This window comes from Oncorhynchus nerka, linkage group LG10 (genome assembly GCF_034236695.1).
Source record: "Oncorhynchus nerka isolate Pitt River linkage group LG10, Oner_Uvic_2.0, whole genome shotgun sequence".
Classification (NCBI taxonomy): Eukaryota; Metazoa; Chordata; class Actinopteri; order Salmoniformes; family Salmonidae; genus Oncorhynchus; species Oncorhynchus nerka.
The window spans coordinates 3,922,676-4,066,854 of record NC_088405.1 but is presented as its reverse complement, the minus strand read 5'-3'; the positions used below and the strand labels follow the sequence as shown (position 1 = coordinate 4,066,854).

The 144,179-nt window shown below is 45.7% G+C and overlaps 1 protein-coding gene and 1 pseudogene across 1 annotated transcript; both read left to right on the top strand.

The window, feature by feature from the left end:
• Positions 1–23,149, top strand: part of LOC115120004 (alpha-actinin-2-like) — a 111,926-nt pseudogene extending 88,777 nt beyond the window's left edge.
• A 7,405-nt stretch (positions 23,150–30,554) lies between these two features.
• Positions 30,555–127,746, top strand: LOC135573636 (methionine synthase-like). The gene is given in 37 exon segments (XM_065022931.1): positions 30,555–30,833; positions 34,957–35,046; positions 38,729–38,798; positions 40,129–40,221; positions 42,810–42,916; positions 43,944–44,003; positions 48,307–48,401; positions 49,296–49,396; positions 49,515–49,576; positions 50,941–51,008; positions 52,905–52,984; positions 55,875–55,987; positions 57,524–57,664; positions 64,065–64,250; positions 68,071–68,250; positions 69,984–70,100; positions 71,350–71,490; positions 76,510–76,628; positions 82,245–82,285; positions 82,783–82,803; positions 83,024–83,062; positions 83,835–83,854; positions 84,253–84,360; positions 84,823–84,923; positions 87,842–87,909; positions 90,427–90,547; positions 90,641–90,722; positions 94,906–95,004; positions 97,437–97,512; positions 99,044–99,199; positions 101,716–101,912; positions 104,414–104,614; positions 119,738–119,804; positions 119,807–119,901; positions 120,528–120,587; positions 120,589–120,669; positions 127,279–127,746. Coding segments are annotated over 37 exon segments (3,822 nt in total). The 3' UTR covers positions 127,366–127,746.
• The last annotated feature ends 16,433 nt before the right edge of the window (positions 127,747–144,179 follow it).

The window sequence follows — 144,179 nt, the reverse complement described above, 5'->3', positions numbered from 1 at the left end:
TCCAGGTAAAGACATGTTTATAGTTCACACTGTGGATGACATCCAGGTAAAGACATGTTTATAGTTCACACTGTGGATGACATCCAGGTAAAGACAGTTCACACTGTGGATGACATCCAGGTAAAGACATGTTTATAGTTCACACTGTGGATGACATCCAGGTAAAGACAGTTCACACTGTGGATGACATCCTGGTAAATACATGTTTATAGTTCACACTGTGGATGACATCCAGGTAAAGACATGTTTATAGTTCACACTGTGGATGACATCCTGGTAAAGACATGTTTATAGTTCACACTGTGGATGACATCCAGGTAAAGACAGTTCACACTGTGGATGACATCCAGGTAAAGACAGTTCACACTGTGGATGACATCCAGGTAAAGACATGTTTATAGTTCACACTGTGGATGACATCCAGGTAAAGACAGTTCACACTGTGGATGACATCCAGGTAAAGACAGTTCACACTGTGGTTGACATCCAGGTAAAGACATGTTTATAGTTCACACTGTGGATGACATCCAGGTAAAGACAGTTCACACTGTGGATGACATCCAGGTAAAGACATGTTTATAGTTCACACTGTGGATGACATCCAGGTAAAGACAGTTCACATTGTGGATCACATCCAGGTAAATACAGTTCACATTGTGGATGACATCCAGGTAAAGACAGTTCACACTGTGGATGACATCCAGGTAAAGACAGTTCACATTGTGGATGACATCCAGGTAAAGACAGTTCACATTGTGGATGACATCCAGGTAAAGACAGTTCACACTGTGGATGACAACCAGGGTAAAGACATGTTTATAGTTCACACTGTGGATGACATCCAGTTAAAGACAGTTCACACTGTGGATGACATCCTGGTAAAGACATGTTTATAGTTCACACTGTGGATGACATCCAGGTAAAGACATGTTTATAGTTCACACTGTGGATGACATCCAGGTAAAGACATGTTTATAGTTCACACTGTGGATGACAACCAGGTAAAGACATGTTTATAGTTCACACTGTGGATGACATCCAGGTAAAGACATGTTTATAGTTCACACTGTGGATGACATCCAGGTAAAGACATGTTTATAGTTCACACTGTGGATGACATCCAGGGTAAAGACAGTTCACACTGTGGATGACATCCAGGTAAAGACAGTTCACACTGTGGATGACATTCAGACATGTGGGTTACAGTCCCTTCCATTGTCTCCTATCAGATAGTAACATGATGCTGTGTCCATTCCATTGTCTCCTATCAGATAGTAACATGACGCTGTGTTCCAGTCCCTTCCATTGTCTCCTATCAGATAGTAACATGATGCTGTGTTCCAGTCCCTTCCATTGTCTCCTATCAGATAGTAACATGATGCTGTGTTCCAGTCCCTTCCATTGTCTCCTATCAGATAGTAACATGATGCTGTGTTCCAGTCCCTTCCATTGTCTCCTATCAGATAGTAACATGATGCTATGTTCCAGTTCCTTCCATTGTCTCCTATCAGATAGTAACATGATGCTCTGTTCCTTCCATTGTCTCCTATCAGATAGTAACATGATGCTGTGTTCCAGTCCCTTCCATTGTTTCCTTTTAGATAGTGACATGATGCTGTGTTACAGTCCCTTCCATTGTCTCCTATCGGATAGTAACATGATGCTGTGTTCCAGTCCCTTCCATTGTCTCCTATCGGATAGTAACATGATGCTGTGTTCCAGTCCCTTCCATTGTCTCTTATCAGATAGTAACATGATGCTGTATTCCAGTTCCTTCCATTGTCTCCTATCAGATAGTAACATGACGTTGTGTTCCAGTCCCTTCCATTGTCTCCTATCAGATAGTAACATGATGCTATGTTCCAGTCCCTTCCATTGTCTCCTATCAGATAGTAACATGATGCTGTGTTCCAGTCCCTTCCATTGTCTCCTATCAGATAGTAACATGATGCTCTGTTCCTTCCATTGTCTCCTATCAGATAGTAACATGACGCTGTGTTCCAGTTCCTTCCATTGTCTCCTATCAGATAGTAACATGACGTTGTGTTCCAGTCCCTTCCATTGTCTCCTATCAGATAGTAACATGACGCTGTGTTCCAGTCCCTTCCATTGTCTCCTATCAGATAGTAACATGATGCTGTGTTCCAGTCCCTTCCATTGTCTCCTATCAGATAGTAACATGATGCTGTGTTCCAGTCCCTTCCATTGTCTCTTATCAGATAGTAACATGATACTGTGTTCCTTCCATTGTCTCCTATCAGATAGTAACATGATGCTGTGTTCCAGTTCCTTCCATTGTCTCCTATCAGATAGTAACATGATGCTGTGTTCCAGTCCCTTCCATTGTCTCCTATCAGATAGTAACATGATGCTGTGTTCCTTCCATTGTCTCCTATCAGATAGTAACATGATGCTGTGTTCCTTCCATTGTCTCCTATCAGATAGTAACATGACGCTGTGTTACAGTCCCTTCCATTGTCTCCTATCGGATAGTAACATGATGCTGTGTTCCAGTCCCTTCCATTGTCTCCTATCGGATAGTAACATGATGCTGTGTTCCAGTCCCTTCCATTGTCTCTTATCAGATAGTAACATGATGCTGTATTCCAGTTCCTTCCATTGTCTCCTATCAGATAGTAACATGACGTTGTGTTCCAGTCCCTTCCATTGTCTCCTATCAGATAGTAACATGATGCTATGTTCCAGTCCCTTCCATTGTCTCCTATCAGATAGTAACATGATGCTGTGTTCTAGTCCCTTCCATTGTCTCCTATCAGATAGTAACATGATGCTCTGTTCCTTCCATTGTCTCCTATCAGATAGTAACATGATGCTGTGTTCCAGTCCCTTCCATTGTCTCCTATCAGATAGTAACATGATGCTGTGTTCCTTCCATTGTCTCCTATCAGATAGTAACATGACGCTGTGTTCCAGTCCCTTCCATTGTCTCCTATCAGATAGTAACATGATACTGTGTTCCTTCCATTGTCTCCTATCAGATAGTAACATGATGCTGTGTTCCAGTTCCTTCCATTGTCTCTTATCAGATAGTAACATGATGCTGTGTTCCAGTCCCTTCCATGGTCTCCTATCAGATATTAACATGATGCTGTGTTCCAGTCCCTTCCATTGTCTCCTATCAGATAGTAACATGATGCTGTGTTCCTTCCATTGTCTCCTATCAGATAGTAACATGATACTGTGTTCCTTCCATTGTCTCCTATCAGATAGTAACATGATGCTGTGTTCCAGTCCCTTCCATTGTCTCCTATCAGATAGTAACATGATACTGTGTTCCTTCCATTGTCTCCTATCAGATAGTAACATGATGCTGTGTTCCAGTCCCTTCCATTGTCTCCTATCAGATAGTAACATGATGCTGTGTTCCAGTTCCTTCCATTGTCTCCTATCAGATAGTAACATGATGCTGTGTTCCAGTCCCTTCCATTGTCTCCTATCAGATAGTAACATGATGCTGTGTTCCAGTCCCTTCCATGGTCTCCTATCAGATAGTAACATGATGCTGTGTTCCAGTCCCTTCCATTGTCTCCTATCAGATAGTAACATGATGCTGTGTTCCAGTCCCTTCCATGGTCTCCTATCAGATAGTAACATGATGCTGTGTTCCAGTCCCTTCCATTGTCTCCTATCAGATAGTAACATGATGCTGTGTCCCTTCCATTGTCTCCTATCAGATAGTAACATGATGCTGTGTCCCTTCCATTGTCTCCTATCAGATAGTAACATGATGCTGTGTTCCTTCCATTGTCTCCTATCAGATAGTAACATGATGCTGTGTTCCAGTCCCTTCCATTGTCTCCTATCAGATAGTAACATGATGCTCTGTTCCTTCCATTGTCTCCTATCAGATAGTAACATGACGCTGTGTTCCAGTCCCTTCCATTGTCTCCTATCAGATAGTAACATGATGCTGTGTTCCAGTCCCTTCCATTGTCTCCTATCAGATAGTAACATGATGCTGTGTTCCAGTCCCTTCCATTGTCTCTTATCAGATAGTAACATGATACTGTGTTCCTTCCATTGTCTCCTATCAGATAGTAACATGATGCTGTGTTCCAGTTCCTTCCATTGTCTCCTATCAGATAGTAACATGATGCTGTGTTCCAGTCCCTTCCATTGTCTCCTATCAGATAGTAACATGATGCTGTGTTCCTTCCATTGTCTCCTATCAGATAGTAACATGATGCTGTGTTCCTTCCATTGTCTCCTATCAGATAGTAACATGACGCTGTGTTACAGTCCCTTCCATTGTCTCCTATCGGATAGTAACATGATGCTGTGTTCCAGTCCCTTCCATTGTCTCCTATCAGATAGTAACATGATGCTGTGTTCCAGTCCCTTCCATGGTCTCCTATCAGATAGTAACATGATGCTGTGTTCCTTCCATTGTCTCCTATCAGATAGTAACATGATGCTGTGTTCCAGTCCCTTCCATTGTCTCCTATCAGATAGTAACATGATGCTGTGTTCCAGTCCCTTCATATCAGATAGTAACATGATGCTATGTTCCAGTTCCTTCCATTGTCTCCTATCAGATAGTAACATGATGCTGTGTTCCAGTCCCTTCCATGGTCTCCTATCAGATAGTAACATGATGCTGTGTTCCTTCCATTGTCTCCTATCAGATAGTAACATGATGCTGTGTTCCAGTCCCTTCCATTGTCTCTTATCAGATAGTAACATGATACTGTGTTCCTTCCATTGTCTCCTATCAGATAGTAACATGATACTGTGTTCCTTCCATTGTCTCCTATCAGATAGTAACATGATGCTGTGTTCCAGTCCCTTCCATTGTCTCTTATCAGATAGTAACATGATACTGTGTTCCTTCCATTGTCTCCTATCAGATAGTAACATGATACTGTGTTCCTTCCATTGTCTCCTATCAGATAGTAACATGATGCTGTGTTCCAGTCCCTTCCATTGTCTCCTATCAGATAGTAACATGATGCTGTGTTCCAGTCCCTTCCATTGTCTCCTATCAGATAGTAACATGATGCTGTGTTCCTTCCATTGTCTCCTATCAGATAGTAACATGATGCTGTGTTCCAGTCCCTTCCATTGTCTCCTATCAGATAGTAACATGATGCTGTGTTCCAGTCCCTTCCATTGTCTCCTATCAGATAGTAACATGATGCTGTGTTCCTTCCATTGTCTCCTATCAGATAGTAACATGATGCTGTGTTCCAGTCCCTTCCATTGTCTCCTATCAGATAGTAACATGATGCTGTGTTCCAGTTCCTTCCATTGTCTCCTATCAGATAGTAACATGATGTTGATTCCCGACTGTCTGGCCTGTATTAGTTTGACACCATGTCATGTCAGAACGCCGGATGACAACGCCGGTTCCTCTGTAACTCGGTCTGCTCTCCACCTCGCTCTGCAGAACCTGATCTCAGCCCATGACCAGTTCAAGGCCACCCTTCCGGAGGCTGACTGTGAGAGACAGGCCATCCTGAGCATCTACACGGAAGTGCAGAAGATAGCCCAGAGCTACGGCATCTCCCCCAACCTCACCAACCCCTACAGTGACATCACACCGGTGGAGATAGGACTCAAATGGGACAAGGTAGCTACTAGCGTCTCTAGGGACACTGTCTGCATCCCAAATGGGACAAGGTAGCTACTAGCGTCTCTAGGGACACTGTCTGCATCCCAAATGGGACAAGGTAGCTACTAGCGTCTCTAGGGACACTGTCTGCGTCCCAAATGGGACAAGGTAGCTACTAGCGTCTCTAGGGACACTGTCTGCATCCCAAATGGGACAAGGTAGCTACTAGCGTCTCTAGGGACACTCTCTGCGTCCCAAATGGGACAAGGTAGCTACTAGCGTCTCTAGGGACACTGTCTGCGTCCCAAATGGGACAAGGTAGCTACTAGCGTCTCTAGGGACACTGTCTGCGTCCCAAATGGGACAAGGTAGCTACTAGCGTCTCTAGGGACACTGTCTGCGTCCCAAATGGGACAAGGTAGCTACTAGCGTCTCTAGGGACACTGTCTGCGTCCCAAATGGGACATGGTAGCTACTAGCGTCTCTAGGGGCACTGTCTGCGTCCCAAATGGGACAAGGTAGCTACTAGCGTCTCTAGGGACACTGTCTGCATCCCAAATGGGACAAGGTAGCTACTAGCGTCTCTAGGGACACTGTCTGCGTCCCAAATGGGACAAGGTAGCTACTAGCGTCTCTAGGGACACTGTCTGCGTCCCAAATGGGACAAGGTAGCTACTAGCGTCTCTAGGGACACTGTCTGCGTCCCAAATGGGACAAGGTAGCTACTAGCGTCTCTAGGGACACTGTCTGCATCCCAAATGGGACAAGGTAGCTACTAGTGTCTCTAGGGACACTGTCTGCATCCCAAATGGGACAAGGTAGCTACTAGCGTCTCTAGGGACACTGTCTGCGTCCCAAATGGGACAAGGTAGCTACTAGCGTCTCTAGGGACACTGTCTGCGTCCCAAATGGGACAAGGTAGCTACTAGCGTCTCTAGGGACACTGTCTGCATCCCAAATGGGACAAGGTAGCTACTAGTGTCTCTAGGGACACTGTCTGCGTCCCAAATGGGACAAGGTAGCTACTAGCGTCTCTAGGGACACTGTCTGCATCCCAAATGGGACCCGATTCCTTATAATATATTATAGCGCACTAATTTTAACTAGAGCCATTTGGGATGCAGACAATGTCTGTTGTTTGTGTGTGTTGTACTGTGAATGTTTGTGTTAAAGCTCTTCAATCTCGATCCTGGAGAACCTCATGGTATGCACAACGGCTTGGTGATTCACTGATGAGTTAAATCAGGGGTTTTTGTGCTTGGCTATAACAAAAAAAGCCCCAGGGACCAGTGGGATTGAACAACCCTGTGTTAACTATAGACAGATTCCCAGACACAGATGAAGTCCTAGACTAAAAAAAGCACTCAAATGAAGAAACCATCCCATTGTGTTAACCAGGGACTGTAGCGTTAACCCTTTCTGTCCCGTTGATCAGGTGAAGAAGCTGGTTCCCCAGAGAAACAGTATTCTCCAGGAGGAACTAGCCAGACAGCACGCCAACGAACGTCTCAGACGCCAGTTTGCTGCCCAGGCCAACATCATCGGACCGTGGATCCAGACCAGGATGGAGGTGAGACAGACCTGTCCTGACCTCGGTCACCTGACGCCATGTCATGTACAACAGGCGGCACCTTAATCGGAGAGGACGGGCTCATTGTAGAATCAGTTCTGTTATACTCCCAGGCATTATTTTAACAGTTTTAGAAACTTTAGAGTGTTTTCTATCCAAATCAACCAATAATATGCATATCCTTGCTTCTGGGCCTGAGTAGCAGGCAGTTTACTTTGGTCTTTTCATCCAGACGCCAAAATACTGCCCCCTTAAGAAGTTTTAAAGCGGCTAGAACTACATGAATGGAATCGAACACCTGGTTTCGACTCCATTCAGTCCATTACAGACGTTATTATGAGCTGTCCTCCCCTCACCTGCCTCCTGTGCTGTACGCCTGTAGGGATCTGTACCTTCTAGGGTTGGGAGGATCAATTCCATTTCAATTCAGTCCATTCAGGAAGTAAATATTATTGGAATTTGGAATTTCAGTTGACTTCCTGAATGGACGTACTGGTAATGGAATTGATCCCCCCAACCGAACCCTGGCACCTAGGGCCCAAGCTGCATACTGATGACCCACCAACCAACCAACTAAGCAACCATCCTGTCTTTAACAGATGCTAAACACTGGCCTGCAGCTCAGTGGATGTTCTGAACACGAACACAAATTCTACATTCCAAAATGGCTCCCCATCCCCTTATATAGTGTCACTACTTTTGACCAGAGGCCTACGGACCCTAGGCAAAAGTAGTGTACTATATTAGAGAATAGGGTGCCATTTTGGGACGCGTCCGATAGTGACAGCGACGGTCTTCTCCTCCTCTCTCCCAACAGGAGATCGGGCGTAGTTCCGTGGACATCGGAGGTTCTCTGGAGGACCAGATGAGTCAGCTGAAGCAGTTTGAACAGGTTATCATCAACTACAAGTCCAACATCGACAAGCTAGAGGGAGACCATCAACATATCCAAGAGTCCTTGGTGTTCGACAACAAACACACCAACTACACCATGGAGGTACGTAGCTTATTGTGGGACTGGAACGATTCAGAGATCATTCTCACAAATAACATGTTGGGATCTGTTTTATGATCACGAAAACTTACTACTCTTGGCCTAGTGGTTAAGCTGTTGTTTTTCCACGTAGACCGGGGTTCAGATCCCACCCTGTGACTTGACTTGGCCTTCGGCCTTGTGCCCGGTAGACCGGGGTTCAGATCCCACCCTGTAACTTGGCCTTCGGCCTTGTGCCCGGTAGACCGGGGTTCAGATCCCACCCTGTGACTTGGCCTTCGGCCTTGTGCCCGGTAGACCGGGGTTCAGATCCCACCCTGTGACTTGACTTGGCCTTCGGCCTTGTGCCCGGTAGTCCGGGGTTCAGATCCCACCCTGTGACTTGGCCTTCGGCCTTGTGCCCGGTAGACCGGGGTTCAGATCCCACCCTGTGACTTGGCCTTCGGCCTTGTGCCCGGTAGACCGGGGTTCAGATCCCACCCTGTGACTTGGCCTTCGGCCTTGTGCCCGGTAGACCGGGGTTCAGATCCCACCCTGTAACTTGGCCTTCGGCTTTGTGCGCAGTAGACCGGGGTTCAGATCCCACCCTGTGACTTGGCCTTCTTCCTCCTCTCTCTCTCTCACCCTCCCTCTCTCTCTCTCCCTCTCTCTCTCTCTCTCTCCCACTCCCTCTCTCTCCCTGCAGCATATCCGTGTGGGTTGGGAGCAGCTGTTGACCACCATCGCTAGAACCATCAATGAGATCGAGACCCAGATTCTGACGCGCGACGCTAAAGGCATCAGCCAGCAACAGATGAACGAGTTCCGCCAGTCTTTCACTCACTTTGACAGGGTACTGTGTCCCTCCGTGTCCCTCCGTGTCCCTCTGTGTCTTTCACTCACTTTGACAGGGTACTGTACCCCTCTCTGTCCCTCCGTGTCCCTCTGTGTCCCTCTGTGTCCCTCCTCTCTGTCCCTCTGTGTCCCTGTCCCTAACCCTAACTCACTTTGACAGGGTACTGTGTCCCTCCTCTGTCCCTCTGTGTCCCTCCTCTCTGTCCCTCTGTGTCCCTCCTCTCTGTCCCTCTGTGTCCCTGTCCCTAACCCTAACTCACTTTGACAGGGTACTGTGTCCCTCCTCTGTATCTCTATGTGTCCCTCCTCTGTATCTCTCTGTGTCTCTTCTCTGTTTCCCTCTGTGTCCCTCCTCTGTGTCCCTCCTCTGTGTCCCTCTGTGTCCCTCCTCTGTTTCCCTCTGTGTCCCTCCTCTGTGTCCCTCCTCTGTTTCCCTCTGTGTCCCTCCTCTGTGTCCCTCTGTGTCCCTCTGTGTCTTTCCTGTGTCCCTGACCCTAACCCACTTTGACAGGGTTGTGTACCCCTCTGTGTCCCTGACCCTAACCCACTTCGACAGGGTTGTGTACCCCTCTGTGTCCCTGACCCTAACCCACTTCGACAGGGTTGTGTACCCCTCTGTGCCTTTCCAGTGTCCCTGACCCTAACCCACTTCGACAGGGTACTGTGTCCCTCTGTGTCTTTCCAGTGTCCCTGACCCTAACCCACTTTGACAGGGTACTGTGTCCCTCTGTGTCCCTGACCCTAACCCACTTCGACAGGGTTGTGTCCCCCTCCATGTCCCTGACCCTAACCCACTTCGACAGGGTTGTGTACCCCTCCGTGTCCCTGACCCTAACCCACTTCGACAGGGTTGTGTACCCCTCCGTGTCCCTGACCCTAACCCACTTCGACAGGGTTGTGTACCCCTCTGTGTCCCTCCTTGTCTTTCATGTGTCCCTGACCCTAACCCACTTCGACAGGGTTGTGTACCCTTCCATGTCCCTGACCCTAACCCACTTCGACAGGGTTGTGTACCCCTCCGTGTCCCTGACCCTAACCCACTTCGACAGGGTTGTGTCCCCCTCTGCTTCCCTCCGTGTCTCTGTCCTTCTCCTGTGTGGTAATGACAGTTATATTGTTTCTAAGTCCAGGAAGGTGACTTATCTAACTCAAGGCCTTGACCGCTTGTGATTTGGATTTCTTAGTATTTTGTTGAATGTTTGTAATATTATGGGATGTTACAGATCAAAACAACAATAAATCCTAATGACATTCAACTAACGTGCCCACTGTTACTGACACCATGGATCCTGTGTGTGTGTGGCTGTGTGGCTGCCTGCAGGACAGGTCTGGCAGACTGCCCTGTGAAGAGTTCAGAGCTTGCCTGATCAGTCTGGGTGAGACATAACAACCAATCTATGTGCACCTGTTACTAAATCCTCCTGGCATGGCATGATCTAGGATCAGGTCACCCCTATCCACGTACTTTAATATAAAAGTCACAACTGATCCTAGATCACCACTCCTACTGAGACTATGACCTGATCCTAGATCACCACTCCTACTGAGACTATGACCTGATCCTAGATCACCACTCCTACTGAGACTATGACCTGATCCTAGATCACCACTCCTACTGAGACTATGACCTGATCCTAGATCACCACTCCTACTGAGACTATGACCTGATCCTAGATCACCACTCCTACTGGGACTCTTTATGACCTGATCCTAGATCACCACTCCTACTAAGACTCTTTATGACCTGATCCTAGATCACCACTCCTACTGAGACTATGACCCTGATCCTAGATCACCACTCCTACTGAGACTCTGTATGACCTGATCCTAGATCACCACTCCTACTGAGACTCTGTATGACCTGATCCTAGATCACCACTCCTACTGGGACTATGACCTGATCCTAGATCACCACTCCTACTAAGACTCTTTATGACCTGATCCTAGATCACCACTCCTACTGAGACTATGACCCTGATCCTAGATCACCACTCCTACTGAGACTGTGACCTGATCCTAGATCACCACTCCTACTGAGACTCTGTATGACCTGATCCTAGATCACCACTCCTACTGAGACTCTGTATGACCTGATCCTAGATCACCACTCCTACTGAGACTCTTTATGACCTGATCCTAGATCACCACTCCTACTGAGACTCTTTATGTCCTGATCCTAGATCACCACTCCTACTGAGACTCTGTATGACCTGATCCTAGATCACCACTCCTACTGAGACTCTTTATGACCTGATCCTAGATCACCACTCCTACTGAGACTCTTTATGACCTGATCCTAGATCATCTGAGACGATGACCTGATCCTAGATCACCAGTCCTGAGACTCTGTATGACCTGATCCTAGATCACCACTCCTACTGAGACTCTTTATGACCTGATCCTAGATCACCACTCCTATTGAGACTGTGACCTGATCCTAGATCACCACTCCTACTGAGACTCTGTATGACCTGATCCTAGATCACCACTCCTACTGAGACTATGACCTGATCCTAGATCACCACTCCTACTGACTCTTTATGACCTGATCCTAGATCACCACCCTATGACCTGATCCTAGATCACCACTCCTACTGAGACTCTTTATGACCTGATCCTAGATCACCACTCCTACTGAGACTCTTTATGACCTGATCCTCGATCACCACTCCTACTGAGACTCTTTATGACCTGATCCTAGATCACCACTCCTATTGAGACTGTGACCTGATCCTAGATCACCACTCCTACTGAGACTGTGACCTGATCCTAGATCACCACTCCTATTGAGACTGTGACCTGATCCTAGATCACCACTCCTACTGAGACTCTTTATGACCTGATCCTAGATCACCACTCCTACTGAGACTCTTTATGTCCTGATCCTAGATCACCACTCCTACTGAGACTATGACCTGATCCTAGATCACCACTCCTATTGAGACTGTGACCTGATCCTAGATCACCACTCCTACTGAGACTCTTTATGTCCTGATCCTAGATCACCACTCCTACTGAGACTGTGACCTGATCCTAGATCACCACTCCTATTGAGACTGTGACCTGATCCTAGATCACCACTCCTACTGAGACTCTTTATGTCCTGATCCTAGATCACCACTCCTATTGAGACTGTGACCTGATCCTAGATCACCACTCCTACTGAGACTCTTTATGTCCTGATCCTAGATCACCACTCCTACTGAGACTCTTTATGACCTGATCCTAGATCACCACTCCTACTGAGACTGTGACCTGATCATAGATCACCACTCCTACTGAGACTCTGTATGACCTGATCCTAGATCACCACTCCTACTGAGACTCTTTATGACCCTGAACCTAGATCACCACTCCTACTGAGACTCTTTATGACCCTGAACCTAGATCACCACTCCTACTGAGACTATGACCCTGAACCTAGATCAATACTCCTACTGAGACTCATTATGACCTGATCCTAGATCACCACTCCTACTGAGACTATGACCTGATCCTAGATCACCACTCCTACTGAGACTATGACCCTGATCCTAGATCACCACTCCTACTGAGACTCTGTATGACCTGATCCTAGATCACCACTCCTACTGAGACTCTGTATGACCTGATCCTAGATCACCACTCCTACTGAGACTCTGTATAACCTGATCCTAGATCACCACTCCTACTGAGACTCTTTATGTCCTGATCCTAGATCACCACTCCTACTAAGACTCTATGACCTGATCCTAGATCACCACTCCTATTGAGACTCTTTATGACCTGATCCTAGATCACCACTCCTACTGGGACGGTCCCTGAATACGGGCCCAGATGTGTGTATATATAGTATTGTGCTGTAGGTATCGTTGAATATCTCTCTCTGTTAGAGAAACAATGACATGGTGTTTAACACAGGCTTTCCTCTCATCAAAGACACTAAATGAATGATATTTTCTTTCTCTCTGTTCTTTGTCTTGTGCTTCTTGTCACTGTCTGCCTGTCTGTCTGTCCGCCTGTCCGTATGGCTGTACGTCTGTCTCCCATACCTCTCTCCTCTCCTTGTCATATCCCCTCTCCCCCTCCCTCACAATACTTCTCTTCCTCTCTTTGTCATATCCACACTCCCCTCCTATCTCCTATCCCTCCTCCTCCTCCTCCTACTCTCCCTCCTCCCCCACCTCTCTACTCCTCCCTCCCCCCCTCTCCCTCCTTTTCCACCTCTCTACTCCTCCCTCCTCTCCCTCCTCCTCCACCTCTCTACTCCTCCCTCCTCTCCCACCTCCTCCACCTCTCTACTCCTCCCTCCCCTCCTCTTCCTCCCTCCTCCTCCGCCCTCCTCCTTTTCCTCCTTCTCCTCTCCACCCTCCTCCTCCACCTCTCTACTCCTCTCCCCTCCTCCTCTCCCTCCTCTTCCTCCCTCCTCCTCCTCCTCCTCCTCCTCCTCGCCACCCTGCAGAAGAAGAAAGGAGGCATGGAGACAGATGACTTCAGAGCCTGTCTGATCTCCATGGGCTATGATCTGGTAAATACATAAGACTGTCATAGGACTGTTATAAGACTGTCATAGGACTGTCATAAGACTGTTATAGGACTGTCATAAGACTGTCATAAGACTGTTATAAGACTGTCATAAGACTGTTATAAGACTGTCATAGGACTGTTATCAGACTGTCATAAGACTGTTATAAGACTGTCATAGGACTGTCATAAGACTGTTATCAGACTGTCATAAGACTGTTATAAGACTGTCATAGGACTGTTATCAGACTGTCATAAGACTGTTATAAGACTGTCATCGGACTGTCATAGGACTGTCATAGGACTGTCATAAGACTGTCATAGGACTGTCATAAGACTGTCATAGGACTGTCATAGGACTGTCATAAGACTGTCATAGGACTGTCATAAGACTGTCATAGGACTGTCATAGGACTGTCATAGGACTGTTATAGGACTGTTATAGGACTGTTATAGGACTGTCATAGGACTGTCATCAGACTGTCATAGGACTGTTATAGGACTGTCATCAGACTGTCATAAGACTGTCATAGGACTGTCGTAGGACTGTCATAAGACTGTCATAAGACTGCCATAGGACTGCCATAGGACTGTCATCGGACTGTCATAAGACTGTTATAAGACTGTTATAGGACTGTTATAAGACTGTCATCGGACTGTCATCGGACTGTCATAGGACTGTTATAGGACTGTTATAAGACTGTTATAGGACTGTCATAGGACTGTTATAAGACTGTCATAGGACTGTTATAGGACTGTCATCCGACTGCCACCAAAATGTCTGTCACTGTTTAAGTAACCTTAATCTTTAAAAGTGACTTTCATCAGAATGATCAATATTATCTGTCAGTGTATTTAACACTGTTGATCCTGATCCAAAATGGCCTCCAGATACGCTGAGTATTGGGGTCAACGGTATTTCTATTCCAGGGTAGCAGCACACATAGCTGGTATGGCCAGCTGGTAGTGTCACTCAGTGGCTGGTGTGACTCAAATGACTCTCTGTTCACTATATAGTGCACTACTGTTGACCAGGGCTCATAGGGCTCTGTTCACTATTTAGTGCACTACTGTTGACCTTGGCTCATAGGGCTCACAGGGCTCTGTTCACTATATAGTGCACTACTGTTGACCAGGGCTCATAGGGCTCTGGTCACTATATAGTGCACTACTGTTGACCAGGGCTCATAGGGTTCACAGGGCTCTGTTCACTATATAGTGCACTACTGTTGACCATGGCTCATAGGGCTCACAGGGCTCTGTTCACTATATAGTGCACTACTGTTGACCAGGGCTCATAGGGCTCTGTTCACTATATAGTGCACTACTGTTGACCAGGGCTCATAGGGTTCACAGGGCTCTGTTCAAAGGTAGTGCACTATATAGGGAATAGGTAGTGCACTATATAGGGAATAGGTAGTGACCTATATAGGGAATAGGTAGTGCACTATGAAGGGAATAGGTAGTGCACTATATAGGGACTAGGTAGTGGACTATATAGGGAATAGGTAGTGCACTATATAGGGAATAGGTAGTGCACTATGTAGGGAAGAGGTAGTGCACTATATAGGGAATAGGTAGTGGACTATGAAGGGAATAGGTAGTGCACTATATACATTTACATTACATTTAAGTCATTTAGCAGACACTCTTATCCAGAGCGACTTACAAATTGGTGCATTCACCTTATGACATCCAGTGGAACAGTAGTGCATCTAAATCTTTTAAGGGGGTGAGAGGGATTACTTTATCCTATCCTAGGTATTCCTTAAAGAGGTGGGGTTTCAGGTTTCTCCGGAAGGTGGTGATTGACTCCGCTGTCCTGGCGTCGTGAGGGAGTTTGTTCCACCATTCGGGGGCCAGAGCAGCGAACAGTTTTGACTGGGCTGAGCGGGAACTGTACTTCCTCAGTGGTAGGGAGGCGAGCAGGCCAGAGGTGGATGAACGCAGTGCCCTTGTTTGGGTGTAGGGCCTGATCAGAGCCTGGAGGTACTGAGGTGCCGTTCCCCTCACAGCTCCGTAGGCAAGCACCATGGTCTTGTAGAGGATGCGAGCTTCAACTGGAAGCCAGTGGAGAGAGCGGAGGAGCGGGGTGACGTGAGAGAACTTGGGAAGGTTGAACACCAGACGGGCTGCGGCGTTCTGGATGAGTTGTAGGGGTTTAATGGCACAGGCAGGGAGCCCAGCCAACAGCGAGTTGCAGTAATCCAGACGGGAGATGACAAGTGCCTGGATTAGGACCTGCGCCGCTTCCTGTGTGAGGCAGGGTCGTACTCTGCGGATGTTGTAGAGCATGAACCTACAGGAACGGGCCACCGCCTTGATGTTAGTTGAGAACGACAGGGTGTTGTCCAGGATCACGCCAAGGTTCTTAGCGCTCTGGGAGGAGGACACAATGGAGTTGTCAACCGTGATGGCGAGATCATGGAACGGGCAGTCCTTCCCCGGGAGGAAGAGCAGCTCCGTCTTGCCGAGGTTCAGCTTGAGGTGGTGATCCGTCATCCACACTGATATGTCTGCCAGACATGCAGAGATGCGATTCGCCACCTGGTCATCAGAAGGGGGAAAGGAGAAGATTAATTGTGTGTCGTCTGCATAGCAATGATAGGAGAGACCATGTGAGGTTATGACAGAGCCAAGTGACTTGGTGTATAGCGAGAATAGGAGAGGGCCTAGAACAGAGCCCTGGGGGACACCAGTGGTGAGAGCACGTGGTGTGGAGACGGATTCTCGCCACGCCACCTGGTAGGAGCGACCTGTCAGGTAGGACGCAATCCAAGCGTGGGCCGCGCCGGAGATGCCCAACTCGGAGAGGGTGGAGAGGAGGATCTGATGGTTCACAGTATCGAAGGCAGCCGATAGGTCTAGAAGGATGAGAGCAGAGGAGAGAGAGTTAGCTTTAGCAGTGCGGAGCGCCTCCGTGATACAGAGAAGAGCAGTCTCAGTTGAATGACTAGTCTTGAAACCTGACTGATTTGGATCAAGAAGGTCATTCTGAGAGAGATAGCGGGAGAGCTGGCCAAGGACGGCACGTTCAAGAGTTTTGGAGAGAAAAGAAAGAAGGGATACTGGTCTGTAGTTGTTGACATTGGAGGGATCGAGTGTAGGTTTTTTCAGAAGGGGTGCAACTCTCGCTCTCTTGAAGACGGAAGGGACGTAGCCAGCGGTCAGGGATGAGTTGATGAGCGAGGTGAGGTAAGGGAGAAGGTCTCCGGAAATGGTCTGGAGAAGAGAGGAGGGGATAGGGTCAAGCGGGCAGGTTGTTGGGCGGCCGGCCGTCACAAGACGCGAGATTTCATCTGGAGAGAGAGGGAGAAAGAGGTCAGAGCACAGGGTAGGGCAGTGTGAGCAGAACCAGCGGTGTCGTTTGACTTAGCAAACGAGGATCGGATGTCGTCGACCTTCTTTTCAAAATGGTTGACGAAGTCATCTGCAGAGAGGGAGGAGGGGGAGGAGGATTCAGGAGGGAGGAGAAGGTTGCAAAGAGCTTCCTAGGGTTAGAGGCAGATGCTTGGAATTTAGAGTGGTAGAAAGTGGCTTTAGCAGCAGAGAGAGAAGAGGAAAATGTAGAGAGGAGGGAGTGAAAGGATGTCAGGTCCGCAGGGAGGCGAGTTTTCCTCCATTTCCGCTCGGCTGCCCGGAGCCCTGTTCTGTGAGCTCGCAATGAGTCGTCGAGCCACGGAGCGGGAGGGGAGGACCGAGCCGGCCTGGAGGATAGGGGACATAGAGAGTCAAAGGATGCAGAAAGGGAGGAGAGGAGGGTTGAGGAGGCAGAATCAGGAGATAGGTTGGAGAAGGTTTGAGCAGAGGGAAGAGATGATAGGATGGAAGAGGAGAGAGTAGCGGGGAGAGAGAGCGAAGGTTGGGACGGCGCGATACCATCCGAGTAGGGGCAGTGTGGGAAGTGTTGGATGAGAGCGAGAGGGAAAAGGATACAAGGTAGTGGTCGGAGACTTGGAGGGGAGTTGCAATGAGGTTAGTGGAAGAACAGCATCTAGTAAAGATGAGGTCGAGCGTATTTCCTGCCTTGTGAGTAGGGGGGGAAGGTGAGAGTGTGAGGTCAAAAGAGGAGAGGAGTGGAAAGAAGGAGGCAGAGAGGAATGAGTCAAAGGTAGACGTGGGGAGGTTAAAGTCGCCCAGAACTGTGAGAGGTGAGCCGTCCTCAGGAAAGGAGCTTATCAAGGCATCAAGCTCATTGATGAACTCTCCGAGGGAACCTGGAGGGCGATAAATTATAAGGATGTTAAGCTTGAAAGGGCTGGTAACTGTGACAGCATGGAATTCAAAGGAGGCGATAGACAGATGGGTAAGGGGAGAAAGAGAGAATGACCACTTGGGAGAGATGAGGATCCCGGTGCCACCACCCCGCTGACCAGAAGCTCTCGGGGTGTGCGAGAACACGTGGGCGGACGAAGAGAGAGCAGTAGGAGTAGCAGTGTTGTCTGTGGTGATCCATGTTTCCATCAGTGCCAAGAAGTCGAGGGACTGGAGGGAGGCATAGGCTGAGATGAACTCTGCCTTGTTGGCCGCAGATCGGCAGTTCCAGAGGCTACCGGAGACCTGGAACTCCACGTGGGTCGTGCGCGCTGGGACCACCAGATTAGGGTGGCCGCGGCCACGCGGTGTGGAGCGTTTGTATGGTCTGTGCAGAGAGGAGAGAACAGGGATAGACAGACACATAGTTGACAGGCTACACAAGAGGCTACGCTAATGCAAAGGAGATTGGAATGACAAGTGGACTACACGTCTCGAGTGTTCAGAAAGTTAAGCTTACGTAGCAAGAATCTTATTGACTAAAATGATTAAAATGATACAGTACTGCTGAAGTAGGCTAGCTGGCAGAAGCTGCGTTGTTGACTATGTAGGCTAGCTGGCAGTGGCTGCGTTGTTGACACTACACTAATCAAGTCGTTCCGTTGAGTGTAATAGTTTCTACTGTGCTGCTATTCGGGGCTAGCTGGCTAGCTAGCAGTGTTGATTACGTTACGTTGCGTTAAAAGAACGACAATAGCTGGCTAGCTAACCTAGGAAATCGCTCTAGACTACACAATTATCTTTGATACAAAGACGGCTATGTAGCTAGCTATGTAGCTAGCTACGATCAAACAAATCAAGCCGTTGTGCTGTAATGAAATGAAATGAAAAATGTGATACTACCTGTGGAGCGAAGCGAAATGCGACCGGATTGTTGAGTGCGGAAGTTCTGTTCGGTAGACGTTGGCTAGCTGTTGGCTAGCTAGCAGTGTCTCCTACGTTAAGGACGACAAATAGCTGGCTAGCTAACCTCGGTAAATTAAGATAATCACTCTAAAACTACACACTCTAAACTACACAATTATCTTGGATACGAAGACAGCAAAGACAACTATGTAGCTAGCTAACACTACACTAATCAAGTCGTTCAGTTGAGTGTAATAGTTGTGCTGCTAATCGGTAGACGGTGGACTAGCTAACGGTGGACGTTAGCTAGCTGGCTAGCTGCAGGGCAGTGTAGACTGCGTTAGGACGACGAAATACGATAATTACGCAATTATCTATGATACAAAGACGGCTATGTAGCTAGCTAAGAAGAAATTGCTAAGATTAGACAAATCAAACCGTTGTACTATAATGAAATGTAATACTACCTGCGGACCGAGTGCAGATGCCGAGTGCAGATGCGACCGCTCGCTCCAACCCGGAAGTATCTCCCTATATAGGGAATATGTAGTGCACTATATAGGGAATAGGTAGTGCACTATGAAGGCAATAGGCAGTGCACTATATAGGGAATAGGTAGTGCACTATGAAGGGAATAGGTAGTGCACTATATAGGGAATAGGTAGTGCACTATATAGGGAATAGGTAGTGCACTATGAAGGGAATAGGTAGTGCACTATGAAGGGAATAGGTAGTGCACTATATAGGGAATAGGTAGTGCACTATATAGGGAATAGGTAGTGCACTATATAGGGAATAGGTAGTGCACTATATAGGGAATAGGTAGTGCACTATATAGGGAATAGGTAGTGCACTATATAGGGAATAGGTAGTGCACTATATAGGGAATAGGTAGTGCACTATATAGGGAATAGGTAGTGCACTATATAGGGAATAGGTAGTGGACTATGAAGGGAATAGGTAGTGCACTATATAGGGAATAGGTAGTGCACTATATAGGGAATAGGTAGTGCACTATATAGGGAATAGGTAGTGCACTATATAGGGAATGGGTAGTGCACTATGAAGGGAATAGGTAGTGCACTATATAGGGAATAGGTAGTGCACTATATAGGGAATAGGTAGTGCACTATATAGGGAATAGGTAGTGCACTATATAGGGAATAGGTAGTGCACTATGAAGGGAATAGGTAGACTGGTCTCTCTTTGTAGTGTACAGATAACAGACATGAGTAATGTATCAAACATGACCCTTTACCAGCTAGGACATGGGTAATGTATCAAACATAACCCTTTATCAGGTAGGACATGAGTAATGTATCAAACATAACCCTTTATCAGGTAGGACATGAGTAATGTATCAAACATAACCCTTTATCAGGTAGGACATGAGTAATGTATCAAACATTACCCTTTACCAGGTAGGACTTGAGTAATGTATCAAACATTACCCTTTACCAGGTAGGACATGGGTAATGTATCAAACATAACCCTTTACCAGGTAGGACATGAGTAATGTACCAAACATAACCCTTAACCAGGTAGGACATGAGTAATGTATCAAACATAACCCTTTATCAGGTAGGACATGAGTAATGTATCAAACATAACCCTTTATCAGGTAGGACATGAGTAATGTATCAAACATAACCCTTAACCAGGTAGGACATGAGTAATGTATCAAGCATTACCCTTTATCAGCTAGGACATGAGTAATGTATCAAACATAACCCTTTACCAGGTAGGACATGAGTAATGTATCAAACATAACCCTTTACCAGGTAGGTCATGAGTGATGTATCAAACATAACCCTTTATCAGGTAGGGCATGGGTAATGTATCAAACATAACCCTTAACCAGGTAGGACATGAGTAATGTATCAAACATGACCCTTTACCAGGTAGGACATGAGTAATGTATCAAACATGACCCTTTACCAGGTAGGACATGAGTAATGTATCAAACATAACCCTTTACCAGGTAGGACATGAGTAATGTATCAAACATAACCCTTTATCAGGTAGGGCATGGGTAATGTATCAAACATAACCCTTAACCAGGTAGGACATGAGTAATGTATCAAACATGACCCTTTACCAGGTAGGACATGAGTAATGTATCAAACATTACCCTTTATCAGCTAGGACATGAGTAATGTATCAAACATGACCCTTTACCAGGTAGGACATGAGTAATGTATCAAACATAACCCTTTATCAGGTAGGACATGAGTAGCACAGCCATCTTATCTGTCTTTTATTCTCAACCTGATTGACTCAATGTTAGCCTGGTTCCAGATCAGTTTGTTATGTCACCTGACAATGTCCATATGTATTGGCAAGACAGCACAAACAGATCTGGGACCTGGCTAAAATCAACGTGTCTGTTGTCATGCTGTAGCCTGGGTTCCACTCTGCTCTGTGGTTTGTAGGGAGAGTCTGAGTTTGCCCGCATCATGTCTCTAGTGGATCCCAACGGGTCCAACAAGGTGACCTTCCAGTCCTTCGTTGACTTCATGACTAGAGAGACGTCCGACTCAGACACCTCAGAGCAGGTCCTCGCCTCCTTCAAGATCCTGGCTGCTGATAAGGTGGGAAGTGATGGCTCTCTGTCTGTCTCTCTCACTGGCTTCCTCTCTGTCTCTGTCACTGGCTTCCTCTCTGTCTCTCTCACTCGCTTCCTCTCTGTCTCTCTCACTCGCTCGCTTCCTCTCTGTCTCTGTCACTGGCTTCCTCTCTGTCTCTCTCCCTTGCTTCCTCTCTGTCTCTCTGTGTCTGTCTCCCTCGCTTCCTCTGTGTCTCTCTCACTCGCTTCCTCTGTCTCTCTCTCACTGGCTTCCTCTCTGTCTCTGTCTGTCTCTCTCACTCACTTCCTCTCTGTCTCTCTCACTCACTTCCTCTCTGTCTCTCTCACTCGCTTCCTCTCTGTCTCTCTCACTCGCTTCCTCTCTGTCTCTCTCATTGGCTTCCTCTCTGTGTCTCTCACTCGCTTTCTCTCTGTCTCTCTCACTCGCTTCCTCTGTCTCTCTCACTGGCTTCCTCTCTGTGTCTCTCACTCGCTTTCTCTCTGTCTCTCTCACTCGCTTCCTCTCTGTCTCTCTCACTCGCTTCCTCTCTGTCTCTGTCTCACTGGCTTCCTCTCTGTGTCTCTCACTCGCTTCCTCTCTGTCTCTCTCACTCGCTTCCTCTGTCTCTGTCTGTCTGTCTCCCTCGCTTCCTCTCTGTCTCTCTCACTGGCTTCCTCTCTGCGTCTCTGTCTGTCTCTCTCACTCGCTTCCTCTGTGTCTGTCTGTCTCTCTCACTCGCTTCCTCTCTGTCTCTCTCACTCGCTTCCTCTCTGTCTCTCTCACTCGCTTCCTCTCTGTCTCTCTCACTGGCTTCCTCTCTGTCTGTCTCACTGGCTTCCTCTCTGTCTCTCTCACTGGCTTCCTCTGTGTCTCTCTCACTGGCTTCCTCTCTGTCTCTGTCTGTCTGTCTCCCTCGCTTCCTCTGTGTCTCTCTCACTGGCTTCCTCTGTGTCTCTCTCACTCGCTTCCTCTCTGTCTCTCTCACTCGCTTCCTCTCTGTCTCTGTCTGTCTCTCTCACTCGCTTTCTCTCTGTCTCTCTCACTCGCTTCCTCTCTGTCTCTCTCACTCGCTTCCTCTGTGTCTGTCTGTCTCTCTCACTCGCTTCCTCTCTGTCTCTCTCACTTGCTTCCTCTCTGTCTGTGTCTGTCTCTCTCACTCACTTCCTCTCTGTCTCTGTCACTTGCTTCCTCTCTGTCTCTCTCACTGGCTTCCTCTCTGTCTCTCTCACTGGCTTCCTCTCTGTCTCTGTCACTTGCTTCCTCTCTGTCTCTCTCACTGGCTTCCTCTCTGTCTCTGTCTGTCTCTTCCTCTCTGTCTCTCTCACTGGCTTCCTCTCTGTCTCTGTCTGTCTCTTCCTCTCTGTCTCTCTCACTGGCTTCCTCTCTGTCTCTCTCATTGGCTTCCTCTCTGTCTCTGTCTGTCTCTTCCTCTCTGTCTCTGTCTGTCTCTTCCTCTCTGTCTCTGTCTGTCTCTTCCTCTCTGTCTCTGTCTGTCTCTTCCTCTTTCACCCCTTTCCTTTATCCGTCTCGTGCATGCTTTCTCTCTCTCTCAAGTCAAGTCACGTCACAATTTATTTTAAAGTCTATTTTACGACGTCATCTCAAATGTGTTCACTAATGTCACTCTGTGTCGTATCCTTTTCCATAGCCCTTCATCCTGCTGGAGGAGCTGCGTAGAGAGCTGCCCCCTGAGCAGGCAGAGTACTGTATCTCCAGGATGCCCCTGTACAATGGGCCTGACGGGGTCCCAGGGGCTCTGGACTACACTGCCTTCTCCACGGCCCTCTATGGGGAGAGCGACCTCTAGCTTCACACACCAGAAATGCCCCCTGACCTTGTGTCAGACTCGCCCTGTTTTGTTCCACACATTTACGTCTAAATTGATTCGTATTTCGACCGGTACTAAAGGGAGTTATATTTTTGAGAAATTACAAAGCATTTTAAAGCCGTTTCATGAGTGTCTGATTTTTAAAGAGAAATATTTATTTCAAAGGACTGAGCAGGATTCATTCACTAGATTAAAAATAAAAAATAAAAAATAATTATGACTCAGTAAATGTGAAATTTACAATGTGAGTCACATAAAAGTAACTTACACATGAAAAGTAACTTACAAATTCAAGTAACTTACACATAAACTTATACATAAATGTAACTTACACTAACCTTATTTACACATAAAAAGTAACTTACACATCAAAAGTAACTTACACATCAAATGTAACTTACACATCAAAACTTACACATCAAATGTAACTTACACATCAAATGTAACTTACACATAAAAAGTAACTTACACATCAAAAGTAACTTACACATCAAATGTAACACATAAAAAGTAACTTACACATCAAAAGTAACTTGCACATCAAAAGTAACTTACACAAAACGTATTTACACATAAAAAGTAACTTGCACATAAAAAGTAACTTACACATCAAAAGTAACTTGCACATAAAAAGTAACTTACACAAAACTTATTTACACATCAAAAGTAACTTACACATCAAAAGTAACTTACACAAAACGTATTTACACATAAAAAGTAACTTACACATCAAAAGTAACTGACACATAAGAAGTAACTGACACATAAGAAGTAACTTACACATCAAATGTAATTTACGCAAAAAGTTACACATAAGAAGTAACTGACACATAAGAAGCGCTACTAAGTTATTTGCTAGTCACCTATGGAGACCTAGAGATGTGAATTGATGAGAAGCTTGTATTGTATCAGTGTTTGCACTCTTCTAAATTAGTACGTAAAAAAACACGTTTTTGCCTCGTCTGTTCAGTGTCTAAAATGAATGAAAAAGGACACAGTATGTTAGCCTGGTCTCAGATCTGATCTCACCTAGCCTGGTCCCAGATCTGATCTCACTAGCCTGGTCCCAGATCTGATCTCTCTAGACTGATCTCAGATTTGATCTAACCTAGCCTGGTCTCAGATCTGATCTCACTAGCCTGGTCCCAGATCTGATCTCACCTAGTCCCAGATCTGATCTCTCTAGCCTGATCTCAGATTTGATCTAACCTAGCCTGGTCTCAGATCTGATCTCACTAGCCTGGTCCCAGATCTGATCTCACCTAGTCCCAGATCTGATCTCTCTAGCCTGATCTCAGATTTGATCTAACCTAGCCTGATCTCAGATCTGATCTCACTAGCCTGGTCCCAGATCTGATCTCACTAGCCTGGTGTCAGATCTGATCTCTATAGCTCTCTCTCTATAATTCACCCAGGCTACATTATAATCCACCCAGGCTACATTATAATCCACCCAGGCTACATTATAATTCACCCAGGCTACATTATAATCCCCCCCAGGCTACATTATAATCCCACCCAGGCTACATTATAATCCACCCAGGCTACATTATAATCCCCCCCAGGCTACATTATAATCCCCCCAGGCTACATTATAATTCACCCAGGCTACATTATAATCCCCCCCAGGCTACATTATAATCCACCCAGGCTACATTATAATTCACCCAGACTACATTATAATCCACCCAGGCTACATTATAATTCACCCAGGCTACATTATAATCCCCCCCAGGCTACATTATAATCCACTCAGGCTACATTATAATCCACCCAGGCTACATTATAATCTACCCAGGCTACATTATAATTCACCCAGGCTACATTATAATCCCCCCAGGCTACATTATAATTCACCCAGGCTACATTATAATCCCCCCAGACTACATTATAATCCCACCCAGACTACATTATAATCCACCCAGGCTACATTATAATTCACCCAGGCTACATTATAATCCCCCCAGGCTACATTATAATCCACCCAGTCTATATTATAATCCACCCAGACTACATTATAATCCCACCCAGACTACATTATAATGCCCCCAGGCTACATTATAATTCACCCAGGCTACATTATAATCCCCCCAGGCTACATTATAATCCACCCAGTCTATATTATAATCCATCCAGGCTACATTATAATCCACCCAGTCTATATTATAATCCACCCAGGCTACATTATAATCCACCCAGTCTATATTATAATTCACGCAGGCTACATTATAATCCACCCAGTCTATATTATAATCCACCCAGGCTACATTATAATCCACCCAGGCTACATTATAATCCACCCAGGCTACATTATAATTCACCCAGGCTACATTATAATCCCCCCAGGCTACATTATAATCCACCCAGTCTATATTATAATCCACCCAGGCTACATTATAATCCCCCCCAGGCTAGATTATAATTCACGCAGGCTACATTATAATCCACCCAGGCTACATTATAATTCACCCAGGCTACATTATAATCCCCCCCAGGCTACATTATAATTCACCCAGGCTACATTATAATTCACCCAGGCTACATTATAATCCCCCCCAGGCTACATTATAATCCACCCAGGCTACATTATAATCCACCCAGAATACATTATAATCCCCCCAGACTACATTATAATCCCACCCAGACTACATTATAATCCACCCAGGCTACATTATAATTCACCCAGGCTACATTATAATCCCCCCCAGGCTAGATTATAATTCACACAGGCTACATTATAATCCCACCCAGGCTACATTATAATCCCACCCAGCCTACATTATAATCGCCCCAGACTACATTATAATTCGCCCAGGCTACATTATAATCCCCCCCAGGCTACTTTATGATTCACCCAGGCTAAATTATAATTCACCCCCAGGCTACATTATAATCCCCCCAGGCTACATTATAATCCCACCCAGGCTACATTATAATTCACCCCCAGGCTACATTATAATCCCCCCCAGGCTACATTATAATCCCCCCAGGCTACATTATAATCCACCCAGGCTACATTATAATCCACCCAGGCTACATTATAATTCACCCCCAGGCTACATTATAATTCACCCAGGCTACATTATAATCCCACCCAGGCTACATTATAATCCCACCCAGCCTACATTATAATCGCCCCAGACTACATTATAATTCGCCCAGGCTACATTATAATCCCCCCCAGGCTACTTTATGATTCACCCAGGCTAAATTATAATTCACCCCCAGGCTACATTATAATCCCCCCAGGCTACATTATAATCCCACCCAGGCTACATTATAATTCACCCCCAGGCTACATTATAATCCCCCCCAGGCTACATTATAATCCCCCCAGGCTACATTATAATCCACCCAGGCTACATTATAATCCACCCAGGCTACATTATAATTCACCCCCAGGCTACATTATAATTCACCCAGGCTACATTATAATCCACCCAGGCTACATTATAATTCACCCCCAGGCTACATTATAATCCACCCAGGCTACATTATAATTCACCCCCAGGCTACATTATAATCCACCCAGGCTACATTATAATCCACCCAGGCTACATTATAATTCACCCCCAGGCTACATTATAATCCCCCCAGGCTACATTATAATCCCACCCAGGCTACATTATAATTCACCCCCAGGCTACATTATAATCCACCCAGGCTACATTATAATCCCACCCAGGCTACATTATAATTCACCCCCAGGCTACATTATAATTCACCCAGGCTACATTATAATCCACCCATGCTACATTATAATCCCCCCAGACTACATTATAATGCCCCCAGGCTACATTATAATCCCACCCAGGCTACATTATAATCTACCCAGGCTACATTATAATTCACCCAGGCTACATTATAATCCACCCAGGCTACATTATAATCCCACCCAGGCTACATTATAATCTACCCAGGCTACATTATAATTCACCCAGGCTACATTATAATCCACCCAGGCTACATTATAATCCCACCCAGGCTACATTATAATCCCACCCAGGCTACATTATAATCCACCCAGGCTACATTATAATCCCCCCAGGCTACATTATAATCCACCCAGGCTACATTATAATCCACCCAGGCTACATTATAATCCCCCAGACTACATTATAATCCCACCCAGACTACATTATAATCCACCCAGGCTACATTATAATCCCACCCAGGCTACATTATAATCCACCCAGGCTACATTATAATCCACCCAGACTACATTATAATCCCCCCAGGCTACATTATAATACCACCCAGGCTACATTATAATCCACCCATGCGACATTATAATCCCCCCAGACTACATTATAATCCCACCCAGGCTACATTATAATCCCCCCAGGCTACATTATAATACCACCCAGGCTACATTATAATCCACCCATGCGACATTATAATCCCCCCAGACTACATTATAATCCCACCCAGGCTACATTATAATCTACCCAGGCTACATTATAATCCCCCCCAGGCTACATTATAATCCACCCAGGCTACATTATAATTCACCCAGGCTACATTATAATCCCACCCAGACTACATTATAATCCACCCAGGCTACATTATAATCCACCCAGGCTACATTATAATCCCCCCAGGCTACATTATAATCCCACCCAGGCTACATTATAATCTACCCAGGCTACATTATAATTCACCCAGGCTACATTATAATCCACCCAGGCTACATTATAATCCCACCCAGGCTACATTATAATCCACCCAGGCTACATTATAATCCCCCCAGGCTACATTATAATCCCACCCAGACTACATTATAATCCCCCCAGGCTACATTATAATCCCCCCAGACTACATTATAATCCCCCCAGGCTACATTATAATCCCCCCAGACTACATTATAATCCCCCCAGGCTACATTATAATCCCCCAGACTACATTATAATCCCACCCAGACTACATTATAATCCCCCCAGGCTACATTATAATCCACCCAGACTACATTATAATCCACCCAGGCTACATTATAATCCCACCCAGACTATATTATAATCCCCCCAGGCTACATTATAATCCACCCAGACTACATTATAATCCACCCAGGCTACCAGTATGTCAGAACTGCAGTACTATTTATTGTCAAAACGAGTGAAAACTTGGGTTTCCTGATTAGAGTAGAGTCAAGTTTCCGCTAAAGGTTCATCTTGAGTCAGTCTAGCGTTTCTCCCCATTAATGTTTTGTGTAAAGCTTGGGGGAGGGGAACCTGATCCTAGGTCTGTACCTAGGGGAAACTTTCACCCCAGAGCCTCATGATATGGCAGAAACTAGGCTGTGTTGATGCCAGAAACAAAAATAATATAACTGTAAAAGAACGAACTGTTTTGTCTGGGTAAAACTACAACATTTATAGTCGCCTCAGCAGCCGGTGTGGAGTCTGAAGTTATGAAGCGTTACTAGTGTTAAGGCAAACGAGCAGAAAATAAACTCTTGTGATTAAAACGTCTTGGTTGTTTTTCTTGTTTTTGCTGCACGTTCTGAATATCCGAGTGATACCTGTCGATTACGGCACAATGCAGGCAGATGGACTTTTTGATCCTTTTAGGACATGTTTTTTTCCCCCTCAGGGTTTTACTTTCTAGGTTTTGTGAAGTAACGAAGAAAATAACATCAATCGAAATCAATACATTTTCAAGACATGATTTTAAACGCCTTATTTAAATTAAAAGGCTTTGTAATCTGTGTCAAACCAGCGTTCCCTTTCAGAGAGCGGACATCTACAACATGTAATCAGATAGGTACAGGCACGTCATCTCGTAGTAGTTCTTCTCCTGGAAGGACCTGAAATGTTGCGCAATCAAACCTGCGCCTGCGTGGTTCTGCAGCGTGTGGTTCTGCAGTGGTTGCGCCTGCGTGGTTCTGCAGCGTGTGGTTCTGCAGTGGTTGCGCCTGCGTGGTTCCGCAGCGTGCAGCGTGGTTCCGCAGCGTGCAGCGTGGTTCCCCAGCCTGCAGCGTAGGTCCGCCTGCGTGGTTCCGCACGGTGCAGCGTGGTTCCGCAGCGTGCAGCGTGGTTCCGGAGCGTGGTTCCGCAGCGTGGTTCCGCAGCGTGAATCCGCAGCGTGCAGCGTAGTACCGCCTGCGTGGTTGTGCAGCTCCTCCACGCCAGACGGAGGAAAGTGATTTATGGACATTGAGTTGACAAGCGGCCGCCGGCAGGGTCAGTGTTGGTTGCTCTCTTCAGACACTTTTTGTTCCTTTGCAGTTAAAACAGGCAGAAGAAGAAGAATTACGACGCCATGGCTCCTACAATATATGAGAATTCAACAACAAAAGGTAAACTGTTGCAACTTCCTGGTTTAGTATTTAGCTAGATAGGAGCTGGCTGCCTAGCAGCTGTCAATGACTGGCTAGATAGTTGCAGTTGGTTAGTTAGCTGCATATCCACGTCAATTAACGGTCGACATTTTTCCATCCAGCTACCCTAAATGACAAACGTTTTTATTTATTCATTCACAGATAGATGGATAGATAGATTGATAGCTACATAGCAGCTAGTCAACATGTGCTGTCTGCATGTTCCCCTGCCTGGTAGAGTAACGTTAGCAAAACACGGGCAGAGAGAGATAGATAGATAGTAACTTGGGTCGCAATGTCAGGACACCAAACGTTTCTAGAACCTAACGGAAACGAAACGGGAGGGGACCTGCATTTGTCCAATAGAAACTCTGGTGTTATTTGTAAAACTCGAGTTGAACTGAATTTGTAGAATATATAAACGCTCGTTTTAGTTGCAAAACGTGTAACTACTGTTTCCATTGGACAAATACATGTAAGTCTTATCCCCGTTCCGTTTGTTTCCATTTTAAGAAACGTTTTACAACCGAACAGGCGTAATGAATACACCCCAGCTGGCCTGACACGTGTAAACCACTTCCCTGTAAACAAGCGAGTTAACTAACATCTTATCTCGGTAATGGACATCAACCCCCCTCTGCAGAAATATTATATATATATATATACAGTACCAGTCAAAGGTTTGGACACACATACTCAATCCAGGGTTTTTCTTTATTTGATTTTTTGAAACTATTTTCTACAGTATAGAATAATAGTGAAGACATCATCTATGAAATAACACATATGGAATCATGTAGTAACCAAAAAAAAAGTGATAAAACAAATCAAAATATATTTTATATTTGAGATTCTTCAAAGTAGCCACCATTTACCTTAAATGACAGCCTGGCATTCTCTCAACCAGTTTATAGAACCATATTAACATGTTAACTGCAGAGCTTCCCTAGAGGCTGAGCTCAGGGAGCTGTTGGGGAAGAGGCTCATGATACTAGGATGGAGGGATGGGTATATATTTAACATGTCATAACCATATTAATGTTACTTACCTCAGGTAGTGGCCCTAGCAGAGCTTCCCTAGAGGCTGAGCTCATGATACTAGGATGGAGGGATGGGTATATATTTAACATGTCATAACCATATTAATGTTACTTACCTCAGGTAGTGGCCCTAGCAGAGCTTCCCTAGAGGCTGAGCTCATGATACTAGGATGGAGGGATGGGCATATATTTAACATGTCATAACCATATTAATGTTGCTTACCTCAGGTAGTGGCCCTAGCAGACCTTCCCTAGAGGCTGAGCTCAGGGAGCTGTTGGGGAAGAGAATCATGATACTAGATGGAGGGATGGGCACCATGATCCAGGAGAGGCGATTGGAGGAGGAACACTTCAGGGGGGAGGAGTTTAAAGACCACACCCACAGCCTGAAGGGCAACAACGACCTGCTGAGCATCACACAGAGTGACGTCATCTACAATATACACAAGGTACGGTGATGTCATCTACAATATACACAAGGTACGGTGATGTCATCAACAACATACACAAGGTACGGTGATGTCATCAACAACATACACAAGGTACGGTGATGTCATCTACAACATACACAAGGTACGGTGATGTCATCAACAACATACACAAGGCACGGTGATGTCATCTACAATATACACAAGGTACGGTGATGTCATCTACAGTATACACAAGGTACGGTGATGTCATCTACAGTATACACAAGGTACGGTGATGTCATCTACAGTATACACAAGGTACGGTGATGTCATCTACAGTATACACAAGGTACGGTGATGTCATCTACAACATACACAAGGTACGGTGATGTCATCTACAGTATACACAAGGTACGGTGATGTCATCTACAGTATACACAAGGTACGGTGATGTCATCTACAGTATACACAAGGTACGGTGATGTCATCTACAGTATACACAAGGTACGGTGATGTCATCTACAGTATACACAAGGTACGGTGATGTCATCTACAATATACACAAGGTACGGTGATGTCATCTACAGTATACACAAGGTACGGTGATGTCACCTACAATATACACAAGGTACGGTGATGTCATCTACAGTATACACAAGGTACGGTGATGTCATCTACAGTATACACAAGGTACGGTGATGTCATCTACAGTATACACAAGGTACGGTGATGTCATCTACAGTATACACAAGGTACGGTGATGTCATCTACAATATACACAAGGTACGGTGATGTCATCTACAATATACACAAGGTACGGTGATGTCATCTACAATATACACAAGGTACGGTGATGTCATCTACAGTATACACAAGGTACGGTGATGTCATCTACAATATACACAAGGTACGGTGATGTCATCTACAGTATACACAAGGTACGGTGATGTCATCTACAATATACACAAGGTACGGTGATGTCATCAACAACATACACAAGGTACGGTGATGTCATCAACAACATACACAAGGTACGGTGATGTCATCTACAACATACACAAGGTACGGTGATGTCATCAACAACATACACAAGGTACGGTGATGTCATCTACAATATACACAAGGTACGGTGATGTCATCTACAGTATACACAAGGTACGGTGATGTCATCTACAGTATACACAAGGTACGGTGATGTCATCTACAACATACACAAGGTACGGTGATGTCATCTACAACATACACAAGGTACGGTGATGTCATCTACAGTATACACAAGGTACGGTGATGTCATCTACAGTATACACAAGGTACGGTGATGTCATCTACAGTATACACAAGGTACGGTGATGTCATCTACAGTATACACAAGGTACGGTGATGTCATCTACAGTATACACAAGGTACGGTGATGTCATCTACAATATACACAAGGTACGGTGATGTCATCTACAGTATACACAAGGTACGGTGATGTCACCTACAATATACACAAGGTACGGTGATGTCATCTACAGTATACACAAGGTACGGTGATGTCATCTACAGTATACACAAGGTACGGTGATGTCATCTACAGTATACACAAGGTACGGTGATGTCATCTACAGTATACACAAGGTACGGTGATGTCATCTACAATATACACAAGGTACGGTGATGTCATCTACAATATACACAAGGTACGGTGATGTCATCTACAGTATACACAAGGTACGGTGATGTCATCTACAATATACACAAGGTACGGTGATGTCATCTACAGTATACACAAGGTACGGTGATGTCATCTACAACATACACAAGGTACGGTGATGTCATCTACAACATACACAAGGTACGGTGATGTCATCTACAGTATACACAAGGTACGGTGATGTCATCTACAATATACACAAGGTCCGGTGAGTGGAGTTAAAGAGTGGTTCACGTTATCCAGGACAGCAACACACCGAAAGGTTGCAAGTTCAAATCCCAGAGCGGACAAGGTACAAATCTGTCGTTCTGCCCCTGAACAAGGCAGTTAACCCACTGTTCCTAGACCAGTTAACCCACTGTTCCTAGACCAGTTAACCCACTGTTCCTAGACCAGTTAACCCACTGTTCCTAGACCAGTTAACCCACTGTTCCTAGACCAGTTAACCCACTGTTCCTAGACCAGTTAACCCACTGTTCCTAGACCAGTTAACCCACTGTTCCTAGACCAGTTAACCCACTGTTCCTAGTTAACCCACTGTTCCTAGACCAGTTAACCCACTGTTCCTAGACCAGTTAACCCACTGTTCCTAGACCAGTTAACCCACTGTTCCTAGACCAGTAGGCCAGTTAACCCACTGTTCCTAGGCCAGTTAACCCACTGTTCCTAGACCAGTTAACCCACTGTTCCTAGACCAGTTAACCCACTGTTCCTAGACCAGTTAACCCACTGTTCCTAGACCAGTTAACCCACTGTTCCTAGACCAGTTAACCCACTGTTCCTAGACCAGTTAACCCACTGTTCCTAGACCAGTTAACCCACTGTTCCTAGACCAGTTAACCCACTGTTCCTAGACCAGTTAACCCACTGTTCCTAGTTCCTAGCCAGTTAACCCACTGTTCCTAGACCAGTTAACCCACTGTTCCTAGACCAGTTAACCCACTGTTCCTAGGCCAGTTAACCCACTGTTCCTAGACCAGTTAACCCACTGTTCCTAGACCAGTTAACCCACTGTTCCTAGACCAGCCAGTTAACCCACTGTTCCTAGACCAGTTAACCCACTGTTCCTAGACCAGTTAACCCCACTGTTCCTAGACCAGTTAACCCACTGTTCCTAGACCAGTTAACCCACTGTTCCTAGACCAGTTAACCCACTGTTCCTAGACCAGTTAACCCACTGTTCCTAGACCAGTTAACCCACTGTTCCTAGGCCAGTTAACCCACTGTTCCTAGGCCAGTTAACCCACTGTTCCTAGACCAGTTAACCCACTGTTCCTAGACCAGTTAACCCACTGTTCCTAGACCAGTTAACCCACTGTTCCTAGACCAGTTAACCCACTGTTCCTAGACCAGTTAACCCACTGTTCCTAGACCAGTTAACCCACTGTTCCTAGACCAGTTAACCCCCTGTTCCTAGGCCAGTTAACCCCACTGTTCCCAGACCAGTTAACTCCACTGTTCCTAGACCAGTTAACCCACTGTTCCTAGACCAGTTAACCCACTGTTCCCAGACCAGTTAACCCCACTGTTCCCAGACCAGTTAACTCCACTGTTCCTAGACCAGTTAACCCACTGTTCCTAGACCAGTTAACCCCACTGTTCCTAGACCAGTTAACCCACTGTTCCTAGACCAGTTAACCCCACTGTTCCTAGGCCAGTTAACCCACTGTTCCTAGACCAGTTAACCCACTGTTCCTAGACCAGTTAACCCACTGTTCCTAGACCAGTTAACCCACTGTTCCTAGACCAGTTAACCCACTGTTCCTAGACCAGTTAACCCACTGTTCCTAGACCAGTTAACCCACTGTTCCTAGACCAGTTAACCCACTGTTCCTAGACCAGTTAACCCACTGTTCCTAGACCAGTTAACCCACTGTTCCTAGGCCAGTTAACCCCACTGTTCCTAGACCAGTTAACCCACTGTTCCTAGGCCAGTTAACCCACTGTTCCTAGACCAGTTAACCCACTGTTCCTAGACCAGTTAACCCACTGTTCCTAGGCCATCATTGAAAATAAGAATGTGTTCTTAACCGACTTACTTCGTTAAATAAAGGTAAAATAAAATGCACCTGTCTGTTACGCCCTAGTAATAATTAACCTGCACCTAGAATTGTTGATCTGTTATTGAGACGTATTTTCGGTCTTTTTGTGGGAGAGAGAGACTGGAGGACAGGATGAGATGACCTCTTTTTGTGGGAGAGAGAGACGGGCGGACAGGATGAGATGACCTCTTTTTGTGAGAGAGACAGGACAGGATGAGATGACCTCTTTTTGTGGGAGAGGGAGACGGGCGGACAGGATGAGATGACCTCTTTTTGTGGGAGAGGGAGACGGGCGGACAGGATGAGATGACCTCTTTTTGTGGGAGAGGGAGACGGGCGGACAGGATGAGAAGACCCCTTTTTGTTTGGTGAAACCCTGCTGCGTGGATAAGCATTGACGTTCCTCTCTTGTGTTTGTTCCTAGGAATACCTGCTGGCCGGGGCAGACATCATTGAGACCAACACTTTCAGTAGCACCTGTATCGCCCAGGCAGACTACGGACTGGGACACTTGGTAAGAGAACGGGTCAGTGTGGCGGTCTGTAGAATAACACTCCTATGACCAATCAGAAGCTGTTATCGCAACATCAGATCACCCAATCAGAAGCTGTTATCGCAACATCAGATCACCAATCAGAAGCTGTTATCGCAACATCAGATCACCAATCAGAAGCTGTTATCGCAACATCAGATCACCAATCAGAAGCTGTTATCGCAACATCAGATCACCAATCAGAAGCTGTTATCACAACATCAGATCACCAATCAGAAGCTGTTATCACAACATCAGATCACATGTAGTCAGTCAAGGATAGGTTCCTGATAATGGAATTTATATATTTAAAGATAATGACTAAATAATTCCACCCTGAAACCATATAATTGTATGAAATTTATTAGAATCATAAAACTATAATCTGATGAAGTGTGTAGTTTTAGTCAGAGTTAGAACAAGGACCTTGGGCTCCTTTTTTAGTATGTAAGCAGGGTGCAAGTGTGAAACAAATGATAAGAGGAGCTATCGACAGACAAGTTGTATTACAGTGTTCCTTACAGGACATTCTGTCTCCACCCGTGGAGAGGAGAAACTGTTAGGCTTGCAGAAACATTATGAAACATGTTGCAGATTAAAGAAACAATGTATCTGTGTAGTGGAAAAACACAGACTGTCTGAGCAAGGTGTAGTTTAAGATTTGAACTTGTTAGTGTGTGTGTCATAAAGACTGCGTTTGCATTTTTGATTTCAGAACTTTACGGATTTTTTTTGCATAAGCTGAGTCTTTGCCTAATTATTATTAAACCCGGGGTCTTACAAACCTCGGGGATTGGTCAAAGTTTAACTTCTTGCGTCGAGCCATCCCGGATCCGGGATCGTGACTACAGCCTCAAACTCATTACCATAACGCAACGTTAACTATTCATGAAAATCGCAAATGAAATGAAATCAATATGCTAGCTCTCAAGCTTAGCCTTTTGTTAACAACACTGTCATCTCAGATTTTCAAAAATATGCTTCTCAACCATAGCAAAACAAGCATTTGTGTAACAGTATTGATAGCTATTGATAGCTAGCGTTAGCATTTAGCGTTAGCATTCAGCAGGCAACATTTTCACAAAAACCAGAAAACCATTCAAATAAAATCATTTACCTTTGAAGAACTTAGGATGTTTTCAATGAGGAGACTCTCAGTTAGATAGCAAATGTTCAGTTTTTCCTGAAAGATTATTTGTGCAGGAGAAATCGGTCCGTTTTCTGCGTCATGTTTGGCTACCAAAAAAACCCGAAAATTCATTCATCAAAACGCCAAACTTTTTTCCACATTAACTCCATAATATCGACTGAAACATGGTAAACGTTGTTTGGAATCAATCCTCAAGGTGTTTTTCACATATCTCTTCATGATATATCATTGCTGGAAGTCTCCTCTCTGTCTCAATCACATGGATGAATGCGAGCAGCTTGGAGATTACGCAGCAATTTCAACAAAGGACACCGGGCGGACACCTGGTAAATGTAGTCTCTTATGGCCAATCTTCCAATGATATGCCTACAAATACGTCACAATGCTGCAGACACCTTGGGGAAACGATAGAAAGGGCAGGCTCATTCCTGGCGCTTACACAGCCATATAAGGAGACAATGAAAAACAGAGCCTCAAAAATCCTGCTCATTTCCTGTTTGAAGTTTCATCTTGGTTTTGCCTGTAGCATCAGTTCTGGGGCACTCACAGATAATATCTTTGCAGTTTTGGAAATGTCAGTGTTTTCTTTCCAAAGCTGTCAATTATATGCATAGTCGAGCATCTTTTTGTGACAAAATATTGCGCTTAAAACGGGCACGTTTTTTAATCCAATAATGAAATAGCGCCCCCATAGGTTGAAGAGGTTAAATATGTGTTAGTTATTATCATTGGGATTGAAAATTCTCGTGACTGCTTGGTCCTTCGAGCCGGATCTTAATATCTTTTTCTGTCGTTCCATGGAGACACCGAAAACGTGTACGGGCGGATGAAATATCTGTAGATTAAAGACCTGGTCCCTTTCTGAGGGTTCTTTACAGGCCGGTGGCGAACTGGTGCACGACAGAAACGCTGACAAGATCCAACCTACATTAAAATTCTCGTGATAGGTCCTAAAAGGTGACTTGACACAAATGTCTCACTCACTCATTCAGGTTGTTTAACTTCCTGATGTTTTCTCAGGCTTATCGTATGAACAAGGTATCAACAGAGGGTTGTTTTCCCAGGCTTATCGTATGAACAAGTTATCAGCAGAGGGTTGTTTGACCCCCTCTTGTTTTCCCAGGCTTATCGTATGAACAAGGTATCAACACAGGGTTGTTTTCCCAGGCTTATCGTATGAACAAGGTATCAACAGAGGGTTGTTTTAACTCCCTGATGTTTTCCTAGGCTTATCGTATGAACAAGGTATCAACAGAGGGTTGTTTTCCCAGGCTTATCGTATGAACAAGGTATCAACAGAGGGTTGTTTTCCCAGGCTTATCGTATGAACAAGGTATCAACAGAGGGTTGTTTTCCCAGGCTTATCGTATGAACAAGGTATCAACAGAGGGTTGTTTGACTCCCTGATGTTTTCCCAGGCTTATCGTATGAACAAGGTATCAACAGAGGGTTGTTTTAACTCCCTGATGTTTTCCCAGGCTTATCGTATGAACAAGGTATCAACAGAGGGTTGTTTTCCCAGGCTTATCGTATGAACAAGGTATCAACAGAGGGTTGTTTTCCCAGGCTTATCGTATGAACAAGGTATCAACAGAGGGTTGTTTGACTCCCTGATGTTTTCCCAGGCTTATCGTATGAACAAGGTATCAACAGAGGGTTGTTTTAACTCCCTGATGTTTTCCCAGGCTTATCGTATGAACACGGTATCAACAGAGGGTTGTTTTCTCAGGCTTATCGTATGAACAAGGTATCAACAGAGGGTTGTTTTCCCAGGCTTATCGTATGAACAAGGTATCAACAGAGGGTTGTTTGACTCCCTGATGTTTTCCCAGGCTTATCGTATGAACAAGGTATCAACAGAGGGTTGTTTTAACTCCCTGATGTTTTCCCAGGCTTATCGTATGAACACGGTATCAACAGAGGGTTGTTTTCTCAGGCTTATCGTATGAACAAGGTATCAACAGAGGGTTGTTTTCCTAGGCTTATCGTATGAACAAGGTATCAACAGAGGGTTGTTTGACTCCCTGATGTTTTCCCAGGCTTATCGTATGAACAAGGTATCAACAGAGGGTTGTTTAACTCCCTGATGTTTTCCCAGGCTGATCGTATGAACAAGGTATCAGCAGAGGGTTGTTTTAACTCCCTGATGTTTTCTCAGGCTTATCGTATGAACAAGGTATCAACAGAGGGTTGTTTTAACTCCCTGATGTTTTCTCAGGCTTATCGTATGAACAAGGTATCAACAGAGGGTTGTTTTAACTCCCTGATGTTTTCCCAGGCTTATCGTATGAACACGGTATCAACAGAGGGTTGTTTTCTCAGGCTTATCGTATGAACAAGGTATCAACAGAGGGTTGTTTTCTCAGTCTTATCGTATGAACAAGGTATTAACAGAGGGCTGTTTTCTCAGTCTTATCGTATGAACAAGGTATCAACAGAGGGCTGTTTTCTCAGTCTTATCGTATGAACAAGGTATCAACAGAGGGTTGTTTTAACTCCCTGATGTTTTCTCAGGCTTATCGTATGAACAAGGTGTCAGCAGAAATAGCCAGGAAAGCAGCAGATGACATCACCAACCAGACAGGTCAGCTGACAAAGATAAAGTATCGTCATTGGAGGAAAAAAAACAACAACTATTTGACATTGACAACATTGCGTGTAGTAGATGTGTGTTTCCCTGTTTGTAATGACATCATTGCGTGTAATAGACGTGTGTTTCCGTGTTTGTAATGACATCATTGCGTGTAATAGACGTGTGTTTCCCTGTTTGTAATGACATCATTGCGTGTAATAGACGTGTGTTTCCCTGTTTGTAATGACATCATTGCGTGTAGTAGACGTGTGTTTCCCTGTTTGTAATGACATCATTGCGTGTTGTAGACGTGTATTTCCGTGTTTGTAATGACATCATTGCGTGTAATAGACGTGTGTTTCCGTGTTTGTAATGACATCATTGCGTGTAATAGACGTGTGTTTACGTGTTTGTAATGACATCATTGCGTGTAGTAGACGTGTGTTTCCCTGTTTGTAATGACATCATTGCGTGTAATAGACGTGTGTTTCCGTGTTTGTAATGACATCATTGCGTGTAATAGACGTGTGTTTACGTGTTTGTAATGACATCATTGCGTGTAGTAGATGTGTGTTTCCGTGTTTGTAATGACATCATTGCGTGTAGTAGACGTGTGTTTCCCTGTTTGTAATGACATCATTGCGTGTAATAGACGTGTGTTTCCGTGTTTGTAATGACATCATTGCGTGTAATAGACGTGTGTTTCCGTGTTTGTAATGACATCATTGCGTGTAGACCTAGACTATGTGTTTCCCTGTTTGTAATGACATCATTGACCTGTAGTAGATGTGTGTTTCCCTGTTTGTAATGACATCATTGCTGTAGTAGACGTGTGTTTCCCTGTTTGTAATGACATCATTGCGTGTACCCTCTCAGACGTGTGTTTCCCTGTTTGTAATGACATCATTGTATCTGTGTAATAGACGTGTGTTTCCCTGTTTGTAATGACATCATTGTTACGTGTAGTAGACGTGTGTTTCCGTGTTTGTAATGACATCATTGCGTGTAGTAGATGTGTGTTTCCGTGTTTGTAATGACATCATTGCGTGTAATAGACGTGTGTTTCCCTGTTTGTAATGACATCATTGCGTGTAATAGACGTGTGTTTCCCTGTTTGTAATGACATCATTGCGTGTAATAGACGTGTGTTTCCCTGTTTGTAATGACATCATTGCGTGTAGTAGACGTGTGTTTCCGTGTTTGTAATGACATCATTGCGTGTAATAGACGTGTGTTTCCCTGTTTGTAATGACATCATTGCGTGTAATAGACGTGTGTTTCCCTGTTTGTAATGACATCATTGCGTGTAATAGACGTGTGTTTCCGTGTTTTTTATTACCAGGTTGTCAGAGATACGTGGCGGGCGCCGTGGGCCCCACCAATAAAACCCTGTCTGTGTCTCCCTCAGTGGAAAGACCAGACTTCAGGAACGTCAGTAAGAGAACAGCTCGTTGTTTTAGGCTTCTTCCTTCTCTTTCTACTGATGTCACTATGTATCTGTTACCCTATCAGACCTACACTATATATCTGTTACCCTCTCAGACCTACACTATGTATCTGTTACCCTCTCAGACCTACACTATGTATCTGTTACCCTCTCAGACCTACACTATGTATCTGTTACCCTCTCAGACCTACACTATGTATCTGTTACCTTCTCAGACCTACACTATGTATCTGTTACCCTCTCAGACCTACACTATGTATCTGTTACCCTCTCAGACCTACACTATGTATCTGTTACCCTCTCAGACCTACACTATGTATCTGTTACCCTCTCAGACCTACACTATGTATCTGTTACCCTCTCAGGGTCTATAAGGGCTCTCAGACCTACACTATGTATCTGTTACCCTCTCAGACCTACACTATGTATCTGTTACCCTATCAGACCTACACTATGTATCTGTTACCCTCTCAGGGTCTATATCTGTTACCCTAGACCTACACTATGTATCTGTTACCCTCTCAGGGTCTATAAGGGCTCTCAGACCTCCACTATGTATCTGTTACCCTCTCAGACCTACACTATGTATCTGTTACCCTATCAGGGTCTATAAGGGCTCTCAGACCTACACTATGTATCTGTTACCCTCTCAGACCTACACTATATATCTGTTACCCTCTCAGACCTACACTATGTATCTGTTACCCTATCAGATCTACACTATATATCTGTTACCCTCTCAGACCTACACTATGTATCTGTTACCCTATCAGGGTCTATAAGGCCTCTCAGACCTACACTATGTATCTGTTACCCTCTCAGACCTACACTATGTATCTGTTACCCTATCAGGGTCTATAAGGGCTCTCAGACCTACACTATGTATCTGTTACCCTATCAGGGTCTATAAGGCCTCTCAGACCTACACTATGTATCTGTTACCCTCTCAGTCCTACACTATGTATCTGTTACCCTATCAGACCACTATGTATCTGTTACCCTACTATATATCTGTTACCCAATCGGGGTCTATAAGGCCTCTCAGACCTACACTATGTATCTGTTACCCTCTCAGACCTACACTATGTATCTGTTACCCTCTCAGACCTACACTATGTATCTGTTACCCTCTCAGACCTACACTATGTATCTGTTACCCTCTCAGTCCTACACTATGTATCTGTTACCCTATCAGGGTCTATAAGGCCTCTCAGACCTACACTATGTATCTGTTACCCTCTCAGACCTACACTATGTATCTGTTACCCTATCAGACCTACACTATGTATCTGTTACCCTCTCAGTCCTACACTATGTATCTGTTACCCTCTCAGACCTACACTATGTATCTGTTACCCTCTCAGACCTACACTATGTATCTGTTACCCTCTCAGACCTACACTATGTATCTGTTACCCTCTCAGACCTACACTATGTATCTGTTACCCTCTCAGGGTCTACACTATGTATCTGTTACCCTATCAGACCTACACTATGTATCTGTTACCCTCTCAGACCTACACTATGTATATGTTACCCTCTCAGACCTACACTATGTATCTGTTACCCTCTCAGACCTACACTATGTATCTGTTACCCTCTCAGTCCTACACTATGTATCTGTTACCCTCTCAGGGTCTATAAGGGCTCTCAGACCTCCACTATGTATCTGTTACCCTCTCAGACCTCCACTATGTATCTGTTACCCTCTCAGACCTCCACTATGTATCTGTTACCCTCTCAGACCTACACTATGTATCTGTTACCCTCTCAGACCTACACTATGTATCTGTTACCCTCTCAGACCTACACTATGTATCTGTTACCCTCTCAGTCCTACACTATGTATCTGTTACCCTCTCAGGGTCTATAAGGGCTCTCAGACCTCCACTATGTATCTGTTACCCTCTCAGACCTCCACTATGTATCTGTTACCCTCTCAGACCTCCACTATGTATCTGTTACCCTCTCAGACCTCCACTATGTATCTGTTACATAGACCTCCACTATGTAGTTACCCTGACCTCCACTATGGATAACAGATCTGTTACCCTATCAGTGTATCTGTTACCCTCTCAGACCTACACTATGTATCTGTTACCCTCTCAGACCTACACTATGTATCTGTTACCCTCTCAGACCTACACTATGTGTTACCCTCTCAGACCTACACTATGTATCTGTTACCCTCTCAGTCCTACACTATGTATCTGTTACCCTCTCAGGGTCTGAGAGGTAGACCTCCACTCAGACCTCCACTATGTATCTGTTACCCTCTCAGACCTCCACTATGTATCTGTTACCCTCTCAGACCTACACTATGTATCTGTTACCCTCTCAGACCTACACTATGTATCTGTTACCCTCTCAGACCTACACTATGTATCTGTTACCCTCTCAGACCTACACTATGTATCTGTTACCCTCTCAGACCTACACTATGTATCTGTTACCCAATCGGGGTCTATAAAGGCCTCTCAGGTGATTCTTGATAAACCATTGGTAACCTCCAGAGTTGACAGTACTCTCTCTGATGGTGCTACCGTGCTGAGCGGTCCTGTGTCTTCCCCCCTCAGCCTTTGATGAGCTGGCTGAGGCCTACGCCGAGCAGGTCCGGGGTCTGTTGGATGGAGGAGCGGATATTATCATGGTGGAGACCATCTTTGACACGGCCAACGCCAAGGTACACCTTCGTCACTCGCTAGTTCCTCTTCTCATCTAGTTCCTCTTCTTCACTCGCTGTCTTCATCACTGACTGTCATCTAGTTTCTCTTCTTCACTGACTGTCATCATCACTGACTGTCATCATCACTGACTGTCTTCATCACTGACTGTCTTCATCACTGACTGTCATCATCACTGACTGTCACCACTGACTGTCTTCATCACTGACTGTCATCACCACTGACTGTCTTCATCACTGACTGTCACAACTGACTGTCTTCATCACTGACTGTCATCACCACTGACTGTCATCATCACTGACTGTCTTCATCACTGAATGTCTTCATCACTGACTGTCTTCATCACTGACTGTCATCACCACTGACTGTCTTCATCACTGACTGTCATCATCACTGACTGTCTTCATCACTGACTGTCATCATCACTGACTGTCTTCATCACTGACTGTCATCACCACTGACTGTCTTCATCACTGAACTTCTTCATCACTGACTGTCTTCCTCACTGACTGTCTTCATCACTGACTGTCTTCATCACTGAGTGTCATCTAGTTTCTCTTCATCACTTGCTGTCATCACCACTGACTGTCTTCATCACTGACTGTCATCACCACTGACTGTCTTCATCATTGACTGTCATCACCACTGACTGTCTTCATCATTTACTGTCATCACCACTGACTGTCTTCATCATTGACTGTCATCACCACTGACTGTCTTCATCATTGACTGTCATCACCACTGACTGTCTTCATCACTGACTGTCTTCATCACTGACTGTCTTCATCACTGACTGTCTTCATCACCACTGACTGTCATCACCACTGACTGTCATCACCACTGACTGTCATCACCACTGACTGTCTTCATCACCACTGACTGTCTTCATCACCACTGACTGTCTTCATCACCACTGACTGTCATCTAGTTTCTATCAATGTGATTCTAGTTTTACATACGTTTCCATACAATTGATCATAATCAATGTATCGATTAATTTTTTTAATTTTTTATCTTGTCATAAAGGCAGCACTGTTTGCTATCGACAAACTGTTTGAAGAGAGCTACGAACCCAGACCTATATTTGTAAGTATGATTTCTGTCTTTTTGTCAGTGTCTTGCCAGTATATTTCTTAGTTAAATTACTAAATTACTAAATTAGTTAGCTAACGAGGCTAATTGAGGCTGCTAGCCATAACGTCTTCACACTGTGCTTCATCACTGACTGTCTTCATCACAGTTCATCTAACGAGGCTTCATCACCACTGACTGTCTTCATCAGCCACTAATCGTTTCTATCAATTGATTCTCACCGTTTCTACAGTTAGCATAATCAAGGCTAATTTTTAAATTTTTATCTTGTCATAACGTTACTGTGCTTCTCAAACCATCCTACAGTTATTTGTAAGTAGATTTCTGCTTTTTGAGGCTTGCCATAATTTCTTACTTAAATTCTAAATTACCTAAAGTTAGCTAACGAGGCTAATTGAGGCTGCTAGCCATAACGTTACTGTGCTTCTCACCGTCCTATAGTTAGCTAACGAGGCTAATTGAGGCTGCTAGCCATAACGGTACTGTGCTTCTCACCGTCCTACAGTTAGCTAACGAGGCTAATTGAGGCTGCTAGCCATAACGTTACTGTGCTTCTCACCGTCCTACAGTTAGCTAATGAGGCTAATTGAGGCTGCTAGCCATAATGTTACTGTGCTTCTCACCGTCCTACAGTTAGCTAACGAGGCTAATTGAGGCTGCTAGCCATGACGTTCCTGTGCTTCTCACCGTCCTACAGTTAGCTAACGAGGCTAATTGAGGCTGCTAGCCATAATGTTACTGTGCTTCTCACCGTCCTACAGTTAGCTAACGAGGCTAATTGAGGCTAGCCATAACGTTACTGTGCTTCTCACCGTCCTATAGTTAGCTAACGAGGCTAGTTGAGGCTGCTAGCCATAACGGTACTGTGCTTCTCACCGTCATACAGTTAGCTAACGAGGCTAATTGAGGCTGCTAGCCATAACGTTACTGTGCTTCTCACCGTCCTACAGTTAGCTAATGAGGCTAATTGAGGCTGCTAGCCATAATGTTACTGTGCTTCTCACCGTCCTATAGTTAGCTAACGAGGCTAGTTGAGGCTGCTAGCCATAACGGTACTGTGCTTCTCACCGTCATACAGTTAGCTAACGAGGCTAATTGAGGCTGCTAGCCATAACGTTACTGTGCTTCTCACCGTCCTACAGTTAGCTAATGAGGCTAATTGAGGCTGCTAGCCATAATGTTACTGTGCTTCTCACCATCCTACAGTTAGCTAACGAGGCTAATTGAGGCTGCTAGCCATAATGTTACTGTGCTTCTCACCGTCCTACAGTTAGCTAACGAGGCTAATTGAGGCTGCTAGCCATAACGTTACTGTGCTTCTCACCGTCCTACAGTTAGCTAACGAGGCTAATTGAGGCTGCTAGCCATCACGTTACTGTGCTTCTCACCATCCTACAGTTAGCTAACGAGGCTAATTGAGGCTATCCATAACGTTACTGTGCTTCTCACCATCCTACAGTTAGCTAACGAGGCTAATTGAGGCTGCTAGCCATAACGTTACTGTGCTTCTCACCATCCTACAGTTAGCTAACGAGGCTAATTGAGGCTGCTAGCCATAACGTTACTGTGCTTCTCACCGTCCTACAGTTAGCTAACGAGGCTAATTGAGGCTGCTAGCCATCACGTTACTGTGCTTCTCACCGTCCTACAGTTAGCTAACGAGGCTAATTGAGGCTGCTAGCCATAACGTTACTGTGCTTCTCACCGTCCTACAGTTAGCTAACGAGGCTAATTGAGGCTAGCCATAACGTTACTGTGCTTCTCACCGTCCTACAGTTAGCTAACGAGGCTAATTGAGGCTGCTAGCCATCACGTTACTGTGCTTCTCACCGTCCTACAGTTAGCTAACGAGGCTAATTGAGGCTGCTAGCCATAACGTTACTGTGCTTCTCACCGTCCTACAGTTAGCTAACGAGGCTAATTGAGGCTGCTAGCCATAATGTTACTGTGCTTCTCACCATCCTACAGTTAGCTAACGAGGCTAATTGAGGCTAGCCATAACGTTACTGTGCTTCTCACCATCCTACAGTTAGCTAACGAGGCTAATTGAGGCTGCTAGCCATAATGTTACTGTGCTTCTCACCGTCCTACAGTTAGCTAACGAGGCTAATTGAGGCTGCTAGCCATAACGTTACTGTGCTTCTCACCGTCCTACAGTTAGCTAACGAGGCTAATTGAGGCTGCTAGCCATAATGTTACTGTGCTTCTCACCATCCTACAGTTAGCTAACGAGGCTAATTGAGGCTAGCCATAACGTTACTGTGCTTCTCACCATCCTACAGTTAGCTAACGAGGCTAATTGAGGCTGCTAGCCATAACGTTACTGTGCTTCTCACCGTCCTACAGTTAGCTAACGAGGCTAATTGAGGCTGCTAGCCATAACGTTACTGTGCTTCTCACCGTCCTACAGTTAGCTAACGAGGCTAATTGAGGCTGCTAGCCATAATGTTACTGTGCTTCTCACCGTCCTACAGTTAGCTAACGAGGCTAATTGAGGCTAGCCATAACGTTACTGTGCTTCTCACCGTCCTACAGTTAGCTAACGAGGCTAATTGAGGCTGCTAGCCATGACGTTCCTGTGCTTCTCACCGTCCTACAGTTAGCTAACGAGGCTAATTGAGGCTGCTAGCCATCACGTTACTGTGCTTCTCACCGTCCTACAGTTAGCTAACGAGGCTAATTGAGGCTGCTAGCCATAACGTTACTGTGCTTCTCACCGTCCTACAGTTAGCTAACGCAGCGTAGCCTAGTGGTTAGAGCGTTGGGCTAGTAACCGGAAGGTTGCGAGTTCAAATCCCCGAGCTGACAAGGTACAAATCTGTCATTCTGCCCCTGAACAGGCAGTTAACCCACTGTTCCCAGGCCGTCATTGAAAATAAGAATTTGTTCTTAACTGACTTGCCTAGTTAAATAAAGGTAAAATAAATAAAAAAAAAAAAAAAACTCCATTCAGATTATATCCTAAACAGCAGCCTACATGTTGGCTTTGGTCGTTGTAGCCTTTTCTCTCTCTCAATTCACTTTTAATTCGGTCATTTCTATTCCTTCTTCCATTGATTTAGATGTCTCCCTAACTTGCTTGACCACACAAGCGGAGACGCAATCCAATTGTCTCCGCGGGAAGCGTCAGGATCAGAGCGCCTTTTTCCAAATCATTAAAATACACTGAACAAAAATATAAACGCAGGACTGAACTCTCTCAGGACAGATTGATTGATTGTGTTTCTAGATATCAGGCACCATCGTGGTGGAGGGGTCGAACTCTCTCAGGACAGATTGATTGATTGTGTTTCAAGATATCAGGCACCATCGTGGTGGTCGAACTCTCTCAGGACAGATTGATTGTGTTTCTAGATATCAGGACAGATTGATTGATTGTGTTTCTAGATATCAGGCACCATCGTGGTGGTCGTACTCTCTCAGGACAGATTGATTGTGTTTCTAGATATCAGGCACCATCGTGGTGGTCGTACTCTCTCAGGACAGATTGATTGATTGTGTTTCTAGATATCAGGCACCATCGTGGTGGTCATACTCTCTCAGGACAGATTGATTGTGTTTCTAGATATCAGGCACCATCGTGGTGGTCGAACTCTCTCAGGACAGATTGATTGATTGTGTTTCTAGATATCAGGCACCATCGTGGACAGGAGGGGTCGTACTCTCTCAGGACAGATTGATTGATTGTGTTTCTAGATATCAGGCACCATCGTGGTGGTCGAACTCTCTCAGGACAGATTGATTGTGTTTCTAGATATCAGGCACCATCGTGGACAGGAGGGGTCGAACTCTCTCAGGACAGATTGATTGATTGTGTTTCTAGATATCAGGCACCATCGTGGTGGTCGAACTCTCTCAGGACAGATTGATTGATTGTGTTTCTAGATATCAGGCACCATCGTGGTGGTCGTACTCTCTCAGGACAGATTGATTGTGTTTCTAGATATCAGGCACCATCGTGGTGGTCGAACTCTCTCAGGACAGATTGATTGTGTTTCTAGATATCAGGCACCATCGTGGACAGGAGGGGTCGAACTCTCTCAGGACAGATTGATTGATTGTGTTTCTAGATATCAGGCACCATCGTGGTGGTCGAACTCTCTCAGGACAGATTGATTGTGTTTCTAGATTGGCACCATGTTTCTCTCTCAGGATTGATTGTGTTTCTAGATATCAGGCACCATCGTGGTGGTCGAACTCTCTCAGGACAGATTGATTGTGTTTCTAGATATCAGGCACCATCGTGGACAGGAGGGGTCGTACTCTCTCAGGACAGATTGATTGATTGTGTTTCTAGATATCAGGCACCATCGTGGACAGGAGTGGTCGTACTCTCTCAGGACAGACGGGAGAGGCCTTCGTCATCAGCGTGTCCCATGCCAAACCCCTCTGGTGAGTCATTACATTCTGCTTCAGGACTTCAATACTACCTTGTTGTTGTTGTTGTTGTCGTTGACTTCCACAGGTTTGTCCTCAAGTTTCTTGCTGTTTTATATTCAAATAAACTTCAAACTTCAGATCTGCTGGAGAGATTAATGGAATCTACAACATCTGACCTCATCAGACTGGGCCTCAATAGGTTGATATCTGACCTCATCAGACTGGGCCTCAATAGGCTGATATACAATGTGTTACTGTCTTATTCTGACCTCATCAGACTGGGCCTCAATAGGTTGATATACAATGTGTTACTGTCTTATTCTGACCTCATCAGACTGGGCCTCAATAGGTTGATATACAGTGTTACTGTCTTATTCTGACCTCATCAGACTGGGCCTCAATAGGCTGATATCTGACCTCATCAGACTGGGCCTCAATAGGCTGATATCTGACCTCATCAGACTGGGCCTCAATAGGTTGATATCTGACCTCATCAGACTGGGCCTCAATAGGCTGATATCTGACCTCATCAGACTGGGCTTCAATAGGCTGATATCTGACCTCATCAGACTGGGACTCAATAGGCTGATATCTGACCTCATCAGACTGGGACTCAATAGGCTGATATACAATGTTACTGTGTGTTATTCTGACCTCATCAGACTGGGCCTCAATAGGTTGATATCTGACCTCATCAGACTGGGACTCAATAGGCTGATATCTGACCTCATCAGACTGGGACTCAATAGGCTGATATCTGACCTCATCAGACTGGGCCTTAATAGGCTGATATACAATGTTACTGTCTTATTCTGACCTCATCAGACTGGGCCTCAATAGGCTGATATCTGACCTCATCAGACTGGGCCTCAATAGGCTGATATACAGTGTGTTCCTCTCTTCCAGTATTGGTCTTAACTGTGCCTTAGGAGCCACTGAGATGAGGCCTTTTATTCAGGCTATTGGGAAATGCACCACGGCTCACGTCTTGTGCTACCCCAACGCAGGTAACCAGCACCCATCCGCCCCCACTCACCCGGTAACTTAGCATCTAGCTAGCTCACCTTTACTTTGTGTGCTTCACAACCAACGATCTGCCGTTTTCACACCCTCTGCTCGTTTCAGGTCTCCCCAATACGTTCGGTGGATACGATGAGACCCCGGAGTTGACAGCCTCACATTTAAAGGTCAACTTATTGATTTATAGCTGGTCTACCCAATGAATGATCTATCGATTTGATTCAGACAAGTGAATGAATATCATTCCACTGCAAAATGCTAATCTCCCCTGTTATTGTAATGGTGAGAGGTTAGCATGTCTTGGAGGTATGCTAACCTCCCTTGTTATTGTAATGGTGAGAGGTTAGCATGTCTTGGAGGTATGCTAACCTCCCTTGTTATTGTAATGGTGAGAGGTTAGCATGTCTTGGAGGTATGCTAACCTCCCTTGTTATTGTAATGTCTTGAGGTATGCTAACCTCCCTTGTTATTGTAATGGTGAGCATGTCTTGGAGGTATGCTAACCTCCCTTGTTATTGTAATGGTGAGAGGTTAGCATGTCTTGGAGGTATGCTAACCTCCCTTGTTATTGTAATGGTGAGAGGTTAGCATGTCTTGGAGGTATGCTAACCTCCCTTGTTATTGTAATGGTGAGAGGTTAGCATGTCTTGGGGCTATGATATAAAATGCTAACCTCCCCTGTTATTGTAATGGTGAGAGGTTAGCATGTCTTGGGGGTATGATATAAAATGCTAACCTCCCCTGTTATTGTAATGGTGAGAGGTTAGCATGTTTTAGGGGGTATGATATAAAATGCTAACCTCCCCTGTTATTGTAATGGTGAGAGGTTAGCTTGTTTTAGGGGTTATGATATAAAATGCTAACCTCCCCTGTTATTGTAATGGTGAGAGGTTAGCATGTTTTAGGGGGTATGATATAAAATGCTAACCTCCCCTGTTATTATAATGGTGAGAGGTTAGCATGTTTTAGGGGCTATGATATACAATGCTAACCTCCCCTGTTATTGTAATGGTGATAGGTTAGCATGTTTTAGGGGCTATGATATAAAATGCTAACCTCCCCTGTTATTATAATGGTGAGAGGTTAGCATGTTTTAGGGGTATAGATGTGTGTCTGTAACTTTCTCAAGCATTATCATTCAGGATTCATTCAGGATTATCCGTAACCACGGTAGCGTCCACATTAATGTAGAAGTGTTACGAAACATATTCTATTCTTATTATTTTCACAATAAAAGTGAATTCAAAATGACACTATACATGATTTACCATTTGTTTCTATTGGGCAACCAAAACAAACAGGCAATACATCCAACACGTTTATAGAGTCACAAGTGAATGTGTCCCAATACTTTTGGTCCCCTAAAATGGGGGGGGGGACTATGTACATAAAGGGCTGTAATTTCTAAACGGTTCACCCGATATGGATGAAAATACCCTCAAATTAAAAGCTGACAGTCTGACCTTTGACCTCATAGTCATTGTATCATTACAGTTTCTATACACACTGACTGACTCTCTTATTTGTGTAGGACTTTGCTACAGATGGTCTGGTGAATCTGGTTGGTGGATGCTGTGGAACGACTCCTGCACACATCAGGTGACCTGTCGTCTGCTCTGTCCTCTGACAATAGCTACTGTCCAGCGATATAGAACGGATATATTGTCTATAGATATAGGACTGATATATTGTCTATAGATATAGGACTGATATATTGTCTATAGATATAGAACTGATATATTGTCTATACTGCTGTCTATAGATATAGGACTGATATATTGTCTATAGATATAGGACTGATATATTGTCTATACTGCTGTCTATAGATATAGGACAGATATATTGTCTATACTGCTGTCTATAGATATAGAACTGATATATTGTCTATACTGCTGTCTATAGATATAGAACTGATATATTGTCTATACTACTGTCTATAGATATAGGACTGATATATTGTCTATAGATATAGGACTGATATATTGTGTATAGATATAGGACTGATATATTGTCTATAGATATAGGACTGATATATTGTCTATACTGCTGTCTATAGATATAGAACTGATATATTGTCTATACTGCTGTCTATAGATATAGGACTGATATATTGTCTATAGATATAGGACTGATATATTGTCTATAGATATAGGACTGATATATTGTCTATACTGCTGTCTATAGATATAGGACAGATATATTGTCTATACTGCTGTCTATAGATATAGAACTGATATATTGTCTATACTGCTGTCTATAGATATAGAACTGATATATTGTCTATACTACTGTCTATAGATATAGGACTGATATATTGTCTATAGATATAGGACTGATATATTGTGTATAGATATAGGACTGATATATTGTCTATAGATATAGGACTGATATATTGTCTATACTGCTGTCTATAGATATAGAACTGATATATTGTCTATACTGCTGTCTATAGATATAGGACTGATATATTGTCTATAGATATAGGACTGATATATTGTCTATAGATATAGGACTGATATATTGTCTATAGATATAGAACTGATATATTGTGTATAGATATAGGACTGATATATTGTCTATAGATATAGGACTGATCTATTGTCTATAGATATAGGACTGATATATTGTCTATAGATATAGGACTGATATATTGTCTATACTACTGTCTATAGATATAGAACTGATATATTGTCTATAGATATAGAACTGATATATTGTCTATAGATATAGGACTGATATATTGTCTATACTGCTGTCTATAGATATAGAACTGATATATTGTCTATAGATATAGGACTGATATATTGTCTATAGATATAGGACTGATATATTGTGTATAGATATAGGACTGATATATTGTCTATACTGCTGTCTATAGATATAGGACTGATATATTGTCTATAGATATAGGACTGATATATTGTCTATATTACTGTCTGTAGATATAGAACTGATATATTGTCTATACTGCTGTCTATAGATATAGGACTGATATATTGTCTATAGATATAGGACTGATATATTGTCTATAGATATAGGACTGATATATTGTGTATAGATGTAGGACTGATATATTGTCTATAGATATAGGACTGATATATTGTCTATAGTGTGAGCGTACCAAGTAATTGGGCGTCACTCGTCTTAGTGGTTCTTTCAGCACAGCTTCTCTTTCTCGGTGGCCATCTTCCAGAGATAGTTTCCCCCTCTCTCTTCTGGTTCCATTCTCTCTTTTATAGGGGAAGGAGAGTATCTCATTAGTACCGTCAGCTGTGCTTAATTGACTCTGGTTACCTTGTCTCCCAGGCTCTGTTGGGCAACTATCCATGAGCCCAGCCTGCCCTCTAGTGGTCCGTCCACAATAGATATAGGACTGATATATTGTCTATAGATATAGGACTGATATATTGTCTATAGATATAGGACTGATATATTGTCTATAGATATAGGACTGATAGATATGAAACTAATATACATCTCTCTCTCTGTGTTCAGGGCCATTGCTGAGAAAGTGAAGCACTGTCACCCCAGAGTGCCCCCTACTGACGTCTTTCAGGACTACATGCTACTCGCAGGTAGAACGACAAGAGTCTAGATGAGCTCTGTGTCCTTCCAGGCCGTTCCAGGGCTGGTATTTTATATAAAGCCTGGCAGAGTAGACGTGAGTCTAGATGAGCTCTGTGTCCTTCCAGGCCGTTCCAGGGCTGGTATTTTATATAAAGCCTGGCAGAGTAGACGTGAGTCTAGATGAGCTCTGTGTCCTTCCAGGCCGTTCCAGGGCTGGTATTTTATATAAAGCCTGGCAGAGTAGACGTGAGTCTAGATGAGCTCTGTGTCCTTCCAGGCCGTTCCAGGGCTGGTATTTTATATAAAGCCTGGCAGAGTAGACGTGAGTCTAGATGAGCTCTGTGTCCTTCCAGGCCGTTCCAGGGCTGGTATTTTATATAAAGCCTGGCAGAGTAGACGTGAGTCTAGATGAGCTCTGTGTCCTTCCAGGCCGTTCCAGGGCTGGTATTTTATATAAAGCCTGGCAGAGTAGACGTGAGTCTAGATGAGCTCTGTGTCCTTCCAGGCCGTTCCAGGGCTGGTATTTTATATAAAGCCTGGCAGAGTAGACGTGAGTCTAGATGAGCTCTGTGTCCTTCCAGGCCGTTCCAGGGCTGGTATTTTATATAAAGCCTGGCAGAGTAGACGTGAGTCTAGATGAGCTCTGTGTCCGTCCAGGCCGTTCCAGGGCTGGTATTTTATAATTAAACCTGGCAGAGTAGACGTGAGTCTAGATGAGCTCTGTGTCCTTCCAGGCCGTTCCAGGGCTGGTATTTTATATAAAGCCTGGCAGAGTAGACGTGAGTCTAGATGAGCTCTGTGTCCTTCCAGGCCGTTCCAGGGCTGGTATTTTATATAAAGCCTGGCAGAGTAGACGTGAGTCTAGATGAGCTCTGTGTCCTTCCAGGCCGTTCCAGGGCTGGTATTTTATATAAAGCCTGGCAGAGTAGACGTGAGTCTAGATGAGCTCTGTGTCCGTCCAGGCCGTTCCAGGGCTGGTATTTTATATAAAGCCTGGCAGAGTAGACGTGAGTCTAGATGAGCTCTGTGTCCTTCCAGGCCGTTCCAGGGCTGGTATTTTATAAAGCCTGGCAGAGTAGACGTGAGTCTAGATGAGCTCTGTGTCCTTCCAGGCCGTTCCAGGGCTGGTATTTTATATAAAGCCTGGCAGAGTAGACGTGAGTCTAGATGAGCTCTGTGTCCTTCCAGGCCGTTCCAGGGCTGGTATTTTATATAAAGCCTGGCAGAGTAGACGTGAGTCTAGATGAGCTCTCTGTCCTTCCAGGCCGTTCCAGGGCTGGTATTTTATATAAAGCCTGGCAGAGTAGACGTGAGTCTAGATGAGCTCTGTGTCCTTCCAGGCCGTTCCAGGGCTGGTATTTTATATAAAGCCTGGCAGAGTAGACGTGAGTCTAGATGAGCTCTGTGTCCTTCCAGGCCGTTCCAGGGCTGGTATTTTATATAAAGCCTGGCAGAGTAGACGTGAGTCTAGATGAGCTCTGTGTCCTTCCAGGCCGTTCCAGGGCTGGTATTTTATATAAAGCCTGGCAGAGTAGACGTGAGTCTAGATGAGCTCTGTGTCCTTCCAGGCCGTTCCAGGGCTGGTATTTTATATAAAGCCTGGCAGAGTAGACGTGAGTCTAGATGAGCTCTGTGTCCTTCCAGGCCGTTCCAGGGCTGGTATTTTATATAAAGCCTGGCAGAGTAGACGTGAGTCTAGATGAGCTCTGTGTCCTTCCAGGCCGTTCCAGGGCTGGTATTTTATATAAAGCCTGGCAGAGTAGACGTGAGTCTAGATGAGCTCTGTGTCCTTCCAGGCCGTTCCAGGGCTGGTATTTTATATAAAGCCTGGCAGAGTAGACGTGAGTCTAGATGAGCTCTGTGTCCTTCCAGGCCGTTCCAGGGCTGGTATTTTATATAAAGCCTGGCAGAGTAGACGTGAGTCTAGATGAGCTCTGTGTCCTTCCAGGCCGTTCCAGGGCTGGTATTTTATATAAAGCCTGGCAGAGTAGACGTGAGTCTAGATGAGCTCTGTGCCGTTCCAGGCCGTTCCAGGGCTGGTATTTTATATAAAGCCTGGCAGAGTAGACGTCCTGACCTAGGATCAGTTCTGCCTTTTCTTTTTAATAGATAATAATGAATATAATGGCGTTGACCGGGAGGACCTGAATCTACAGTAGATCTGCTCTGAGATTTACCTTCTCAGTCACGGTAGCTGATGATGATGATGATGATGATGAAGAGTAGCAGCAAACCACTGCTGAGCTTTTCACCACAGCTTGAGCATGTTTTGTTGCCACAGGTCTGGAGCCGTTCAGGATCGGTCCATGTTTTGTTGCCACAGGTCTGGAGCCGTTCAGGATCGGTCCATGTTTTGTGCCACAGGTCTGGAGCCGTTCAGGATCGGTCCATGTTTTGTGCCACAGGTCTGGAGCCGTTCAGGATCGGTCCATGTTTTGTGCCACAGGTCTGGAGCCGTTCAGGATCGGTCCGTACACTAATTTCACCACAGCTTGAGTATGTTTTGTGCCACAGGTCTGGAGCCGTTCAGGATCGGTCCATGTTTTGTTGCCACAGGTCTGGAGCCGTTCAGGATCGGTCCATGTTTTGTGCCACAGGTCTGGAGCCGTTCAGGATCGGTCCATGTTTTGTGCCACAGGTCTGGAGCCGTTCAGGATCGGTCCGTACACTAATTTCACCACAGCTTGAGTATGTTTTGTGCCACAGGTCTGGAGCCGTTCAGGATCGGTCCATGTTTTGTTGCCACAGGTCTGGAGCCGTTCAGGATCGGTCCATGTTTTGTGCCACAGGTCTGGAGCCGTTCAGGATCGGTCCATGTTTTGTGCCACAGGTCTGGAGCCGTTCAGGATCGGTCCGTACACTAATTTCACCACAGCTTGAGTATGTTTTGTGCCACAGGTCTGGAGCCGTTCAGGATCGGTCCGTACACTAATTTCGTCAACATCGGCGAGCGGTGCAACGTGGCTGGATCAAGGAAGTTCGCCAAGCTGATCATGTCGGGAAACTACGAGGTGAAACGTCTCTCCTTTTTATCCTCCTCGTCCCTGTCTCTCCCCGGTCCCTGTCTGTGTCCCTGTCTGTGTCCCTGTCTGTGTCCCTGTCTGTGTCCCTGTCTGTGTCCCTGTCTGTGTCCCTGTCTGTGTCCCGGTCCCTGTCTGTGTCCCTGTCTGTGTCTCTGTCCCTGTCTGTGTCCCTGTCTGTGTCCCGGTCCCTGTCTGTGTCCCTGTCTGTGTCCCGGTCCCTGTCTGTGTCCCGGTCCCTGTCTGTGTCCCTGTCTGTGTCCCTGTCTGTGTCCCGGTCCCTGTCTGTGTCCCTGTCTGTGTCCCTGTCTGTGTCCCGGTCCCTGTCTGTGTCCCTGTCTGTGTCTCTGTCTGTGTCCCTGTCTGTGAACCGGTCCCTGTCTCTCCCCGGTCCCTGTCTGTGTCCCTGTCTGTGTCCCTGTCTGTGTCCCTGTCCCTGTCTGTGTCCCTGTCCCTGTCTGTGTCCCGGTCCCTGTCTGTGTCCCTGTCTGTGTCCCTGTCTGTGTCCCTGTCTGTGTCCCTGTCTGTGTCCCTGTCTGTGTCCCGGTCCCTGTCTGTGTCCCTGTCTGTGTCTCTGTCCCTGTCTGTGTCCCTGTCTGTGTCCCGGTCCCTGTCTGTGTCCCTGTCTGTGTCCCTGTCTGTGTCCCTGTCTGTGTCCCTGTCTGTGTCCCGGTCCCTGTCTGTGTCCCTGTCTGTGTCCCTGTCTGTGTCCCTGTCTGTGTCCCTGTCTGTGTCCCGGTCCCTGTCTGTGTCCCTGTCTGTGTCTCTGTCCCTGTCTGTGTCCCTGTCTGTGTCCCGGTCCCTGTCTGTGTCCCTGTCTGTGTCCCGGTCCCTGTCTGTGTCCCGGTCCCTGTCTGTGTCCCTGTCTGTGTCCCTGTCTGTGTCCCGGTCCCTGTCTGTGTCCCTGTCTGTGTCCCTGTCTGTGTCCCGGTCCCTGTCTGTGTCCCTGTCTGTGTCTCTGTCTGTGTCCCTGTCTGTGAACCGGTCCCTGTCTCTCCCCGGTCCCTGTCTGTGTCCCTGTCTGTGTCCCTGTCCCTGTCTGTGTCCCTGTCTGTGTCCCTGTCCCTGTCTGTGTCCCTGTCTGTGTCCCTGTCCCTGTCTGTGTCCCGGTCCCTGTCTGTGTCCCGGTCCCTGTCTGTGTCCCGGTCCCTGTCTGTGTCCCTGTCCGTGTCCCTGTCTGTGTCCCTGTCCCTGTCTGTGTCCCTGTCTGTGTCCCTGTCTGTGTCCCTGTCTGTGTCCCTGTCTGTCCCGGTCCCTGTCTGTGTCCCTGTCTGTGTCCCTGTCTGTGTCCCTATCTGTGTCCCTGTCTGTGTCCCTGTATGGGTCCCTGTCTGTGTCCCTGTCTGTGTCCCGGTCCCTGTCTGTGTCCATGTCTGTGTCCCTGTCTGTGTCCCTGTCTGTGTCCCTGTCTGTGTCCCGGTCCCTGTCTGTGTCCCTGTCTGTGTCCCTGTCTGTGTCCCGGTCCCTGTCTGTGTCCCTGTCTGTGTCCCGGTCCCTGTCTGTGAACCGGTCCCTGTCTGTCTCCAGGAGGCGTTGAGCATAGCCAAGACCCAGGTGGAGATGGGAGCCCAGGTGTTGGACATCAACATGGACGAGGGGATGTTGGAGGGTCCTGCCGCCATGGCCCGGTTCTGCTGTCTCATATCCTCCGAGCCGGACATCGCCAGGGTAGGAATCACCTGGACATTTCAAACAGATAAGATACCTGCGTACTGTTGAATGCTTCCCGACGGTTAATCGTGTTAACTAAACCACTTCCTGTGATACTGTATCAGAGAGGTGATGTTACTATGTACTGAGCTACAGGAAGCTAAACGACGTCGCTGAAGGGCCTGGAGATGAAGGGAAAACACTCTAAGAACAGAGTTCATCTATAGAAGAAGTCCTTTAGGCCTTTACTGAAGCTGAAGGTCACTTACCCAGCTCTCCTCGTTGTCCTCTTAATCCTCATCTCTCTCCTCGTTGTCCTCTTTATCCTCATCTCTCTCCTCTCCTCTTTGTCCTCTTTATCCTCATCTCTCTCCTCTCCTCGTTGTCCTCTTTATCCTCATCTCTCTCCTCTCCTCTTTGTCCTCTTAATCCTCATCTCTCTCCTCTCCTCGTTGTCCTCTTTATCCTCCTCTCTCTCCTCTCCTCGTTGTCCTCTTTATCCTCATCTCTCTCCTCGTTGTCCTCTTTATCCTCCTCTCTCCTCTCCTCGTTGTCCTCTTAATCCTCATCTCTCTCCTCTCCTCTTTGTCCTCTTTATCCTCATCTCTCTCCTCTTTGTCCTCTTAATCCTCATCTCTCTCCTCTCCTCGTTGTCCTCTTTATCCTCCTCTCTCTCCTCGTTGTCCTCTTTATCCTCATCTCTCTCCTCTCCTCGTTGTCCTCTTTATCCTCATCTCTCTCCTCGTTGTCCTCTTTATCCTCCTCTCTCCTCTCCTCGTTGTCCTCTTTATCCTCATCTCTCTCCTCTTTGTCCTCTTTATCCTCATCTCTCTCCTCTTTGTCCTCTTAATCCTCATCTCTCTCCTCTCCTCTTTGTCCTCTTTATCCTCATCTCTCTCCTCTTTGTCCTCTTTATCCTCCTCTCTCCTAGTTGTCCTCTTTATCCTCATCTCTCTCCTCGTTGTCCTCTTAATCCTCATCTCTCTCCTCTTTGTCCTCTTTATCCTCATCTCTCTCCTCGTTGTCCTCTTTATCCTCATCTCTCTCCTCGTTGTCCTCTTTATCCTCATCTCTCTCCTCGTTGTCCTCTTTATCCTCATCTCTCTCCTCGTTGTCCTCTTAATCCTCATCTCTCTCCTCGTTGTCCTCTTTATCCTCATCTCTCTCCTCGTTGTCCTCTTAATCCTCATCTCTCTCCTCGTTGTCCTCTTTATCCTCATCTCTCTCCTCTCCTCTTTGTCCTCTTTATCCTCATCTCTCTCCTCTCCTCGTTGTCCTCTTTATCCTCATCTCTCTCCTCGTTGTCCTCTTTATCCTCATCTCTCTCCTCGTTGTCCTCTTTATCTTCCTCTCTCTCCTCGTTGTCCTCTTTATCCTCATCTCTCTCCTCGTTGTCCTCTTTATCCTCATCTCTCTCTCCTCTCCTCGTTGTCCTCTTTATCCTCCTCTCTCTCCTCGTTGTCCTCTTTATCCTCATCTCTCCTCTCCTCGTTGTCCTCTTTATCCTCATCTCTCTCCTCTCCTCGTTGTCCTCTTTATCCTCCTCTCTCTCCTCGTTGTCCTCTTTATCCTCCTCTCTCTCCTCTCCTCGTTGTCCTCTTTATCCTCATCTCTCTCCTCGTTGTCCTCTTTATCCTCATCTCTCTCCTCTCCTCGTTGTCCTCTTTATCCTCCTCTCTCTCCTCGTTGTCCTCTTAATCCTCATCTCTCTCCTCTCCTCGTTGTCCTCTTTATCCTCATCTCTCTCCTAGTTGTCCTCTTTATCCTCATCTCTCTCCTCTCCTCGTTGTCCTCTTTATCCTCATCTCTCTCCTCTCCTCGTTGTCCTCTTTATCCTCATCTCTCTCTCCTCTCCTCGTTGTCCTCTTTATCCTCCTCTCTCCTCTCCTCGTTGTCCTCTTTATCCTCCTCTCTCTCCTCGTTGTCCTCTTTATCCTCATCTCTCCTCTCCTCGTTGTCCTCTTTATCCTCATCTCTCTCCTCTCCTCGTTGTCCTCTTTATCCTCATCTCTCTCCTCTCCTCGTTGTCCTCTTTATCCTCATCTCTCTCCTCTCCTCGTTGTCCTCTTAATCCTCATCTCTCTCCTCTCCTCGTTGTCCTCTTTATCCTCATCTCTCTCTCCTCTCCTCGTTGTCCTCTTAATCCTCATCTCTCTCCTCGTTGTCCTCTTAATCCTCATCTCTCTCCTCTCCTCGTTGTCCTCTTTATCCTCATCTCTCTCCTCGTTGTCCTCTTTATCCTCATCTCTCTCCTCGTTGTCCTCTTTATCCTCATCTCTCTCCTCGTTGTCCTCTTTATCCTCATCTCTCTCCTCTCCTCGTTGTCCTCTTAATCCTCATCTCTCTCCTCGTTGTCCTCTTAATCCTCATCTCTCTCCTCTCTCGTTGTCCTCTTTATCCTCATCTCTCTCTCCTCTCTCGTTGTCCTCTTAATAATCTCTCTCCTCGTTGTCCTCTTTATCCTCATCTCTCTCCTCGTTGTCCTCTTTATCCTCATCTCTCTCCTCTCCTCTTTGTCCTCTTAATCCTCATCTCTGTCCTCGTTGTCCTCTTTATCCTCATCTCTCTCCTCTCCTCTTTGTCCTCTTAATCCTCATCTCTGTCCTCGTTGTCCTCTTTATCCTCCTCTCTCTCCTCTCCTAGTTGTCCTCTTTATCCTCATCTCTCTCCTCGTTGTCCTCTTAATCCTCCTCTCTCTCCTCTCCTCGTTGTCCTCTTTATCCTCATCTCTCTCCTCGTTGTCCTCTTTATCCTCATCTCTCTCCTCTCCTCGTTGTCCTCTTTATCCTCATCTCTCTCCTCGTTGTCCTCTTTATCCTCATCTCTCTCCTCGTTGTCCTCTTAATCCTCATCTCTCTCCTCTCCTCGTTGTCCTCTTAATCCTCATCTCTCTCCTCGTTGTCCTCTTAATCCTCATCTCTCTCCTCGTTGTCCTCTTTATCCTCATCTCTCTCCTCTCCTCGTTGTCCTCTTTATCCTCATCTCTCTCCTCGTTGTCCTCTTTATCCTCATCTCTCTCCTCTCCTCGTTGTCCTCTTTATCTTCCTCTCTCCTCTCCTCGTTGTCCTCTTTATCCTCATCTCTCTCCTCTCCTAGTTGTCCTCTTTATCCTCATCTCTCTCTCCTCTCCTCGTTGTCCTCTTAATCCTCATCTCTCTCCTCTCCTCGTTGTCCTCTTTATCCTCATCTCTCTCCTCTCCTCGTTGTCCTCTTTATCCTCATCTCTCTCCTCTCCTCGTTGTCCTCTTTATCCTCATCTCTCTCCTCTCCTCGTTGTCCTCTTTATCCTCATCTCTCTCCTCGTTGTCCTCTTTATCCTCATCTCTCTCCTCTCCTCGTTGTCCTCTTTATCCTCATCTCTCTCCTCTCCTCGTTGTCCTCTTGATCCTCATCTCTCTCCTCTCCTCGTTGTCCTCTTTATCCTCATCTCTCTCCTCTCCTCGTTGTCCTCTTTATCCTCATCTCTCTCCTCGTTGTCCTCTTTATCCTCATCTCTCTCCTCTCCTCGTTGTCCTCTTTATCCTCATCTCTCTCCTCTCCTCGTTGTCCTCTTTATCCTCCTCTCTCTCCTCGTTGTCCTCTTAATCCTCATCTCTCTCTCCTCTCCTCGTTGTCCTCTTAATCCTCATCTCTCTCCTCGTTGTCCTCTTTATCCTCATCTCTCTCCTCTCCTCGTTGTCCTCTTTATCCTCATCTCTCTCCTCGTTGTCCTCTTTATCCTCATCTCTCTCCTCTCCTCGTTGTCCTCTTAATCCTCATATCTCTCCTCGTTGTCCTCTTAATACTCATCTCTCTCCTCGTTGTCCTCTTTATCCTCATCTCTCTCCTCGTTGTCCTCTTTATCCTCATCTCTCTCCTCTCCTCGTTGTCCTCTTTATCCTCATCTCTCTCTCTCCTCGTTGTCCTCTTTATCCTCATCTCTCTCTCGTTGTCCTCTTTATCCTCATCTCTCCTCTCCTCGTTGTCCTCTTAATCCTCATCTCTCTCCTCGTTGTCCTCTTTATCCTCATCTCTCTCTCTCCTCGTTGTCCTCTTAATCCTCATCTCTCTCCTCGTTGTCCTCTTTATCCTCATCTCTCCTCTCCTCGTTGTCCTCTTTATCCTCATCTCTCTCCTCTCCTCGTTGTCCTCTTTATCCTCATCTCTCTCTCGTTGTCCTCTTTATCCTCATCTCTCTCCTCTCTCGTTGTCCTCTTAATCCTCATCTCTCTCCTCGTTGTCCTCTTTATCCTCATCTCTCTCCTCTCCTCGTTGTCCTCTTAATCCTCATCTCTCTCCTCGTTGTCCTCTTTATCCTCATCTCTCTCCTCCTCGTTGTCCTCTTTATCCTCATCTCTCTCTCCTCGTTGTCCTCTTTATCCTCATCTCTCTCCTCTCCTCGTCCTCTTTATCCTCATCTCTCTCTCTTGTCCTCTTTATCCTCATCTCTCTCCCTCTCGTTGTCCTCTTTAACCTCATCTCTCCTCTCCTCGTTGTCCTCTTTATCCTCATCTCTCTCTCTTGTCCTCTTTATCCTCATCTTGTCTCTTTATCTAATCTCCCAGGTGTCCTCTTTATCTCATCTCTCTCTCTCCTCGTCCTCTTTATCCTCATCTCTCTCTCTCGTTGTCCTCTTAATCTCATCTCTCTCTCCTCGTTGTCCTCTTAATCCTCATCTCTCTCCTCTCTCGTTGTCCTCTTTATCCTCATCTCTCTCCTCTCCTCGTTGTCCTCTTTATCCTCATCTCTCTCCTCTCCTCGTTGTCCTCTTTATCCTCATCTCTCTCCTCTCCAGGTTGTCCTCTTTATCCTCATCTCTCTCTCGTTGTCCTCTGTAATCCTCCCAGGTGTCCTCTCTCTCTCTCTCTAGGTACCTCTGTGTATAGACTCGTCTAACTTCCAGGTGTCCTCTCTCTCTCTCCTAGGTACTCTGTGTATAGACTAGGTGTCCTCTCTCTCTCTCCTCTCCTAGGTACCTCTGTGTATAGACTCGTCTACCTTCCAGGTGTCCTCTCTCTCTCTCCTCTCCTAGGTACCTCTGTGTATAGACTCGTCTAACTTCCAGGTGTCCTCTCTCTCTCTCCTCTCTAGGTACCTCTGTGTATAGACTCGTCTAACTTCCAGGTGTCCTCTCTCTCTCTCTCTAGGTACCTCTGTGTATAGACTCGTCTAACTTCCAGGTGTCCTCTCTCTCTCTCCTCTCCTAGGTACCTCTGTGTATAGACTCGTCTAACTTCCAGGTGTCCTCTCTCTCTCCTCTCCTAGGTACCTCTGTGTATAGACTCGTCTAACTTCCAGGTGTCCTTTCTCTCTCTCTCTCCTCTCTCTCTCTCTCTCTCTCTAACTTCCAGGTGTCCTTTCTCTCTCTCTCTCTCTCCTCTCCTAGGTACCTCTGTGTATAGACTCGTCTAACTTCCAGGTGTCCTCTCTCTCTCTCCTCTCCTAGGTACCTCTGTGTATAGACTCGTCTAACTTCCAGGTGTCCTCTCTCTCTCTCCTCTCCTAGGTACCTCTGTGTATAGACTCGTCTAACTTCCAGGTGTCCTCTCTCTCTCTCTCCTCTCCTAGGTACCTCTGTGTATAGACTCGTCTAACTTCCAGGTGTCCTCTCTCTCTCTCCTCTCCTAGGTACCTCTGTGTATAGACTCGTCTAATTTCCAGGTGTCCTCTCTCTCTCTCTCCTCTCCTAGGTACCTCTGTGTATAGACTCGTCTAATTTCCAGGTGTCCTCTCTCTCTCTCTTCTCTTCTAGGTACCTCTGTGTATAGACTCGTCTAACTTCCAGGTGTCCTCTCTCTCTCTCCTCTCCTAGGTACCTCTGTGTATAGACTCGTCTAACTTCCAGGTGTCCTCTCTCTCTCTCCTCTCCTAGGTACCTCTGTGTATAGACTCGTCTAACTTCCAGGTGTCCTCTCTCTCTCTCCTCTCCTAGGTACCTCTGTGTATAGACTTGTCTAACTTCCAGGTGTCCTCTCTCGCTCTCTCCTCTCCTAGGTACCTCTGTGTATAGACTCGTCTAACTTCCAGGTGTCCTCTCTCTCTCCTCTCCTAGGTACCTCTGTGTATAGACTCGTCTAACTTCCAGGTGTCCCCTCTCTCTCTCCTCTCCTAGGTACCTCTGTGTATAGACTTGTCTATCTTCCAGGTGTCCTCTCTCTCTCTCTCCTCTCCTAGGTACCTCTGTGTATAGACTTGTCTAACTTCCAGGTGTCCTCTCTCTCTCTCCTCTCCTAGGTACCTCTGTGTATAGACTCGTCTAACTTCCAGGTGTCCTCTCTCTCTCCTCTCCTAGGTACCTCTGTGTATAGACTCGTCTAACTTCCAGGTGTCCTCTCTCTCTCTCTCTCTCTCTCCTCTCCTAGGTACCTCTGTGTATCGACTTGTCTAACTTCCAGGTGTCCTCTCTCTCTCTCTCCTCTCTCTCTCTCTCCTCTCCTAGGTACCTCTGTGTATCGACTCGTCAAACTTCGAGGTGATCAAGGCGGGGCTGAAGTGTTGTCAGGGGAAGTGTATCGTGAACAGCATCAGTCTGAAGGAAGGAGAAGAGGAGTTTCTCCAGAGAGCTACGACTGTCAGACGCTACGGGGCTGCCGTGGTGGTTATGGCCTTCGACGAGGAGGGTCAGGTGAGACTCAGACGCTACGGGGCTGCCGTGGTGGTTATGGCCTTCGACGAGGAGGGTCAGGTGAGACTCAGACGCTACGGGGCTGCCGTGGTGGTTATGGCCTTCAACGAGGAGGGTCAGGTGTGACTCAGACGCTACGGGGCTGCCGTGGTGGTTATGGCCTTCGACGAGGAGGGTCAGGTGAGACTCAGACGCTACGGGGCTGCCGTGGTGGTTATTGGCCTGCGACGAGGAGGGTCAGGTGAGACTCAGACGCTACGGGGCTGCCGTGGTGGTTATGGCCTTCGACGAGGAGGGTCAGGTGAGACTCAGACGCTACGGGGCTGCCGTGGTGGTTATGGCCTTCGACGAGGAGGGTCAGGTGAGACTCAGACGCTACGGGGCTGCCGTGGTGGTTATGGCCTTCGACGAGGAGGGTCAGGTGAGACTCAGACGCTACAGGGCTGCCGTGGTGGTTATGGCCTTCGACGAGGAGGGTCAGGTGAGACTCAGACGCTACGGGGCTGCCGTGGTGGTTATGGCCTTCGACGAGGAGGGTCAGGTGAGACTCAGACGCTACGGGGCTGCCGTGGGGGTTATGGCCTTCGACGAGGAGGGTCAGGTGAGACTCAGACGCTACGGGGCTGCCGTGGTGGTTATGGCCTTCGACGAGAAGGGTCAGGTGAGAAAGAGTATGTGAACCCTTCGAGAATTACCTGGATTTATGTGTAAATTGGTCATCCATTTTGATCTGATCTTCATCTAAGTCACAACAAAAGAGAAACACAGTCTGCTTAAACTAATAACACACTAATTATTGCATTTTTCTTGTCTATATTGAATACAACATTTAAACATCCACAGTGTAGGTTGGGAAAAGTATGTGAACCCCCCCCAAGCCTAATGACCTCTCCTAAAGCTAATTGGAGTCAGGAGTCAGCTAACCTGGAGCCCAATCAATAAGACGAGATTGGAGATGTTGGTTAGAGCTGCCTAGAAGTATAAAAAACACTCACAAAATTTTAGTTTGCTGTTCACAAGAAGCATTGCCTGATGTGACCCATGCCTCGAACAAAAGAGATCTCAGAAGACTGAAGATTAATTGTTGACTTGCATAAAGCTGGAAAGGGTTACAAAAGTATCTCTAAAAGCCTTGATGTTCATCAGTCCACGGTAAGACAAATAGTCTATAAATGGAGAAAGTTCAGCACTGTTGCTACTCCCCCTAGGAGTGGCCGTCCTGCAAAGATGACTGCAAGAGCACAGGAGCAGAATGCTCAATGAGGTTAAGAAGAATCCTAGAGTGTCAGCTAAAGACTTACAGATATCTCTGGAACATGCTAACATCTCTGTTGACGAGTCTACGATACGTAAAACACTAAACAAGAATAGTGTTCATGGGAGGACACCACAGAAGAAACCACTGCTGTTAAAAAAAACATTGCTGCACGTCTGAAGTTTGTAAAAGAGCACCTGGATGTTCCACAGCGCTACTGGCAAGATATTCTGTGGACAGATGGAACTACAGATGAGTTGTTTGGAAGGAACACACAACACTATGTGTGGAGAAAAAAAGGCACAGGACACCAACATCAAAACCTCATCCCAACTGTAAAGTCTGGTGGAGGGAGCATCATGGTTTGGGGCTGATTTACTGCCTCAGGGCCTGGACAGCTTGCTATCATCTACGGAGAAATGAATTCCCAAGTTTATCAAGATATTTTGCAGGAGAATGTAAGGCTATCTATCCGCCAATTGAAGCTCAACAGAAGTTGGGTGATGCAACAGGACAACGACCCAAAACAGAATGGCTTCAACAGAAGAAAAACACGCCTTCTGGAGTGGCCCAGTCAGAGTCCTGACCTCCTGGAGTGGCCCAGTCAGAGTCCTGACCTCCTGGAGTGGCCCAGTCAGAGTCCTGACCTCCTGGAGTGGCCCAGTCAGAGTCCTGACCTCAACCAGAGTGGCCCAGTCAGAGTCCTGACCTCAACCTGATTGAGATGCTGTGGCATGACCTCAAGAGAGCAGTTCACACCAGACATCCCAAGAATATTGCAGACCTGAAACAGTTTTGTAAAGAGGAATGGTCCAAAATTCCTCCTGACCGTTGTGCCGGTCTGATCCACAACTACAGAAAACGTTTGGTTGAGGTCATTGCTGCCAAAGGAGGGTCAACCAGTTATTAAATCCAAGGGTTCACCTACTGGTTGAGTTTATTGCTGCCAAAGGAGGGTCAACCAGTTATTAAATCCAAGGGTTCACCTACTGGTTGAGGTTATTGCTGCCAAAGGAGGGTCAACCAGTTATTAAATCCAAGGGTTCACCTACTGGTTGAGGTTATTGCTGCCAAAGGAGGGTCAACCAGTTATTAAATCCAAGGGTTCACCTACTGGTTGAGTTTATTGCTGCCAAAGGAGGGTCAACCAGTTATTAAATCCAAGGGTTCACATACTGGTTGAGTTTATTGCTGCCAAAGGAGGGTCAACCAGTTATTAAATCCAAGGGTTCACCTACTGGTTGAGTTTATTGCTGCCAAAGGAGGGTCAACCAGTTATTAAATCCAAGGGTTCACCTACTGGTTGAGTTTATTGCTGCCAAAGGAGGGTCAACCAGTTATTAAATCCAAGGGTTCACCTACTGGTTGAGGTTATTGCTGCCAAAGGAGGGTCAACCAGTTATTAAATCCAAGGGTTCACCTACTTTTCCCACCCTGCACTGTGAATGTTTACACAGTGTGTTCAATAAAGACATGAAAACGTATAATTGTTTGTGTGTTATTAGTTTCAGCAGACTGTGTTTGTCTGTTGTTGTGAGTTAGATGAAGATCAGATCAAATTTTATGACACAATTTATGCAGAAATCCAGGTAATTCAAAAGGGTTCACATACTTTTTGTGGTTACATTCCTAGAGCCTTGAAACATCTGTCTTCTCTGGTTTCCTACAGGCTACGGAGACAGAGCCTTGAAACATCTGTCTTCTCTGGTTTCCTACAGGCTACGGAGACAGAGCGCGGCCTTGAAACATCTGTTTTCTCTGGTTTCCTACAGGCTACCGAGACAGAGCGAGGCCTTGAAACAGCTCTTCTCTGGTTTCCTACAGGCTACCGACACAGAGCCTTGAAACATCTGTCTTCTCTGGTTTCCTACAGGCTACCGAGACAGAGCCTTGAAACAGCTGTCTTCTCTGGTTTCCTACAGGCTACCGAGACAGAGCGCGGCCTTGAAACAGCTGTCTTCCCTGGTTTCCTACAGGCTACCGAGACAGAGCGCGGCCTTGAAACATCTGTCTTCTCTGGTTTCCTACAGGCTACCGACACAGAGCGCGGCCTTGAAACATCTGTCTTCTCTGGTTTCCTACAGGCTACCGACACAGAGCGCGGCCTTGTAACATCTGTTTTCTCTGGTTTCCTACAGGCTACCGAGACAGAGCGAGGCCTTGAAACAGCTGTCTTCTCTGGTTTCCTACAGGCTACCGAGACAGAGCGAGGCCTTGAAACATCTGTCTTCTCTGGTTTCCTACAGGCTACCGAGACAGAGCGAGGCCTTGAAACAGCTGTCTTCTCTGGTTTCCTACAGGCTACCGAGACAGAGCGAGGCCTTGAAACAGCTGTCTTCCCTGGTTTCCTACAGGCTACCGAGACAGAGCGCGGCCTTGAAACATCTGTCTTCTCTGGTTTCCTACAGGCTACCGACACAGAGCCTTGAAACATCTGTCTTCTCTGGTTTCCTACAGGCTACCGAGACAGAGCGAGGCCTTGAAACATCTGTTTTCGCTGGTTTCCTACAGGCTACCGAGACAGAGCGCGGCCTTGAAACATCTGTCTTCTCTGGTTTCCTACAGGCTACCGACACAGAGCGCAAGGTCGACATCTGCAGCAGAGCCTATCGTCTCCTGGTAACTCAAGTGGGCTTTGACCCCAACGACATCATCTTTGACCCCAACATCCTGACCATCGGCACGGGCATGGAGGAACACAGCGAGTACGCCATCAACTTCATCAGAGCCACCAGGCTCATTAAGGTCAGTTGAGACCCGTGTCGTCTTTCTGCTAAACGCGGTCACTAACGCTGCTTCCTGTTGTCACTAACGCTGCTTCCTGTTGTCACAACACTGCTTCCTGTTGTCACAACACTGCTTCCTGTTGTCACTAACACTGCTTCCTGTTGTCACGCTCCGGGGATTTCTCTGGGACTGTGTCGTCTTTCTGCTAAACGTGGTCACTAACACTGCTTCCTGTTGTCACTAACACTGCTTCCTGTTGTCACTAACACTGCTTCCTGTTGTCACTAACACTGCTTCCTGTTGTCACTAACACTGCTTCTTGTTGTCACAACACTGCTTCCTGTTGTCACAACACTGCTTCCTGTTGTCACTAACACTGCTTCCTGTTGTCACGCTCCGGGATTTCTCTGGGACTGTGTCGTCTTTCTGCTAAACGTGGTCACTAACACTGCTTCCTGTTGTCACTAACACTGCTTCCTGTTGTCACTAACACTGCTTCCTGTTGTCACTAACACTGCTTCCTGTTGTCACTAACACTGCTTCTTGTTGTCACAACACTGCTTCCTGTTGTCACAACACTGCTTCCTGTTGTCACTAACACTGCTTCCTGTTGTCACGCTCCGGGGATTTCTCTGGGACTGTGTCGTCTTTCTGCTAAACGCGGTCACTAACACTGCTTCCTGTTGTCACTAACACTGCTTCCTGTTGTCACTAACACTGCTTCCTGTTGTCACTAACACTGCTTCCTGTTGTCACTAACACTGCTTCTTGTTGTCACAACACTGCTTCCTGTTGTCACAACACTGCTTCCTGTTGTCACTAACACTGCTTCCTGTTGTCACGCTCCGGGGATTTCTCTGGGACTGTGTCGTCTTTCTGCTAAACGCGGTCACTAACACTGCTTCCTGTTGTCACTAACACTGCTTCCTGTTGTCACTAACACTGCTTCCTGTTGTCACTAACACTGCTTCCTGTTGTCACAACACTGCTTCCTGTTGTCACGCTCCGGGGATTTCTCTGGGACTGTGTCGTCTTTCTGTATCCACACCAGTGGTGATGTCACAGCACCCAGCTGTCCCGGGTTTTCTGGGAAAGGAGATTACATCTCACCTCAGGGGGATTTCAAACAACCCACATGGCAGTGTGGGCTTCCAGGCTGTACTGTTAATGACCCACACTGTGTTTCCTGTAGGAGTCGTTACCTGGGGTCAGGATCAACTTGACCTTTTAACAGTATATCATATTTATATATTTTCTGTACAGGAGTTGTTGCCTGGGGTCAGAATCAACCTGACCTTTTAACAGTATATACTACAGTATATAATATATATATATATTCTCTAGAGGAGTCGTTACCTGGGGTCAGGATCAACTTGACCTTTTATCAGAATATAATATATATATATATATTCTCTACAGGAGTCGTTACCTGGGGTCAGAATCAACCTGACCTTATAACAGTATATACTATTTATATATATATATATATATACACAGTATGGGTCATATATATATTCTCTACAGGAGTCGTTACCTGGGGTCAGGATCAACCTGACCTTTTAACAGTATATAATATATATATATATTCTCTACAGGAGTCGTTACCTGGGGTCAGGATCAACCTGACCTTATAACAGTATATAATATATATATATATATATATATATCCTCTACAGGAGTTGTTGCCTGGGGTCAGAATCAACCTGACCTTATAACAGTATATAATATATATATATATATATTCTCTACAGGAGTTGTTGCCTGGGGCCAGGATCAGTGGAGGCCTGTCCAACCTGTCCTTCTCCTTCAGAGGCATGGAGGTCATCAGAGAGGCCATGCATGGAGCCTTCCTCTACCACGCTATCAAGGTAGGTGGAGCCTTCCTCTACCACGCTATCAAGGTAGGTGGAGCCTTCCTCTACCTCGCTATCAAGGTAGGTGGAGCCTTCCTCTACCACGCTATCAAGGTAGGTGGAGCCTTCCTCTACCTCGCTATCAAGGTAGGTGGAGCCTTCCTCTACCGCGCCTTCCTCTACCACGCCATCAAGGTAGGTGGAGCCTTCCTCTACCACGCTATCAAGGTAGGTGGAGCCTTCCTCTACCACGCTATCAAGGTAGGTGGAGCCTTCCTCTACCACGCTATCAAGGTAGGTGGAGCCTTCCTCTACCACGCTATCAAGGTAGGTGGAGCCTTCCTCTACCTCGCCATCAAGGTAGGTGGAGCCTTCCTCTACCTCGCTATCAAGGTAGGTGGAGCCTTCCTCTACCTCGCTATCAAGGTAGGTGGAGCCTTCCTCTACCACGCTATCAAGGTAGGTGGAGCCTTCCTCTACCACGCTATCAAGGTAGGTGGAGCCTTCCTCTACCACGCCATCAAGGTAGGTGGAGCCTTCCTAAACTGCGCCGTCAAGGTAGGTTGAACGCTAGCTAGCGGCCCTACTACGTTAGCCAGTGGCTATCGACATCTAGCTAGCTAGCGGCCCTACTACGTTAGCCAGTGGCTATCGACATCTACCTAGCTAGCGGCCCTACTACGTTAGCCAGTGGCTATCGACATCTAGCCAGCTAGCGGCCCTACTACGTTAGCCAGTGGCTATCGACATCTAGCCAGCTAGCGGCCCTACTACGTTAGCCAGTGGCTATCGACATCTAGCCAGCTAGCGGCCCTACTACGTTAGCCAGTGGCTATCGACATCTAGCCAGCTAGCGGCCCTACTACGTTAGCCAGTGGCTATCGACATCTAGCCAGCTAGCGGCCCTACTACGTTAGCCAGTGGCTATCGACATCTAGCCAGCTAGCGGCCCTACTACGTTAGCCAGTGGCTATCGACATCTAGCCAGCTAGCGGCCCTACTACGTTAGCCAGTGGCTATCGACATCTAGCCAGCTAGCGGCCCTACTACGTTAGCCAGTGGCTATCGACATCTAGCCAGCTAGCGGCCCTACTACGTTAGCCAGTGGCTATCGACATCTAGCCAGCTAGCGGCCCTACTACGTTAGCCAGTGGCTATCGTCATCTAGCCAGCTAGCGGCCCTACTACGTTAGCCAGTGGCTATCTAGCCAGCTAGCGGCCCTACCCTGCATGAGTAACCCTGTTGTCCTGCTGTCTCCTATAGGACGGTATGGACATGGGCATAGTGAACGCTGGCAGCCTGCCTGTCTATGATGATATCGACAAGGAGCTCCTGCTCATGTGTGAGAACCTTATCTGGAACAAAGACCCGGAGGCCACAGAGAAACTACTGCTGTACGCACAGGTATATGGTTGACACACTACAGTACATATACAGTACATATCCTAGTACAGATATATGGTTTACACTACAGTACATATCCTAGTATAACTTACTGTGCTTGTACACACAGATATATGGTTTACACACTACAGTACATATCCTAGTATAACTTACTGTGCTTGTATACACAGGTATATGGTTTACACACTACAGTACATATACAGTACATATCCTAGTATAACTTACTGTACTTGTACACACAGGTATATGGTTGACACACTACAGTACATATACAGTACATATCCTAGTATACTTGTACACACAGGTATATGGTTGACACACTACAGTACTTACTGTACTTGTACACACAGGTATATGGTTTACACACTACAGTACATATACAGTACATATCCTAGTATAACTTACTGTACTTGTACACACAAGTATATGGTTTACACACACAGTACATATCCTAGGTACAGGTATATGGTTTACACACTACAGTACATATACAGTACATATCCTAGTATAACTTACTGTACTTGTACACACAGGTATATGGTTGACACACTACAGTACATATACAGTACATATCCTAGTATAACTTACTGTGCTTGTACACACAAGTATATGGTTTACACACTACAGTACATATACAGTACATATCCTAGTATAACTTACTGTACAGGTATATGGTTTACACACTACAGTACATATACAGTACATATCCTAGTATAACTTACTGTACTTGTACACACAGGTATATGGTTGACACACTACAGTACATATACAGTACATATCCTAGTATATCTTACTGTACTTGTACACACAGGTATATGGTTTACACACTACAGTACATATACAGTACATATCCTAGTATAACTTACTGTACTTGTACACACAAGTATATGGTTTACACACTACAGTACATATCCTAGTATAACTTACTGTACAGGTATATGGTTTACACACTACAGTACATATACAGTACATATCCTAGTATAACTTACTGTACTTGTACACACAGGTATATGGTTGACACACTACAGTACATATACAGTACATATCCTAGTATAACTTACTGTGCTTGTACACACAAGTATATGGTTTACACACTACAGTACATATACAGTACATATCCTAGTATAACTTACTGTACAGGTATATGGTTTACACACTACAGTACATATACAGTACATATCCTAGTATAACTTACTGTACTTGTACACACAGGTATATGGTTTACACACTACAGTACATATACAGTACATATCCTAGTATAACGTACTGTGCTTGTACACACAGATATATGGTTTACACACTACAGTACATATACAGTACATATCCTAGTATAACTTACTGTACAGGTATATGGTTTACACACTACAGTACATATCCTAGTATAACTTACTGTGCTTGTATACACAGGTATATGGTTTACACACTACAGTACATATACAGTACATATCCTAGTATAACTTACTGTACAGGTATATGGTTTACACACTACAGTACATATACAGTACATATCCTAGTATATCTTACTGTGCTTGTATACACCGGTACACAGCCTTCGGGAAAGTATTCAGACCCCTGGACTTTTCCCACATTTTGTTACGTTACAGCCTTATTCTAAAATGGATGACATTGTTTTTCCCCTCCGCAATCTATAAAGAATATCCCATAATGAAAAAGTAAAAACATTTCTTGTTTTTGTTGAAATGTTGGCAAATTTGTTAAACAGCAATACCTTATTTACATTAGTATTCAGACCCTTTGACATCATAATACCCCATAATGACATCACAATACCCCATAATGACATCACAATACCCCATAATGACATCATAATACCCCATAATGACATCACAATACCCCATAATGACATCACAATACCCCATCATGAAAAAGCTGCATCCTGACCCTTTGCTATGAGACTCCAAATTGATCTCAGCTGCATCCTGTTTCCATTGATCATCCTTGAGACGTTTCTACAACTTGATTGGAGTCCACCTGTGGTAAATTCAATTGATTGGACATGATTTGGAAAGGCACACACCTGTCTATAAAACGTCCCACAGTTGACAGTGAATGTCAGAGCAAAAACCAAGCCATGAGGTCGAAGGAATTGTCAGTTGAGCTCCGAGACAAGAAGAAGGTCCCCAAGAACAGGGGCGTCATCATTCTTAAAAGGAAGCGGTTTGGAAACAACTTGGCCGCCCGGCCAAACTGAGCAATCGGGGGAGAAGGGCCTTGGTCAGCGAGGGGACCAAGAAACCGACAGAGCTCCAGAGTTCCTCTGTGGAGATTGGAGAACTTTCCAGAAGGACAACCATCCCTGTAGCACTCCACCAATCAGGCCTTTATGGTAGAGTGGCCAGACGGAAGCCACTCCTCAGTAAAAGGCACATGACAGTCTACTTGGAGTTTTCTAAAAAGCACCTAAAAGAGTCTCAGACCATGAGAAACAAGATTCTCTGGTCTGATGAAACCAAGATTGAACTCTTTGGCCTGAATGCCAAGCATCACATCTGGAGGAAACCTGGCACCATCCCTACGGTGAAGCATGGAGGTGGCAGCATCATGCTGTGGGGACGTTTTCAGCAGCAGGGACTGGGAGACTAGTCAGGATCGAGGCAAAGATGAACGGAGCAAAGTACAGAGAGATCCTTAATGAAAACCTGCTCCAGAGCACTCAGAACCTCAGACTGGGGTGAAGGTTCACCTTCCAACAGGACAACGACCCTAAGCACACAGCTAAGACAACGCAGGAGTGGCCAGAGCCCGGACTTGAACCCGATCGAACATCTCTGGAGAGACCTGAAAATAGCTGTGAAGCAATGCTCCCCATCCAACCTGACAGAGATTGAGAAGCTTGTAGCGTCATACCCAAGAAGACTCGAGGCTGTAATCACTGCCAAAGGTGATTCAACAAAGTACTAAGTAAAGGGTCTGAATACTTATGTAAATATATATATATATAATATATATATATTTTTTAATATAAATTTGCAAACATTTCTATACTGTTTTTGTTTTGTCATTATGGGGTATTGTGTGTAGATTGATGAGGAAAATAAACAATACAATTTAGAATAAGGCTGTAACGTAACAAAATGTGGAAAAAGTCAAGGGGTCTGAATACTTTCCCGAAGGCACCGGTGTATGGTTTACACAGTACAGTACATATCCAACAACAGGTTTGTGCTTTACACACAGTACATATTCTGTATAAACAGGTACATACTGGTCCATCTGGTTAACACAGTACATACTGGTCCACCTGGTTAACACAGTACATATTCTGTATAGACAGGTACATACTGGTCCATCTGGTTAACACAGTACATATTCAGTATGAACAGTACATACTGGTCCACCTGGTTAACACAGTACATACTGGTCCACCTGGTTAACACAGTACATATTCTGTATAGACAGGTACATACTGGTCCATCTGGTTAACACAGTACATATTCTGTATAGACAGGTACATACTGGTCCATCTGGTTAACACAGTACATACTGGTCCACCTGGTTAACACAGTACATATTCTGTATAAACAGGTACATACTGGTCCACCTGGTTAACACAGTACATACTGGTCCACCTGGTTAACACAGTACATACTGGTCCACCTGGTTAACACAGTACATATTCTGTATAAACAGGTACATACTGGTCCACCTGGTTAACACAGTACATATTCAGTATGAACAGTACATACTGGTCCACCTGGTTAACACAGTACATATTCTGTATAGACAGGTACATACTGGTCCATCTGGTTAACACAGTACATATTCAGTATGAACAGTACATACTGGTCCACCTGGTTAACACAGTACATACTGGTCCACCTGGTTAACACAGTACATATTCTGTATAGACAGGTACATACTGGTCCATCTGGTTAACACAGTACATATTCTGTATAGACAGGTACATACTGGTCCATCTGGTTAACACAGTACATATTCTGTATAAACAGGTACATACTGGTCCATCTGGTTAACACAGTACATACTGGTCCACCTGGTTAACACAGTACATATTCTGTATAAACAGGTACATACTGGTCCACCTGGTTAACACAGTACATACTGGTCCACCTGGTTAACACAGTACATACTGGTCCACCTGGTTAACACAGTACATATTCTGTATAAACAGGTACATACTGGTCCACCTGGTTAACACAGTACATATTCTGCTGTATAAACAAGTACATACTGGTCCATCTGGTTAACACAGTACATACTGGTCCACCTGGTTAACACAGTACATGTCCTGCTGTATAAACAGGTACATACTGGTCCATCTGGTTAACACAGTACATACTGGTCCACCTGGTTAACCCAGTACATGTCCTGCTGTATAAACAGGTACATACTGGTCCACCTGGTTAACACAGTACATACTGGTCCACCTGGTTAACACAGTACATACTGGTCCACCTGGTTAACACAGTACATACTGGTCCACCTGGTTAACACAGTACATACTGGTCCACCTGGTTAACACAGTACATACTGGTCCACCTGGTTAACACAGTACATACTGGTCTACCTGGTTAACACAGTACATACTGGTCCACCTGGTTAACACAGTACACATTCTGCTGTATGAACAGGTACATACTGGTCCACCTGGTTAACACAGTACATATTCTGCTGTATGAACAGGTACATACTGGTCCACCTGGTTAACACAGTACATACTGGTCCACCTGGTTAACACAGTACATACTGGTCCACCTGGTTAACACAGTACATACTGGTCCACCTGGTTAACACAGTACATACTGGTCTACCTGGTTAACACAGTACATACTGGTCCACCTGGTTAACACAGTACACATTCTGCTGTATGAACAGGTACATACTGGTCCACCTGGTTAACACAGTACATACGGGTCCACCTGGTCAACACAGTACATGTCCTGTAACTCTGTGGCTGTATGTCTCTGCTCGCTGGGGTTACCTGATCCCTAGTACAGTGTACTAGATCCCCTCTGAAGAGAATCCTGTCGTTTTCAGAGCTGTGCCAAAGGAGGGAAGAAGGTGGTCCAGACGGATGAGTGGCGAGAGGGAACAGTGGAGGAGAGGCTGGAGTATGGGCTCATCAAGGTTAGTATAGTATGGGTTCATCAAGGTTAGTATAGTATGGGCTCATCAAGGTTAGTATGGGCTCATCAAGGTTAGTATAGTATGGGCTCATCAAGGTTAGTATAGTATGGGCTCATCAAGGTTAGTATAGTATGGGCTCATCAAGGTTAGTATAGTATGGGCTCATCAAGGTTAGTATAGTATGGGCTCATCAAGGTTAGTAGGAGAGAGGCTGGAGTATGGGCTCATCAAGGTTAGTATAGTATGGGCTCATCAAGGTTAGTATAGTATGGGCTCATCAAGGTTAGTAGGAGAGAAGCTGGAGTATGGATTCATCAAGGTTAGTAGGAGAGTGGCTATAGTATGGGCTCATCAAGGTTAGTATAGTATGGGCTCATCAAGGTTAGTATAGTATGGGCTCATCAAGGTTAGTAGGAGAGAGGCTGGAGTATGGGCTCATCAAGGTTAGTATAGTATGGGCTCATCAAGGTTAGTATAGTATGTGCTCATCAAGGTTAGTATAGTATGGGCTCATCAAGGTTAGTATAGTATGGGCTCATCAATGTTAGTATGGTATGGGCTCATCAAGGTTAGGTATAGTATGGGCTCATCAAAGTATAGTATGGGCTCATAGGTATATGTATGGGCTCATCAAGGTTAGTATAGTATGGGCTCATCAAGGTTAGTATAGTATATGGGGCTCATCAAGGTTAGTAGGAGAGAGGCTGGAGTATGGGGGGCTCATCAAGGTTAGTATAGTATGGGCTCTCATCAAGGTTAGTATAGTATGGGCTCATCAAGGTTAGTATAGTATGGGCTCATCAAGGTTAGTATAGTATATGGGCTCATCAAGGTTAGTATAGTATGGGCTCATCAAGGTTAGTATGGTATGGGCTCATCAAGGTTAGTATAGTATGGGCTCATCAAGGTTAGTATAGTATGGGCTCATCAAGGTTAGTATAGTATGGGCTCATCAAGGTTAGTATAGTATGGGCTCATCAAGGTTAGTAGGAGTATGGGCTCATCAAGGTTAGTAGGAGAGAGGCTCATCAAAGGTTAGTATGGGCTCATCAAGGTTAGTATAGTATGGGCTCATCAAGGTTAGTATGGGCTCAGGTATGGGCTCATCAAGGTTAGTATAGTATGGGCTCATCAAGGTTAGTATAGTATGGCCTACTGCTAGTATGGGCTCATCAAGGTTAGTATCAAGGTTAGTATAGTATGGGCTCATCAAGGTTAGTATAGTATGGGCTCATCAAGGTTAGTATAGTATGGGCTCATCAAGGTTAGTATGGTATGGGCTCATCAAGGTTAGTATAGTATGGGCTCATCAAGGTTAGTATAGTATGGGCTCATCAAGGTAGTATGGGCTCAGTATAGTATGGGCTCATCAAGGTTAGTATAGTATGGGCTCATCAAGGTTAGTATGGTATGGGCTCATCAAGGTTAGTATAGTATGGGCTCATCAAAGGTTGGTATAGTATGGGCTCATCAAGGTTAGTATAGTATGGGCTCATCAAGGTTAGTATAGTATGGGCTCATCAAGGTTAGTATAGTATGGGCTCATCAAGGTTAGTATAGTATGGGCTCATCAAGGTTAGTATAGTATGGGCTCATCTCATCAAGGTTAGTATAGTATGGGCTCATCAAGGTTAGTATAGTATGGGCTCATCAAGGTTAGTATAGTCATCAAGGTTAGTATAGTATGGGCTCATCAAGGTTAGTATAGTATGGGCTCATCAAGGTTAGTATAGTATGGGCTCATCAAGGTTAGTATAGTATGGGCTCATCAAGGTTAGTATAGTATGGGCTCATCAAGGTTAGTAGTATGGGCTCAGAGTAGGCTGGAGTATGGGCTCATCAAGGTTAGTATAGTATGGGCTCATCAAGGTTAGTATAGGGCTCATCAAGGTTAGTATAGTATGGGCTCATCAAGGTTAGTATAGTATGGGCTCATCATGGTTAGTATAGTATGGGCTCATCAAGGTTAGTAGGAGTATGGAGTATGGGCTCATCAAGGTTAGTATAGTATGGGCTCATCAAGGTTAGTATAGTATGGGCTCATCAAGGTTAGGTTAGTAGGAGAGAGGCTATCAAGGTTAGTAGGAGAGAGGCTGGTATGGGCTATGGGCTCATCAAGGTTAGTATAGTATGGGCTCATCAAGGTTAGTATGGAGGGTATGGGCTCATCAAGGTTAGTATAGTATGGGCTCATCAAGGTTAGTATAGTATGGGCTCATCAAGGTTAGTATAGTATGGGCTCATCAAGGTTAGTATAGTATCAAGGGCTCATCAAGGTTAGTATAGTGGAGTATGGGCTCATCAAGGTTAGTATGGTAGTATGGGCTCATCAAGGTTAGTATAGTATGGGCTCATCAAGGTTAGTATAGTATGGGCTCATCAAGGTTAGTATAGTATGGGCTCATCAAGGTTAGTATAGTATGGGCTCATCAAGGTTAGTATAGTATGGGCTCATCAAGGTTAGTATAGTATGGGCTCATCAAGGTTAGTATAGTATGGGCTCATCAAGGTTAGTATAGTATGGGCTCATCAAGGTTAGTATAGTATGGGCTCATCAATGGTATAGTATGGGCTCAGAGGTTAGTATAGTATGGGCTCATCAAGGTTAGTATAGTATGGGCTCATCAAGGTTAGTATAGTATGGGCTCATCAAGGTTAGTAGTATAGTATGGGGCTCATCAAGGTTAGTATGGCTCAGAGAGTATGGGCTCATCAAGGTTAGTATAGTATGGGCTCAGTATAGTATGGGGCTCATCAAGGTTAGTATAGTATGGGCTCATCAAGGTTAGTATAGTATGGGCTCATCAAGGTTAGTATAGTATCAAGGTTAGTAGGAGTATGGGCTCATCAAGGTTAGGGTATGGGCTCATCAAGGTTAGTATAGTATGGGCTCATCAAGGTTAGTATAGTATGGGCTCATCAAGGTTAGTATGGTATGGGCTCATCAAGGTTAGTATAGTATGGGCTCATCAAGGTTAGTATAGTATGGGCTCATCAAGGTTAGTATAGTATGGGCTCATCAAGGTTAGTATAGTATGGGCTCAAGGTTAGTAGGATCAAGGTTAGTAGGCTGAGGCTGAGTATGGGCTCATCAAGGTTAGCTGGAGTATGGGCATCAAGGTTAGTATAGTATGGGCTCATCAAGGTTAGTATAGTATGGGCTCATCAAGGTTAGTAGTATGGGCTCATGGGTTAGTATAGTATGGGCTCATCAAGGTTAGTATAGTATGGGCTCATGGGTTAGTATGGTATGGGCTCATCAAGGTTAGTATAGTATGGGCTCATCAAGGTTAGTATAGTATGGGCTCATCAAGGTTAGTATAGTATGGGCTCATCAGGGAGGAGGCTGGTAGTATGGGCTCATCAAGGTTTAGGAGGCTAGTATAGTATGGGCTCATCAAGGTTAGTATAGTATGGGCTCATCAAGGTTAGTATAGTATGGGCTCATCAAGGTTAGTATAGTATGGGCTCATCAAGGTTAGTATAGTATGGGCTCATCAAGGTTAGTATAGTATGGGCTCATCAAGGTTAGTATAGTATGGGCTCATCAAGGTTAGTAAGGAGAGGGGCTGGAGTATGGGCTCATCAAGGTTAGTATAGTATGGGCTCATCAAGGTTAGTATAGTATGGGCTCATCAAGGTTAGTATAGTATGGGCTCATCAAGGTTAGTATGGTATGGGCTGGTTAGTATAGTATGGGCTCATCAAGGTTAGTATAGTATGGGCTCATCAAGGTTAGTATAGTATGGGCTCATCAAGGTTAGTAGTATGGGTATCAAAGGTTAGTAGGAGAGAGGCTGGAGTATGGGCTCATCAAGGTTAGTATCATCAAGGTTAGTATAGTATGGGCTCATCAAGGTTAGTATAGTATGGGCTCATCAAGGTTAGTATAGTATGTATGGGCTCATCAAGGTTAGTATAGTATGGGCTCATCAAGGTTAGTATAGTATGGGCTCATCAAGGTTAGTATGGTATGGGCTCATCAAGGTTAGTATAGTATGGGCTCATCAAGGTTAGTATAGTATGGGCTCATCAAGGTTAGTTAGTATGGGCTCATCAAGGTTAGTATAGTATGGGCTCATCAAGGTTAGTATAGTATGGGTTCATCAAGGTTAGTAGTATGGAGGCTGGTTAGTATGGGCTCATCAAGGTTAGTATAGTATGGGCTCATCAAGGTTGGTATAGTATGGGCTCATCAAGGTTAGTATCTATGGGCTCATCAAGGTTAGTATAGTATGGGCTCATCAAGGTTAGTATAGTATGGGCTCATCAAGGTTAGTATAGTATGGGCTCATCAGAGGCTGGAGTATGGGCTCATCAAGGTTAGTATAGTATGGGCTAGAGAGGGCTCATGTTAGTATAGTATGGGCTCATCAAGGTTAGTATAGTATGGGCTCATCAAGGTTAGTATAGTATGGGCTCATCAAGGTTAGTATAGTATGGGCTCATCAAGGTTAGTATAGTATGGGCTCATCAAGGTTAGTATAGTATGGGCTCACTCAAGGTATAGTATGGGCTCATCAAGGGCTCATCAAGGTTAGTATAGTATGGGCTCATCAAGTATAGTATGGGCTCAGGTTAGTATAGTATGGGCTCATCAAGGTTAGTATAGTATGGGCTCATCAAGGTTAGTATAGTATGGGCTCATCAAGGTTAGTATAGTATGGGCTCATCAAGGTTAGTATGGTATGGGCTCATCAAGGTTAGTATAGTATGGGCTCATCAGTATAGTATGGGCTCATCAAGGTTAGTATAGTATGGGCTCATCAAGGTTAGTATAGTATGGGCTCATCAAGGTTAGTATAGTATGGGCTCATCAAGGTTAGTATGAGTATGGGCTCATCAAGGTTAGTATAGTATGGGCTCATCAAGGGTATAGTATGGGCTCATCAAGGTTAGTATAGTATGGGCTCATCAAGGTTAGTATAGTATGGGCTCATCAAAGGTTAGTATAGTATGGGCTCATCAAGGTTAGTATAGTATGGGCTCATCAAGGTTAGTATGGTATGGGCTCATCAAGGTTATAGTATGGGAGAGGCTGGAGTATGGGCTCATCAAGGTTGGTATAGTATGGGCTCATCAAGGTAGTAGTATGGGCTCATCAAGGTTAGTATAGAGAGGCTATGGGCTCATCAAGGTTAGTATAGTATGGGCTCATCAAGGTTAGTATAGTATGGGCTCATCAAGGTTAGTATAGTATGGGCTCATCAAGGTTGGTATAGTATGGGCTCATCAAGGTTAGTATAGTATGGGCTCATCATCAAGGTTAGTATAGTATGGGCTCATCAAGGATGGGCTCATCAAGGTTAGTATAGTATGGGCTCATCAATAGTATGGGCTCATAAGGTTAGTAGGAGAGAGGCTGGAGTATGGGGCATCAAGGTTAGAGAGGTGGATGGGCTCATCAAGGTTAGTATAGTATGGGCTCATCAAGGTTAGTATAGTATGGGCTCATCAAGGTTAGTATAGTATGGGCTCATCAAGGTTAGTATGGTATGGGCTCATCAAGGTTAGTATAGTATAGTATGGGTTCATCAAGGTTAGTAAGAGAGAGGCTGGAGTATGGGCTCATCAAGGTTAGTTTAGTATGGGCTCATCAAGGTTAGTATAGTATGGGAAGGTTAGTATAGTATGGGCTCACTCAGTATGGAGAGTAGGTTAGGAGAGAGGTATGGGCTCCACGTTAGTATCTCTCTAGTATGATCAAGGGTATAGTATGGGCATCATAGTATAGTATGGGCTCCAAGCTATTTTCAGGTAGTATAGTCTAGAAAATAGTGGTTCTGGTATGGGCTCAAAACTGGGCTACAGATACATTTATAGTATGGGCTCATCAAATCTGGTAGTATGGGCTCTTTCTCTCATCACAATTATGGGCTATCAATAGTTCCTTCTCTGTAGTCTCAAGGTTGTATAGTATGGGCTCATCAAGGTTCATCAAGGGTATAGATGGGCTCAAAGTATGTATGGGCTCAGAGGACACAGAGTATAGTATGGGCTCATCAGGTCCCAGGCTGAGCTATGGGCTCATCAAGGTTAGTAAGCCCATCAAGGTTAGTACTGGAGTATGGGCATCAAGGTTAGTTTAGTATGGGCCCCTGATGTAACTCATCAAGGCATGAAAGGTGGGCTGGAGTATGGGCTCATCAAGGTTAGTAGACCTGTTTATAGTATGGGCTCAAGATGTAAGAGAGGCTCCTATGGGCTCATCAGGTTAGTTTAGGGGCTCATCAAGGTTAAGATAGTATGGAGGTTAGAGAGAGGCTGGAGTATCTCTCAAGGTTAGGTATGGGCTCAAAGGTTAGTATCCTCAGGTAGGGAGAGAAGAGATATCCTCAGGTAGGGGGAAAAGGTTCTGGTCAGATCAAATCTCAGGTAGGGGGAAGAGATATCCTCAGGTAGGGGGAAGAGATATCCCTCTCAGGTAGAGGGGTTCAGGTGGTGGGAGATATGGGATCCTCAGGTAGGGAGAGTTTGATATCCTCAGGTAGGGGGGAAGAGATATCCTCAGGTAGGGGGAAGAGATATCCTCAGGTAGGGGGAAGAGATATCCTCAGGTAGGGGGAGGACATCCTCAGGTAGGGGGAGAGATATCCTCAGGTAGGGGGGAAGAGAGATATCCTCAGGTAGGGGGAGGAAGAGATATCCTCAGGTAGGGGAGGAAGAGATATCCTCAGGTAGGGGGGAGATATATCCTCAGGTAGGGGGAAGATATATCCTCAGGTAGGGGGGAAGAGATATCCTCAGGTAGGGGGAGGATATCCTCAGGTAGGGGGAAGAGATATCCTCAGGTAGGGTCCTCAGGTAGGAAGAGATATCCTCAGGTAGGGGGGAAGAGATATCCTCAGGTAGGGGGAGAGATATCCTCAGGTAGGGGGGAAGAGATATCCTCAGGTTATCCTCAGGGGGAAGAGATATCCTCAAGGAGAGGGGGAAGAGATATATCCTCAGGTAGGGGGAAGAGATATCCTCAGGTAGGGGAAGAGATATCCTCAGGTAGGGAGAAGAGATATCCTCAGGTAGGGGAGAAGAGATATCCTCAAGTAGGGGGAAGATATATCCTCAGGTAGGGAGGGAAGAGATATCCTCAGGTAGGGGGAAGATATATCCTCAGGTAGGGGGAAGAGATATCCTCAGGTAGGGGGAAGAGAGATCCTCAGGTAGGGAGGAAGAGATATCCTCAGGTAGGGGGAAGAGATATCCTCAGGTAGGGAGGGAGAGAGATCCTCAGGTAGGGAGGAAGATATATCCTCAGGTAGGGGGAAGATATATCCTCAGGTAGGGAGGGAAGAGAGATCCTCAGGTAGGGAGGGAAGAGAGATCCTCAGGTAGGGAGGGAAGATATATCCTCAGGTAGGGGAGGAAGAGAGATCCTCAGGTAGGGAGGGAAGATATATCCTCAGGTAGGGAGGGAAGATATATCCTCAGGTAGGGAGGAAGAGATATCCTCAGGTAGGGAGGGAAGAGAGATCCTCAGGTAGGGGGAAGAGATATCCTCAGGTAGGGGGAGAGATATCCTCAGGTAGGGGAAGAGATATCCTCAGGTAGGGGAGAGACATCCTCAGGTAGGGGAAGAGATCACAGAGGAGATACTATAAGATGTTTCTATTCTTCTCATGATCCTGTGTGTGTGTGTGTGTGTGTGTGTAACAGGTGATAAAGTCAGCACGTGTGATGAAGAAGGCTGTCGCCCACCTGATCCCCTTCATGGAGAAGGAGAGAGAGGCCATGCTACTGGCATCAGGATCAGTAGAGGAGATTGTGAGTCTGTCTCTCTACCTGTCTGTCTGTCTGTCTGTCTGTCTGTCTGTCTGTCTGTCTGTGAGTCTGTCTCTCTACCTGTCTGTCTGTCTGTCCGTCTGTCTCTACCTGTCCGTCTGTCTCTCTACCATAGTGAAGGGACTGATTCATCACAGCTGTACAGTAACGATCTATACCCCCCCCCTGTTAGGACCCCTACCAGAGCACCATACTGTTGGCCACAGTGAAGGGCGACGTCTGTCTGTCTGTCTCTCTACAGTAATGATCTATACCCCCTGTTAGGACCCCTACCAGGGCACCATACTGTTGGCCACAGTGAAGGGAGACGTCTGTCTGTCTCTCTACAGTAATGATCTATACCCCCCCTGTTAGGACCCCTACCAGGGCACCATACTGTTGGCCACAGTGAAGGGAGACGTCTGTCTGTCTCTCTACAGTAATGATCTATACCCCCCCTGTTAGGACCCCTACCAGGGCACCATACTGTTGGCCACAGTGAAGGGAGACGTCCACGACATCGGAAAGAACATTGTAGGAGTGGTGCTGGGCTGCAACAACTTCAGGTAGGGGCGTGTTCTGTTCTATTGTTCTGGACTTGTATTCAGTTGTACATATTGTCCACATTAACTCTGTACCGGTACCCCCTGTATTGACTCTGTACCGGTACCCCCTGTATTGACTCTGTACCGGTACCCCCTGTATTGACTCTGTACCGGTACCTCCTGTATATAGTCTCCACATTGACTCTGTACCGGTACACCCTGTATATAGCCTCCACATTGACTCTGTACCGGTACCCCCTGTATATAGCCTCCACATTGACTCTGTACCGGTACCCCCTGTATATAGCCTCCACATTGACTCTGTACCGGTACCCCCTGTATATAGCCTCCACATTAACTCTGTACCTGTACCCCCTGTATATAGCCTCCACATTGACTCTGTACCGGTACCCCCTGTATATAGCCTCCACATTGACTCTGTACCAGTACCCCCTGTATATAGCCTCCACATTGACTCTGTACCGGTACCCCCTGTATATAGCCTCCACATTGACTCTGTACCGGTACCCCCTGTATATAGCCTCCACATTGACTCTGTACTGGTACCCCCTGTATATAGCCTCCACATTGACTCTGTACCGGTACCCCCTGTATATAGCCTCCACATGGACTCTGTACCGGTACCCGCTGTATATAGCCTCCACATTGACTTTGTACCGGTACCCCCCTGTATATAGCCTCCACATTGACTTTGTACTGGTACCCCCTGTATATTGACTCTGTACTGGTACCCCCTCTACTACACCTGTTGTATTCAGCATTTCACTGTGAGGTCTACTACACCTGTTGTATTCAGCATTTCACTGTGAGGTCTACTACACCTGTTGTATTCAGCATTTCACTGTAAGGTCTACTACACCTGTTGTATTCAGCATTTCACTGTAAGGTCTACTACACCTGTTGTATTCAGCATTTCACTGTGAGGTCTACTACACCTGTTGTATTCAGCATTTCACTGTAAGGTCTACTACACCTGTTGTATTCAGCATTTCACTGTAAGGTCTACTACACCTGTTGTATTCAGCATTTCACTGTGAGGTTTACTACACCTGTTGTATTCAGCATTTCACTGTAAGGTCTACTACACCTGTTGTATTCAGCATTTCACTGTAAGGTCTACTACACCTGTTGTATTCAGCATTTCACTGTGAGGTCTACTACACCTGTTGTATTCAGCATTTCACTGTGAGGTCTACTACACCTGTTGTATTCAGCATTTCACTGTAAGGTTTAATACACCTGTTGTATTCAGCATTTCACTGTAAGGTCTACTACACCTGTTGTATTCAGAATTTCACTGTGAGGTCTACTACACCTGTTGTATTCAGAATTTCACTGTGAGGTCTACTACACCTGTTGTAATTCAGCATTTCACTGTAAGGTCTACTACACCTGTTGTAATTCAGCATTTCACTGTGAGGTCTACTACACCTGTTGTATTCAGCATTTCACTGTAAGGTCTACTACACCTGTTGTATTCAGCATTTCACTGTGAGGTCTACTACACCTGTTGTATTCAGCATTTCACTGTGAGGTCTACTACACCTGTTGTATTCAGCATTTCACTGTAAGGTCTACTACACCTGTTGTATTCAGCATTTCACTGTAAGGTCTACTACACCTGTTGTATTCAGCATTTCACTGTGAGGTCTACTACACCTGTTGTATTCAGCATTTCACTGTAAGGTCTACTACACCTGTTGTATTCAGCATTTCACTGTAAGGTCTACTACACCTGTTGTATTCAGCATTTCACTGTGAGGTCTACTACACCTGTTGTATTCAGCATTTCACTGTGAGGTCTACTACACCTGTTGTATTCAGCATTTCACTGTAAGGTCTACTACACCTGTTGTATTCAGCATTTCACTGTAAGGTCTACAGCTGTTGTATTCGGGCGCATGTGACTAATACAATTTGATTTGATTGGTTCCTGTACCTTTCCATAACCTTGTCCTAACCCTGTTCGGTTTTCAGAGTGATCGATCTGGGGGTCATGATTCCTGTACCTTTCCATAACCTTGTCCTAACCCTGTTCGGTTTCCTTTTCCCAGAGTGATCGATCTGGGGGTCATGATTCCTGTACCTTTCCATAACCTTGTCCTAACCCTTCTTGGTTTCCCAGAGTGATCGATCTGGGGGTCATGATTCCTGTACCTTTCCATAACCTTGTCCTAACCCTGTTCCTTTTCCCAGAGTGATCGATCTGGGGGTCATGATTCCTGTACCTTTCCATAACCTTGTCCTAACCCTGTTCCTTTTCCCAGAGTGATCGATCTGGGGGTCATGATTCCTGTACCTTTCCATAACCTTGTCCTAACCCTGTTCGGTTTCCTTTTCCCAGAGTGATCGATCTGGGGGTCATGATTCCTGTACCTTTCCATAACCTTGTCCTAACCCTGTTCGGTTTCCTTTTCCCAGAGTGATCGATCTGGGGGTCATGATTCCTGTACCTTTCCATAACCTTGTCCTAACCCTGTTCGGTTTCCCAGAGTGATCGATCTGGGGGTCATGATTCCTGTACCTTTCCATAAACTTGTCCTAACCCTGTTCCTTTTCCCAGAGTGATCGATCTGGGGGTCATGATTCCTGTACCTTTCCATAACCTTGTCCTAACCCTGTTCCTTTTCCCAGAGTGATCGATCTGGGGGTCATGGTTCCTGTACCTTTCCATAACCTTGTCCTAACCCTGTTCCTTTTCCCAGAGTGATCGATCTGGGGGTCATGATTCCTGTACCTTTCCATAACCTTGTCCTAACCCTGTTCCTTTTCCCAGAGTGATCGATCTGGGGGTCATGATTCCTGTACCTTTCCATAACCTTGTCCTAACCCTGTTCCTTTTCCTAGAGTGATCGATCTGGGGGTCATGATTCCTGTACCTTTCCATAACCTTGTCCTAACCCTGTTCCTTTTCCCAGAGTGATCGATCTGGGGGTCATGGTTCCATGCGACAGGATATTGAGGGAAGCCATCGACTGCAAAGCAGGTGTGTTGACATGAACCTTATAACCTGGTCCCAGATCAGTTTGGGCTGTTGGGGTGGCACTAGGAGGTGATTAACCTGGTCCCAGATCAGTTTGGGCTGTCTGACGAGGTGGCACTAGGAGGTGATTAACCTGGTCCCAGATCAGTTTGGGCTGTTGGGGCGGCACTAGGAGGTGATTAACCTGGTCCCAGATCAGTTTGGGCTGTCTGACGAGGTGGCACTAGGAGGTGATTAACCTGGTCCCAGATCAGTTTGGGCTGTCTGACGGGGTGGCACTACGAGGTGATTAACCTGGTCCCAGATCAGTTTGGGCTGTCTGACAGGGTGGCACTAGGAGGTGATTAACCTGGTCCCAGATCAGTTTGGGCTGTCTGACGAGGTGGCACTAGGAGGTGATTAACCTGGTCCCAGATCAGTTTGGGCTGTTGGGGCGGCACTAGGAGGTGATTAACCTGGTCCCAGATCAGTTTGGGCTGTCTGACGAGGTGGCACCTAGGAGGTGATTAACCTGGTCCCAGATCAGTTTGGGCTGTCTGACCGGGTGGCACTAGGACAGGGGTGTCAAAGTCAAATGGACGGAGGGCCAAATAAAAAAATCAGCTACAAGACGAGGGCCGGACTGTTCGAATGTTCATTGAAAATTTTTTAAATGACGCATATAGTCTAGTGAACCTAATTGAACCTACTGAAAACCTAACAAATATATTACAATATGATCAGATAAATAAAGCAATATTTTCTTATGGCTCTGTCAGTAATCTTTAATTTTCAACAGACACAAAAGACAAATTTCCTTTATATAAATATCCCCATAACATGAACATTAAATGAAAGAAACCGGTATTCAAGGCACCATCAGTAGACTATATTTTCTATTTTAGCAAAAGTGGGCTAAATTTACTTCAAAGAAAAAACAATAATAGCAATTTTCTATCATCCACTCAACTGAAATATTTTTAAAATATAATTGGATTGAAATACAAAAAATAAAGTGCAAAAATCTATTAATCAAAAACAACACTTTGTTTAAGGAGAAGTAACATGCAGTGAAAACAAATATTAAATTTTAACTTTTAAACTTGAACTGAGTAAAAACTCTAAATATGTGATTGCACAGTAATGTTCACTTGTTTGAGGTTGAGGGTGATACTTGGTGGTGTCCCATCTTTTCCACAAGTTCATCAATGTTCGGGGTAAGGCTCTGAGCTGAAGAAATCCTCAGAATTGAGTGGAGGTGTTCAGCAGTAAGTCGACTTCTGTGTGATGTTTTGTTCAGGTTCATCAAAGAAAACAGTTGTTCACACAGGTATGTGCTGCCAAACATAGACAACGTTTGAGCAGCCTGGATGCGCAGCTGGGGCATTGTGCCGGGGAGGAAACGGGCGAACTCCGCAGCACCCACTGCCGCATATTTTGCCCTCAGTGCATCATTGCATTGGAGGTCAATCAACTCCATTTGGAGGTTTGGTGGTGAGCTTTCCACGTCAACAGCAAATGGGTTACCGAGCAGTTCCAACCTGCTTTTTTGTGCTTCAAAGTCAGCAAATCGGCGTCGAAAGTCAGCGGCAAGCATACCTATTTTATCAGCCAACTGTGTGCTCGGGAACGCACTGGTAGAGAGCTTCCTCTGCCTTTTGTAGCCTTTGTTCCATGTCCATATTCTTGTTTTTGTCCGCGTGTTTCGTTTCATAATGTCGTCTCAGATTATACTCTTTCAGTACCGCCACACTTTCTCCACACAGAAGACACACAGGTTTTCCAGCTACCTTCGTGAACATATACTCCGACTCCCACCTTGTTTGAAACCCCCGGTTCTCAGTATCCACCTTCCGTTTTGCCATTTTTGATGGGTATCTGAAAGTTAATTTTACTGTGATGCTGACGACTGCTGTGCCAATAAATATTGAAATGAAGCAGCCTACTGCTCGGTGCGTCACCTTTGCATTGTGGGAAATGTAGTATTGGTGCGTGTAAAAGATCTGCGGGCTGCCGGCTTGCTGCGGGCCGGTTCTAATAATAAATCAAGATCATCCCAGGGGCCGTAAAAAACCTTCTTGCGGGCCGGATGTGGCCCGCGGGCCTTGACTCTGACATATGTGCACTAGGAGGTGATTAACCTGGTCCCAGATCAGTTTGGGCTGTCTGACCGGGCGGCACTAGGAGGTGATTAACCTGGTCCCAGATCAGTTTGGGCTGTCTGACAGGGTGGCACTAGGAGGTGATTAACCTGGTCCCAGATCAGTTTGGGCTGTCTGACAGGGTGGCACTAGGAGGTGATTAACCTGGTCCCAGATCAGTTTGGGCTGTCTGACGAGGTGGCACTAGGAGGTGATTAACCTGGTCTCAGATCAGTTTGGTCTGTCTTGCCAACTGCTAGGAGTTGGCTATAAACCACAGACAGATCTGGGACCAGGCTAGAGAAGGAGTAGGACTGAAATCAGAGATGGAATGAGTGAACTGCTCTTTGAGAAGTAGTCCCTCCAGCTGAACATTCCTATGTATCCCTCCGCCCTACAGACATCATCGGTCTGTCTGGCCTCATCACGCCCTCGCTGGATGAGATGATCTATGTTGCCAAGGAGATGGAGCGGCTTGGGATGAAGACCCCACTGCTGATCGGAGGGGCCACCACCTCCAAGTAAGACACACACACACACCGTGACCTTTCAACTCGCTACTTCCTGGCCCCTTGTTGACCCTGTGTCTGATGTGAAGCCTCTGTGTGTAACAGGACCCACACGGCAGTAAAGATCGCTCCCCGTTACAGCTGTCCTGTGGTGCATGTTCTGGATGCTTCCAGGAGTGTGGTGGTGGTACGTACACTACACTGACTAGACACACTACACTTCCTGTTCTCACTTAGTACAGCCCACACTACACTGACTAGACGCACTACACTTCCTGTTCTCACTTAGTACAGCCCACACTACACTGACTAGACGCACTACACTTCCTGTTCTCACTTAGTACAGCCCACACTACACTTCCTGTCTGTAGATACTGTAGTCCTCACTTAGTACAGCCCACACTACACTTCCTGTCTGTAGATACTGTAGTCCTCACTTCACTTCCTGTCTGTAGATACTGTAGTCCTCACTTAGTACAGCCCACACTACACTTCCTGTCTGTAGATACTGTAGTCCTCACTTAGTACAGCCCACACTACACTTCCTGTCTGTAGATACTGTAGTCCTCACTTAGTACAGCCCACACTACACTTCCTGTCTGTAGATACTGTAGTCCTCACTTAGTACAGCCCACACTACACTTCCTGTCTGTAGATACTGTAGTCCTCACTTAGTACAGCCCACACTACACTTCCTGTCTGTATATACTGTAGTCCTCACTTAGTACAGCCCACACTACACTTCCTGTCTGTAGATACTGTAGTCCTCACTTAGTACAGCCCACACTACACTTCCTGTCTGTAGATACTGTAGTCCTCACTTAGTACAGCCCACACTTGTCAGTGTCCTCCGTGTTGTTGTCTCTGTCAGTGTCCTCCGTGTCTCTGTCAGTGTCCTCCGTGTTGTCTCTGTCAGTGTCCTCCGTGTTGTCTCTGTCAGTGTCCTCCGTGTTGTTGTCTCTGTCAGTGTCCTCCGTGTTGTTGTCTCTGTCAGTGTCCTCCGTGTCTCTGTCAGTGTCCTCCGTGTTGTCTCTGTCAGTGTCCTCCGTGTTGTTGTCTCTGTCAGTGTCCTCCGTGTTGTTGTCTCTGTCAGTGTCCTCCGTGTTGTTGTCTCTGTCAGTGTCCTCCGTGTTGTTGTCTCTGTCAGTGTCCTCCGTGTTGTTGTCTCTGTCAGTGTTCTCCATGTTGTTGTCTCTGTCAGTGTCCTCCGTGTTGTCTCTGTCAGTGTCCTCCGTGTTGTCTCTGTCAGTGTCCTCCGTGTTGTTGTCTCTGTCAGTGTCCTCAGTGTTGTTGTCTCTGTCAGTGTCCTCCCTGTTGTTGTCTCTGTCAGTGTCCTCAGTGTTGTTGTCTCTGTCAGTGTCCTCAGTGTTGTCTCTGTCAGTGTCCTCTGTGTTGTCTCTGTCAGTGTCCTCCGTGTTGTCTCTGTCAGTGTCCTCCGTGTTGTTGTCTCTGTCAGTGTCCTCCGTGTTGTTGTCTCTGTCAGTGTCCTCAGTGTTGTTGTCTCTGTCAGTGTCCTCAGTGTTGTTGTCTCTGTCAGTGTCCTCTGTGTTGTTGTCTCTGTCAGTGTCCTCCGTGTTGTCTCTGCCAGTGTCCTCCGTGTTGTTGTCTCTGTCAGTGTCCTCCGTGTTGTTGTCTCTGTCAGTGTCCTCAGTGTTGTCTCTGTCAGTGTCCTCAGTGTTGTTGTCTCTGTCAGGGTCCTCTGTGTTGTCTCTGTCAGTGTCCTCCGTGTTGTCTCTGTCAGTGTCCTCAGTGTTGTCTCTGTCAGGGTCCTCTGTGTTGTCTCTGTCAGTGTCCTCAGTGTTGTTGTCTCTGTCAGGGTCCTCTGTGTTGTCTCTGTCTCAGTGTCCTCAGTGTTGTTGTCTCTGTCAGTGTCCTCCGTGTTGTTGTCTCTGTCAGTGTCCTCCGTGTTGTCTCTGTCAGTGTCCTCAGTGTTGTTGTCTCTGTCAGTGTCCTCTGTGTTGTCTCTGTCAGTGTCCTCTGTGTTGTCTCTGTCAGTGTCCTCCGTGTTGTTGTCTCTGTCAGTGTCCTCAGTGTTGTCTCTGTCAGTGTCCTCTGTGTTGTTGTCTCTGTCAGTGTCCTCAGTGTTGTCTCTGTCAGTGTCCTCAGCTGCTATATGAGCCTCCGTGTTGTTGTCTCTGTCAGTGTCCTCCGTGTTGTTGTCTCTGTCAGTGTCCTCCGTGTTGTTGTCTCTGTCAGTGTCCTCCGTGTTGTTGTCTCTGTCAGTGTCCTCCGTGTTGTCTCTGTCAGTGTCCTCCGTGTTGTTGTCTCTGTCAGTGTCCTCCGTGTTGTTGTCTCTGTCAGTGTCCTCAGTGTTGTCTCTGTCAGTGTCCTCTGTGTTGTCTCTGTCAGTGTCCTCCGTGTTGTTGTCTCTGTCAGTGTCCTCCGTGTTGTCTCTGTCAGTGTCCTCCGTGTTGTCTCTGTCAGTGTCCTCCGTGTTGTCTCTGTCAGTGTCCTCCGTGTTGTCTCTGTCAGTGTCCTCCGTGTTGTCTCTGTCAGTGTCCTCCGTGTTGTTGTCTCTGTCAGTGTCCTCTGTGTTGTTGTCTCTGTCAGTGTCCTCAGTGTTGTTGTCTCTGTCAGTGTCCTCCGTGTTGTCTCTGTCAGTGTCCTCAGTGTTGTCTCTGTCAGTGTCCTCAGTGCTGTCTCTGTCAGTGTCCTCCGTGTTGTCTCTGTCAGTGTCCTCAGTGTCTCAGTCCTCAGTGTCTCTGTCAGTGTCCTCCGTGTTGTCTCTGTCAGTGTCCTCCGTGTTGTTGTCTCTTCAGTGTCCTCAGTGTTGTTGTCTCTTCAGTGTCCTCAGTGTTGTTGTCTCTCTCAGTGTCCTCAGTGTTGTTGTCTCTTCAGTGTCCTCAGTGTTGTTGTCTCTGTCAGTGTCCTCCGTGTTGTCTCTGTCAGTGTCCTCCGTGTTGTTGTCTCTGTCAGTGTCCTCTGTGTTGTCTCTTCAGTGTCCTCCGTGTTGTTGTCTCTGTCAGTGTCCTCTGTGTTGTTGTCTCTGTCAGTGTCCTCCGTGTTGTCTCTGTCAGTGTCCTCCGTGTTGTCTCTGTCAGTGTCCTCTGTGTTGTCTCTTCAGTGTCCTCCGTGTTGTTGTCTCTGTCAGTGTCCTCTGTGTTGTCTCTGTCAGTGTCCTCCGTGTTGTTGTCTCTGTCAGTGTCCTCCGTGTTGTCTCTGTCAGTGTCCTCCGTGTTGTCTCTGTCAGTGTCCTCCGTGTTGTCTCTGTCAGTGTCCTCCGTGTTGTCTCTGTCAGTGTCCTCCGTGTTGTCTCTGTCAGTGTCCTCCGTGTTGTTGTCTCTGTCAGTGTCCTCTGTGTTGTTGTCTCTGTCAGTGTCCTCAGTGTTGTTGTCTCTGTCAGTGTCCTCCGTGTTGTCTCTGTCAGTGTTCTCAGTGCTGTCTCTGTCAGTGTCCTCCGTGTTGTCTCTGTCAGTGTCCTCAGTGTCTCAGTCCTCAGTGTCTCTGTCAGTGTCCTCCGTGTTGTCTCTGTCAGTGTCCTCCGTGTTGTTGTCTCTTCAGTGTCCTCAGTGTTGTTGTCTCTTCAGTGTCCTCAGTGTTGTTGTCTCTCTCAGTGTCCTCAGTGTTGTTGTCTCTTCAGTGTCCTCAGTGTTGTTGTCTCTGTCAGTGTCCTCCGTGTTGTCTCTGTCAGTGTCCTCCGTGTTGTTGTCTCTGTCAGTGTCCTCTGTGTTGTCTCTTCAGTGTCCTCCGTGTTGTTGTCTCTGTCAGTGTCCTCTGTGTTGTTGTCTCTGTCAGTGTCCTCCGTGTTGTCTCTGTCAGTGTCCTCCGTGTTGTCTCTGTCAGTGTCCTCTGTGTTGTCTCTTCAGTGTCCTCCGTGTTGTTGTCTCTTCAGTGTCCTCCGTGTTGTTGTCTCTGTCAGTGTCCTCCGTGTTGTTGTCTCTGTCAGTGTCCTCCGTGTTGTTGTCTCTGTCAGTGTCCTCAGTGTCTCTGTCAGTGTCCTCAGTGTTGTTGTCTCTTCAGTGTCCTCAGTGTTGTTGTCTCTGTCAGTGTCCTCCGTGTTGTTGTCTCTGTCAGTGTCCTCCGTGTTGTTGTCTCTGTCAGTGTCCTCAGTGTTGTCTCTGTCAGTGTCCTCAGTGTTGTTGTCTCTTCAGTGTCCTCAGTGTTGTTGTCTCTGTCAGTGTCCTCCGTGTTGTCTCTGCCAGTGTCCTCCCTGTTGTTGTCTCTGTCAGTGTCCTCCCTGTTGTTGTCTCTTCAGTGTCCTCAGTGTTGTTGTCTCTGTCAGTGTCCTCAGTGTTGTCTCTGTCAGTGTCCTCCCTGTTGTTGTCTCTTCAGTGTCCTCCGTGTTGTTGTCTCTGTCAGTGTCCTCAGTGTTGTTGTCTCTGTCAGTGTCTTCAGCTGTTAGATGAGCCTCCGTGTTGTTGTCTCTTCAGTGTTCCCAGCTGCTAGATGAGAATGTGAGGGAGGAGTTCTTTGAGGAGACGACAGAGGAGTACGAAGACATCAGACAGGACCACTACGACTCTCTAAAGGTGAGGAACACACACACACACACACACACACACACACACACAGAGAGACAAACATGCGCACGTAACACACACATTGGACCACTACAACACTCTGAAATCATTGGATGAAATCTAGGGCTCTGTATTAGGAACAGACTGTCCTGTTCTGGAACAGTCTAGAAGGTAGGAGTTGTTCCAGTCTAACAGACTGTCTTGTTCTGGAACAGTCTAGAAGGTAGGAGTTGTTCTAGTCTAACAGACTGTCCTGTTCTGGAACAGTCTAGAAGGTAGGAGTTGTTCCAGTCTAGAAGGGAGGAGTTGTTCCAGTCTAACAGACTGTCTTGTTCTGGAACAGTCTAGAAGGTAGGAGTTGTTCCAGTCTAACAGACTGTCCTGTACTGGAACAGTCTAGAAGGTAGGAGTTGTTCCAGTCTAACAGACTGTCCTGTTCTGGAACAGTCTAGAAGGTAGGAGTTGTTCCAGTCTAACAGACTGTCCTGGAACAGTCTAGAAGGTAGTTGTTCCAGTCTAACAGATTGTTCTGTTCTGGAACAGTCTAGAAGGTAGGAGTTGTTCCAGTCTAACAGAGTGTCCTGTACTGGAACAGTCTAGAAGGGAGGAGTTGTTCCAGTCTAACAGACTGTCCTGTACTGGAACAGTCTAGAAGGTAGGAGTTGTTCCAGTCTAACAGACTGTCCTGTACTGGAACAGTCTAGAAGGTAGGAGTTGTTCCAATCTAACAGACTGTCCTGTTCTGGAACAGTCTAGAAGGGAGGAGTTGTTCCAGTCTAACAGACTGTCCTGTCCTGGAACAGTCTAGAAGGGAGGAGTTGTTCCAGTCTAGAAGGGAGGAGTTGTTCTAGTCTAACAGACTGTCCTGTACTGGAACAGTCTAGAAGGTAGGAGTTGTTCTAGTCTAACAGACTGTCCTGTACTGGAACAGTCTAGAAGGTAGGAGTTGTTCTAGTCTAACAGACTGTCCTGTACTGGAACAGTCTAGAAGGCTGATTATACAGCTGATTCCTCTGATGGGTGGATGAATCCTGGTCCTATCACTATACAGCTGATTCCTCTGATGGGTGGATGAATCCTGGCCCTATCACTATACAGCTGATTCCTCTGATGGGTGGATGAATCCTGGCCCTATCACTATACAGCTGATTCCTCTGATGGGTGGATGAATCCTGGTCCTATCACTATACAGCTGATTCCTCTGATGGGTGGATGAATCCTGGCCCTATCACTATACAGCTGATGGGTGGATGAATCCTGGTCCTATCACTATACAGCTGATTCCTCTGATGGGTGGATGAATCCTGGTCCTATCACTATACAGCTGATTCCTCTGATGGGTGGATGAATCCTGGTCCTATCACTATACTGCTGATGGGTGGATGAATCCTGGTCCTATCACTATACAGCTGATTCCTCTGATGGGTGGATGAATCCTGGTCCTATCACTATACAGCTGATTCCTCTGATGGGTGGATGAATCCTGGTCCTATCACTATACAGCTGATGGGTGGATGAATCCTGGTCCTATCACTATACAGCTGATGGGTGGATGAATCCTGGTCCTATCACTAATCAGCTGATGGGTGGATGAATCCTGGTCCTGTCACTATACAGCTGATGGGTGGATGAATCCTGGTCCTATCACTATACTGCTGATGGGTGGATGAATCCTGGTCCTATCACTATACAGCTGATTCCTCTGATGGGTGGATGAATCCTGGTCCTGTCACTATACAGCTGATGGGTGGATGAATCCTGGTCCTATCACTATACAGCTGATGGGTGGATGAATCCTGGTCCTATCACTATACAGCTGATGGGTGGATGAATCCTGGTCCTATCACTATACAGCTGATTCCTCTGATGGGTGGATGAATCCTGGTCCTGTCACTATACAGCTGATGGGTGGATGAATCCTGGTCCTATCACTATACAGCTGATGGGTGGATGAATCCTGGTCCTATCACTATACAGCTGATGGGTGGATGAATCCTGGTCCTATCACTATACAGCTGATGGGTGGATGAATCCTGGCCCTATCACTATACAGCTGATGGGTGGATGAATCCTGGTCCTATCACTATACAGCTGATTCCTCTGATGGGTGGATGAATCCTGGTCCTATTACTATACAGCTGATGGGTGGATGAATCCTGGTCCTATCACTATACAGCTGATTCCTCTGATGGGTGGATGAATCCTGGTCCTGTCACTATACAGCTGATGGGTGGATGAATCCTGGTCCTGTCACTATACAGCTGATGGGTGGATGAATCCTGGCCCTATCACTATACAGCTGATGGGTGGATGAATCCTGGTCCTCAACACGTGTCCAGGGCCGTAGCTGGTAGTTTGGGACACTACACTGTAATGGCTGGGCTGTCTGAGAGCTGTTCAGGTAGATGATGACAGGAGTCTCTGTGTGTCTGTGTTCTCAGGAGAGGCGGTTCCTGTCTCTAGCCCAGGCCAGGGAGAAAGGACTCCATGTGGATTGGCTTTCTCAGACCAAACCAGGTACGACACTAATTCACTGGGATCAACTGTCCTCCTTCAGGAAGTCATTTGTCTGCTTGTCATTGAAAAGACGAGACTTATTTCTGTCTGACCGATGTAGGTCATATTTTGATGGTGACTGATCCTCTCTCTCCCGCTCTCTCTCTCTCTCCCGCTCTCTCTCTCTCCCGCTCTCTCTCTCTCCCGCTCTCTCTCTCTCTCCCGCTCTCTCTCTCTCTCTCTCCCATTCTCTCTCTCTCTCTCCCATTCTCTCTCTCTCTCTCTCCCATTCTCTCTCTCTCCCGTTCTCTCTCTCTCCCGTTCTCTCTCTCTCTCTCTCTCTCTCTCTCTCTCTCTCTCTCTCTCTCTCTCTCTCTCTCTCTCTCTCTCCCGTTCTCTCTCTCTCTCTCTCTCCCGTTCTCTCTCTCTCTCTCTCTCTCCCGTTCTCTCTCTCTCTCTCTCCCGTTCTCTCTCTCCCATTCTCTCTCTCTCTCCCCCGCTCTCTCTCTCTCCCATTCTCTCTCTCTCTCTCTCCCGTTCTCTCTCTCCCGTTCTCTCTCTCTCTCTCTCTCTCTCTCTCTCTCTCCCATTCTCTCTCTCTCTCTCTCTCCCGTTCTCTCTCTCTCTCTCTCTCCCGTTCTCTCTCTCTCTCTCCCCCGTTCTCTCTCTCTCTCTCTCCCGTTCTCTCTCTCTCTCTCTCTCTCTCTCTCTCCCGTTCTCTCTCTCTCTCTCCCGTTCTCTCTCTCTCTCTCTCCCGTTCTCTCTCTCTCTCTCTCCCGTTCTCTCTCTCTCTCTCCCGTTCTCTCTCTCTCTCTCTCTCTCTCTCTCTCCCGTTCTCTCTCTCTCTCTCTCTCTCTCTCTCCCGTTCTCTCTCTCTCTCTCCCGTTCTCTCTCTCTCTCCCGGTTCTCTCTCTCTCTCTCTCCCGTTCTCTCTCTCTCTCCCGTTCTCTCTCTCTCCCGCTCTCTCTCTCTCCCGCTCTCTCTCTCTCCCGCTCTCTCTCTCTCCCGCTCTCTCTCTCTCTCCCGTTCTCTCTCTCTCTCTCTCTCTCCCGCTCTCTCGCTCTCTCCCGCTCTCTCGCTCTCTCCCGTTCTCTCTCTCTCCCGTTCTCTCTCTCTCCCGCTCTCTCGCTCTCCCGCTCTCCCCCGCTCTCTCTCGCTCTCTCCCGCTCTCTCGCTCTCTCCCCCGTTCTCTCTCTCTCTCCCGCTCTCTCGCTCTCTCCCGTTCTCTCTCTCCCGCTCTCTCTCTCTCCCGTTCTATCTCTCCCGCTCTCTCTCTCCCTCTCTCTCGCGCTCTCTCCGCGCTCTCTCCCGCTCTCTCTCTCTCCCGCTCTCTCGCTCTCTCTACCTCCCGCTCTCTCTCTCTCCCGCTCTCTCTCTCTCCCGCTCTCTCTCTCTCCCGCTCTCTCTCTCTCCCCGCTCTCTCGCTCTCTCTACCTCCCGCTCTCTCTCTCTCTCTCCCGCTCTCTCTGTCTCTCTCTCCCGTTCTCTCTCTCTCTTTCTCCCCGCTCTCTCTCTCCCTCCCTCCCCCTCCCTCCCTCCCTCCCCCTGTCAGTGTGTCCTCAGTTCCTGGGTACCCGTGTGTTTGAGGGGTATGACCTGCGGAGGCTGGTGGACTACATCGACTGGAAGCCTTTCTTTGACGTGTGGCAGCTGAGAGGGAAGTACCCTAACAGAGGGTACCCCAAGATCTTCAAGGACAAAACCGTGGGTACGTAGAGGACATAGAGATGTAATGCTATCGCCATTCTACTGTTGTGATTGTATTTCTATGGAGAAGGTGCATTCCTGCCATCCCTTCAGACTGTTCAGAAGCTTATGTGGAGGTATAACAGGTGTAATATAATATTGTACCTGTGGTTGATGGACTGATAGATAATAATGAACCTGTACAGGTGAGGAGACTGATAGATAATAATGTCATAATGAACCTGTACAGGTGAGGAGACTGATAGATAATAATGAACCTGTACAGGTGAGGAGACTGATAGATAATAATGAACCTGTACAGGTGAGGAGACTGATAGATAATAATGAACCTGTACAGGTGAGGAGACTGATAGATAATAATGTCATAATGAACCTGTACAGGTGAGGAGACTGATAGATAATAATGAACCTGTACAGGTGAGGAGACTGATAGATAATAATGTCATAATGAACCTGTACAGGTGAGGAGACTGATAGATAATAATGTCATAATGAACCTGTACAGGTGAGGAGACTGATAGATAATAATGTCATAATGAACCTGTACAGGTGAGGAGACTGATAGATAATAATGTCATAATGAACCTGTACAGGTGAGGAGACTGATATATAATAATGTCATAATGAACCTGTACAGGTGAGGAGACTGATAGATAATAATGTTATAATGAACCTGTACAGGTGAGGAGACTGATAGATAATAATGTCATAATGAACCTGTACAGGTGAGGAGACTGATAGATAATAATGTCATAATGAACCTGTACAGGTGAGGAGACTGATAGATAATAATGTCATAATGAACCTGTACAGGTGAGGAGACTGATAGATAATAATGTCATAATGAACCTGTACAGGTGAGGAGACTGATAGATAATAATGTCATAATGAACCTGTACAGGTGAGGAGACTGATAGATAATAATGTCATAATGAACCTGTACAGGTGAGGAGACTGATAGATAATAATGAACCTGTACAGGTGAGGAGACTGATAGATAATAATGTCATAATGAACCTGTACAGGTGAGGAGACTGATAGATAATAATGAACCTGTACAGGTGAGGAGACTGATAGATAATAATGTCATAATGAACCTGTACAGGTGAGGAGACTGATAGATAATAATGTCATAATGAACCTGTACAGGTGAGGAGACTGATAGATAATAATGTCATAATGAACCTGTACAGGTGAGGAGACTGATAGATAATAATGTTATAATGAACCTGTACAGGTGAGGAGACTGATAGATAATAATGTTATAATGAACCTGTACAGGTGAGGAGACTGATAGATAATAATGTCATAATGAACCTGTACAGGTGAGGAGACTGATAGATAATAATGTCATAATGAACCTGTACAGGTGAGGAGACTGATAGATAATAATGTCATAATGAACCTGTACAGGTGAGGAGACTGATAGATAATAATGTCATAATGAACCTGTAAAGGTGAGGAGACTGATAGATAATAATGTCATAATGAACCTGTACAGGTGAGGAGACTGATAGATAATAATGTTATAATGAACCTGTACAGGTGAGGAGACTGATAGATAATAATGTCATAATGAACCTGTACAGGTGAGGAGACTGATAGATAATAATGTCATAATGAACCTGTACAGGTGAGGAGACTGATAGATAATAATGTCATAATGAACCTGTACAGGTGAGGAGACTGATAGATAATAATGTCATAATGAACCTGTACAGGTGAGGAGACTGATAGATAATAATGTCATAATGAACCTGTACAGGTGAGGAGACTGATAGATAATAATGTCATAATGAACCTGTACAGGTGAGGAGACTGATAGATAATAATGTCATAATGAACCTGTACAGGTGAGGAGACTGATAGATAATAATGTCATAATGAACCTGTACAGGTGAGGAGACTGATAGATAATAATGAACCTGTACAGGTGAGGAGACTGATAGATAATAATGAACCTGTACAGGTGAGGAGACTGATAGATAATAATGTCATAATGAACCTGTACAGGTGAGGAGACTGATAGATAATAATGAACCTGTACAGGTGAGGAGACTGATAGATAATAATGTCATAATGAACCTGTACAGGTGAGGAGACTGATAGATAATAATGAACCTGTACAGGTGAGGAGACTGATAGATAATAATGTCATAATGAACCTGTACAGGTGAGGAGACTGATAGATAATAATGTCATAATGAACCTGTACAGGTGAGGAGACTGATAGATAATAATGTCATAATGAACCTGTACAGGTGAGGAGACTGATAGATAATAATGTTATAATGAACCTGTACAGGTGAGGAGACTGATAGATAATAATGTTATAATGAACCTGTACAGGTGAGGAGACTGATAGATAATAATGTCATAATGAACCTGTACAGGTGAGGAGACTGATAGATAATAATGTCATAATGAACCTGTACAGGTGAGGAGACTGATAGATAATAATGTCATAATGAACCTGTACAGGTGAGGAGACTGATAGATAATAATGAACCTGTACAGGTGAGGAGGCTCGGAGGGTGTTTGACGACGCCCAGCGGCTCCTCAACAGACTGATAGATAATAAGGGTCTCTGGGGGCGTGGCCTGGTGGGCTTCTGGCCCGCCCAGAGTGTAGGAGACGACATCCAGGTGTACGAACATGACGTCACACCTCGCTCCCCCACGCCCCTCGCCACCTTCTATGGACTACGCCAACAGGTGAGTAGCAGGGAGATCTGGAACAGGGTGTGTTAGTTCATGGTGTGGGGGGGGGCGGGGTCTGTGTGTGGGGGGGCGGGGTCTGTGTTCAATTAATTTCCATTTATAAATCTAACAAGTAGGGCTGTCCACGACAAAAATTTGCTTTTCACATTATGAACTGTGTGAACTGTATGCTGTGTGATGACATGAACAAGTACGTTGTTGATTGAGACAGGACTTCACAACGGATTAGTACACTCAGACAGACCTCTATAATGGATTAGTCCACAGAGACAGACCTTACAGAGACAGACTCGTACAGGTGAGGTGGACTGTGTCATAATGGATTAGTCCACAGAGACAGACCTCTATAATGGATTAGTCCACTCAGACAGACCTCTATAATGGATTAGTCCACTGAGACAGGACTTCACAACGGATTAGTCCACTCAGACAGACCTCTATAATGGATTAGTCCACAGAGACAGACCTCTATAATGGATTAGTCCACAGAGACAGACCTCTATAATGGATTAGTCCACTGAGACAGGTCTCCACAATGGATTAGTCCACTGAGACAGGCCTCTATAATGGATTAGTCCACTGAGACAGGCCTCTATAATGGATTAGTCCACTGAGACAGACCTCTATAATGGATTAGTCCACTCAGACAGACCTCTATAATGGATTAGTCCACTGAGACAGACCTCTATAATGGATTAGTCCACTGAGACAGGCCTCTATAATGGATTAGTCCACTGAGACAGGACTTCACAACGGATTAGTACACTCAGACAGACCTCTATAATGGATTAGTCCACAGAGACAGACCTCTATAATGGATTAGTCCACAGAGACAGACCTCTATAATGGATTAGTCCACTGAGACAGGTCTCCACAATGGATTAGTCCACTGAGACAGGCCTCTATAATGGATTAGTCCACTGAGACAGACCTCTATAATGGATTAGTCCACTGAGACAGACCTCTATAATGGATTAGTCCACTGAGACAGGACTTCACAACGGATTAGTACACTCAGACAGACCTCTATAATGGATTAGTCCACAGAGACAGACCTCTATAATGGATTAGTCCACTGAGACAGACCTCTATAATGGATTAGTCCACTGAGACAGGTCTCCACAATGGATTAGTCCACTGAGACAGGCCTCTATAATGGATTAGTCCACTGAGACAGACCTCTATAATGGATTAGTCCACAGAGACAGACCTCTATAATGGATTAGTCCACTGAGACAGGTCTCCACAATGGATTAGTCCACTGAGACAGGCCTCTATAATGGATTAGTCCACTGAGACAGACCTCTATAATGGATTAGTCCACTGAGACAGACCTCTATAATGGATTAGTCCACTCAGACAGACCTCTATAATGGATTAGTCCACTGAGACAGACCTCTATAATGGATTAGTCCACTGAGACAGGCCTCTATAATGGATTAGTCCACTGAGACAGGACTTCACAACGGATTAGTACACTCAGACAGACCTCTATAATGGATTAGTCCACAGAGACAGACCTCTATAATGGATTAGTCCACAGAGACAGACCTCTATAATGGATTAGTCCACTGAGACAGGTCTCCACAATGGATTAGTCCACTGAGACAGGCCTCTATAATGGATTAGTCCACTGAGACAGACCTCTATAATGGATTAGTCCACTGAGACAGACCTCTATAATGGATTAGTCCACTGAGACAGGTCTCCACAATGGATTAGTCCACTGAGACAGGCCTCTATAATGGATTAGTCCACTGAGACAGACCTCTATAATGGATTAGTCCACTGAGACAGACCTCTATAATGGATTAGTCCACAGAGACAGGTCTCCACAATGGATTAGTCCACTGAGACAGGCCTCTATAATGGATTAGTCCACTGAGACAGACCTCTATAATGGATTAGTCCACTGAGACAGACCTCTATAATGGATTAGTCCACTGAGACAGACCTCTATAATGGATTAGTCCACTGAGACAGACCTCTATAATGGATTAGTCCACTGAGACAGACCTCTATAATGGATTAGTCCACTGAGACAGACCTCTATAATGGATTAGTCCACTGAGACAGGCCTCTATAATGGATTAGTCCTCTGAGACAGGCCTCTATAATGGATTAGTCCACTGAGACAGGCCTCTATAATGGATTAGTCCACTGAGACAGGTCTCTATAATGGATTAGTCCACTGAGACAGACCTCCACAATGGATCAGTCCAATCAGACAGGCCTCCACAATGGATCAGTCCAATCAGACAGGCCTCCACAATGGATCAGTCCAATCAGACAGGCCTCCACAATGGATCAGTCCAATCAGACAGAAGCCAATCAGAAAGGTGTCACCAATTGTTTAGAATTTGTTGCTACTGCTCGACTTAAAGACATCTGGGTCGACCAACAGTCTATGGACCAATCAATGGAAACAGCGGACTAAATGGGGTCAACCCGAACAACAAGCACGTATTGTGAGATAACTGTGTTTTGTCTTGTAGGCAGAGAAGGACAGCGCCAGCTCAGACCCCTACTACTGCCTGTCCGACTTCGTGGCCCCGAGGGCCAGCCGTGTGTCTGACTACATGGGGATGTTTGCTGTAGCTGTGTTCGGAGCGGAGGAGCTGAGCAAACGGTTTGAGACCCAGGGAGACGACTACAACAGTATCATGGTGAAGGCTCTGGCTGACCGCCTGGCTGAGGTACGGACTCTAGTGTTACTATACTGAGGTACGGACTCTAGTGTTACTATACTGAGGTACAGACTCTAGTGTCACTATACTGAGGTACGGACTCTAGTGTTACTATACTAAGGTACGGACTCTAGTGTCACTATACTGAGGTACGGACTCTAGTGTTACTATACTGAGGTACGGACTCTAGTGTCACTATACTGAGGTACGGACTCTAGTGTCACTATACTGAGGTACGGACTCTAGTGTTACTATACTGACACCTGGCTGAGGTACGGACTCTAGTGTCACTATACTGAGGTACGGACTCTAGTGTTACTATACTGAGGTACGGACTCTAGTGTCACTATACTGAGGTACGGACTCTAGTGTCACTATACTGAGGTACGGACTCTAGTGTTACTATACTGAGGTTACGGACTCTAGTGTTACTATACTGAGGTACGGACTCTAGTGTCACTATACTGAGGTACGGGCTCTAGTGTCACTATACTGACACCTGGCTGAGGTACGGACTCTAGTGTCACTATACTGAGGTACGGACTCTAGTGTTACTATACTGAGGTACGGACTCTAGTGTCACTATACTGAGGTACGGACTCTAGTGTCACTATACTGAGGTACGGACTCTAGTGTTACTATACTGACACCTGGCTGAGGTACGGACTCTAGTGTCACTATACTGAGGTACGGACTCTAGTTACTATACTGATACTGAGTGTCACTATACTGAGGACTCTCTAGTGTCACTATACTGAGGTACGGACTCTAGTGTCACTATACTGAGGTACGGACTCTAGTGTTACTATACTGAGGTTACGGACTCTAGTGTTACTATACTGAGGTACGGACTCTAGTGTCACTATACTGAGGTACGGGCTCTAGTGTCACTATACTGACACCTGGCTGAGGTACGGACTCTAGTGTCACTATACTGAGGTACGGACTCTAGTGTCACTATACTGAGGTACGGACTCTAGTGTCACTATACTGAGGTACGGACTCTAGTGTCACTATACTGAGGTACGGACTCTAGTGTCACTATACTGAGGTACGGACTCTAGTGTCACTATACTGAGGTACGGACTCTAGTGTCACTATACTGAGGTACGGACTCTAGTGTCACTATACTGAGGTACGGACTCTAGTGTCACTATACTGAGGTACGGACTCTAGTGTTACTATACTGAGGTACGGACTCTAGTGTTACTATACTGAGGTACGGACTCTAGTGTCACTATACTGAGGTACGGACTCTAGTGTCACTATACTGAGGTACGGACTCTAGTGTCACTATACTGAGGTGTCACTATACTGAGGTACGGACTCTAGTGTTACTATACTGACACCTGGCTGAGGTACGGACTCTAGTGTCACTATACTGAGGTACGGACTCTAGTGTTACTATACTGAGGTACGGACTCTAGTGTCACTATACTGAGGTACGGACTCTAGTGTCACTATACTGAGGTACGGACTCTAGTGTTACTATACTGAGGTTACGGACTCTAGTGTTACTATACTGAGGTACGGACTCTAGTGTCACTATACTGAGGTACGGGCTCTAGTGTCACTATACTGACACCTGGCTGAGGTACGGACTCTAGTGTCACTATACTGGGGTACGGACTCTAGTGTTACTATACTGAGGTACGGACTCTAGTGTCACTATACTGAGTGTCACTATACTGGACTCTCTAGTGTCACTATACTGAGGTACGGACTCTAGTGTCACTATACTGAGGTACGGACTCTAGTGTCACTATACTGAGGTACGGACTCTAGTGTCACTATACTGAGGTACGGACTCTAGTGTCACTATACTGAGGTACGGACTCTAGTGTCACTATACTGAGGTACGGACTAGTGTCACTATACTGAGGTACGGACTCTAGTGTCACTATACTGAGGTACGGACTCTAGTGTTACTATACTGAGGTACGGACTCTAGTGTCACTATACTGAGGTACGGACTCTAGTGTCACTATACTGAGGTACGGACTCTAGTGTCACTATACTGAGGTACGGACTCTAGTGTCACTATACTGAGGTACGGACTCTAGTGTCACTATACTGAGGTACGGACTCTAGTGTTACTATACTGAGGTACGGACTCTAGTGTCACTATACTGAGGTACGGACTCTAGTGTCACTATACTGAGGTACGGACTCTAGTGTCACTATACTGACACCTCTAGTGTTACTATAGGTACGGACTCTAGTGTCACTATACTGAGGACTCTAGTGTCACTATACTGGACGGACTCTAGTGTCACTATACTGAGGTACGGACTCTAGTGTCACTATACTGAGGTACGGACTCTAGTGTCACTATACTGAGGTACGGACTCTAGTGTCACTATACTGAGGTTACGGACTCTAGTGTCACTATACTGAGGTACGGACTCTAGTGTCACTATACTGAGGTACGGACTCTAGTGTCACTATACTGAGGTACCTGTGTCACTATACTGAGACGGACTCTAGTGTCACTATACTGAGGTACGGACTCTAGTGTCACTATACTGAGGTACGGACTCTAGTGTCACTATACTGAGGTACGGACTCTAGTGTCACTATACTGAGGTACGGACTCTAGTGTCACTATACTGAGGTGGGACTCTAGTGTCACTATACTGAGGTACGGACTCTATACTGTCACTATACTGAGGTACGGACTCTAGTGTCACTATACTGAGGTACGGACTCTAGTGTCACTATACTGAGGTACGGACTCTAGTGTTACTATACTGAGGTACGGACTCTAGTGTTACTATACTGAGGTACGGACTCTAGTGTCACTATACTGAGGTACGGACTCTAGTGTCACTATACGGACTCTAGTGTCACTATACTGGACTCTAGTGTCACTATACTGAGGTACGGACTCTAGTGTTACTATACTGAGGTACGGACTCTAGTGTCACTATACTGAGGTACGGACTCTAGTGTCACTATACTGAGGTACGGACTCTAGTGTTACTATACTGAGGTACGGACTCTAGTGTCACTATACTGAGGTACGGACTCTAGTGTCACTATACTGAGGTACGGACTCTAGTGTTACTATACTGAGGTTACGGACTCTAGTGTTACTATACTGAGGTACGGACTCTAGTGTCACTATACTGAGGTACGGGCTCTAGTGTCACTATACTGACACCTGGTCTGAGAGGTACGGACTCTAGTGTCACTATACTGAGGTACGGACTCTATACTGAGGTACTCTATACTGAGGTACGGACTCTAGTGTCACTATACTGAGGTACGGACTCTAGTGTCACTATACTGAGGTACGGACTCTAGTGTCACTATACTGAGGTACGGACTCTAGTGTCACTATACTGAGGTACGGACTCTAGTGTCACTATACTGAGGTACGGACTCTAGTGTCACTATACTATACTGAGGTACGGACTCTAGTGTCACTATACTGAGGTACGGACTCTAGTGTCACTATACTGAGGTACGGACTCTAGTGTCACTATACTGAGGCACGGACTCTAGTGTTACTATACTGAGACTCTAGTGTCACTATACTGAGGTACGGACTCTAGTGTCACTATACTGAGGTACGGACTCTAGTGTCACTATACTGAGGTACGGACTCTAGTGTCACTATACTGAGGTACGGACTCTAGTGTCACTATACTGAGGTACGGACTCTAGTGTCACTATACTGAGGTACGGACTCTAGTGTCACTATACTGAGGTACGGACTCTAGTGTCACTATACTGAGGTACGGACTCTAGTGTCACTATACTGAGGTACGGACTCTAGTGTCACTATACTGAGGTACGGACTCTAGTGTCACTATACTGAGGTACGGACTCTAGTGTCACTATACTGAGGTACGGACTCTAGTGTCACTATACTGAGGTACGGACTCTAGTGTCACTATACTGAGGTACGGACTCTAGTGTCACTATAGGTACGACACCTGAGGCACGGACTCTAGTGTCACTATACTGAGGTACGGACTCTAGTGTCACTATACTGAGGTACGGACTCTAGTGTCACTATACTGAGGTACGGACTCTAGTGTCACTATACTGAGGTACGGACTCTAGTGTCACTATACTGAGGTACGGACTCTAGTGTCACTATACTGAGGTACGGACTCTAGTGTCACTATACTGAGGTACGGACTCTAGTGTCACTATACTGAGGTACGGACTCTAGTGTCACTATACTGAGGTACGGACTCTAGTGTCACTATACTGAGGTACGGACTCTAGTGTCACTATACTGAGGTACGGACTCTAGTGTCACTATACTGAGGTACGGACTCTAGTGTCACTATACTGAGGTACGGACTCTAGTGTCACTATACTGAGGTACGGACTCTAGTGTCACTATACTGAGGTACGGACTCTAGTGTCACTATACTGAGGTACGGACTCTAGTGTCACTATACTGACACCTGGCTGAGGTACGGACTCTAGTGTCACTATACTGAGGTACGGACTCTAGTGTTACTATACTGAGGTACGGACTCTAGTGTCACTATACTGAGGTACGGACTCTAGTGTCACTATACTGAGGTACGGACTCTAGTGTCACTATACTGAGGTACGGACTCTAGTGTCACTATACTGAGGTACGGACTCTAGTGTCACTATACTGAGGTACGGACTCTAGTGTCACTATACTGAGGTACGGACTCTAGTGTCACTATACTGAGGCTGAGGTACGGACTCTAGTGTCACTATACTGAGGTGGACTCTAGTGTTACTATACTGAGGTACGGACTCTAGTGTCACTATACTGAGGTCACTACGGACTCTAGTGTCACTATACTGAGGTACGGACTCTAGTGTCACTATACTGAGGTACGGACTCTAGTGTCACTATACTGAGGTACGGACTCTAGTGTCACTATACTGAGGTACGGACTCTAGTGTCACTATACTGAGGTACGGACTCTAGTGTTACTATACTGAGGTGGCTGGACGGACTCTAGTGTCACTATACTGAGGTACTGATACTGAGGTACGGACTCTAGTGTCACTATACTGAGGTACGGACTCTAGTGTCACTATACTGAGGTACTGAGGTACGGACTCTAGTGTCACTATACTGAGGTACGGACTCTAGTGTCACTATACTGAGGTACGGACTCTAGTGTCACTATACTGAGGTACGGACTCTAGTGTCACTATACTGAGGTACGGACTCTAGTGTCACTATACTGAGGTACGGACTCTAGTGTCACTATACTGACACCTGGCTGAGGTACGGACTCTAGTGTCACTATACTGAGGTACGGACTCTAGTGTCACTATACTGAGGTACGGACTCACTATACTGAGGTGTCACTATACTGAGGTACGGACTCTAGTGTCACTATACTGAGGTACGGACTCTAGTGTCACTATACTGAGGTACGGACTCTAGTGTCACTATACTGAGGTACGGACTCTGAGTGTCACTATACTGAGGTACGGACTCTAGTGTCACTATACTGAGGTACGGACTCTAGTGTCACTATACTGAGGTACGGACTCTAGTGTCACTATACTGAGGTACGGACTCTAGTGTCACTATACTGAGGTACGGACTCTAGTGTCACTATACTGAGGTACGGACTCTAGTGTCACTATACTGAGGTACGGACTCTAGTGACACTACTGAGGTACGGACTCTAGTGTCACTATACTGAGGTACTGGACTCTAGTGTCACTATACTGAGGTACGGACTCTAGTGTCACTATACTGAGGTACGGACTCTAGTGTCACTATACTGAGGTACGGACTCTAGTGTCACTATACTGAGGTACGGACTCTAGTGTCACTATACTGAGGTACGGACTCTAGTGTCACTATACTGAGGTACGGACTCTAGTGTCACTATACTGACACCTGGACTGAGTGTCACTATACTGGACTCTAGTGTCACTATACTGAGGTACGGACTCTAGTGTTACTATACTGAGGTACGGACTCTAGTGTCACTATACTGAGGTACGGACTCTAGTGTCACTATACTGAGGTACGGACTCTAGTGTCACTATACTGAGGTACGGACTCTAGTGTCACTATACTGAGGTACGGACTCTAGTGTCACTATACTGAGGTACGGACTCTAGTGTCACTATACTGAGGTACGGACTAGTGTCACTATACTGAGGTACGGACTCTAGTGTCACTATACTGAGGTACGGACTCTAGTGTTACTATACTGAGGTACGGACTCTAGTGTCACTATACTGAGGTGACGGACTCTAGTGTCACTATACTGAGGTACGGACTCTAGTGTCACTATACTGAGGCTACGGACTCTAGTGTCACTATACTGAGGTACGGACTCTAGTGTTACTATACTGAGGTACGGACTCTAGTGTCACTATACTGAGGTACGGACTCTAGTGTCACTATACTGAGGTACGGACTCTAGTGTCACTATACTGAGGTACGGACTCTAGTGTCACTATACTGAGGTACGGACTCTAGTGTCACTATACTGAGGTACTCTAGTGTCACTATACTGAGGTACGGACTCTAGTGTCACTATACTGAGGTACGGACTCTAGTGTCACTATACTGAGGTACGGACTCTAGTGTCACTATACTGAGGTACGGACTCTAGTGTCACTATACTGAGGTACGGACTCTAGTGTCACTATACTGAGGTACGGACTCTAGTGTCACTATACTGAGGTACGGACTCTAGTGTCACTATACTGAGGTACGGACTCTAGTGTCGGACTCTAGTGTCACTATACTGAGGTACGGACTCTAGTGTCACTATACTGAGGTACGGACTCTAGTGTCACTATACTGAGGTACGGACTCTAGTGTCACTATACTGAGGTACGGACTCTAGTGTCACTATACTGAGGTACGGACTCTAGTGTTACTATACTGAGGTACGGACTCTAGTGTCACTATACTGACACCTGGCTGAGGACTCTAGTGTCACTATACTGAGGTACGGACTCTGGTGTCACTATACTGAGGTACGGACTCTAGTGTCACTATACTGAGGTACGGACTCTAGTGTCACTATACTGAGGTACGGACTCTAGTGTCACTATACTGAGGTACGGACTCTAGTGTCACTATACTGAGGTACGGACTCTAGTGTCACTATACTGAGGTACGGACTCTAGTGTCACTATACTGAGGTACGGACTCTAGTGTCACTATACTGAGGTACGGACTCTAGTGTCACTATACTGAGGTACGGACTCTAGTGTCACTATACTGAGGTACGGACTCTAGTGTCACTATACTGAGGTACGGACTCTAGTGTCACTATACTGAGGTACGGACTCTAGTGTCACTATACTGAGGTACGGACTCTAGTGTTACTATACTGAGGTACGGACTCTAGTGTCACTATACTGAGGTACGGACTCTAGTGTCACTATACTGAGGTACGGACTCTAGTGTCACTATACTGAGGTACGGACTCTAGTGTCACTATACTGAGGTACGGACTCTAGTGTCACTATACTGAGGTACGGACTCTAGTGTCACTATACTGAGGTACTGACGGACTCTAGTGTCACTATACTGAGGTACGGACTCTAGTGTCACTATACTGAGGTACGGACTCTAGTGTCACTATACTGACACCTGGCTGAGGTACGGACTCTAGTGTCACTATACTGAGGTACGGACTCTAGTGTCACTATACTGAGGTACGGACTCTGTGTCACTATACTGAGGTACGGACTCTAGTGTCACTATACTGAGGTACGGACTCTAGTGTCACTATACTGAGGTACGGACTCTAGTGTCACTATACTGAGGAGGTACGGACTCTAGTGTCACTATACTGAGGTACGGACTCTAGTGTCACTATACTGAGGTACGGACTCTAGTGTCACTATACTGAGGTACGGACTCTAGTGTCACTATACTGAGGTACGGACTCTAGTGTCACTATACTGAGGTACGGACTCTAGTGTCACTATACTGAGGTACGGACTCTAGTGTCACTATACTGAGGTACGGACTCTAGTGTCACTATACTGAGGTACGGACTCTAGTGTCACTATACTGAGGTACGGACTCTAGTGTCACTGATACTGAGGTACGGACTCTAGTGTCACTATACTGAGGTCACTACGGACTCTAGTGTCACTATACTGAGGCTGTACGGACTCTAGTGTCACTATACTGAGGTACGGACTCTAGTGTCACTATACTGAGGTACGGACTCTAGTGTCACTATACTGAGGTACGGACTCTAGTGTCACTATACTGAGGTACGGACTCTAGTGTCACTATACTGAGGTACGGACTCTAGTGTCACTATACTGAGGTACGGACTCTAGTGTCACTGATACGGACTCTAGTGTTACTATACTGAGGTACGGACTCTAGTGTCACTATACTGAGGTACGGACTCTAGTGTCACTATACTGAGGTACGGACTCTAGTGTCACTATACTGACACTCTGGTCACTATACTGAGGTACGGACTCTAGTGTCACTATACTGAGGTACGGACTCTAGTGTCACTATACTGAGGTACGGACTCTAGTGTCACTATACTGAGGTACGGACTCTAGTGTCACTATACTGAGGTACGGACTCTAGTGTCACTATACTGAGGTGGTGTCACTGGACTCTAGTGTCACTATACTGAGGTACGGACTCTAGTGTCACTATACTGAGGTACGGACTCTAGTGTCACTATACTGAGGTACGGACTCTAGTGTCACTATACTGAGGGACTCTAGTACTGGACTCTAGTGTCACTATACTGAGGTACGGACTCTAGTGTCACTATACTGAGGTACGAAGTGCTCTAGTGTCACTATACTGAGGTACGGACTCTAGTGTCACTATACTGAGGTACGGACTCTGTGTCACTATACTGAGGTACGGACTCTAGTGTCACTATACTGAGGTACGGACTCTGTGTCACTATACTGAGGTACGGACTCTAGTGTCACTATACTGAGGTACGGACTCTAGTGTCACTATACTGAGGTACGGACTCTAGTGTCACTATACTGAGTACGGACTCTAGTGTCACTATACTGAGGTACGGACTCTAGTGTCACTATACTGAGGTACGGACTCTAGTGTCACTATACTGAGGTACGGACTCTAGTGTCACTATACTGAGGTACGGACTCTAGTGTCACTATACTGAGGTACGGACTCTAGTGTCACTATACTGAGGTACGGACTCTAGTGTCACTATACTGAGGTACGGACTCTAGTGTCACTATACTGAGGTACGGACTCTAGTGTCACTATACTGAGGTACGGACTCTAGTGTCACTATACTGAGGTACGGACTCTAGTGTCACTATACTGAGGTACGGACTCTAGTGTCACTATACTGAGGTACGGACTCTAGTGTCACTATACTGAGGTACGGACTCTAGTGTCACTATACTGAGGTGTCACGGACTCTAGTGTCACTATACTGAGGTACGGACTCTAGTGTCACTATACTGACACCTGGCTGAGGTACGGACTCTAGTGTCACTATACTGAGGTACGGACTAGTGTCACTATACTGAGGTACGGACTCTAGTGTCACTATACTGAGGTACGGACTCTAGTGTCACTATACTGAGGTACGGACTCTAGTGTCACTATGGCTGAGGTACGGACTCTAGTGTCACTATACTGAGGTACGGACTCTAGTGTCACTATACTGAGGTACGGACTCTAGTGTCACTATACTGAGGTACGGACTCTAGTGTCACTATACTGAGGTACGGACTCTAGTGTCACTATACTGAGGTACGGACTCTAGTGTCACTATACTGAGGTACGGACTCTAGTGTCACTATACTGAGGTACGGACTCTAGTGTCACTATACTGAGGTACGGACTCTAGTGTCACTATACTGAGGTACGGACTCTAGTGTCACTATACTGAGGTACGGACTCTAGTGTCACTATACTGAGGTACGGACTCTAGTGTTACTATACTGAGGTACTCTGGACTCTGAGTGTCACTATACTGAGGTACGGACTCTAGTGTCACTATACTGAGGTACGGACTCTAGTGTCACTATACTGAGGTACGGACTCTAGTGTCACTATACTGAGGTACGGACTCTAGTGTCACTATACTGAGGTACGGACTCTAGTGTTACTATACTGAGGTACGGACTCTAGTGTCACTATACTGACACCTAGCTGAGGACTCTAGTGTCACTATACTGAGGTACGGACTCTAGTGTCACTATACTGAGGGACTCTAGTGTCACTATGCTGGACGGACTCTAGTGTCACTATACTGAGGTACGGACTCTAGTGTCACTATACTGAGGTACGGACTCTAGTGTCACTATACTGAGGTACGGACTCTAGTGTCACTATACTGAGGTACGGACTCTAGTGTCACTATACTGAGGTACGGACTCTGGTGTCACTATACTGAGGTACGGACTCTAGTGTCACTATACTGAGGTACGGACTCTGTGTCACTATACTGAGGTACGGACTCTGGTGTCACTATACTGAGGTACGGACTCTAGTGTCACTATACTGAGGCACGGACTCTAGTGTTACTATACTGAGGTACGGACTCTAGTGTCACTATACTGACACCTGGCTGACGGACTCTAGTGTTACTATACTGAGGTACGGACTCTAGTGTCACTATACTGAGGTACGGACTCTAGTGTCACTATACTGAGGTACGGACTCTAGTGTCACTATACTGAGGTACGGACTCTAGTGTCACTATACTGAGGTACGGACTCTAGTGTCACTATACTGAGGTACGGACTCTAGTGTCACTATACTGAGGTACGGACTCTAGTGTCACTATACTGAGGTACGGACTCTAGTGTCACTATACTGACACCTGGCTGAGGACTCTAGGACTCTCTAGTGTCACTATACTGAGGTACGGACTCTAGTGTCACTATACTGAGGTACGGACTCTAGTGTCACTATACTGAGGTACGGACTCTAGTGTCACTATACTGAGGTACGGACTCTAGTGTCACTATACTGAGGCTGCGGACTCTAGTGTCACTATACTGAGGTCTACGGACTCTAGTGTCACTATACTGAGGACTCTAGTGTCACTATACTGAGACTCTAGTGTCACTATACTGAGGACTCTAGTGTCACTATACTACGGACTCTAGTGTCACTATACTGAGGTACGGACTCTAGTGTCACTATACTGAGGTACGGACTCTAGTGTCACTATACTGACACCTGGACTCTGTGTCACTATACTGAGGACTCTCTAGTGTCACTATACTGAGGTAGGACTCTAGTGTCACTATACTGAGGTACGGACTCTAGTGTCACTATACTGAGTACGGACTCTAGTGTCACTATACTGAGGTAACTCTAGTGTCACTATACTGAGGTACGGACTCTGAGTGTCACTATACTGACACTCTAGTGTCACTGAGGACTCTGTGTCACTATACTGAAGCCGGACTCTAGTGTTACTATACTGACACCTGGTACGGACTCTAGTGTCACTATACTGAGGTACGGACTCTAGTGTCACTATACTGAGGTACGGACTCTAGTGTCACTATGCTGACTGAGTGTACGGACTCTAGTGTCACTATACTGAGGTACGGACTCTAGTGTCACTATACTGAGGTACGGACTCTAGTGTCACTATACTGAGGTACGGACTCTAGTGTTACTATACTGAGGTACGGACTCTAGTGTCACTATACTGAGGTAGCGGACTCTAGTGTCACTATACTGAGGTACGGACTCTAGTGTCACTATACTGAGGTACGGACTCTAGTGTCACTATACTGAGGTACGGACTCTAGTGTCACTATACTGGTACTCTGGTGTCACTATACGGACTGACTATACTGAGTACGGACTCTAGTGTTACTATACTGAGGAACAGACTCTAGTGTCACTATACTGATAACTCTAGTGTCACTATACTGAAGTACGGACTCTAGTGTCACTATACTGAGGTAACTCTAGTGTCACTATACTGAGGCTGAGGACTCTAGTGTCACTATACTGATACGGACTCTAGTGTTACTATACTGAGGTACGGACTCTAGTGTCACTATACTGAGGTACGGACTCTAGTGTCACTATACTGAGGCCGGACTCTAGTGTCACTATACTGATACGGACTCTAGTGTTGCTATACTGAGGTACGGACTCTGGTGTCACTATACTGATAACTACGGACTCTAGTGTCACTATACTGACAGACGGACTCTAGTGTCACTATACTGAACCTGGCTGACGGACTCTAACTGTCACTATACTGAGGACTACGGACTATACTGAGGTCACTAACTAGGGACAAGTGTCACTATGCTGATGACTCTAGTGTCACTATACTGAGGTACGGACTCTAGTGTCACTATACTGAGACGGACTCTAGTGTCACTATACTGAAGACTCTAGTGTCACTATACTGAGGTACGGACTCTAGTGTCACTATACTGAGGACGGACTCTAGTGTCACTATACTGAGTACGGACTCTAGTGTCACTATACTGAGGTACGGACTCTAGTGTCACTATACTGAGGTACGGACTCTAGTGTTACTATACTGAGGTACAGACTCTAGTGTCACTATACTGAGGCCGGACTCTAGTGTCACTATACTGAGGTACGGACTCTAGTGTCACTATACTGAGGTACGGACTCTAGTGTCACTATACTGACACCTGATGAGTACGGACTCTAGTGTCACTATACTGAGGTACGGACTCTAGTGTCACTATACTGAGGTACAGACTCTAGTGTCACTATACTGACACCTGGCTACGGACTCTAGTGTCACTATACTGAGAGTACGGACTCTAGTGTCACTATACTGAGGTACGGACTCTAGTGTCACTATGAGTACGGACTCTAGTGTTACTATACTGAGGTACGGACTCTAGTGTTACTATACTGAGGAGTACGGACTCTAGTGTCACTATACTGAGGTAACTCTAGTGTCACTATACTGACACCTGGCTGAGGTACGGACTCTAGTGTCACTATACTGAGGTGCGGACTCTAGTGTCACTATACTGAGGTACGGACTCTAGTGTCACTATACTGAGGTACGGACTCTAGTGTCACTATACTGAGGTACGGACTCTAGTGTCATACATACTGACTATACTGACACCTAGCTGAGGACTCTAGTGTCACTATACTGACACCTACGGAATCTAGTGTCACTATACTGAGGTACGGAATCTAGTGTTACTATACTGAGGAGTACGGACTCTAGTGTTACTATACTGAGGTACGGACTCTAGTGTGACTTTACTGACACCTAGCTGAGGACTCTAGTGTTACTATACTGACACCTGGCTGATGTATGGACTCTAGTTTCACTATACTGACACCCTGGCTGAGGTACGGACTCTGGCTAGTGTCACTATATACTGACACCTGGCTGAGGACTCTAGTGTTACTATACTGACACCTGGCTGAGGTATGGACTCTAGTGTCACTATTCTGACACCTGGCTGAGGTATGGACTCTAGTGTTACTATACTGACACCTAGCTGAGGACTCTAGTGTCACTATACTGACACCTGGCTGAGGACTCTAGTGTTACTATACTGACACCTAGCTGAGGACTCTAGTGTTACTATACTGAGAGAACGGACTCTAGTGTCACTATACTGAGGTACGGACTCTAGTGTCACTATACTGAGTACGGACTCTAGTGTCACTATACTGAGGTACGGACTCTAGTGTCACTATACTGAGGTACTGACTCTAGTGTCACTATACTGATACTCTGAGTGTTACTATACTGAGTACGGACTCTAGTGTCACTATACTGAGCTACGGACTCTAGTGTTACTATACTGAGCGGACTCTAGTGTCACTATACTGAGGTACGGACTCTAGTGTTACTATACTGAGGTACGGACTCTAGTGTCACTATACTGAGTCCGGACTCTGAGTGTCACTAATACTCTGAGGCTGACACCCCAGGACTTGACAGACTGATCACTATAGGCCAATAGGAAGCCAGCAGATGTAACTACATGACCAGACTGATCACTACAGGCCAATAGGAAGCCATACATGACAGACTGATAACTACAGACCAATGAGGAAGGCCAGACATGACAGACTGATAACTACAGACCAATAGGAAGCCAGACATGACAGACTGATAACTACAGCCCAATAGGAAGCCATACGTGACAGACTGATAACTACAGCCCAATAGGAAGCCATACATGACAGACTGATAACTACAGCCCAATAGGAAGCCATACGTGACAGACTGATAACTACAGCCGAATAGGAAGCCATACGTGACAGACTGATAACTACAGCCCAATAGGAAGCCAGACATGACAGACTGATAACTACAGCCCAATAGGAAGCCATACATGACAGACTTGATAACTACAGCCAATAGGAAGCCATCAGTGACAGACTGATAACTACAGCCCAATAGGAAGCCATACATGACAGACTGATAACTACAGACCAATAGGAAGCCAGACATGACAGACTGATAACTACAGCCCAATAGGAAGCCATACGTGCCAGACTGATAACTACAGGCCAATAGGAAGCCATACGGAAGCCATACGTGACAGACTGATAACTACAGGCCAATAGGAAGCCATACTGACAGACTGATAACTACAGACCAATAGGAAGCCAGACACTGACAGACTGATAACTACAGCCCAATAGGAAGCCATACATTACAGACTGATAACTACAGCCCAATAGGAAGCCATACGTGACAGACTGATAACTACAGGCCAATAGGAAGCCATACATGACAGACTGATAACTACAGACCAATAGGAATCCATACATGACAGACTGATAACTACAGGCCAATAGGAAGCCAGACATGACAGACTGATAACTACAGCCGAATAGGAAGCCATACGTGACAGACTGATAACTACAGGCCAATAGGAAGCCAGACATGACAGACTGATAACTACAGACCAATAGAAATCCATACATTTACAGACTGATAACTACAGGCCAATAGGAAGCCATGGAGACAGACTGATAACTACAGGCCAATAGGAAGCCATACATGACAGACACCTTTATTTAAGCCATACATGACAGACTGATAACTACAGCCCAATAGGAAGCCATACGTGACAGACTGATAGCTGAGCCCATACCACTAATAGGCCAGGTGAACCGTGACATTAAGAGTCCATTTAAAGCTAAAGGTCTGTGCGTCTCCCGTCCACCAGGCGTTTGCCGAGGAGCTCCACGCCAGGGTGCGTAACAGCTGTGGGGCTAACAGCGTGGAGGAGAACCTCAGACAGAGGACATGCACAGGATCCGTTACGAGGGCATCAGGCCAGCCGCAGGATACCCCAACCAGCCCGACCACACGGAGAAGACCGCCATGTGGACCGGGTAGAGAGAGAAGAGGGTAAGGCCTCTTCCTCTCACCTCCTCTTCCTCTCACCTCCTCTCCCTTTCACCTGATCTGAAACATCTGACCAGGTGAAACACAGTCTAACGAGGAGCTTCCAACCCCATATTGTTTCCACCTGTCCAGATGAATGTCTAATTGACAGTCTAAACGAGGAGCTTCAACCCCATATTGTTTCCACCTGTCCAGATGAATGTCTAATTGACAGTCTAAACGAGGAGCTTCAACCCCATATTGTTTCCACCTGTCCAGATGAATGTCTAATTGACAGTCTTAAGAGGAGCTTCCAACCCCATATTGTTTCCACCTGTCAGATGAATGTCTAATTGACAGTCTTAACGAGGAGCTTCAAACCCATGTTGTTTCCACAGATGAATGTCCAGTTCTTTTCCCATATTGTTTCCACCTGCAGATGAAGGTCTAATTGACATTCTAACCAGGTAACTCCAGTTGTTTCCACCTGTAGATGAATGTCTAATTGACATTTGGTTGGCTTTTATTTACTGTGGCCAGTCTTTTCCTATCCAGATGAAGGTCTAAGAGATGTGGGGGGGGTGAGAGTAGTTTCTGCATTAAAGACTGTGTGAGGTTTTGGGACCCCCAAAATGATGATGTCTGATGTGTTTCCAGGTATCAAGTTGACTGAGTCTCTGGCCATGACCCCCAGCAGCAGCTGTCTCTGGGCTGTACTTCTCTCACCCTAAAGCCACCTACTTCTCAGTGGGAAAGATCACCAGAGAACAGGTACTGATACAGGCTCAGGGTGGGATTCATTGGTTTTATTTGTTGTGTAACTGATTAACAACCCACCGCAAGGGGGCGCTGTTTTCAAACCTCACTGACACTTGGGCCCTTTTTTATTTTTATTTTTATTTAACCTTTTTTTAACCAGGTAGGCAAGTTAGTAGTAGTATATAGTATAGTTGGGTAGTATATGGGGCTTTGGTGACAAAACGGATTGCACTAAGGCACTGTGCATCCTAAGTTCAAGAGGCGTCACTACAGTCCTTGGTTCAAATCCTGTCTAACTGTCTAAAAGCTCTACAGTTGTGTTTTTGGTTTGCTAATTTAGTAGCACGTTAGCCTATCTAGCGAAGTGGTTAGCTTCTTCCAAAATCAGCGTTAAACACCTTTAGTTGGCAGCAGAGAATCCCCTCCTGAATTCAAGAATTGCTGTCTAATATATATATATGTTTTGTGCATGCAGCAAACTGAGTAGCATTTTTTGAGTGTACTTGTATAGTTTAGGTCAGAAACTGTCCAGAATGCACTCGTTAACATTTAGTTAGCGTAGCCTAGTGGTTAGAGTGGAGGGTTGGAAGGGTAGCCTAGTGGTTAGAGTGGAGGGTTGGAAGGGTAGCCTAGTGGTTAGAGTGGAGGGGCGGAAGGGTAGCCTAGTGGTTAGAGTGGAGGGTTGGAAGGGTAGCCTGGTGGTTAGAGTGGAGGGCGGAAGGTAGCCTAGTGGTTAGAACCAGGAGGGGCGGAAGGGTAGCCTAGTGGTTAGAGTGGAGGGTTGGAAGGTAGCCTAGTGGTTAGAGTGGAGGGTGGCAGGGTAGCCTAGTGGTTAGAGTGGAGGGTTGGAAGGGTAGCCTAGTGGTTAGAGTGGAGGGTTGGAAGGGTAGCCTAGTGGTTAGAGTGGAGGGTTGGAAGGGTAGCCTAGTGGTTAGAGTGGAGGGTTGGAAGGGTAGCCTAGTGGTTAGAGTGGAGGGGCGGCAGGGTAGCCTAGTGGTTAGAGTGGAGGGTTGGAAGGGTAGCCTAGTGGTTAGAGTGGAGGGGCGGCAGGGTAGCCTAGTGGTTAGAGTGGAGGGTTGGAAGGGTAGCCTAGTGGTTAGAGTGGAGGGTTGGAAGGGTAGCCTAGTGGTTAGAGTGGAGGGTTGGAAGGGTAGCCTAGTGGTTAGAGTGGAGGGGCGGCAGGTAGCCTAGTGGTTAGAGTGGAGGGGCGGCAGGTAGTCTAGTGGTTAGAGTGTAGGGACGGCAGGTAGCCTAGTGGTTAGAGTGGAGGGGCGGCAGGTAGCCTAGTGGTTAGAGTGGAGGGTTGGAAGGGTAGCCTTGTGGTTAGAGTGGAGGGGGCAGGTAGCCTAGTGGTTAGAATGGAGAGCCTTGCAGGTAGCCTGGTGGTTAAAGTGGAGGGCGGCAGGTAGCCTTTTTGAGTGGGTAGAGTGTAGGGGCGGCAGCGTAGCCTAAAGCTGGAGTGGTTAGCCTAGTGGTTAGAGTGGAGGGCGGCAGGTAGCCTAGTGGTTAGAGTGGAGGGCGGCAGGTAGCCTGGTGGTTAGAGTGGAGGGAGCGGCAGGTAGCCTAGTGGTTAGAGTGGAGGGGCGGCAGGTAGCCTAGTGGTTAGAGTGGAGGGGCGGCAGGTAGCCTAGTGGTTAGAGTGGAGGGGCGGCAGGTAGCCTAGTGGTTAGAGTGGAGGGCGGCAGGTAGCCTAGTGGTTAGAGTGGAGGGGCGGCAGGTAGCCTAGTGGTTAGAGTGGAGGGGGCAGGTAGCCTAGTGGTTAGAGTGGAGGGTGGCAGGGTAGCCTAGTGGTTAGAGTGGAGGGGCGGCAGGTAGCCTAGTGGTTAGAGTGTAGGGCTCGGCAGGTAGCCTAGTGGTTAGAGTGGAGGGCGGCAGGTAGCCTAGTGGTTAGAGTGTAGGGGCGGCAGGTAGCCTAGTGGTTAGAGTGTAGGGGCGGCAGGTAGCCTAGTGGTTAGAGTGGAGGGGCGGCAGGTAGCCTGGTGGTTAGAGTGGAGGGCGGCAGCCTAGTGGTTAGAGTGGAGGGCGGCAGGTAGCCTGGTGGTTAGAGTGGAGGGGCGGCAGGTAGCCTAGTGGTTAGAGTGGAGGGCGGCAGGTAGCCTAGTGGTTAGAGTGGAGGGCGGCAGGTAGCCTGAGTGGTTAGAGTGGAGGGGCGGCAGGTAGCCTAGTGGTTAGAGTGGAGGGGGCGGCAGGTAGCCTAGTGGTTAGAGTGGAGGGCGGCAGGTAGCCTGGTGGTTAGAGTGTAGGGCGGCAGGTAGCCTAGTGGTTAGAGTGGAGGGGCGGCAGGTAGCCTAGTGGTTAGAGTGGAGGGCGGCAGGTAGCCTAGTGGTTAGAGTGGAGGGGCGGCAGGTAGCCTGGTGGTTAGAGTGGAGGGCGGCAGGTAGCCTAGTGGTTAGAGTGGAGGGCGGCAGGTAGCCTAGTGGTTAGAGTGGAGGGCGGCAGGTAGCCTAGTGGTTAGAGTGGAGGGGCGGCAGGTAGCCTAGTGGTTAGAGTGGAGGGGCGGCAGGTAGCCTGAGTGGTTAGAGTGGAGGGGCGGCAGGTAGCCTGGTGGTTAGAGTGGAGGGCGGCAGGTAGCCTGGTGGTTAGAGTGGAGGGCGGCAGGTAGCCTGGTGGTTAGAGTGGAGGGCGGCAGGTAGCCTAGTGGTTAGAGTGGAGGGCGGCAGGTAGCCTAGTGGTTAGGTGGAGGCGGCAGGTAGCCTAGTGGTTAGAGTTGGAGGGGCGGCAGGTAGCCTAGTGGTTAGAGCGGAGGGCGGCCAGGTAGCCTAGTGGTTAGAGCGGAGGGGCGGCAGGTAGCCTAGTGGTTAGAGTGGAGGGCGGCAGGTAGCCTAGTGGTTAGAGCGGAGGAGGCGGCAGGTAGCCTAGTGGTTAGAGTGGAGGGCGGCAGGTAGCCTAGTGGTTAGAGTGGAGGCGGCAGGTAGCCTAGTGGTTAGAGTGGAGGGTAACCATCAGGTAGCCTAGTGGTTAGAGTGGAGGGGCGGCAGGTAGCCTAGTGGTTAGAGTGGAGGGGCGGCAGGTAGCCTAGTGGTTAGAGTGGAGGGGCGGCAGGTAGCCTAGTGGTTAGAGCGTTGGAGGGTAACGGCAGGTAGCCTAGTGGTTAGAGCGTTGGGCGTAACCAGCAGGTAGCCTAGTGGTTAGAGTGTTGGGCTAGTAACCGGCAGGTAGCCTAGTGGTTAGAGCGTTGGGCTAGTAACCAGCAGGTAGCCTAGTGGTTAGAGCGTTGGGCCAGTAACCAGGCAGGTAGCCTAGTGGTTAGAGCGTTGGGCCAGTAACCAGCAGGTAGCCTAGTGGTTAGAGCGTTGGAGGGTAACCGGCAGGTAGCCTAGTGGTTAGAGCGTTGGGCGTAACCGGCAGGTAGCCTAGTGGTTAGAGCGTTGGGCTAGTAACCGGCAGGTAGCCTAGTGGTTAGAGCGTTGGGCCAGTAACCAGCAGGTAGCCTAGTGGTTAGAGCGTTGGGCCAGTAACCAGCAGGTAGCCTAGTGGTTAGAGCGTTGGGCCAGTAACCAGCAGGTAGCCTAGTGGGGGGATGCCCGCCGTCGTGGTATGTCATGACATTATGTTAATGGTGTTAATGTGTGGTATGTCATGACATTATGTTAATAGGGTTCATGTGTGGTATGTCATGACATTATATTAATGTGTGGTATGTCATGACATTATGTTAATGTGTGGTATGTCATGACATTATGTTAATGGTGTTAATGTGTGGTATGTCATGACATTATGTTAATGTGTGGTATGTCATGGCATTATGTTAATGTGTGGTATGTCATGACATTATGTTAATGTGTGGTATGTCATGGCATTATGTTAATGGGTGGTATGTCATGACATTATATTAATGTGTGGTATGTCATGACATTATGTTAATGGTGTTAATGTGTGGTATGTCATGACATTATGTTAATGTGTGGTATGTCATGGCATTATGTTAATGGTAATGTGTGGTATGTCATGACATTATGTTAATGTGTGGTATGTCATGGCATTATGTTAATGGTAATGTGTGGTATGTCATGACATTATGTTAATGTGTGGTATGTCATGACATTATGTTAATGTGTGGTATGTCATGACATTATGTTAATGTGTGGTATGTCATGGCATTATGTTAATGGTGTTAATGTGTGGTATGTCATGACATTATGTTAATGGTGTTAATGTGTGGTATGTCATGACATTATGTTAATGTGTGGTATGTCATGACATTATGTTAATGTGTGGTATGTCATGACATTATGTTAATGTGTGGTATGTCATGGCATTATGTTAATGTGTGGTATGTCATGGCATTATGTTAATGTGTGGTATGTCATGGCATTATGTTAATGTGTGGTATGTCATGACATTATGTTAATGTGTGGTATGTCATGGCATTATATTAATGTGTGGTATGTCATGGCATTATATTAATTATTAATGTGTGGTATGTCATGGCATTATGTTAATGTGTGGTATGTCATGGCATTATGTTAATGTGTGGTATGCCATGACATTATGTTAATGTCATGTTATGTTAATGTTAATGTGTGGTATGTCATGACATTATGTTAATGTGTGGTATGTCATGACATTATGTTAATGTGTGGTATGTCATGACATTATGTTAATGTGTGGTATGTCATGACATTATGTTAATGTGTGGTATGTAATGACATGTTAATGTGTGGTATGTCATGGCATAATGTTAATGTGTGGTATGTCATGACATTATGTTAATGTGTGGTATGTCATGACATTATGTTAATGGTGTTAATGTGTGGTATGTCATGACATTATGTTAATGTGTGGTATGTCATGACATTATGTTAATGTGTGGTATGTCATGACATTATGTTAATGGGTGGTATGTCATGACATTATGTTAATGTGTGGTATGTCATGACATTATGTTAATGGTGTTAATGTGTGGTATGTCATGACATTATGTTAATGTGTGGTATGTCATGACATTATGTTAATGTGTGGTATGTCATGACATTATGTTAATGTTTGGGATGTCATGACATTATGTTAATGTGTGGTATGTCATGACATGATGTTAATGGTGTTAATGTGTGGTATGTCATGACATTATGTTAATGTGTGGTATGTCATGACATTATGTTAATGTGTGGTATGTCATGACATTATGTTAATGTGTGGTATGTCATGACATTATGTTAATGTGTGGTATGTCATGACATTATGTTAATGGTGTTAATGTGTGGTATGTCATGACATTATGTTAATGTTTGGTATGTCATGACATTATGTTGACATTTTTATTTATGTCAGGCATTAGTTAATGTTAAGTCAACATTATGTTAATAGGGTTAATGTGTTATGTCATGACATTATGTTAATGTGTGGTATGTCATGACATTATGTTAATGTGTGGTATGTCATGACATTATGTTAATGTACCTATGTCATGACATTATGTTTGTGTGGTATGTCATGACATTATGTTAATGTGTGGTATGTCATGACATTATGTTAATGTTATGTCATGACATTATGTTCGCCCGGCAAGTATGTCATGACATTATGTTAATGGTTTAATGTGTGGTATGTCATGACATTATGTTAATGCCTGTTAAGGTATGTCATGACATTATGTTAATGTGTCAGAACTGGGTATGTCATGACATTATGTTAATGGTGTTAATGGTTATGTCATGACATTATGTTAATGTGTGGTATGTCATGACATTATGTTAATGTGTGGTATGTCATGACATTATGTTAATGGTGTTAATGTGTGGTATGTCATGACATTATGTTAATGTGTGGTATGTCATGACATGGTGTTAATGTGTGGTATGTCATGACATTATGTTAATGTATGGTATGTCATGACATTATGTTAATGTGTGGTATGTCATGACATTATATTAATGTGTGGTATGTCATGACATTATATTAATGTGTGGTATGTCATGATATTATGTTAATGGGTTAATGTCTGGTTTGTCTTGACATTATGTTAATGTGTGGTATGTATGTCATGACATTATGTTAATGGTATGTCATGACATTATGTTAATGTGTGGTATGTCATGACATTATATTAATGTGTGGTATGTCATGACATTATGTTAATGGGTTAATGTGTGGTATGTCATGACATTATATTAACGTGTGGTATGTCATGACATTATATTAATGTGTGTATGTCAATGTGTGGTATGTCATGACATTATATTAATTATATTAATGTGTGGTATGTCATGACATTATGTTATGTCATGGGGTTAATGTGTGTGGTATGTCACATGACATTATGATTAATGTCATGACATTATGTTAATGTGTGGTATGTCATGACATATTAATGGTGTTAATGTGTGGTATGTCATGACATTATATTAACGTGTGGTATGTCATGACATTATATTAATGGTGTTAATGTGTGGTATGTCATGACATTATATTAACGTGTGGTATGTCATGACATTATATTAACGTGTGGTATGTCATGACATTATATTAACGTGTGGTATGTCATGACATTATATTAACGTGTGGTATGTCAATGTGTGGTATGTCATGACATTATATTAATGTGTGGTATGTCATGACATTATATTAACGTGTGGTATGTCATGACATTATATTAACGTGTGGTATGTCATGTTACCACAGGTGGAGGACTATGCTGGGAGGAAAGAGATGCCAGTGTCTGAGGTGGAACGCTGGCTGGGGCCAATCCTGGGCTACGACACTGACTGACAGTGATACTTCAACCAATCCTGGGCTACGACACTGACTGACAGTGATACTTCAACCAATCCTGGGCTATGACACTGACTGACAGTGATACTTCAACCAATCCTGGGCAACGACACTAATGCATCCACAACCACTACCTAGAAAACAGACGCGCTGCTCAATGGTCATGTCTAGATGGGATACAGCTTTTGTCAAATTGACGTCAAAAGTTGACATATTCTAACCCTTTTCCCAAACTTAACCCAATTCTCCCTAACCTGCTATGTTAATTACCCTAACCTGCTATGTTAATTATCCTAACCTGCTATGTTAATTATCCTAACCTGCTATGTTAATTATCCTAACCTGCTATGTTAATTATCCTAACCTGCTATGTTAATTATGCTATAATTCTCCAACCTGCTATGTTAATTATCCTAACCTGCTATAATAGTTCTCCTAACCTGCTATGTTAATTATCCTAACCTGCTATGTTAATTCTCCTAACCTGCTATGTTAATTATCCCTAACCTGCTATGTTAATTATCCCTAACCTGCTATGTTAATTATCCTAACCTGCTATGTTAATTATCCTAACCTGCTATGTTAATTAACCTGCTATATTAATTATCCCTAACCTGCTATGTTAATTATCCTAACCTGCTATGTTAATTATCCCCTGCTAACTAACCTGCTATGTTAATTATCCTAACCTGCTATGTTAATTATCCCAAATTCCCTAACCTGCTATGTTAATTATCCTAACCTGCTATGTTAATTATCCTAACCTGCTATGTTAATTATCTAACCTGCTATGTTAATTATCCCTGCTAACCTGCTATGTTAATTATCTATCCCTAACCTGCTATGTTAATTATCCTAACCTGCTATGTTAATTATCCTAACCTGCTAACCTAACCTGCTATGTTAATTATCCTAACCTGCTAAATTATCCTAACCTGCTATGTTAATTATCCTAACCTGCTATGTTAGTTCTCCTAACCTGCTATGTTAATTATCCTAACCTGCTAACCTGCTATGTTAATTATCCTAACCTGCTCCCCTAACCTGTTAATTATCCTAACCTGCTATGTTAATTATCCTAACCTGCTATGTTAATTATCCTAACCTGCTATGTTAATTATCCTAACCTGCTATGTTAGTTCTCCTAACCTGCTATGTTAATTATACTAACCTGCTATGTTAATGATCCTAACCTGCTATGTTAATTATCCTAACCTGCTATGTTAATTATCCTAACCTGCTATGTTAATTCTCCCTAACCTGCTATGTTAATGATCCTAACCTGCTATGTTAATTCTCCTAACCTGCTATGTTAATTCTCCTAACCTGCTATGTTAATTCTCCCAAACCTGCTACATTAATGCTCCTAACTTGCTACAAAAGGTACATTCTGAAAAAATCTGCATCCCTTCTAGACCCTGCTTAGGGCCAGATAATTTAAAAAAAACTTACACTTCAAGTGAATCAAGGCTCAACTTTAAGGCTCATGTTTATTTTTTATAGCTATTTTCAAAATGGCCACCTGTCAGTTAAGAAATGGAGCTGTTTTTATATGGTCTTAACATTTTACAGTTTTAATATAACAACTGTTGCCAATGTCATTTATTCTTTATTCTGGCAATCACAATCTTAGATTTGAATAATTAACAGATACATATGGTTTAAATTTCAGAATTTGATCATTAGGGACATATTAGGTTCTAGAAGACGTACATTTCCTCAGCAGTTTTTTTTATTTGAGATTGTATTTATGCTAAATTAGATACAACTTGTTTACAAAATGTATAATTAGTAAAAAAAAAAATGATCTTCATCACAAAATGTTCACTTACTTGACACGCCATATTAATGTCTAAACCTCTATAAAGGTACATGTTTTTAATGAATGGTTATTGTAAATTACAGATTTGAATGATTTTTGAATTGTTTCACAATTTTTGTCTTTCAAAGAAATGTGGCCAAAAACTTATTGACTGACCAGTTATCATTGTCATTTTGCGATGTTATCGATTTATCCTGGAGGTGTCCACTATTTCTGAAAAGAAGTCATGATTTATTTTATTTTATGAATGTTCTGAAATTACAGTGTTTGATCTGGAACCATATTCATTTAGTATAAAATCATTTACTCACGATGTGGCTCTGTCTTGATGTCTGTTGTATTATACGATTACAAAACAACACTAGCTGCAGCGCTCTTAACAGTTCATATACTATATTGGCTGGCCTTGTATTGAAATATCGATTAGTTGGTTGGTTGATCGGGATATGCCTCCCGTGATAAAACGGCAACATTCCTGACATACCTCAAGCTAATCCTATTTTAACGATTTTTTAATGACTCAATCAACCAGAATCTCCAACCACCGTCGGTGTACGACGCCGTTCTTCAATAACAGTCGTATCTTCCTTCATCCGTTCACGTTGCTGCACCATCTGTTTTTTAAATGATACCGGAAGAGGGAGCACAGTGATCATCTTCAAAGTCTCGGCTCACACACACCTGCACAACTCCTCCCCGTTTTGAATATGTAACCCGTCCAATGAGAGCGAGGCAACACATCCTGGGTTATTCTACAGCTACGGTCAGCAGCATCCCCGGTGCTGCCTTCTGTCGCCTCCACACGGATACTCCGTTCGGCTCTGTCGGGTCTCTGTCGCGGACGGCAACTATGGCTGATGCGGGAGAAGCCGGAGAAGATGAAATCCAGTTCCTACGAACCGTAAGTGCATTTCTAAGCGATTACACTGTTGTAATATGTCGGTGTGATACTGCTGTTGGTTCGGTTGTAGATTTGTCTGCATCGCGTTAGATTCCTCCGGTTCGGTTCTGGCTGTTGGCGCAGAGTTTACCGCAAAGCTGCTGCGCCGCGCTGAGCGCAGAGACTACAGTTGACAGCTTTGTGTGTCATATCGTTATTTATGACTACATTTAATTTGACTTTTAAGTTAACTAGATCTTAATGGATGTTGAACGTGATTCGTCATGACGATGTCGCATCATCTACAGTGCCATCTGGAATTCGCATCGTGGGTGTCAAAAGGATGGAGCGCCCGAGCTTGGGCATTACTGTAAAAGTAGCCTACGGATGCCGAGGTGCTGAAACGGGACAAATAAAGATTAACAATGATTAGATGTCACGGATTGAATTGTGAACACGGTAGTAGCTCATATCAGTGGAGTAGGCGTTCTTGAGCCCTATGCTAAACACTGAGTTTATAACACTTCTGCTCTATCCTATCGACTCGCCACTGCAGTCAACTGCATGCCGTCAGATGGGCTTGACAGTGAGAGGCGGGGAGGTAATTGTGATGAATAGGAAAATATATATTAATTCATAGTCTACTACTGGGAATGTGTTTTAACGATGTTATCTACCTGGTCAGTGTGTGTTTCTTAATCTACATCTTAATGCCAGTCCATCTAGGCTGTAATGCCAGTCTAGGCTGTAATGCCAGTCCATCTAGGCTGTAATGCCAGTCTAGGCTGTAATGCCAGTCCATCTAGGCTGTAATGCCAGTCCATCTAGGCTGTAATGCCAGTCTAGGCTGTAATGCCAGTCCATCTAGGCTGTAATGCCAGTCTAGGCTGTAATGCCAGTCCATCTAGGCTGTAATGCCAGTCTAGGCTGTAATGCCAGTCCATCTAGGCTGTAATGCCAGTCCATCTAGGCTGTAATGCCAGTCCATTTAGGCTGTAATGCCAGTCCATTTAGGCTGTAATGCCAGCCCATTTAGGCTGTAATGCCAGTCCATCTAGGCTGTAATGCCAGTCCATCTAGGCTGTAATGCCAGTCCATCTAGGCTGTAATGCCAGTCCGTCTAGGCTGTAATGCCAGTCCGTCTAGGCTGTAATGCCAGTCCGTCTAGGCTGTAATGCCAGTCTAGGCTGTATTGCCAGTCCATCTAGGCTGTAATGCCAGTCCATCGAGGCTGTAATGCCAGCCCATGTAGGCTGTAATGCCAGCCCATCTAGGCTGTAATGCCAGTCCATCTAGGCTGTAATGCCAGTCTAGGCTGTAATGCCAGTCCATCTAGGCTGTAATACCAGTCCATCTAGGCTGTAATGCCAGTCCATCTAGGCTGTAATGCCAGCCCATCTAGGCTGGAATGCCAGCCCATCTAGGCTGTAATGCCAGTCCATCTAGGCTGTAATGCCAGTCTAGGCTGTAATGCCAGTCCATCTAGGCTGTAATGCCAGTCCATCTAGGCTGTAATGCCAGTCCATCTAGGCTGTAATGCCAGTCCATCTAGGCTGTAATGCCAGTCTAGGCTGTAATGCCAGTCCGTCTAGGCTGTAATGCCAGTCTAGGCTGTAATGCCAGTCCATCTAGGCTGTAATGCCAGTCCATCTAGGCTGTAATGCCAGTCTAGGCTGTAATGCCAGTCCATCTAGGCTGTAATGCCAGTCTAGGCTGTAATGCCAGTCCATCTAGGCTGTAATGCCAGTCCATCTAGGCTGTAATGCCAGTCCATCTAGGCTGTAATGCCAGTCTAGGCTGTAATGCCAGTCCATCTAGGCTGTAATGCCAGTCCATCTAGGCTGTAATGCCAGTCTAGGCTGTAATGCCAGTCCGTCTAGGCTGTAATGCCAGTCTAGGCTGTAATGCCAGTCCATCTAGGCTGTAATGCCAGTCCATCTAGGCTGTAATGCCAGTCCATCTAGGCTGTAATGCCAGCCCATCTAGGCTGTAATGCCAGTCTAGGCTGTAATGCCAGCCCATCTAGGCTGTAATGCCAGTCCATCTAGGCTGTAATGCCAGTCCATCTAGGCTGTAATGTCAGTCTAGGCTGTAATGTCAGTCTAGGCTGTAATGCCAGCCCATCTAGGCTGTAATGCCAGTCCATCTAGGCTGTAATGTCAGTCCATCTAGGCTGTAATGTCAGTCCATCTAGGCTGTAATGCCAGTCCATCTAGGCTGTAATGCCAGTCCATCGAGGCTGTAATGCCAGTCCATCTAGGCTGTAATGCCAGTCCATCTAGGCTGTAATGCAAGTCTAGGCTGTAATGCCAGTCCATCTAGGCTGTAATGCCAGTCTAGGCTGTAATGCCAGTCCATCGAGGCTGTAATGCCAGTCCATCTAGGCTGTAATGCCAGTCCATCTAGGCTGTAATGCCAGTCCATCTAGGCTGTAATGCCAGTCCATCTAGGCTGTAATGCCAGTCCATCTAGGCTGTAATGCCAGTCCATCTAGGCTGTAATGCCAGTCCGTCTAGGCTGTAATGCCTACTGCTCTCTCTCTCCCCCTGTGTCTCAACGCAAAGAATAGGAGGAGAGATGTCTGTCTGTAGGCTAAACACAGGTTTATACTGGCTGTTGGTTTGGCTTCAATCCAGATCAATACACAGCTGTGTGTGGAGTTGTATGGTTTGGTAAACTTCGCAATCATTGTTTTTTAAAATTTGACATACATTTTAAAGGGACAAATCTGAGTCTCAGCACCAGTCTGTTATGGAATTGGTCATATGTAGTCTAGGTTGTAGTCTAGGTTGTAGTCTAGGTTGTAGGCTAGGTTGTAGTCTAGGTTGTAGTCTTATGGAATTGGTCATATGTAGTCTAGGTTGTAGTCTAGGTTGTAGTCTTATGGAATTGGTCATATGTAGTCTAGGTTGTAGTCTAGGTTGTTGTCTTATGGAATTGGTCATATGTAGTCTAGGTTGTAGTCTTATGGAATTGGTCATATGTAGTCTAGGTTGTAGTCTAGGTTGTAGTCTAGGTTGTAGTCTTATGGAATTGGTCATATGTAGTCTAGGTTGTAGTCTAGGCTGTAGTCTAGGTTGTAGTCTCATCATCAGTCTGTTATGGAATTGGTCATATGTAGTCTAGGTTGTAGTCTTATGGAATTGGTCATATGTAGTCTAGGTTGTAGTCTCATCATCAGTCTGTTATGGAATTGGTCATATGTAGTCTAGGTTGTAGTCTTATGGAATTGGTCATATGTAGTCTAGGTTGTAGTCTCATCAGTCTGTTATAGAATTGGTCATATGTGGTCTAGGTTGTAGTCTTATCAGTCTGTTATGGAATTGGTCATATGTAGTCTAGGTTGTAGTCTAGGCTGTCGTCTTATGGAATTGGTCATATGTAGACTAGGTTGTAGTCTTATGGAATTGGTCATATGTAGTCTAGGTTGTAGTCTTATGGAATTGGTCATATGTGGTCTAGGCTGTCGTCTTATGGAATTGGTCATATGTAGTCTAGGTTGTAGTCTTATGGAATTGGTCATATGTGGTCTAGGCTGTCGTCTTATGGAATTGGTCATATGTGGTCTAGGCTGTCGTCTTATGGAATTGGTCATATGTGGTCTAGGTTGTAGTCTTATCAGTCTGTTATGGAATTGGTCATATGTAGTCTAGGTTGTAGTCTAGGTTGTAGTCTAATGGAATTGGTCATATGTAGTCTAGGTTGTAGTCTAGGTTGTAGTCTAGGTTGTAGTCTAGGTTGTAGTCTAATGGAATTGGTCATATGTAGTCTAGGTTGTAGTCTAGGTTGTAGTCTAGGTTGTAGTCTAGGTTGTTGTCTTATGGAATTGGTCATATGTAGTCTAGGTTGTAGTCTAGGTTGTAGTCTAGGTTGTAGTCTTATGGAATTGGTCATATGTAGTCTAGGTTGTAGTCTTATGGAATTGGTCATATGTAGTCTAGGTTGTAGTCTTATGGAATTGGTCATATGTAGTCTAGGTTGTAGTCTAGGCTGTCGTCTTATGGAATTGGTCATATGTGGTCTAGGTTGTAGTCTTATCAGTCTGTTATGGAATTGGTCATATGTGGTCTAGGTTGTAGTCTCATCAGTCTGTTATGGAATTGGTCATATGTAGTCTAGGCTGTCGTCTTATGGAATTGGTCATATGTGGTCTAGGTTGTAGTCTTATCAGTCTGTTATGGAATTGGTCATATGTAGTCTAGGTTGTAGTCTAGGCTGTCGTCTTATGGAATTGGTCATATGTAGTCTAGGCTGTCGTCTTATGGAATTGGTCATATGTAGTCTAGGCTGTCGTCTTATGGAATTGGTCATATGTAGTCTAGGTTGTAGTCTAGGCTGTCGTCTTATGGAATTGGTCATATGTAGTCTAGGTTGTAGTCTTATGGAATTGGTCATATGTAGTCTAGGTTGTCGTCTCAACAGTCTGTTATGGAATTGGTCATATGTAGTCTAGGTTGTAGTCTAGGTTGTCGTCTCAACATCATTCTGTTATGGAATTGGTCATATGTAGTCTAGGCTGTAGTCTTATGGAATTGGTCATATGTAGTCTAGGTTGTAGTCTTATGGAATTGGTCATATGTAGACTAGGTTGTAGTCTTATGGAATTGGTCATATGTAGTCTAGGTTGTAGTCTTATGGAATTGGTCATATGTAGTCTAGGTTGTAGTCTCATCAGTCTGTTATGGAATTGGTCATATGTGGTCTAGGTTGTAGTCTCATCAGTCTGTTATGGAATTGGTCATATGTAGTCTAGGTTGTCGTCTCAACAGTCTGTTATGGAATTGGTCATATGTAGTCTAGGTTGTAGTCTAGGTTGTAGTCTAGGTTGTAGTCTAGGTTGTAGTCTAGGTTGTAGTCTAGGTTGTCGTCTCAACATCAGTCTGTTATGGAATTGGTCATATGTAGTCTAGGCTGTAGTCTTATGGAATTGGTCATATGTAGTCTAGGTTGTAGTCTTATGGAATTGGTCATATGTAGACTAGGTTGTAGTCTTATGGAATTGGTCATATGTAGTCTAGGTTGTAGTCTTATGGAATTGGTCATATGTAGTCTAGGTTGTAGTCACATCAGTCTGTTATGGAATTGGTCATATGTAGTCTAGGTTGTAGTCTAGGTTGTAGTCTTATGGAATTGGTCATATGTAGACTAGGTTGTAGTCTTATGGAATTGGTCATATGTAGTCTAGGTTGTAGTCTAGGTTGTCGTCTCAACAGTCTGTTATGGAATTGGTCATATGTAGACTAGGTTGTCATCTTATGGAATTGGTCATATGTAGACTAGGTTGTAGTCTCATCAGTCTGTTATAGAATTGGTCATATGTAGTCTAGGTTGTAGTCTCATCAGTCTGTTATGGAATTGGTCATATGTAGTCTAGGTTGTAGTCTCATCAGTCTGTTATGGAATTGGTCATATGTAGTCTAGGTTGTAGTCTCATCAGTCTGTTATGGAATTGTTCATATGTAGTCAAGGTTGTAGTCTTATGGAATTGGTCATATGTAGTCTAGGTTGTAGTCTCATCATCAGTCTGTTATGGAATTGGTCATATGTAGTCTAGGTTGTAGTCTAGGTTGTAGTCTAGGTTGTAGTCTCATCAGTCTGTTATGGAATTGGTCATATGTAGTCTAGGTTGTAGTCTTATGGAATTGGTCATATGTAGTCTAGGTTGTAGTCTTATGGAATTGGTCATATGTAGTCTAGGTTGTAGTCTCATCAGTCTGTTATGGAATTGGTCATATGTAGTCTAGGTTGTAGTCTTATGGAATTGGTCATATGTAGACTAGGTTGTAGTCTCATCAATCTGTTATGGAATTGGTCATATGTAGTCTAGGTTGTAGTCTAGGTTGTAGTCTTATGGAATTGGTCATATGTAGTCTAGGTTGTAGTCTTATGGAATTGGTCATATGTAGTCTAGGTTGTAGTCTCATCAGTCTGTTATGGAATTGGTCATATGTAGTCTAGGTTGTAGTCTTATGGAATTGGTCATATGTAGACTAGGTTGTAGTCTCATCAATCTGTTATGGAATTGGTCATATGTAGTCTAGGTTGTAGTCTAGGTTGTAGTCTTATGGAATTGGTCATATTTAGTCTAGGTTGTAGTCTTATCAGTCTGTTATGGAATTGGTCATATGTAGTCTAGGTTGTTGTCTTATGGAATTGGTCATATGTAGTCTAGGTTGTAGTCTTATGGAATTGGTCATATGTAGTCTAGGTTGTAGTCTAGGTTGTAGTCTTATGGAATTGGTCATATGTAGTCTAGGTTGTAGTCTCATCAGTCTGTTATGGAATTGGTCATATGTGGTCTAGGTTGTAGTCTTATGGAATTGGTCATATGTAGACTAGGTTGTAGTCTCATCAGTCTGTTATGGAATTGGTCATATGTAGTCTAGGTTGTAGTCTAGGTTGTAGTCTTATGGAATTGGTCATATGTAGTCTAGGTTGTAGTCTAGGTTGTAGTCTAGGTTGTAGTCTAGGTTGTAGTCTTATGGAATTGGTCATATGTAGTCTAGGTTGTAGTCTTATGGAATTGGTCATATGTAGTCTAGGTTGTAGTCTAGGTTGTAGTCTAGGTTGTAGTCTAGGTTGTAGTCTTATGGAATTGGTCATATGTAGTCTAGGTTGTAGTCTTATGGAATTGGTCATATGTAGTCTAGGTTGTAGTCTTATGGAATTGGTCATGTAGTCTAGGTTGTAGTCTTATGGAATTGGTCATATGTAGTCTAGGTTGTAGTCTTATGGAATTGGTCATATGTAGTCTAGGTTGTCCTCTTATGGAATTGGTCATATGTAGTCTAGGCTGTCGTCTTATGGAATTGGTCATATGTAGTCTAGGTTGTCGTCTCATCATCGGGCTGTTATAAAACGTCCTCTCACTGTCAACAGTGTTTATTTTCAGCAAACGTGTAAATATTTGTATGAACATAACAAGATTCAACAACAAACATAAACTGAACAAGTTCCACAGACATGTGACTAAAAATAAATTGAATAATGTGTCCCTGAACAAAGGGGGGGTCAAAATCAAAAGTAACAGTCAGTATCTGTGTTTGCTTAGGGACAATAAGGAGGCCTGCGTCTTGTGACCGTAGCGTACGTGTAGGTATGTACGGCAGGACCAGATCAGAGAGATAGGTAGGAGCAAGCCCATGTAATGCTTTGTAGGTTAGCAGTAAAACCTTGAAATCAGCCCTTGCCTTGACAGGAAGCCAGTGTAGGGAGGCTAGCACTGGAGAAATATGATCAAATGTTTGGGTTCTAGTCAAGATTCTAGCAGCCGTATTTAGCACGAACTTAAGTTTATTTAGTGCTTTATCCGGGTAGCCGGAAAGTAGAGCATTGCAGTAGTCTAACCTAGAAGTGACAAAAGCATTTTTCTGCATCATTTTTGGACCGAAAGTTTCTGATTTTTGAAACGTTACGTAGATAGAAAAAAGCTGTCCTTGAAACAGTCTTGATATGTTCGTCAAAAGAGAGATCAGGGTCCAGAGTAACGCCGAGGTCCTTCACAGTTTTATTTGAGACGACTGTACAACCATTAAGATTAATTGTCAGATCCAACAGCAGATCCCTTTGTTTCTTGGGACCGAGAACAAGCATCTCTGTTTTGTTCGAGTTTAAAAGTACTCAAGGCCATTTGCTGCCATCCACTTCCTTATGTCTGAAACACAGGCTTCCAGAGAGGGACATTTTTGGGGCTTCGCCATGTTTCATCGAAATGTACAGCTGTGTATCGTAAACATTATGTTTCCCAATGACATCACCAAGAGGTAAAATATGTTGTGAAAACCATAGTGGTCCTAAAACGGAACCTTGAGGAACACCGGAATGTACAGTTGATTTGTCAGAGGACAAACCATTTCACAGAGACAAACTGATATCTTTCCGACAGACAAGATCTAAACCAGGCCAGAACTTGTCCGTGTAGACCAATTTGGGTTTTCAATCTCTCCAAAAGAATGTGGTGATCGATGGTATCAAAAGCATGGTCTAGGAGCACGAGGACAGATGCAGAGCCTCGGTCTGACGCCATTAAAAGGTAATTTACCACCTTCACAAGTGCCGTCTCAGTGCTATGACGGGGTCTAAAACCAGACTGAAGCGTTTCATATACATTGTTTGTCTTCAGGAAGGCAGTGAGTTTCTGCGCAACAGCTTTTTCTAACATTATTGAGAGGAATTTGAGATTCGATATAGACCGATTTTAGTTTTGAAAATATTTTCTGGGTCAAGGTTTGGCTTTTTCAAGAGAGGCTTTATTACTGCCACTTTTAGTGAGTTTGGTCCAGTGGATAGAGAGCCGTTTATTATATTCAACATAGGAGGGCCAAGCACAGGAAGCAGCTCTGTCAGTAGTTTAGTTGGAATAGGGTCCAGTATGCAGCTTGAAGGTTTAGAGGCCATGACTATTTTCATCATTGTGTCAAGAGATATAGTATTAAAAGACTTGAGTGTCTCCCTTGAGCCTAGGTCCTGGCAGAGTTGTGCAGACTCAGGACAACTGGGCTTTGGAGAAATTCCTCCGTAACTCTCACCATAGAGAGAGGTTCATCCTCTTCCTCCATAACTCTCACCATAGAGAGAGGTTCTTCCTCCATAACTCTCACCATAGAGAGAGGTTCATCCTCTTCCTCCATAACTCTCACCATAGAGAGAGGTTCTTCCTCCATAACTCTCACCATAGACAGAGGTTCATCCTCTTCCCCTGTCCCAACTCTGCAGGCTAGCTGAGCCAAGGACCCAATGTCCCCAGCAGCAGCTGTGTTGCTTCCATACATAGTGATGTCAACATATCTGAGAGAAGAGAGTAGAGGGAAGAGAGAGAAGAGAGTAGAGGGAGATGAGGAGGCAGGGGAGAGGAGAGGAGAGAGAGGACCTACAGTAGCAACAGGATGGGGAGAGAAAAGAGTAGAGGGAGGAAGAGGGAGATGAGGAGGGAGGGGAGAGGAGAGAGAGGACATACAGTAGCAACAGGATGGGGAGAGAAGAGAGGAGAGGGGAAGAGGGAGATGAGGAGAGGAGAGAAGAGAGAGGACCTACAGTAGCAACAGGATGGGGAGAGAGGAGAGGGGAAGAGGGAGATGAGGAGGCAGGGGAGAGGAGAGGAGAGGAGAGAGAGGACCTACAGTAGCAACAGGATGGGGAGAGAAGAGAGTAGAGGGAGGAAGAGGGAGATGAGGAGGGAGGGGAGAGGAGAGAGAGGACATACAGTAGCAACAGGATGGGGAGAGAAGAGAGGAGAGGGGAAGAGGGAGATGAGGAGAGGACCTACAGTAGCAACAGGATGGGGAGAGAAGAGAGTAGAGGGAGGAAGAGGAGATGAGGAGGAGGGGAGAGGAGAGAGAGGACATACAGTAGCAACAGGATGGGGAGAGAAGAGAGGAGAGGGGAAGAGGGAGATGAGGAGAGGAGAGAAGAGAGAGGACCTACAGTAGCAACAGGATGGGGAGAGAGGAGAGGGGAAGAGGGAGATGAGGAGAGGAGAGAAGAGAGAGGACCTACAGTAGCAACAGGATGGGGAGAGAGGAGAGGGGAAGATGGAGATGAGGAGAGGAGAGAAGAGAGAGGACCTACAGTAGCAACAGGATGGGGAGAGAGGAGAGGGGAAGAGGGAGATGAGGAGAGGAGAGAAGAGAGAGGACCTACAGTAGCAACAGGATGGGGAGAGAGGAGAGGGGAAGAGGGAGATGAGGCGGGAGAGAAGGGAAGAGGGGATGAGAGGAGAGTAGAGGGGGAAGAGGGAGAGGAGATGAGGGGGAGAGGAGGAGACGGGGAAGTGGAGATGCGATGGGGAAGAGATGAGGGAGGTTTGGAGAGAAGCTGAGGGGGAGGAGATGAAGGAGGTTTGGAGAGGAGAACTGAGGACAGGACATGAGAGTGGGGGGAGGAGATGAGGGAGGTTTGGAGAGGAGAACTGAGGACAGGACTTGAGAGTGGGGGAGGGGGAGGAGAACTGAGGACAGGACATGAGAGTGGGGGAGGGGGAGGAGAACTGAGGACAGGACATGAGAGTGGGGGAGGGGGAGGAGAACTGAGGACAGGACATGCGAGTGGGGGGAGGGGGGAGAACTGAGGACAGGACATGAGAGTGGGGGAGGGGGAGGAGAACTGAGGACAAGACATGAGAGTGGGGGAGGGGGAGGAGAACAGGACAGGACATGAGAGTGGGGGAGGGGGAGGAGAACTGAGGACAGGACATGAGAGTGGGGGAGGGGGAGGACATGAGAGTGGGGGAGGGGGAGGACATGAGAGTGGGGGAGGGGGAGGACATGAGAGGGAGGAGGACATGAGAGTGGGGGAGGGGGGAGGACATGAGTGGGGGAGGGGGAGAGGAAAGCAGCTTCCCCACTGCAGTGTGACTGATCTGTCACTGTTGCAAGAGCACCACCTCTCTCCTTCCCTCTCTTTCTCTCCATCTTCCCTACTCACCCCCTCTCTCCTTCCCTCTCTTTCTCTCTGTCTTCCCTACTCACTACCTCTCACCCTCTGTCTCTCTGTCTTCCCTCTCTGTCTCTCCATCTTCCCTCTCTGTCTCTCCGTCTTCCCTCTCTTCCTCTCTCCTTCCCTCTCTTTCTCTGTCTTCCCTCTCTGTCTCTCCGTCTTCCCTCTCTGTCTCTCCGTCTTCCCTCTCTGTCTCTCCGTCTTCCCTCTCTGTCTCTCCGTCTTCCCTCTCTGTCTCTCCGTCTTCCCTCTCTTTCTCTCCGTCTTCCCTCTCTTTCTCTCCGTCTTCCCTCTCTGTCTCTCCATCTTCCCTCTCTGTCTCTCCATCTTCCCTCTCTGTCTCTCCGTCTTCCCTCTCTTTCTCTCTGTCTTCCCTACTCACTACCTCTCTCCTTCCCTCTGTCTCTCCATCTTCCCTCTCTGTCTCTCCATCTTCCCTCTCTTTCTCTCCGTCTTCCCTCTCTTTCTCTCCGTCTTCCCTCTCTGTCTCTCTGTCTTCCCTCTCTTTCTCTCCGTCTTCCCTCTCTGTCTCTCCGTCTTCCCTCTCTTTATCTCCATCTTCCCTCTCCTTCTCTCCGTCTTCCCTCTCTGTCTCCCCGTCTTCCCTACTCACTACCTCCCACTCTCACGGTCTCTTCTCTCAATCCCACGGTCTCTTCTCCCTTTCACTCCAGTGGTTTATGAATGGCATTATGGCTGCATGGTTATGAATAGCATTGAAAAGCCTTTATCGCCTGCAGTGATGCCTCAGGTGGAGGAATGAGCTGGCCTTACATAAACTGTGTCCCAAATGGCACCCTATTCCCTACATAGTGCACCACATTTGAGCAGAGCCCTATATGCCCTGGTCAACAGTAGTGCCCTATATAATGAATAGAAGGGTTATTTGGGAAACAAACCACCGAGAGATCAGCACCAATCAAACTGTCAGAAGACATCAACAGCTCTGTGACTTTGTGTCTCTCTCTGAGCTGTGTGTGGGACGATGACAGTTGACTGTTCAGTTATACTGAATGACTCCCTACTGTTGGTGAGCTGTAGTGTACTGAATGACTCCCTACTGTTGGTGAGCTGTAGTGTACTGAATGACTCCCTACTGTTGGTGAGCTGTAGGGTACTGAAAGACTCCCTACTGTTGGTGAGCTGTAGTGTACTGAATGACTCCCTACTGTTGGTGAGCTGTAGGGTACTGAAAGACTCCCTACTGTTGGTGAGCTGTAGTGTACTGAATGACTCTCTACTGTTGGTGAGCTGTAGTGTACTGATGACTCTCTACTGTTGGTGAGCTGTAGTGTACTGAATAACTCTCTACTGTTGGTGAGCTGTAGTGTAGTGAAAGACTCCCTACTGTTGGTGAGCTGTAGTGTAGTGAAAGACTCCCTACTGTTGGTGAGCTGTAGTGTACTGAATGACTCCCTACTGTTGGTGAGCTGTAGTGTAGTGAAAGACTCCCTACTGTTGGTGAGCTGTAGTGTACTGAATGACTCCCTACTGTTGGTGAGCTGTAGTGTAGTGAAAGACTCCCTACTGTTGGTGAGCTGTAGTGTTCTGAATACTGAATGACTCCCTACTGTTGGTGAGCTGTAGTGTACTGAAAGACTACCTACTGTTGGTGAGCTGTAGTGTACTGAATACTGAATGACTCCCTACTGTTGGTGAGCTGTAGTGTACTGAAAGACTCCCTACTGTTGGTGTACTGTAGTGTACTGAATGACTCCCTACTGTTGGTGAGCTGTAGTGTAGTGAAACACTCCCTACTGTTGGTGAGCTGTAGTGTACTGAATACTGAATGACTCCCTACTGTTGGTGAGCTGTAGTGTACTGAAAGACTACCTACTGTTGGTGAGCTGTAGTGTAGTGAAACACTCCCTACTGTTGGTGAGCTGTAGTGTACTGAATACTGAATGACTCCCTACTGTTGGTGAGCTGTAGTGTACTGAAAGACTACCTACTGTTGGTGAGCTGTAGTGTACTGAAAGACTCCCTACTGTTGGTGAGCTGTAGTGTACTGAAAGACTCCCTACTCTCAGACAGCACCTGTCCCGTCTCCCAGACAGCACCTGTCCCGTCTCCCAGACAGCACCTGTCCCGTCTCCCAGACAGCACCTGTCCCGTCTCCCAGACAGCACCTGTCCCGTCTCCCAGGCAGCCGAGAGACCAGACCCGCCCCGTCTCCCAGGCAGCCGAGAGACCAGACCCGCCCCGTCTCCCAGGCAGCCGAGAGACCAGACCCGCCCCGTCTCCCAGGCAGCCGAGAGACCAGACCCGCCCCGTCTCCCAGGCAGCCGAGAGACCAGACCCGCCCCGTCTCCCAGGCAGCCGCAGCCTGGGGGTATAAGAGCTGACAGGGCCCTGGTCTTGTCTGTGTTTTCTGAGTCAGGGTGAAGTTTATTGAGTCCCCCTATCAGGCCCTATCTGGCTCTCTGTCACCTGAGTCCCGGTGTCCTCGGTGGCCAGTGTCGTCTTCCCCCTCCAGCCAAGTGTTTGGGAACGCAGCCTGCATGCAGAGTAGAGAGGACTGCCTTCAGCAGGCAAGCCTCATATACCCACTCACAGAGAGGCCTCACCTCACAGAGGGTGATGAGACACTCAGAGCACTGACCTGATCACAGTCCCTTGGGATGCTAGGACACTGGCTGATACTGGGATAGTATTTAATGGGATACTGGCTGATACTGGGATAGTATTTAATGGGATACTGGCTGATACTGGGATAGTCTTTAACGGGATACTGGCTGATACTGCGATAGTATTTAATGGGATACTGGCTAGTCTTTAATGGGATACTGGCTGATACTGGGATAGTCTTTAACGGGATACTGGCTGATACTGCGATAGTATTTAATGGGATACTGGCTGATACTGGGATAGTCTTTAACGGGATACTGGCTGATACTGCGATAGTCTTTAATGGGATACTGGGCTAGTCTTTAATGGGACACTGGCTGATACTGGGATAGTCTTTAACGGGATACTGGGATAGTCTTTAACGGGATACTGGCTGATACTGGGATAGTCTTTAATGGGATACTGGGATAGTCTTTAATGGGATACTGGGATAGTCTTTAATGGGATACCGGCTGATACTGGGATAGTCTTTAATGGGATACTGGGATAGTCTTTAATGGGACACTGGGATAGTCTTTAATGGGATACTGGCTGATACTGGGATAGTCTTTAATGGGATACTGGCTGATACTGGGATAGTCTTTAATGGGATACTGGCTGATACTGGGATAGTCTTTAATGGGATACTGGGATAGTCTTTAATGGGATACTGGGATAGTCTTTAATGGGATACTGGCTGACACTGGGATAGTCTTTAACGGGATACTGGCTGATACTGGGATAGTCTTTAATGGGATACTGGCTGATACTGGGATAGTCTTTAATGGGATACTGGCTGATGCTGGGATAGTCTTTAACGGGATACTGGCTGATACTGGGATAGTCTTTAATGGGATACTGGCAGATACTGGGATAGTCTTTAATGGGATACTGGCTGACACTGGGATAGTCCTTAATGGGATACTGGCTGATACTGGGATAGTCTTTAATGGGATACTGGGATAGTCTTTAATGGGATACTGGCTGATACTGGGATAGTCTTTAATGGGATACTGGGATAGCCTTTAATGGGATACTGGCTGATACTGGGATAGTCTTTAATGGGAT